This window comes from Sinohyriopsis cumingii, chromosome 14 (assembly GCF_028554795.1).
Source record: "Sinohyriopsis cumingii isolate HCF-2022 chromosome 14, ASM2855479v2, whole genome shotgun sequence".
In the NCBI taxonomy this organism is placed as follows: Eukaryota; Metazoa; Mollusca; class Bivalvia; order Unionida; family Unionidae; genus Sinohyriopsis; species Sinohyriopsis cumingii.
In genome coordinates, this window is record NC_142974.1 from 108,321,143 (window position 1) to 108,465,321 (window position 144,179).

Below are 144,179 nucleotides of genomic sequence, written 5' to 3' on the forward strand. Positions count from 1 at the left end.
CCTAGTCTTAAACATGAAGATGAAAGAGTAAGACTGAGCTGAGATACCTCAAGTGTCTTAGAACAATAAAGCTAACTCGGACTTAACGTCCATTTATCCTGTCATATTTATTTCCGAACCGTAAGCTCAATGTATTAACTGTGCGATATTAGCACGAATCATACACTAACATAGTAAAGAAAATACAAAAGACACAGTTTGACAAGTTCGAAAAATTATTCAACAAATATTGTAAACACGAAGGCGATGTCCATTCGTTGTGCCCCACGGTTTTCACATAATTTAACTTCCCCCCACGCATGTCGTCTGCATCAGCTTCAGTTTTGCCGCGTAGTATTCAAAATATTGGCTAATTGGTTTTAGATGATTTACGGTAGTGCAACACGAGTAGATTATTTAGTGCCAAGGCAATTGGAGCAAAAGGCCTGGCCCAAGGACACACCTCGGTAGCTGATACGAGCTGATTCAATAGTAGGATTCCAACACGCGTTCTTTAAGACACGAGCTGGCGCAGTAACAAATGAACAAATTCGACTCCTGTTTCAGTTAATCTTGTCTTACGACATGCAGGGTCTACCGCTGGCCTTTTCTACATTTAGAAGTTATGAAGGGTTGCATTTTTTTTTCTTACTGGGCATATACTCTTAGGCACATTTTCACATTCGAATTCTTTCGTAGTCATATATAAAACTACTCACATTCGAATGCTTTCTTGGTTATGCACACATAATACTCACATTCAAATTCTTTCGTAATCATACATCAAAATACTCACACTCAAATACTTTCTTAGTTATACACACAAAATACTCACATTCAAATCCTTTCGTAATCATACATCAAACTATTCACATTCGAATGCTTTCTTGGTAATACACACAAAATACTCACATTTAAATCCTTTCGTAACCATACATCAAACTACTCACACTCGAATGCTTTCTTGGTAATACACACAAAATACTCACATTCAGATCCTTTCGTAGTCATATATCAAAATGCTCACATTCGAATACTTTCTTTGTTATGTACTCAAAATACTCACATTCGAATAATTTAGTATACATACAATGAAAATACTCGAACTCAAATCCTACCGCAGTCATACACTAAAAAAAACATACTATTTGACACTTACTTAAATTTACCAAACCAGATCAAGAGAATGTAAATATTTTTATAATATTACGTGAGCAAACTATATATATATATATATATATATACACACACACACACACACACACACACACACACACACACATATGAATATTCAACTGGCAGTCGGGTTAACTAAATGCAAGCAAATTTTATTTCTACCCTTTGTCAATCCACAGTTCCGAAAACTTGCTCAGTACTCTAAATGACCTTGGGTGGCTGAGTGAACTAAGGCGCTGACCTTCGCAAATCATTCACAACTCGCCTCAGTTCCAGTGGATCAAAGTCTTTGCTTCTTTCTACAATTCCGTATCTGTTCATGCTTCACGTGTACTTTCTACTAATCATGAATGAGAATAGACAGCTGTATTTTCTGAAATATGTCCACAACAAATTATTGTGTCAGCATTCGAATGAACTTTCTGTTTCTTTCTAACAGTCACAGTTGTCTTTTACGTGTTACTAGTCTATAGGCTTGAAAAATTAACAAAAGAAGCAAAGACCAACAAGTTTATTCAGCTCAACAAATACACGTGTTTCTCTAAGTTATAGAGTGAAAATTGAAGAGGAACTTACAGTTGTTGTAAATTAAATACCAACTATCCTAACAGTTATATCACAAGTCCAAAAAGGATTGTGTTTCGAATGAATTCCAGTCTTGAATGTGTTGATGTACCAATACTCTTGAATGGGCTGACGTTCCGACAGATATGATGTATCACTATGATATAAACCAAAATGTCTTTAAATGAATTCACAATAATTCCACAAAAGTGATCATGTTCAAAATGTCCATGAATACATCGTAATTCCTATTCATAATATTTACATAAACGACTCGTCTCAAAGAATATCAGAACACAACGGTAACATAATTCCACATCCTGAACTTAAATGAGGAATACACTAGTTTTATTTACCTCAACACTATATATAAAGACAGAATAAAATGACCCGAATGTAATTAAAAACTCTCTCCTCCAGAACATTCTAAGTTTGCAAACATGATAGGCCTTGAACTCATTGGTTGTAAACAACTTACAAAAAGATAAGATAAAAATCAGGAAGGACATACCAACTCTACCCTCCGTTACGGACAAAGTTCAAGCACACAAGTTAAATATACACAACACCTCCCATCATACAGAAAATATATTTATGCAACAAAAGCTTTATTTTACCTATTAGTCAAAGATACATATGATAATATCATAATTAAAATTACATAGGAAGATGTCTTATTAATGACAAGAATTATACACATATACGCCCATATACTATCACACAATGTGAAGGACGTAAAAAACGTGGGACACAAGTGAAGTTGACCCCTGTTAATGCAGAACTAAATCCCCTACTTCCCATATTCCCCTAAAATGTTCCTACTATCCTTTATGGAAAAACCTACCGTCCGTTACCACCATTAAAATCCCTACAACACTAGACTAAACATACGTATATTACTAGCATACACATAATGGAAGAAACGAAGGAAGAGTAAACGGTAGGAGTATTTACACACATACACAAACATAGCCTTCTATAGACAATAAACAGGATGGAGAGACGAGAAACAAACTTAAGGAGATATATTAACATAGCTTTACATTCGTTGAAGTGTGCTAAACATATTTGACATTGACATTAATTATTTACAGTGTGTAGTAGGTTTTATGAATTATAATTTTGCTTTTATGAACCTGGATATAATTTTGACACTAAACGGCCACCTAATACCGCGTGATAAACAGTAGCAGGATGTTGTTTTTTTTTTATTGCAAAAAATATATTGTATCATACGAGGCATAATCGGTTTGAAAACGGCAATTCGTAAGTACGTCGCAGTTGTACTTGGTATGTTGTAGGGCTGCAATTGTTAACATAAGAATGGGTTTGCTTCTCTATAAAAGTGTGCTTGAGTATTTTATCAATAATATCACATTTGAAGCATATCAAGAAAAAATAAACTTATTTTGCTTTTTGTGATCAGTATATTCACTTCAAAAAGAATTGCAGCGATATTTTAAAACACGTCAAAACGTCAATTTATGTTCAATTTTGACGGTCTTTATGTTTATTTTTTTCTGTGGTATTGGTTCTTCCTCAGGTTTGTCTTCTTGCCCCTCCTTACTGTATTCTCAGCTGGAATGTGGTCTTCATATATTCCTCCTAAAAGCGCCTTCTTGTTCTTATTTTTTCTCGGACACTCTAAAGACAAAGTCATTTCCTGTCTTGTACGTTTCTTTTTTGTGAAAGTTGTAAACATTCTGGAGTCTATTGTACTTTCACTTGCCAGACATAACAGGTATTTTGACCGTAATCACGAGAGGAGTAATTAGAAGTCTTGTCGGAACTGTACATTCCAATGACGTTCTGCAAATTTCTGACGAGATGTGTGATCTGTTTGTAATCTGCTGAAGCTCTTCAGCTTAACAGATTGACAGATTTTGAGTCTGTTTTCCTATGTAGATAGATGCTTCCATATACAGGGAATGAGAGGTATCCAAGTCAAATTAAATTTGAATCAACATGTTTTACAGAAAAACAGCTTTCTTCATTATGAACGTACTGGTTTCTATATTAGAGGAACTGAAAAGACAGTGCCAAACTAAAGATCAAGATTGTTTGACACCATCCGTTACTCACGACAGTTTGAAATCTCTTGTGGATCAAGTTTAGCACATCTACAGAAGTGTGTGTGAATTTGGATTTTTAAAGTAACTTGAACTATTTGAGTCATATCGCTACGATGTCTGCATTGTGGCAGCGTACAGTGATGTCTAGCACTGGGGCATCATGCCGCAGACATGTTACGTCATGTCCCATTCAATCACATTATCCTGACACCAGACCGACCAGTCCTAACGCTAAAATTATAATGGAACGTCGTGACGTTTGACGTTTATGATGATATTCATGCTCACCTTAACGTATTGATTAGCGTTACAATTCTTTTCATCATTGGTACATAGGAACATGTTTCACAAAATTAGTCATTGTTAGTATTCTTAATGGTGATGCTTAGTGTTATTGTTATTCGTATCACTCGCATTTAGCAAAGGTATTCCTAGATGTGATGAAGAAAAATAAATGAAGAAATTCACATATAGTAGATATTAATATTATTGAAACCAGAAGGTATGCAACAGCAAACAGCACTTCAACAATATGAGGAACAACACCAGGAACAAATCCGATCACCACCAACATCAGTGCGGCTATTGTATCGCTAGCCTAACATTGTTTCCAAATAGTTAAACGGGGATAATCGCAAAGCAGCTGTTGTGTGACAGTCCGTGTAATCGGCAGAAATAATACTTTTTTTATCGTCTTTGCTAATGGGCTCTAATAGCTCCTAGTTTCCTACCAAAACCTTGAGTTGCATCTTTTTTAGAATTTAGTGTTTTGACTGACTTGTTAAATAGTACGTATCTGATATATATGCGATAGCCCTTGGCCTCAATATAATTGTTCGTGTTTTTTTTATTTTATAGACCCAAGAGAATTCTTGTTATAATCGGAACCATTCCTTTTGCGAAAAGGTACGAATATTTCTCCTAAATAACTGTTTCAATGATCAGAAATACTGTGTCTCTCACGTATGTTGTTGACATTGTGAATATCACGTTCATTTATTTCCGTATTTGAAGGATTCATTTGTGACTCAGTGAACTCGTCCACATCGTGAACTTTATCATCTCTTCTTTCAAGTGACAAAACAGCTTGTTTAGTTCATCCACAAACAAATCTATAAAAAAAGCGGAAGCGTACACTATACGAGCAAACATCGTTTGTTTACAAAGTAGTTCTTATTATACTATACAATTTTTAGAAATCCGTGTCGTGCGGTATGAATTCGTGTAGTATGGAAATATACTGCACCATTCTGCCAACGTAATGTTTTTGGATAAACAAATGAGCATATGATAAACACGTTTATTTCATGTTCTAAAAATCGTATTTTATTGTAATCCTCCAACATCCCCAAAGAAAAACAAAACAGACTCTAGCATCGTTTTCCATAATGTCTTTCCTAACAGTAAACATAAATGAACCGAATAAATTCTAAATATAATAATCTAAAACATAGCACGTATATGAGTCCTGCATTTTGATTAGGCTGATAGCATACATTGAAGAATACTTCAGAAATAGATTGGAATTGTTTAATGATATTCTCAATCGTTAAAATTGTCTTTTTTTTTTTTAATAAAGTTGGCGCTTTAGATGCATCTTTACTTTGCTCTCTCTCTCTCTCTCTCTCTCTCTCTCTCTCTCTCTCTGTATCTCTCTCTCCATTTTCCGATAATTACTTTCCTATTTTCCTATTCATTCCATACATACACTCACCGATTCACTATTTATTTTATTCTTTTGTTTATAATTTAAAGATTGAATCATTTTTTAAGGATTTCTTACAGGATACCTTCTTGTTGTTGTTGTTGGTGGTGGTGGTGATGGTGGTATAACCGTATACCCACTTTAATCCTTTCCACATCATCACATTATTATTATTATTATTATTATTATTATTATTATTATTATTCATGATACAAATGGAATAGTCGGAGATAGGGGTTAGTGGGCATATATTATAAATTTTAAGTGTTCGGCCAAATGGAATTTTGTATATCCACAGAAGTAGTTAAGTGGGGCACTATACGTACAATGGAAATTAGCATTACGGAGACCCCTGGGTGAATATACGTACAATGGAAATTTAACATGGCGAAAAATCGTGGGTTAATATACGTACAAGGGGAATTAACATGGGAAAAAATTGTGGGCCGATATACGTACAAGGGGAATTTAACATGGGAATAGAGTTTGTGGGTTGTTTAGGGACAAAGGGGAATTGAATATGGGATTTTTTTTTTTTAAATTTTTTTAAAAATGGGGTAGGCAATGGAAAGGCTATCTCTTTTCGAGAAATATGGCTGGCCCTGAAAAGGGCCTTTGGGTTTTCTTCTTCTTCTGCTTCTAATTTCTTCTTTATCTCCACCAAGTTCTTATTTTATCTCCAACACTCTTTCTCTTCTTCTCTTTCTTTTTCTCCTGCTCTTCTTTCTTCTTCTTCTCTTCCTCCTCTTCTTTCTTCCTCTTCTCACTTTCTTCTTCTTTTTCAATCTTTTCGTTCCATTTGCTTATTCTTATTCTTTCCTCTTCATCCTCCTTCTCCTCCTTTATCTCTTTCATGACACCACTAATCCTGTCCTTTACCTTTTTTAAGTTATTAATTTCCATCTTTACACGATGGGGACTATAGGAATAATGGTCTTCAACCAGTCTTATCAACATCTGCTCCATCATTCCTAAGTTGTCTGAAACGTCTTGTAATGTTTGTATTTTGTCCATTTGGTTAGAAGCCATCTTCTTTTTTTATTCTTTGCAGAATGGTTTGAACGACGAATACTGTGGGTTCTTATACTTAAAGCGCGTACGTGAAGGAAAACATCCCCCTAAAACGTAAAATTGATCTTACCTAGATCATGACCAAACAACGCGCGGACGTGAAGGAAAACATCCCCTACTTTTTCATTTCATATAATAAAACCCAAACTATACTTTCTCATTTCATATAATAAAAACCCAAACTGTACTCTCCACATACGCTAAGAAACAATAAACAAAATCCATAATCTACTATCCTCACAATCGTACGTGAGCGCTTGCAAAACCCAAACTATACTCTCCACATACGCTAAGAAACAATAAACAAATCCATAATCTACTATTCACACAATCGTACGTGAGCGGGTACAAACACAAACACACAAACACAAACACACAAACACATACGCTAAGAAACAATAAACAAAATCCATAATCTACTATCCACACAATCGTACGTGAGCGGTTACAAAACCCAAACTATACTCTCCACATACGCTAAGAAACAATAAACAAAATCCATAATCTACTATCCTCACAATCGTACGTGAGCGCTTACAAAACCCAAACTATACTCTCCACATACGCTAAGAAACAATAAACAAATCCATAATCTACTATTCACACAATCGTACGTGAGCGGGTACAAACACAAACACACAAACACAAACACACAAACACATACGCTAAGAAACAATAAACAAAATCCATAATCTACTATCCACACAATCGTACGTGAGCGGTTACAAACCCAAACTATACTCTCCACATACGCTAAGAACAATAAACAAATCCATAATCTACTATCCACACAATCGTACGTGAGCGCTTACAAAACCCTAACTATACTCTCCACATACGCTAAGAAACAATAAACAAAATCCATAATCTACTATCCACACAATCGTACGTGAGCGCTTACAGAACCCTAACTATACTCTTCACCTACGCTAAGAAACAATAAAGAAACCCATAATCTACTATTCCCACAAACATACCTTAGCTCTTACAAGCACCAACACACAAACACATACCCTCACACTATCTTAAAAAAGAGTTAGTGTTTATATTCACACTACTCTACCTACACATTGGCAAATTGATGGTTATTTCTTTTCTAGAGTATTGGGTAGCCCTGAAAAGGGCTGTTTTTTTTTGTTTGGAACTTCATGGACACCTGGTTAATGGTGGCACCTTCCAGGCCTGGCGCCGCATACACATCTTGTCCCCCAGTTACTTTTTACCTTTTTGGGGGAGAGAGCAGAGGCAGGATATGTCGCTTCAGAATCCCAATTTTCGCTCTCTGGGATTCTGAAATTTCTTCTTCTTCTCTCCTTTTCCTCCTCCTCCTCTTCTTTGTATCTTCTCTCCTCCTCTTTGTATCTTCTTTCCTCTTCTTCTTTATATCTTCTCTCCTCCTCTTCTTTGTTTCTTCTTTCCTCCTCCTCTCTTATCCTTCCCTCCTCCACAATGGCTTCCGCGGCCAGTTCATTTAATATGCGCCTGGCATATTCCAGATGCACATGAAGTTCCAACAGTTTCTCCAGTCTCGTGTTCATTTTTGGTGTTGATCAAACAACAAGGGTAGCTGGACTGCCGAACGAGTTTCAATTTATAGTGAAAGCGCGGACGTGATGGAAAACATCCCCCTAAAAACATAAAATTGATCTTACCTAGATCATAACCAAAAAAAAAAATAACAACGCGCGGACATAAAAGAAACACTCACTCACATTTTTATGCTACCCATCACTATTTTAAAATTTTTTATAAATCACTTCAATAGACTATCCACATACGCAAAGCAATCCAATCTAACCCCAAATTTACACCTCAAACACAAAAAAAGACATCATTTTAATCTACTATCCATACCAACTTACTTAACCACTTACAAACACAAACACACAAACACATACCCTCACATTTTTTTGAAAAAGAGTTAGTGTTTATTTTCACACTACTCTACCTACACACATTGGCAAATCGATTGTTATTTCTTTTCTAGAGTATTGGGTAGCCCTGAAAAGGGCTGGGGTATTTTTTGTTTTGCTATGGCATTCTTTTTAGTTTCTAAGAATGCGATGTCCTCTGAGGATAGACTTTCTGGCGATAGGTCTGCTTCTTCGGAAAGAGAAGAAGAACTCTTTGGTGTCCATACGACAATCGACAAAGCCTCTGTCAGCTTCAGGTTGCTGCTGCTGCTCTTGTTGTTGTTGTTGTTGCTGCTGTCTCTGAAGTCTGTACTTCTCTGTCCATTCTTCTTTTTCCCTGTTCATTTCTTCTCTGAAGAGCTCTTCTATCAGGTCTTCAGTGATTTTTAACATTCTCACATTCTCTATTTCTTCTGGCTTCGGTATCAGACTGTGTCTGACCCTATGCAAATTCACGTAGGCTTCGTTGAGTTTAGCTAGTTTGGAGCACATCTTCTTAGGAGGATGAGTCGACAATGGATGGTTAGACTGGAAACAACCCGGTTCTTAAAGTCAAAGCGCGGACGTGAAGGAAAACATCCCCCACACGGTTTTTGAGTCGCAACGTTTAGTGAGTGTCATGAGAGGGATAGTAAGAAATGAAAGAGCATCAATCCAACATTCTTATAGCTAAACAAAAGACAAAGGCATTTTTTTCAAAACACAACATTTTTTATTCATAAATCACTTAACACTAAACAACAACTCTAACATTTTTAACAATAATCCAACAATATAACATCAAACAATTTTTTCAAAACACAACATTTTTTATTCAAAAATCACTTAACACTAAACAACAACTCTAACATTTTTTAACAACAATGCAACACTAAAAGTTTCTCCACTAGGTAAAGAGGGATAACAGTCTTCCATGGTTTCTAGTAATCTAGGATGACTTCTCTCAAACTCTTGATTTCTAAGGTATTATCGAATTCTGCATACAGGATGACGTTCACCGTTTCATCAGGGTCTCGGTCTTTAAACTGAATTTCCACACGAATCTGGCCGGATTTTATAGGGTGGAAATGTCCCTCGTCGCTGCCTTGGTCTGGAGTGAAATCGAAAGCCCACAAAGCGTAGCCTCCTGCATAATCCTCGTACGTAATACCGTGACTGGTATTGGTTCCTAACTGTCCGGTGGCTTCGTACAGGGACAAGTACGATCTCAAGTAATTCTTCTTGGTAAAGTCAGGTTCGAAAGGTCGGGTACACAAGGTCTTGCCATCGCGACTGACTTCGATTTTGGACACGCCAAAGTGTTGAAAGTAGAAAGGATTTTTTTCGGCACCTCCGTTGAAGGCTGTATTCTCGACGATACCAACGATCAAACGTTTGGGTAACTGTCCTTGGAACAGATGATCTTCGATCATGGATCGCTGTCCCTTGGGAATGGTGAAGGTTTTCACTTCCACGCGTCGTATGGGATACTTGGCAGTCGTTCTGCTTAACGTCTGACTGATGTCGTTTCCCACTTTAGGTAACACTTCCACACGGCGTACGTAGAGTCTGGCTTCTAGGATTTTGGTTTTGTAACCGTCACTATCAGCCATCAAATGGAAAGCGGCACTGCTACGATTCAGTCTCAGGCGGACATCCACCCCGTTCAGCAAATACTTTTCTTGCAACCACATGTCCAAATGCAAACGATCCATCAGTTCTAAACTTGTGTCGGCTCCCGTGATTTTCTTTCTTCGTTCTAGAAATCCATCATTGTTGTCTTTCTTTTCATCAGTTTCCAATATTTCAAACTTGGTAGGTTCGTCAGCTTCCCATACCACACAGGCATTGAGATGAGTGTTCTTGGCATCTATTCCGTACGTCAAGAGATTTTCCAGGTAGGCACGATAAGGGTAAGTATCCATGCTGCTACTGACCAGTTTGTTATTCAAGTACAAGTCCACTCCACTGAACAAGGAATGCATGAAATTGTTGACGGGAGCTACTGCTTCATCGTCTATAGCACCTCCAGTCTTATCTAGAATTTTGACTTTCAGGTACAAGTAACTGCTATTCAGATCGATGTAATCTTCGGGCTGTCCTTTGATTTCAAACTCGATGGGAGCGGAATCGGTCAGTGAGGAGACGGGGTGAAATTCCACCCACTGGGATTCTTGCATCGTCATCATCGTGGGGGGCATGGCAAACAGATCCAGTTCCGTCTTGGAACAAGCGCAAGATTCTCGGTGCATCATTTTTTTGTCTCTTTTCTCAATAATCGAAAACGTCTAAGTCTCGAACGGTTCTTCTTTTCTTGGCCTTTCTCGCTTGAAGTCTGGTGAAAGGGTGTTTTCTTCGTCGTCTCTTTCTGCCTTGTCCTTGCTGAATGCCTGACTCGGTAGCGTGCAGGGCATTTATAGGTGTTTCTCGTTGGCCTAAAATGTCTTTGCCCGTTTGCAGCAAGACATTTTTGCCTGCCCTCATGAAGGCTTCTTTAGGGTTTTGTTTGTCGATGATGACATTTTGGAGAAATTCTTTGCCTTGCGTCAGTGCCGCATCTTTCAAGGCGTGCAATCCGCGTGTCACCATCGGTTTCAACACCGGGGCCACCGAACGAAAGGCCGATTTTAACATATCTTCTAAGCCGTGTCCTCGCTGTCGAGCAACCCCTCGGTACACTGGATACATGACTTAAGAGTCGTGAGAGAACCGTTTTCGAAAATGGAGTTTCCCCGTGACTTTTCCTTTGGTGAATGCAATATTTTGTCCCAGATCTCCTTTTATAGCAATGTTGACCGTGTCCAAATACGACTTACTGACAGGCAAATAGTGAGGATGTACAAATTCGCGGTGGACGTGGTAAGTGTTTCCACCTTCCTCGTCAGTGTTCGTGGCAGAATCCACTTTGAAAGGAATGACACGCAGTAACGGTACAGAGGTGTGTCCCACCACGTTGTACTCCACCACATCGGAATACACGAACATCAAATTCAGTCCTTGGTTCAGTTCTACCGGGGCACGAAATAACTTGCTAGAAGACTCGTTGTCGTAAACGATGGGTAATTCGTTTTTCTTGAGCATGGCCTTTCTCATGTCCATGTCTCCGCCCAACATGTCAAACAATTCAGGACAAAATAAAATGGACACGATTTTACTTCATTCAAATTTCATCAAGAAGCGACGAGCTGCTTTGTGGTACTCCATGGTGACACTTTTGTTGACATGCTCCAAAGCTTTCAGAAACACGACATTAAACCTGGAGGCTATGGTGCTGACCAAATGTTGACCACTAAAATAATAGCCTGGGGGAATGAACAAGTGATAGGTGGTGTACTTTTGTGTACGGGTTTTCTTGTCATATTTGACATTGCTATCCATCCACTGTTGCATTTGCTCGTCATGAACTTCCACATCAAAAAAATTTTGATTGGGAAGGACATTGAGGACTTGGGTCGGGTGAATCATTTCTACTAAAGCCACTTCCCAATGGGCTTCGTGATCTAACTGGATGGCTTGAGGTAATTTGGCCGTGTAACAGCACAACGTGTTCTTGGGAAACACCTCCATGGAACTGTCACTAGTTCTGTGGCTGTCCGAGGGGATATTACTGGACGTCAGAGGCGTGTCTCCGTCTGATTGGGGTTCTGATTGTGGTTGAAGTGGTGACTGGCACTGGCACTGGACACAAGGTTCCCAGGGTTCCCGTTCGAGGAGAATTTCAGGGAGGGATTAGGAAGCAGGTAACCGATGCAACTGCTCAATAAAATGGTCCACAATTGTTTGTCTCCTTGTTGCAAACTCAAATTGGCAATGGCTGCCCCGATGACACAATACACCACGAAGATTTGGCAGAAAAAGACGATTTGCGTTTTAGGCACACGTTCTCCACACCACACCCACAAGGGTTGTTTTTGTAACTCTTGCACAGAAGAACTAGGTGAATGAGGAGTGGTCGACGTAGCTGCGTCTGCTGTGTGAAAGGGCATGATGGTCACTTCTTTTTATAGTCGATGACTTGCGAAGCGTCGATCCAAGAATCAAAACTGGGCGGATATCCTTTACAACGTACTTTGACTTCTTTGACACGTCGTTTGCCCACTTTACGGGTTCTGCGTTCGAGAATGCTTTCGATGTCGTACACGTCGTCTTCATTTTTGGTGACACGTTGTAACTCGGGTAAGTAAAACGTTCCTTTGAGCACTTCTCCGTTCATGTCTTCCAATTTATAGACGGCAGGATGACGGCCATGCACTCGTCCAGTGACGCGAAACAATTCGGTCGTCCAGTTAGGTAAGTAACCTTTGTCGAAAGTGCGTTTGGTTTTGCCAATGCGCACCCAATCTCCTACGGCCAACATTCCACTTTTCTCGGGGACAGCCCTCGTCGGGGACGTACCAAACAGACGCTCAAACACCAACACTTCGTTGTCGGGAGTCACGTCTTGCGGGGCACGTCCGATGCTTCGATGGTAAGATTGGTTGTACGCTTGCACCAGGTGCGGTAAGATGTCGATGTACTTCAGAGTGTGGTGATGCGTAAAATATTTCCACATGCGTTCTTTCAAAGTGCGTTGAAAACGTTCCACGATGCTGGCTTTGGTTTCGGGATTCTCGGTGGTAAAAAAATGAATGTCACGTTTCTTTAATTCTTTTTGGAAAGCTTGGTTCAGAAATTCGGTGCCTTTGTCCGTTTGCCATCGAAGAGGGTGACGACCGCTTTGTTTCAACACCCGTTGCAGGGCTCGCACTAACTCGCTGCTCGATTTGGAAGTCAAGGGCACGACCCAGGCAAATTTGGAAAAGACGTCGATGACACAAAACAAATATTTGTAGCCACGATTGTAGCTGGCCAAATGAGAGACATCGGCTAAATCGGCTTGCCATTGATGATCGATGCCTTCCACTCGGGTGCGACTTCTGGCAAACTTGCGTCGAATGGGTTTGTGTAAAGTGTAGGTAGCTTGTTCTTGTAACCATCGTTGCACTTGAGGTAAACGGATACTTTTCAGTCGCGTTTTGGCAGCACGATACAATTTTTGAACTCCTGCGTAACCTGCAGGATGGGAGGGATCGTAGTAAATGCTGGCTAAGACTTTTTCCATTTTTTTTGTGTTGGTTGGTGTGTTAATAAGACACCCACTCTTGGAGGATGCTACTCTTTTTCTCTTGGGGTATTTTCTTGGATTGCAATGCTTTGCGTGTGCGGCCAGCAATAGGTGTCGAAGAGGAGAAGGATGTCTGAGCGGGGGATATCGGTTCTTGTTTCACTTCTGTCTTCACTTCTGTCTTCACTTTATTTTTCTCTTGTGAGGAAGAAGGGGTGGCCATCATCTTTTTAATCCATCCAATTCTGGAGGTAGGTGGTGTTGTTAACTTGCGTACTTTTTCTGGTGGAGTTTGAAACCCTTCCTCTTCTTCTCCTTTTTCTGTCTTGGTCACGGGTACTGGTGGTACTGGTACTGGTACTGGTACTGGTGATGGTGCTGGACTTTTCATCAAGGTCTTAAAATCTTTCAGAGTGGGTAGAGCTGTTTCGTCTAAAGCTTTCTGGTGAAAGAGTTGCAGTCGTTGCTAGAGTTGACCGTACTTTTGCGATTTTTCTGTTTCGGACAAATCTTGGCGATCCATCAAGGACTGCAATTCGTGTTGTAACTGGGACATATCGCTCAAATGGGGATTGGGAGGTAAATGCGGGGTGTGTTGTTCTTGCCACCGATGGTATTCCATCCATCGTTTGTAAGGCACTAAAGCTAGTTTTCGTCCTTCCATGGGGTTGTCAGGGGTCGATTCTGAGATCTTGGAACTTCCGAGGCCTTTTTATCTTGCTCCCACCAGTCCTCCCAACATGGTTACCAAGACTCCTTTCAGTATGGGGCCTAACAAGAGAGGTAAAATACCTCCACGTTGCACTGACATCTTTTTTTTTGACGAATGGGAATTTTCTTTTGAACCATTTGGCGAAGAACGTGACGATGTTTGCCTAAGCATTGTTTCTGGTGTTTGGACAAAGGGATCGTGCCTTTCAAAACGTTCAAACAACATTCTCACACGGTATCGATGACCTCTTTGGAGGCTGTTTGAATGAGTTTTTTTCGTAGGGGTGGAGAAGCTTTGGACAGGACAGATAACATGTCCCCATGTTTGGCCTTTTCTTTCCTTGGGGTTTTCTGGAAGGTGACATCTTTGAGTCTTCAGGAGCACCAAAAAACACTGATACCCGACTTGGTCACAGGCCTTTTTTATACAGGAACGCGTCGCCACTGATTGTCTTTACGTCGTATTAGTTTGAGGACAGGCATGACACGTTGTGCAGGGGTACGTAACGGACTAAATCGAGCCAGTTCTTGCTTGGACAAATCCAGTAAACTTTGTAACATGCCCGATCTTTCTTGAACTTTGATTTTGGGAGAAGGTACTTTGTGAGCAGCAGCCACTGCCACTAAATTGGAAGGTCTTGCCACTGGGGAAGTTCTTTTGGGGGTCATCAACGGAGAACTTCTTGGTGTGATCAACGTCTCCAAGTACTCTTCAGTTCTGGGTGTCATTAACGGAGAAGTGGGCAAACGTGAAGCTGCCGGAGACGCAGTCACCACCGTGGCAGGTCGTGGTTTGCGAGTGTAAGGTTGCGTCCTGGCCGAAGTGCCTCTCTTGCGACTAGTTTTCTGTGGACTTTTCTTTTTCTGGGGGCTTCTTTTCTTTTTCCGGGGTGGTGGTGGTGTCTGGTCAGAGGAGGGTCCTGCCACTGGAGAAGTTCTCCTTGGGGACCTGGTCTTTTTCTTCTTGGGGCTTCGTTGGACTTTTGTCTTGGGGATAACTTTGGGGGCATTAGGATCCCATCTTAAGAGTGAGCGAATGATGACCCCTCCTAGAGTACCGCTCCCTCCAGGTTTCAAAATGATTTGTTTTTTGGTTTGAGTGTCGATGCGGAGATCGGCCAGTTGGACCAAAGCGACTTTGTTTCGATCGAAAAAGCGTTTGGTTTGATGAGAAATCTGAATGATTCCTTGGAGTAATTGACGTGCCGTCACCGTGAACCATCGTAAGACTTCTTTGAGACTAGTTTCTAAGACACGAGCTCGTGTTTGTGGATCTTTTTCTCGACTGATGCCATACAAGACACGAATCAATTTGACGGGAAGATGCGACTGAAGGGACGTCATGTTCGCACTGAGAGTGAGACAGACGAAAAAGGGTCTGAGGTTTTTATAGATTTTTTATGGGGAGTGAAATGAAGTCGAGGACGGAGACGTGTACAGGACAGGCCCTCCGTCTTGGCACCAGTGGTGAAACAAGTGGGTACGAAATCGCAAATCCTCGGGAGTCGTAGGTTTCAAATCGACGAGTAAATAGGCATGTGGAGTTTGAGTGGCATCGTCGTACGCCTGAGTCAACCAAGGCGTTCCTAACTGTTTGGCTAAGACTTGCACTTGCGATTTATCTCGAGGGCTTTTAAACAAGACCACGTAATGCGCATTGAGACTGATGGTGCGATGGGCTTTACTTTGTTGAAACAAATTTTGGGTGATGTAAACGACACTGGCATTACGGTGATGCCCTTTGCGCGTGAACCACAGTTTAATTTCTTCTTCGTCTTCTCCTAACATCTCGTCGAAAATGACCAAATGGGTTAGACGGGAGTCAGAGACGATGCCATCGTCTTCTTTAGGAATGCCTTCCACAAACACGATGGAATCGCCTTGACTTTCTCGCAAGAGGCTGTACGCCGATTGCCACTCTTTGTAACACTCACGATTCGTTGAGGGGGTCGATCGATCAAATGATGTTTATGTTCGATCAAACGTTTGACGAATTCGGTTTTGCCTGAACCGCTAGGTCCAGCAATGAGCATGTTAAAGGGATGGCGAAGATACAAAGCCTCCCAACTGGCACGATCTAAGTGTTCGTCGATGACTTTGACAGTAGAGGAAGAGGGAGCAGAGACAGCAGAGGTAGCCATGGTGTGAGAAATGTCACTTGTGACACGAAAAACAAACAAGACAAGAGTTTATATACTTTTTCAGAACACGTTTATTGAATGTTTTTTTTTTCAAACATGAATACAAAAGTCAAAAATACATAAAAGCCAAAGGCTTAAGTACAAGGATAAAAGGCACATGATAACCATGAACGTGGAATAAAAACAAGTGTCTGTACAACATGTTTTGGGTAATGTTCTAACCAGTTCTATATTAGGGGGTAAGATCACACAAGTGTCCTCCCGAAAGGGTCTTTCAGGCCTGTCCACGACAGTCCCGTCCTGGGTGACGGGTTCTTCTGGCACCGTCACTAACACGGGTTGAAAAGTAACTTTTTTCCTTGAATAACTCTCGTGCATACTGGGCCACCTCTTGGGTCCAAGCCAAACCAATCTGGTTTCTTCTTCGTCAACGACATGGTAAGTTACTTCAATGAACAATGAACTATCGATCTTGCCTAGGGTTCCTTTTCATATACAGACCAATACCGACGTGACCGTACGGTAAGGTGAAGTGATTGGGAAGTCGCACTCGCTTCTGGTATACAATTTGATAGACTTTTTCCAAGGGTCGACTGACGATGTGGTGAGTGGGTAAACGTACAATCTTGTTCGGTTGATAGGTGGTCACTTTAAAGTTTCCATCCTCTCCCGATTGCAAGGCTTCTTTCAATACCCCAAAGTTGACCACTCGACTGGTACGATGATTCAGAGTCAGTCCTTTCACTTTGCACGTCGTGTGCACTTCTCCTTGTTTGTCCCGGTATTCGTAGCCGTAATTTTTGGGACCACCACTGACGAAACTTAGAATCTTGTCGTCGGGATGCTCGTCTGTCCAGGCTTCTAAACGGTCTCCTTCGATGTCAGGGTGCTGTTGAATCGGGTGATGGATGTAAATGCAACTGTCCGTGTCAAAGTACAGGACGCGTTCTTCTAACAGTTCTAAAGCTTCGTACAATTTTAAGCGAGCATGAGCTGTCACGTAAGCCGCAATGATGACATTTCCAAAAGGGTCGTCTTGTACAAAGTCCAGATCTTCTTCGTAATTGACCAAGATCAAATCCTCTCGAACGACGTCCACGTGTTTCATGTATTTGGTTTTGTCGTGAATCATCTGGAAGTAGCGGGAAGGTTCTGTCAAATATTCCGTCTTGGGTAAACACGGTCGTTGTGCCATTTTACCCCACAAGCAATTTAACATCACTTTGGCAAACGATCGCCTGCCTTAGTTTTTTTCGATGTGGTCTAAAGAGATGCCTTCTTGTGCGTAGTATTTCTCTTTGAATTGTATTTGGTCTTCGGGAGTGTGACACCAGGAAGGATAGCCGCTGGCTTCTTGTTTCAGTTTCAAAAAGGCATCCACGTAGTCGGCGAGAATGCCTTTCTGAGTAGGGTCACCCTTGTGGTACTGTTGTGTCTTGGGAAAGTGGCAAATTTCGTACACTTCTAACAGTTGGTATCCCATGTCCAGAGCTTTGAACAATTCCACGCTGACCCAGGTTCCCGTCAAGGCACGTTCTTCCTGGCTGTGATGGCAAGGTTGGTCCTGGTTGCACGTTTCGGCACAAGTACGGCACAATGGAAACATCAGTTTGCCTTGACAATGGTGAGGTAAGACGGGATGGTATAGGTTCGTGGGAGGCAAAACTTTACACTTGATCAAGCCTTCGTATTGTCGAATGTTTTTCAGGTCGATGTGTTCCGTGAACAATTGCGGGTGCCCTACAGGAAAGCGACAATATTTGCACACGTAGGGATACAGCGAACACACGTCCAAGTATTTGATTTCTTCTCCTTTCTCTTCGTCGGCTTGGTACAGCAAACAGGTGGCATTGGTCCTTCCTCCGTACAAACTATCCCTCGGGTTCAGCGGGTCCATGAACTGGTAACTTTCCACGAGGCGTTTAAACTCGGGATCGGTTTTCAAACGGTGAGCGTACTCGTGTTCCCACATTTCCACCACTTGGTATCCTTGCTGTTCTAACTTTAGGCGTCGCTGACAAGTGTCCTGGTACAAGTCTTCCATGGTTCGTTGCAAAAACTGATTTTTAGTGTCACGGTCAGGGTAACAGATGGGACATCCGTGAAATAAGCAACCGTTAAACTCGTACACGATCTTGGGGTTTTCTAAGTCCCAGCCATCTACCGAATACGTTCCGATGGTCTTTTCGCCTCCTCGGTTGCGGGCATGCTGAATCCATTTGTCTTCCTTGTCGCACAAGTAATGTAACCAACGTAGGGCTTTGACCGAGTATTGACGCTTGATATAGTGGGTCGTTTGAGGACTGATGACAGCCACGGTGTTTTCAGGCATGAATCGTTGGCGGTACACTAAGGAACACGCTTTGGCAATGGTGTAAGCTTCTTTCAAAGGATCGACCCCTCCGTGTTCCATGAACAGTTCTCGAAATTTTCCACAGCAACGCCGTAAAATGTCCACGTCGGAACGACAATACTTTAACATTTCTTCCTGAAAGTCGAAGGGGTCAGAGGCATGAGCCTGGTACCAAGCGTAGAAAGCTTCTCGTTGTTCGGTACGCATGTTGTCGGGGTCGTAATAGTGAGCCTCAGGCAAATGGGGTAGAACGGCGTGTTGATTGGCTTCCGTATTGAAAAAGTGTGGAAAGTACCCTTTAGCCATTTCTGTCATTCCAAACGTTTTAGGCATTCGACTCAAAGGCATGGCCAAGTAACTCATTGAATCTTTAAACTGCACTTGTCCCACTTGCATGAAAATGATTTTGGCTCCGTTCAAAATCACTTTAGGACGTTCGGTGCCATGTTCCGTATAGTACCTCAAAAGAAACTGTCCATCGTATCCGGAGAAATTGTGAGCCATCACCGTGGCATGACGATGACAATCTCCGTAACGTTCGATGTCCTCTTGGCTCCACGTCTTGTCGATTGGGTTTAAGACCCATCGGGCAAAATCGGCTAACGTGTTTGGTCCCCGAAAGATTTTTTCACGCCCTCCGGGAATCTTGCTGCAGTGAGGGCAATGACTGAAGATAGGTTCTTGAATGCACTTCTCGCACGCTCGATGAGCCACGCAGAAATTAGGAATGTGAATGCCGGTCTCTTGCATGCATTCGAAATCGAAAAAGATGAAATTGCCTTTCTTCTTGTGACCGTCCTCTTTCTCTGGTGGGGGTTGGTATTTTTGCACGTAACATTCGTGTTCCAAGTCCACGATGTGGTGACAAATGTGACATTTTTTCTTTCCTCGACATACGTGTGCCTTGGCATTGTTGGTAAGTATGCCTTGTCCACACGTAGGGCACAATCTCAGGAGTTGACAAGCACATTTCTTCTGTGAACCTTGTGTTTTCAAATGTTGCTGGTAACAGACAGGGCTGACAAACGTGCGCAGACAAGTTGAACAAGGCACTGGTTCTTCGCTCAGACAGGGTGGAGAGGCCAAACATCCTGGGCATTTCAATCCACAATGCTTGTGTTGCTCTCGATTGTTATAACCATAATCACATTTCTCACAATAATAACTTATCCCAGGAATCCGGTGATACTGGTAATGGTATCGAAATGGTCATCGTGATAATAAAGGTGAATGTATTTTCCGTCCTTAAAATCCTGGCCTCGAAACAACAGAGACCCGCGCATTTCTTGAGGGTGCACTTTCAAGGTGTAGCGTGGAGCTAGGGCATCTTGCAATTTTTGCATCTCAGGAATGCCACAGGGTGTGTCTTTGGACAGGCCAGCTTGTTGCAACAGGAGTTCTGCTTCGTTTCGTTGTTTGGCTCGATCGGATCGTTGAATAGTGTTCCAGGTTCTTTTCCATTCTGTCGTGTCGTTCTTGTTGGCATAGGTTCGTCCACCACGATGGCACGGGCTAAACACATCTGGTCATGAGGATTGTGAATTTGAACAAGGCTACGCTTAATGCTGCGAAGCTCGTTCACCAATAACATCTTTTTGCGTCCTGTCCCTTGAGGAAGAGAGACGTGGGCCATTTTCAGTGTGGCTTTACCATCGGTGATGTCAAACTGGTCATTAGATTGTTGTACGTGTTGAATCTTGTCCATGATTTTGGAAGGGGTTAGTTCTGCGGGTCTGCTAAACTCGATCCAAACAGGGGATTTCAAACCGTCGTGATCTATGGATAGTGTCAAGCGATCGTCTTCTTTGGGTTGACATTGTCGCTTGAGTGCGGTGAGCAAAGAATCCCACATCTCGGTGATAAACCCTTCTGCTTTCTCCAAGGGTACGTCGGCCTTGAAATCTTTAAACTTCACCGTGTAGGTGTAAGCCGTGGTTCTAAATTTTCTAGAGGAGCGCTTTTCCGTCTCTCGAATGGAATAGTACTTTTCAGGGTTGACTAAGGGTGGTGAACTTGGTTTAGAGGGTTCGGATTCTGGTTCACTCATGTCCTCTTTAAAATCACTGGCATGAATTTGTGCCAAGATTTCAGCCCTGGTACGAGGCGATAGATCACGTTTCTGCCTCTTACTTTCTTCTTCTTCTTCTTTCTTCTCGAATGAATGGGATCGTTTCATCTTGAGTGCAAAACGTCAAATGACTCAAGTTTAAACACCATAGACTAATTTATAGTCTTGGCAAACCAGCGTATATAAAAAGGGTGTGTCTTGTCCTTTCACTATTCATTTCACTCTCAAACCGAGGAGAACGATGGAAGAGACTACCCAGATGGAACGTTTCGACAGAGCTTTGCGAGGGGTCATTAGAAAATTCTCTTCAGACCAGCCGACGGACTACTCTCCTTCCTTTCGAGATAAGAGACAGGATACTTGCTATATCTGTCAGAAGAAAGGGCATTGGTCTTCAAAGTGTCCAGACCGTCAAAAAAGAAAAAAAAAACAGGGGCTAAAAAAGACAAAAGTCAAGATACCTGTTATTATTGTAAAGAAAAAGGACATTGGTCTCCAGATTACCCAAAAAAGAAACAAGAGGAGTCAGAAGAAAAGAAGGATTCTTCAGAAGAAGAGAGGGATTCTTCGAAAGAAGAGAGGGATTCTTCAGAGGAAGAAAGAAGACAATTCTATTTAAAAGAAGCAAAGAAACAGGAGAAGAAAAGAAGGGAAGAAAATGAGGAAAAAACGGTGAAGAAATTCAAAAAACAGAGAGACTAAACAAGGAGAAAGAAGAAGTCAATGAACTTTTAATTAAAGTGTTGTGTTGTGAATTGGATTGTAAAAAATGGATAAAAGAATACATGAATGATATAAGGTAAGTGTCTTTGAGTTTTGATTTTAAAATAAGAAGCTACACTCACGCACTCATACACAGACACGTACTATAAGGGTAAAATGGGTGGGGTTTATTTTTGAGTTATTGGCAAATTGAAATTGTATTTCTTTTCGAGAAATGTGGGTGGCCCTGAAAAGGGCCTTTTTATTTTGGTGTAGGGGTGAGTTTAACCAATCAACTTTAACTGCCTTAAGCCTTTGCCACGGCCAAGGCCTACTTCTGATGATTGGGTTGAAATCACTAAGGGTGGTACGACAGGCTTAGTCACAGGGTTGGCGTGTTTAGCTCGGGAAGGTCGTATTCTCTTCGGTCTGATAAAGAAGTCTGATACATTTGTTTCAGACTTCTTAACTCCGCTAAAATGTCCAACAGTACCGTAGCCGTTTGATTTTCACCCTCTTGTTTCTTTGCTGCTACTTCTTCTTGCTGTAGTTGCTGTTTTTTTTTCTTACCTCTTCTTGTTGCTGTTGCTGTTGCTGTAGGAGAAAAGCTTGTTCCGCTTCCTTTTGTCGTTGCATAAATTTCTCCAATTCTTCTTTCTGTCTCTGTCTAAAATTCTCCACTTGCGGTAATGAAGAAGGTAACGAAGGTTCCGGAACAAATTCTTGCGAGGTAAGAAAATCCACAAAATCCCAATGTACCTCTTCTGAAAGTAAGTCCGGGTTCCCTTGGGCGGTCTCCCCTGCTGGTGCACCCCAATGGATCGTTTTCTGAGTTTCCGTCATGTTGAATCACTGTCGCATAGATTGACTGCACACAAGCGCTAACGAATCTATATAGACCACGTGACATCACAGACTGCTCTCTTCGGATTGGATGCGAGCTGACTGAATTTTGTAACGCGTGTTCGGATTGGTGAATGAATTCAATCCGTTTCAATCCTTCCTGTACCTATAAATAAGCGCAGTTCAGTGCATTGATTCACTTGTTCTCGTCGCTTCAAGATGTGGACCGATGTGCAATCTTCTACGCTTGTGTCTTCCATGATGTTTCGGACGGACATGCTCATGTATGTCCGATCCAAGTGGACCGTTGTCCACAGGACAAACACCAGCCTGTGGATGCGTAGGATCTGCGTTGAAAGACAAAGATGCCTGAAAAGAGTGCTGATTTACGGACCAACAGTGAGACGTAGCCTAAGGACAAGAAGAAGACCAATGCGGTACCATTTATGTTAATGAATACATTAACATAAACCCAAAGGCCCTTTTCAGGGCCAGCCATATTTCTAGAAAAGAGATAGCCTTTCCATTGCCTACCCCTTTTTTAAAAAAAATTTTTAAAAAAAAAAATCCCATATTCAATTCCCCTTTGTCCCTAAACAACCCCCAAACTCTATTCCCATGTTAAATTCCCCTTGTACGTATATCGGCCCACAATTTTTTCCCATGTTAATTCCCCTTGTACGTATATTAACCCACGATTTTTCGCCATGTTAAATTTCCATTGTACGTATATTCACCCAGGGGTCTCCGTAATGCTAATTTCCATTGTACGTATAGTGCCCCACTTAACTACTCACAGATACTCATTTCAGTAAACCTAATGTAACCAACAGCACAATGTCCTATGAAACCATTCCCCAACTCCCACCCCACAAATGATTACGGGGAGCTCGTGATCACACTTTATTTAGAGTTCAGCATGTCGTTGTAGGGACTTGTTCACATGTGATACTCAACATACGTGTTTTAGAGTTCAGCATGGCGTTATAGAGACTTGTTCACATGTGATACTCAACATACGTTGTTGTTGTTGTTGAGTTTAATTATAGTAGCGTTCGCACAATTGTGCATGTGCCACTTTTTTCTGACTGCACCGCAGCCTGCTAGTTGTTCCTGGGGAAGGGGATGGTGCCACCTCCCCCAGGCTTTTATGGATTCAAGGAACCCTGATAGTTTGGCCTCAATCTGTGGGTCCATAAAGGTCCCTACAGTTGAATGGCTGGCTGTCATTAGTGGGAAGGAGAGCTCGGGAACGGTCCTGCTTGCTTTACATCGCTGGTTTCTTGTTGCATTTGCCTTTTTTTTTTTTTTTCGAGATTTTTTTTTTTTTCGAGATTTTTTTTTTTCCTCTTAAAAATGTTCTAAAAGGAGGGGGTATGTTCTATGCTGTTTATAGAGGTTCTTAGTAGATATCATGTATAAAGAGATTTTCAAGATTATTATGGTATTACTAGTCGAGGTGTTTAGGGTGTGTTTCCTACGTTATGTTATTTATAAGTTTTTAGATATTACCTCTTTAAGTTATTTATTAATTGATGTTTTTAGAGATTGAATGTTATTTATACTTTATTTAGCAAGAGACCGGAGTTCTAGCCGATTACACGGTTCGTTAAGGACATCTAGGACAGGAATCCTAGCTGATTACTCGGTGCGTTAAGGACATCTAGGGCATCCGATTTTGCGGTTTCCTTAGTTTTTTATAGGTGCTTCGTAAGTGAATTATTTATTAATACTTTTATAAAATTGAATGATATGTTATGGTTTTTTATGTGGTGGCTTCTACATTTATTTAGCTAGTTACTGGGTCTTTTGGTTTTGTGGGGATAGTAATTATATTTTGTTCCTAAGTCCTGCTGAGTCTATGAATTGATTTATATTTTTATATGCTGATTGTTTATTTTTATTAGAGTCCATAAGTAACTCTGGGTATGTGTGTGGTAATCCAATCTCTTTTTGGTTTTTGATAAATATTTTCCGAGCGAGTTGATATTTTGGGCATATATTGAATACGTGGTGTAGATCTTCGGTGGTGTGGCAGTTAAAGCAGTTAATGGTTGCTGGTTTGGGTCCTATAAACCTTCCAAAACTGCTTGCTAGTTTAGTTTTTCCAGTTATTATCCTGTTTATGGTTTTCTGTTCTAAATAGGTACCCTTAGGTAGCTGTATGTTCCTATCTACGTTTTTTTGGGTTTCATGGTGATTTTTCCCTTTTGTGGAGGAGTTCCAAAAATCTTGCCATGTTTGGTCTATATATGTTTGTGCGAAGCTTATTGCTTCTGTAGAGCTATAGTTAAGCTTGATAGAGTTTTGATCTCCTAGTTTCGTTTTTCAACTTTGTCTGCTGTTTCGTTGCCAGAGATTCCAATGTGCGAGGGTATCCACACGAGCTCGACTAATTGATGTTCTGTGGTGATATCGTCGATTAATTGGCATGCTCTGTCGAGGAATTATTCCCTAGAGTGTGTATTGCGATTTTGGATCGATTTGATAACGCTTAGGGAATCGCTTATAATGACTGCTTTAGGTATTTGGTTGTCTTTGATCCATTGTAGTGATTCAAGTATAGCCCAGAATTCAGTGGTGTAAATGGAGCAATAGTCAGGTAATCTGGATCCCGTTTGTATATTGAATTCAGGGATGACTATTGCTGCTGCTGTTCTTGGTGGGTTGTTTGTTTTTGATCCATCGGTATATATTTTAACATAGTCCGGGTATTTTTGGTTGATTTCGTTTACCAGTACAGGTTTTAGTAAGTTTTCTTGTCCTTCTTTATTGCCTAATTTGGTAGCTTCAATGTTAATCTTTGGTGGTTTTTGTAACCATGGTGATTTGTTCTGGTCTGTATTGTTTGTTACCTGTTCTTTTAGTAGAGGTATCTTTTCTCTTAGTTCAAGGATTACTTTGCCACTTGGTGTGATAGGTATGATTTTGGGTTTGAAGACAACTTTACACTTATTTACAGCTATTTTGGTGGGATGGTTGTCTGGGTGGGTATCTAATCGAATGGAGTATCGGAGGAGCAGTTCTTGCCTACGTAATTTTAAGGGTAGTTCTCCTGTTAGCGTTTGTAGTTCTTCTAATGATGTTGAAGGGAGTGTTCCTGTGCATAATAGCAAGGCTTTTCTCTGGATAGTGTCAAGTTTTTGTAGTACAGGCTGCTTAGCCGAGTTATATGCTTGGCAACCGTAATCCAGTTTTGATCTAATTAGGCTTTTATATATCGTGAGGAGGGTTTCCTGGTTGGATCCCCAGTCAGTCCCTGTGATGTTCTGAGTAAATTGAGAACTTTGTTACAATTCTGGGTGAGTTGTTCAATGTGCTGTTTCCATGTGAGGTGGTTGTCAAAGAACATTCCTAGGAAATTTACTACTGTTACGTATTTGATTAATTGATTTTGTATATAGAAGTTTGGATAGACTAGGTTGTTATTTCGTTTGGGGGTGAATATGATTGCCACAGTTTTTTCATGAGATATTTTGAAACCCCATTTGTCCGCCCATCTCCCTATGTTGTCTAGGCTCTGCTGGATTTCTTTAACTACTGTGTTATTGGCAGGATTTCCATTCCTCCATATGCCACTATCATCTGCAAATTGTGACAAGTTTATTTTTCTGGAGGCTACATTGAGGTCAAGGTCGTTTACCATTAGGTTAAATAGTAACGGACTTATTACACTGCCTTGCGGTGTTCCATTTTCAAGTGAAAATTCTTCCGAATGGGTGTTACCTATTCTTGTGGTAATTTTCCGGCCTGTGAGGAAATCGCCAATCCAGTTGAACAAGCGTCCAGTTATTCCAAATTGGTTTAATTTGGCCATTAGTCCGTTGGTCCATACTAGGTCGAACGCTTTTTCTAGGTCTAAAAAACCGCTATGAGGTTGCGATCGGTTTTCCTGTGTGCGTTAAAAGCGAGTTTGATGTCTGTTTCCAATCTGAGAAGTTGGTCAGTTGTGGACCGTTTGTTCCGAAAGCCACATTGATTTATCGAGAGTAGGTTATTGGTTTCTAGGTGGTGTTTTAACCTATTTGCGGTTATTGTCTCCATTATTTTGCAAATATTGTTTGTAAGGGAGATGGGTCGGTACGAATTTATGTTGTTGGGATCTTTACCTAGCTTGGGGATTGGTATTACTATGGCCTGTTTCCATTTGGTGGGTAGTTGGCCTTTATCCCATATCCTATTAAAGAGTTTGATTATGGCTATTGTTATATTGATAGGTAGTTTTTTGTAGATAATGTAACCTAACTGATCCTTACCAGGGGATGTTTCGTTTTTGGATCGTAGGGCTATCTTCCATTCATGTACTGTGATGTCGCTATTTAGGTGAGATTCTTTTGTTCCTTGGTCTTGAAACATTTGAGGTTAGGTTCCCTCCATTAGTTTTTTGTGTTCTTGAAAGTTTTTGGTGTGATTATTGTTGCTACTCATGTTCGAAAAATGCTTCGCTAGGAGGTCTGCCTTATCTTTATTTGTTATGGCATTTTTAATTTTTGGGGCTGAGGTAGTTGCTTTCCCTTTTATGGCTTTTATCTTGTCCCATATTTGTTTTGAGTTTGATTTTAGACTCAGTTTAGAGCAAAAGGTTTGCCATAGATTAATTTTAGCAGTTTTTATAGTTTGTTTTAGTGCTTTTTCTTTATCTTTATATTGCTGGAAGTAGATAGAATTTTTGGTGCGTTTATATTTATTTAAGGCCCTTTTTTGTCTTTATGTGCTATAGTGCACTGTTTAGTCCACCATGGTACAGGGTTTTTATTTTGGATATTAGTTGTCTTTGGTATGCATTGGCTAGCTGCTTCTATAATTGTGTCTGTTATGTTATCATAATACATGTCAATACTTGGGCTTTCTAAGTTATCTGGATTTACTCTAGCTAGTAATAATTGGAATTGGTCCCAGTCTGCCTGTTGGTACCTCCATTTAGGTGGGGTTTCGTTAGGAATGTGTTGAGTTTTTGTTTGAATATTGATTGTGATGGGAAAATGGTCACTTCCTAATGTATCTTCCTGATCCACCCACCAATTTGTGATTTGAGCCAATTTTGGGGTAGTGATGGTTAGGTCTATGGCTGAGAGAGCGCCATCCTCAGGGTTTAATCTAGTGTTCGACCCGTCATTTAAGATGACCAAATTGTTCTCAGTTATCCATTTTTCAACCATTTTTCCTCTTTGATCTTTCTTTTTACCTCCCCATAATTCACTGTGTGCGTTGAAGTCGCCACAGATCATTAGATTGTTGTTGTTGTTATTAGTCTCAACATACGTGTTTTAGAGTTCAGCATGGCGTTGTAGAGACTTGTTCACATGTGATACTCGATATACATGTTTCAAACGTCCTTCAGATCATATGAAATTTTTAGTAGAATCCCTACACACTATATTTTATTCCGAAAGTCTCCATATGAAATCTGTGATGTGTGTGATGTGATTTTGAATTTTAACGTAGCTTTAACAATTTTTCAGTCATATCGCTACGATGTCTGCAATGTGGCAGTTTATAGTGATGTCTAGCACTGGGGAGTCATGCCGCAGACATGTAGCATGATGTCCTACCCAGTCACATTATCTTGACACCAGACCGACCAGTCCTAACACTAACCTCTTAATGCTGAACGTCAAGCGAGGCAGCTGTTAGTACCATTTTTTAAGTCTCTGGTAAGACTTGGCCGGGGATCGATCCCACGACCTCCCGCATCCACACATAGTGACGAAATAACCCATTATATACTATCAACACAGAGTGAAGAAAAAAGTTTTTTGAAAGCACCTAAGCCCTCACTTACAATGATCAACTCTACCAAACAACCAGACCCACTCCAAAACCCATTTAACCCGTTATGCTATGGCGTCAGTGTCTGATTTTAGAAAAAAAATAAAGACACAAAATAACAGATGAACAGACTGACTGTGTTTTACCTACTTGCATGCCTAAAGTGTGTGCGTGAAGGAAAACATCCCTTCCATTTCAGTTCTATGTCAAAAATGACACAGAAGGATAGAAAGGTGAAAGGCACATATTTATGCAGTGTCAATAAAAACAAAACACATCATCCTTATTATAAAATGTCAAGATCATGAGACACTTACGTTTTCTCTCTGGTCTATTCTCTTTTAGCAGTTAGTAAGAAATTTAATATCAGGGCCAATGCATCGGCTCAAATTGTCAGTTTTTCTATTTCTATCTCTTTACTGGCACAGGTAGTTCCTCAGCATCAATTTCTTCTTCTTCTCAACCCCTCTCCGCTTTCTCCTCCTGTTCAGTTGCTTCGCTTTTCTCTTAGGGCACTCTGAAGCTGAGTGTCCTTTCTCCTGACAACGATAACAATTATCTTGACTTTTGTCTCTCAAGTATCTTGACTTTTGTCTCTCTTTCTTGGGCGAAGCAGGTATTCTGGAGATAAATACCCATTTACCTTGATATATCAAACTTCATTAGCGCTTATACACTTTCGTATAAGTTTCATCAAATCAACGACCAGAAGGGAAAGTTTTGTTGCCACCTTCGCCTGTGAATTATGCTGTCGTATGACTCTTAACAAATCTTTGACCAGCAGGTCGATCTCTGCTGACTCTTCCATTTTTTTGACCGTTTGAGAGTTGAATGAATAATCTGACTCAAAGACACTCTCCCTATATACAGGGACCTGCTGCGTGTGAAAACTAGTCAAACGAAATTTTGCAATCAGATGAAACAATTTCATTCAGAAAGTAAGAGGCAACGACGTGCCATATCGCCTCACGCAAGAGCTGAAGTGTTAGCTCAAAACCGTGCCAGTGATTTCGAAGACACGATATAAGTGAGCTTGAATCAATGCTCTCCACTAATGCCACAAAACCAAGAGGCATCTTCACGCCAAAGGAAATTAAGTCGGTCCTTAAAAGATATTACCACATTTGAGCAATGCAAAAACGAACTTCCAGAATATTGAGACGACATCTTAGACATACAACGTGGAATTAAACGGTTCAAGTAGTATGTAAAACGTAGTCAAATTAATGTTTTTATAATAAAGACGAAACTATATATTTTCTAAGGAGAAAGCTGACACCAAGCTACAATTGCGACCCATGTCACACAACGCTTTTCAAAATGTGTTGGTAGAGGTTTGGGCCAGCGATCTGCACGGTTAAATTAAATGGTTTACGTCAATGGTTTATATTCCTTTGTAATTAAAGTGTTGTACAAAAGATATCTATGTAAGCTAAAGCTAACACACACACACACACATGCGTGTTGCATTGGGTGTCATTAAAACGTGTAGTACTTTAGTCTGGAGTGTGGTGAGAGATGGATAGACATACTTAACATTACACTGGAGAGAGAAAGAAAGAATGGAAGAAAAAATACGTAGAACACCATTTTGGGTTCTTTTTTTGCCTTATTATAGGACAAAGATAACTAAGACAACCACACATTGTATGTGAGAAATGTTCAATGTTTTCATTCATTCATCAATTAAAAAAGGTAGTGTGATATGCATTGTCGTCTACTACTTAACAGTTTGCTGTGTATCCCAAATTTAAGAGAAGCCTTGTGTTTCGCAGCACACGCTACCAACAATGTTAAAAAGTATTCACCAATGTAAGGGCGGAAAAAGCAGCACCAAAACGCGCCTTGTTCTATCGACAGTCTAAACTGAGAGCAAATAGGTCGAACATTGTTACATTATGTTTCTGAACGCATGTTTTAGAATTCAGAGTTAACCATAGGCAGGGTTATATGGTGAAACGTCACTCGCGTCATTCTTGAAAAAGCCGTGTGTTTGTTGCCTTTCTGGAAAAAAAAAACCGGTAGATCTAACGTTCTCACAGAATAGTACAGTTAAACATTCCTTGGTGTATTTTGCAATAAGATTGACACAATTTCCATGATGGTGCATTAGTTTAATGTTTTTAATATTTTTTTGTTGTAAATCGCTATGCGGCGAGACCCAGAAAAAAAACGGTCTATCTCGTTACTATGTGAAGAGCTACTGAAGTCAATTCGAAGCGAACACAGTAAGAAAATAAGTCTAGCCAATGAAACGGCTTACAAAAGTTAATGCATTGTTTTGTTCTAAGGCACTGTGGCAAAATAATAATGTCTACGCTCTTGCGCTGTTACCACTGCAGTGCAGACGGACTAAAATGTGAACTTACAATCCGCCTGTTGTGTATTGTACCATTTCTTTTTACCACATAACATACTGAGCGGTCACAGTACTGGTTCGCGTTTACAAGCTGACAATTTTGTATATCTCACTTAAACATTTTGACATAAACACTCACTCACGCTCAGATCGGTAGAGTCAAAAGTGTTACAGTATTGAGTGCACGTTTTTTGTTTGTTGTTGTTGTTGTTGTTTTCTTTCTTCGCATTAGTGAATTTGGGGTTCGTATGAAGTAAAGAAGCGAAAGTACAGTGAACCTCAAGGATAATAATAATAATAATAATAATAATAATTAGGACTTTGTATAGCGCCTAATCTTTGGAAGCTCTAAGCGCTTTGCAACATTAGACAGCATCTATAAGTTAAAAAAAAAAACATATATTAATATTATTACAAAAACAAACACCATGAAATTAGAAAAACATTAAAAAATAAAAAAAAAACGTGCTGAGAATATTTTAGGCTTTTAAGTTTGTTCTTGCAGTCGAAATAAGTGAGTTTTGAGACCCCTCTTTAATGTGATCACTTTGTCTTTCTGTCTAAGTTCAGTGGGCAATTCATTCCACGTTGCTGGGCCCTGGTATGCAAAAGAACGCTGTCCATATGACTTTGTTTTCATAGTGGGAATAATGAGTATAAGATTGTCAGAAGAGGAGCGTAAGTATCTTGCTGGTGTGTACACATGGGTGAGGTTGGATAGGTATGTTGGACTAAAGTCCGACAGTGAAACGTAGCACAGAGAACAAATTTTGTGTTTGATTCTAGATCGAATGGATAGCCAGTGTAGGGTACAGAGCAGCGGGGATGTGTGCTCTGATCGTGGTACTCTAACTATGATCCGATCAGCTGTGTTTTTAACTTTTTGAAGTTTCTGGAGCAGATATTGAGATGAAACAGACATAATTGAGTTACAATAGTCCAGTCTTGAAAGTAGTAATGAACACACAAGTGTTTTAGTGGCATCAACTGAAAGATATTTGCGAATTGAGCTGAAGCGTCTCAGATCAAGATATGCAGCCTTGGATATGTTCATGACATGTTGGTTCAATGTGAGAGCACTTTCCAGAGGAACACATAGCTTTCGTACTGATTGTGTGAATTTAATGTTGGCATTGCTGATATTTATTGTTTGAGGTAAAGGATGTAAATGAGAAAGTCTTTGTGTTGCGGTCAGAATGGTCTCAATTTCATCATCATTCATCTGCAGTTTGTTACATGTCATCCATGATTTCACATCAGAAATGCACCTCTCTACACCTTGGATGGTAGCATCAACTTCAGTTGGGTGGCTAGATTTGTATATTTGAGTAGCGTACAACTGGTGAGACACTGGATGATGATCTATGACACTTGAGAGTGACTGAGTTTATAGAATGAACAGAACAGGTCCAATAACAGTCCCCTGTGGAACACCACAAAATAGATCAACTGGGCTTGATTGTTATCCATTTGCAAATTCAATTTGTGTCCTGTTGACCAAGTAGGACTTGAACCACAGTAAGAATGTACCATGAATGCCAAATACATGCTGGAGACGGTGAAGTAATATATCACGAGTGATGACACACGCTGTCTGTCTATCGCTGCATTTATTCACTTAAGAAGAAATATAATCTATAAAAGACAAAGATATATGTCAAGCATGATTAGAATTAACACAACGACAGCTCGCTGTAGGAAAAAGGGTGTTTTCCTTCACGTCCGTGTAACTTAGAGTTTCAATCCTCTTTCAAGACAAACAAACTCTATCACCACAACCCTAACTCGATCCTTTGTATACCACCATCAAAAATGAAAACCGAAAGTAAACACAGCGTGACTCAAACATGTATAGGGTGCCTGACACCCAAGTGATTGACAACATTTCCGAAAATCAAAAGTACACCATGTATACCAAATTCCAACTTTAATTAAAAATAGTAATGAAATTACACAACTCAAAGGATTAGGAAAATTACACGAGTGGCTTACACTCCATTGGAATAGATTTCTGTCCACTTGTACAACTGAACTTGATTTGATTTAACGCGCTTTGCCGTTTCTGAGCGTACAGCTTTCCTGTGGCGTTTCGCGTCCCGCGGGCCCCTTGCCTCCTCTCCACGGCCGGACATATTCATGAATTAAAAAATGCGACGTTCGCACATAAAAGTAGGACTGTAGTGGCTCCATTCCTACAGTCCAGATCAATTGAAAATCTCGACCTTCGAGACTTAGCCAGTCGCGAAAGCATTAGTTGCGTAGGCGACTTAAATCCTTTAATTGATTGACAAACTTATTATCCTTTGTAGGGCTTGAAATAAATAAAAGAAACTGAACAATCTTAAACACTTTGCTAAAGATAATTTCAGCAACAGACTGAACGAGATGAACACAGTTACAACAATATAAAGCCTTAAATCTTCTATCAAATAGAAATGCACCAAAAATTTAAATTAAAGACTAACGATGACTAACCAATAAAACCGAATTTCACCAATGTAATGACATCTGCAGATGTGCCTCTCACTTTGAAAAAGTATGCGGATGTAATTTGTCTGTTAGGAGATCGTGTCCTGTACTTTGACACGGACATTTGCATCTACATTCAGCGTCCTGTACTTTGACAAGGACATTTGCATCTACATTCAGTGTCCTGTACTTTGTCAAGGACATTTGCATCTATATTCAGCGTCCTGTACTTTGACACGGACATTTGCATCTACATTTAGCGTCCTGTACTTTGACAGGGACATTTGCATCTACATTCAGTGTCCTGTACTTTGACACGGACATTTGCATCTACATTTAGCGTCCTGTACTTTGACACATCTACATTCAGTGTCCTGTACTTTGACACGGACATTTGCATCTACATTCAGCGTCCTGTACTTTGACACATCTACATTCAGTGTCCTGTACTTTGACACGGACATTTGCAGCTACATTCAGCGTCCTGTACTTTGATACGGACATTTGCATCTAGATTCAGCGTCCTGTACTTTGACAAGGACATTTGCATCTACATTCAGTATCCTGTACCTTGACACGGACATTTGCATCTACATACAGCGTCCTGTACTTTGACACGGACATTTGCATCTACATTCAGCGTCCTGATGGTCATCATTACCCTGAAATCGAAGGAAGCCTGGACGGACAAGCACCCCGACGACAAGGTTTTAAGGTTTGCTAGCGTCAGTCCTAACATTTATGGCTACGAAAACAGAGCCCAAGAAGATGTGCTCACCGAGTGTACAGTAAAAGGACTGACTCTCAATTATCCCACATGTCGAGTGGTGAACTTTGGCGTACTGAAAGAAGCCTTGCAGTCTTGACGATGAAAACTTTAAAGTAACCATCTACGAACAGCACAAGATTGTACGTTTACCAACACCAAATCGTCAGTCGAGGGAAGAGAGAACAGCAACAACGGCAGCAGTAGGAACCAGACAGGATTTGTCGACTGCCGCCGTGAAGACACGAAAGAGTTCACTTCTTTCCTGTGGGAAAGCCTGCCGCCAGACGGGGACGCAATCTCAGACTATAAAAGATTGCCATAACTCCCCGTCTACAAAAACAGCCTTTTCTGGGCTACAACAATACTCTGGATAATACATACTATTTCAATTGCCAATCATATTATTTTGTGTGCCTATAAGAACTTCGTTTCTTTGTTTTGCGTCTAAAAATTAGAAATGTGTCTATCAACACGTCCTTTCCATGTCTTGTCAAATAGCTCGTTTTTGTTTGTGGTTTGTGATTTTAGGTAAAATGTGAGTAAGTGCTTCTTTTAAGTCCGCGCTTTCCATATATTTTTGGTAATGATATAGGTCTTGCAAGTTTTGGTATCAGTGGGATATCTTTCTTCACGTCTGTGCTTGACACATATAAAGTGAATTGCTCGTCAGTCTGGCTACCAATCGTTGATTCGTTAACTTGAAAAATGAGTAGAATCGCAAAACGCTTGGAACTTCAGATGCACCAGGAGTATGCTAGGCGCATACTAGATGAACTGGCCATGTAGGCCATGGCAGAAAGTGCTAGGATAGAGGAAGAGGAAGAGGAAAAAAAGAAAGAAGAGGAGAAGGACAACAAAATAACGATCCTGCCTCATATCATACTGAGATCTCTGTGTGAGGTCAAGCCTGAGGTGAGGACGCCTCCACCACTACAACCAGCACGACAACTACAACAACGTCAGCTACAGTCACCAGTACCACTGCCAGAGATAATGATACCTCATCATCCCCGACTACAGTATAGAAGACAGAAGGAAGTCTTCTCTATCCCACATAGTGAAGATTGGGATTACGAGATTACTCAACCCGCCTTTGCGCTCCCAGGAACAAATGTAAATTGGGAGCAGGACTGGAGTAGACTTTGTGTGTGTGGGACCAGGCTTGTGAGATGTCAGCATTAAGCAGGTGTATCTGAAGTTTAAAAAAAACAGCACTTCTCAGGGATAACTAAATCTCTAGAAAAGAGACTATTAAAGTTGCCAATTGGCGTGAATGTGGAGTACTGTGATTATAAACAGTCACTTCTACGTTTGTGTGGATAGTAGATATTGAAGTTTGTTTTTTCCTCTTCCCTCTGTGTGGATAGTATATTTATTTTCCTCTTCCCTCTGTGTGGATAGTATATTTTGGGTGTTTTTTCCTTCCATCTGTATGGTGTGTGTTTGTTTGCATGTGTTCGCGTGTGTTGTGTGGATAGTCTATTTGGGTTTGGTCTTATTTAAATGCGACAAACGCAATCATCGATACAATTATGTACATCATACACATATTGAGATATAGCATAATGTTACGAAATACAACACACACGCACACACACACTTATATATATATATATATATATATATATATATATATATATATATATATATATATATATATATATATATATATGTCAGCCTGTGCCTTATCGTCTAATCAGATAAAACACATCTGTTACATTGACATACTATACTTCTTTAACACGTTAGTCCTGGAGACAAACGCGTTAAAATTTGGTTTTGACAGCCAGACAAAACCATCACATACGTTTCTTTCTGCTATAGAATACATTTGTTTGAAAAACATTAGAACTGAACTTAGAGGTAACATTGTTCATAATATGAAACACACACACATGCACACACACACACACATACACACACACAGATATATATATATATATATATATATATATATATATATATATATATATATATATATATATACATATATATTGATTGTCATATGTATTTGATTTGGTATATATTTATTTCAATTTAATTGTTTGTCAGTTTTAATCTTTTTTTATTTTTAATTACATGCTGTTGTAATGTAATTTTATTTACTGGAGATGATCCTTTTCCAGAAAAGAGTTTGACGTTGACTGTTCGTTTTGTAAACACCAGGTGTTGATCTAGATCCAGACCTTGATTCAAAATTTGTAGTTGACACGTAAATATGTTCTATTTCTATTTTAAAATGAATGGCTGTTGTCAAGGTATGACGGGAATACGTGTTTAAGATGTAAAAATGTTATATTAAATTTTATTTCATAGAGAAAAATGATTGGTTTTCGTCAGGGTCACATTGGGTGTACGTGATCTTTAACAAGAACATAATTTCGACGAGGTTATGGAACATGATCACGTGACCCCCTTTTTGCATTTTGGAACACGATATAACCTTTGTTTTGGAGAGATACGCTCAGTGTTAGTTGGGCTCTTGCGCTAGAATTTGTATGTTGTGCTGTTTGGAGTTATTTCAAATTACTTGGATTCAAAAAGGATTGATTATTTTTTTTTCCTGGAAAATACATGTGATGTTATGAGATTGTTGAACAAAGACAGCTCTTATTAAAAATTATGCAGATTTCCAAAACTGGAGTGGTATTTCTTGTTTCTACAAAGAATTGTAGACTTGAACAATACAGATTACAGTATACGTCATCGTCTTCCACAATGGATTCCTCGTCTGGACTCGAACTTGAAATCATTAGAACATTTTATTATTAGGACTCCCAACATTTTATTCGTGGATTATTCTTGGATTATTTTCTGATTTGAAATTTGATTGTTAAATCCGTTATGTTCATATTTTGTTCATTTTTACAGAATTTTTCCAGGGAAATTAATTATTTTATATTTCAAAGCTTGTTGTTTTCACTCTTTCTTGTGTTATTGTTTATTCTAGCCTATATATATATATATATATATATATATATATATATATCAGCCTGCCTTATCGTCTAATCAGATAAAACACATCTTTCACATTGACAAACTATTGTTCTTTGCCACGTTAGTCATCGTGACAGCGAGACAAAACCATCACATACGTTTTTTGCTGTTATAGAGTAGATTTGTTTGAAAAAACATTAAAACTGAATTTAGGGGTAACTTTGTTCATATTAAATTTTCCATTAATATGTAAAAACTGATTTTCTACTCCATGCAGGGATAAATGACTACACAGTTTCCCTCCACAACCTCCTCGACTGTGACCAAAACTTCTGTTTGCACAAGATTTATAAAAATTATGGATCCCTCTCTATATATTGCGAGAACAGTTTAGAAATTCATTCCTCTTTTATACGTTGCCTGTATAAAATATGCGATAAACTGCAATTTACATCATCGGTCACAGGAACGTCCTTAGCAAATGCGTTAACCGATTTGGATCGTTTTGGAGGACCACCCCCACTTATATCCCCTCCCCCTCCATGGGAACGGCATTTATACAAGTTTTATACGATGTTGAACTTAAAAATTTTCTTTCTTTGCGTGGGCCATGTGAGATTAGAGCCTGTTTGGGCCAAATCGATCCAATCGGCCTAAGGCCGGGTATGATTGCTCACAACATTCGACCTGCAATCGAAACGAAGTTAATATATCTTCCGATTAACTCGGAGATTTGTTTTTGAGAACACTCAAGTATGAAGTATGGGGTTTCTCTCATGTTCATCGACGTAAAAAGGTCTCAATGTCGATCATTTAGATTATTTTACTCTTTATGTATCACTATTCAACAGTCTTTATTTGTGTGTTTTACCGCACAAGAACTGGCTAGCATATAAAAGATAAATGATGACATAGCTTTCCCCGACAACATCCTCGACTAGGACTGGCTAGAATATAAGGGACCTAAAATTATGTTCTAAGAGATACATCTGAACTTATAAGAACTAAATTTGTATAATTCTGTATTACTCCATATATTATTGCGAATGGTAATATCTTCATTTTAGGATTTGGAATGTATGGACTAGCAAAGAAAACAAAGCAAAGATTATCTAATCAAGACAAAAGCGTATTCCTAACAAGTGTATACAAAGATAACGACATCAAAATACAGTGTTATGACCGAATTTTCATGCCTTTATAATAGAGGCATCACAGAGATTTGACTTATGTTTTAGGAAAAGAAAGGATACCTGCTAAATATTACATCAATTGTGACCCGAAAGTCTTTGCATAGTCTCTCTCTGTCTCTCTCTCACACACACGCACACACACAGACACACACACACATTGCAACAGAGTATTTCACAAACCCATGAATATCAGTCTCTCTCTCTCTCCCTCTCTCTCAGCAAACAAGTAACGAATATATCTTAAATGTTAAAAGTGTAGTCTTAAATATGATGAAAAGGGCCAAGTGAAACCAAGGTACCCAGTAGTTATGCTATGTCCATAATTTAGCAATTCTAACATTTTTACTTCGTTAGCAGCGTGGTCATCGTCAAAAAATAACCCAATCTACTTTCTTATTTTCGCTCCTCGGTCTGCAATAAACGGAACATGTTTGAACCTCCAATTATTACTTAGCACGGGGGAGGGGTTATGATTGAATTTTGTAAATGATAGCTTGATAACAATCATTGGGGCACCATGCCGCAGAGATGTAGTATTATGTCCCACCAGTTAACCTGACGCTAGGCCGAACAGTCCTAACACTAATCTATTAATGGTGAGAGCCAAGCGAGGCAGCTGCTAGTACCATTTTTAGAAGTCTTTGATATGACTCGGCCGGGGTTCTAATCCGCTACTTCCTGCATCCCAGGCTGACTCTCTAACCAACAGGCCACTGGAGCAGTAGTATATATATATACACACATATATATATATATATATATATATATATATATATATATATATATATATATATATATATATATATATATACATACATACATACATGTATGCATACTTACATATTCATCTTTATTTATGGGAAAATTAGAAAACGATTTTCTAAATAAATGCCTCTTAAAACCAGATGTATGGGTTAAGATTTTTAGACGATATCTCTATGATTTGGAGTTATTCATTAGAAGACCGTTATTTTATCGACAGTTTAAAAAAAATACATCCAGCAATAAAATTTACATTCAATGTGTCTATTTACATTCAATGTGTCTAAAACCAAAGTATCTCTTTTGGGCGTATATGTCGTGGAAAAGGAAAATAATGACATTACTACCATGGTTCATGTTAAAAACACGAATATTCATCAATATGTTGAATATTCTTCATGCCATCCCAAATCATGTAAAAACGGGATACCATATAGTCATCAAAAAGATATAAAAGAATTATTTCGGATGATGCGATTGGTCCGTAATCGATCTGGTTATAAATAATTTCTTCAGATGTTTAGATTCGTGCATTGGTCAGGATATAGTCGCATGTTGCATAGCACCATTAACATATATCGGGTTACTTCTTTGTCTTACCAATAAAAATGTAAATGTCTAGCTCACATAAACATTCCATGCACTTTTAACTGAACTTTGCACACATAATGCCCATGCGCTATCAAATAAAGCTACTGTTACATAAAACGAAATTGTTCCAAACAATGCTCAGTAGAATGTACTTAAATGTGAAAGAAAGCAACCTGGCCAGAATACATTTAAAACTTATGCAAATGATGCCGATCCTCATTCAAGGATATCTGTTATTGCTAAATATAAAATAGTCGTTGTTACTAATAACAGATAATCCTTTAAACTTTTTCGTTTCCAAAAACCGCTGGATACAATTTACTTAGTATTAACGGAAAGCACAGTGGCCTTGAAAACGTTTTAAAGGTTGCACAAACGCCGCCGATTCACAATTAAATATTGTAGTCCTTACAAAATATAAGATCATTAAAGGTTCTCTTCTCAAACTTCGCTCAACAGAATTTGAATATGATTTCATCGAAAAGACATTCAAAATGAAGGCTTTAACATTCACATAATTGGTAGTCGTCCGGCATCAAATATATCATCCGTTATTGCCAAAAATTCAGTCTCGTTTTGCCTTCAAAGGTGGCCGAAGTAAATAAAAATCTAGGAGAACGCATCAGCTATTTTCCTGTAAAATTGTAGAATGGAATTTGACCAGATTGACAGAAAGCAAGCTGGCATGAAGATCCATTAAAACTATATACAAACAGCAATCAAGTCTGATACCTATGTATAAAAGGCGACAAACTTTAGACACATTTCTCCCCAAAAATAACCCTGAATTTTTTTTTTTAAATTTGACAATGCAACTTGCAACAGACAGCTTTCAAATTTGTACAAAATGAAAATAAAAATATTAAAACAATCTCCAAGTGCAGAAACTTTTATCAACGGTTACGAAATAATTCGCATAGAAGGAAACCGGTAGGAGGAAAAAACAAAACATGGTCGAGCAAAGGCTGCATTCAGTAAAGGAGTTACAGAACGGTTTCTATTTTTGTTTTCTTCAAGTCGGTCTAAATTTTCTTTTTCATATCCCTAAAATTTAAATGTGTGGACAAATTAATTATTTGAATATGTATACTACTATAAATTAGTTATATACGTTGTTACAAGTAAATTATCTACTGAGGATTGCTTTATATTGCTGTATATTTGCTATATAAATATATTTCAATAAAAGTGACCAAAAATCTCGGTCCAGCACAGTAATTTTAACTTGAGCAAAGACTGAATTTGGAACCCAGCACAACCAAACCAAACCCGTTCCACGGATATTCCGATTCTATTTTAATATACTAAAACAATATTGCATCAACTTTGTCAAGTGGATAGAATGTAGTATGGTTCGTTTTGCAAGAATGATGTGATGGTTGTGGTTTTGTTTTCCTACCTTTTACCCAATCACTCTTTTCATTTGATAGGTGTGATTATGCGATAGTATGTTGCTGTGAATCTTTCACCCCCATGTGACGTAGTTGTGTGAAAAAGTATCCAGTTGTACCCTTTTCCATCCTTTATACCACATATGATACTTTACGTATGTGTATGCATGTGTAAAGTATTCCCATCCTTTGTCCCATCACTCTTTCGATATATATAATTGAGTGATGGTATTTTTGTGTGTAAATATTTCACCTCCTCCACTTCGAACCATCTTCGCATATGTCCAACTGAGAGAGACTATATTTTTATGTGAATAGTTCTACCCTCTTACTAATCACTACATCATTGAGACTGAGTGATGGTATATTTGTGTGTATACATATTTACCGTTTTCATTCCTTACACCTCTGTTCAGTTCCCTATGGTTATAAGGGCTATAGAGGTTGTAATGAATTTAGTTTTGTTTATAAGAGGATTGTGGGGGAGTTATAGTGTTGTAATTCTGCAAGTAGTGATTGTAGTCATATTTGAATCCTGCCCCATATTTTACGTATTGTGTGCAACATATGTGTCTTTTAAATATTACCATACCTTGTGACCTTTGTGTCATTGTTGTACCCTCTTCAAAAAGAAAGAAAAATAATTATGGCTATTAACTGAGAATCTCGTGATAATTTCATATTCAGCTCCTTTTTTACCATTACTGCCAGTGCTAAATTCTTGTTGTGCCTAAAGAACTATTTCTGACACACTATTATGGGGACAACACAGGGACGGTAATATTAAATTCCCACTAGTGCCTATAGCGTTATTTTGTGCTTTTAGTGGCCTCCTATGCTACTCAAAGGCAGAGATGTTACTCACTGCACTACAGCCACTGGATGAATCTGAAAATGAATCTTTCTAGTGAATCAACGAAAGGAGGACATGTTACTCACTGCACTACAGCAGCTGGACGAATCTAAAGGTGAATCTTTCTAGTAGATCATCGAAAGGAGGACATGTTACTCACTGCACTACAGCAGCTGGATGAATCCAAAAGTGAAGCTTTCCAGTGGATCAATGAAATGAGGACATGTTACTCACTGCACTACAGCAGCTGGATGAATCCAAAAGTGAAGCTTTCCAGTGGATCAATGAAAGGAGGACATGTTACTCACTGCACTACAGCAGCTGGATGAATCCAAAAGTGAAGCTTTCCAGTGGATCAATGAAAGGAGGACATGTTACTCACTGCACTACAGCAGCTGGATGAATCCAAAAGTGAAGCTTTCCAGTGGATCAATGAAAGGAGGACATGTTACTCACTGCACTACAGCAGCTGGATGAATCTAAAAGTGAATCTTTCCAGTAGATCAATGAAAGGAGGACATGTTACTCACTGCACTACAGCAGCTGGATGAATCCAAAAGTGAAGTTTTATAGTGAATCACTGAAAGAAGGACATGTTACTCACTGCACTACAGCAGCTGGATGAATCTGAAAATGAATCTATTCAGACCATACAGGATATGATCTGTATAAAGATTAATTTGATAACAACATGTCAGAAAATCTCATTATAGAACTTCTTTATTTTTCTCATACATGATTTGTTAATAATGGCAATCGAAGAATCCTTAAATAATAATAATAATAATAAGAATAATCCCATAATATCCACTATAACACTGATAATAATGATTATGACTTAGAACAATTGGCAATATCATTTTCTTATATAAATTATTTCCTATCTGCTATAATATAGTTGACCAATCATTAACTATGGCATCAGCAATGACTTTAATGACGACGACGATGATGATGATGACAGTGAATTTGAATCAGCATTATATTTGACTCTTTGACTCCAAAACTGATACCCTTCCTCCTAAACCTCACATGAAATCAATCCACATAGTATGGTTAACGTATATGATGAAAGAACTGATAGTACTGTGTAAAATCCATCTTCTTCTTGCAGTCACATCAACTTTTACCATTGGTCTTTGACTCCAAAATAAACATCAGGTTTCTACCACCCTCACCCGCCAAGTGCAATCATACAACATACCATTATACATCACCCTGTATTGTGCAGAAAAAACTTTTCATCGTTTAGTCGCAGTGATCTTTTAATGTTACATTTGGACCCTTAAATTGATAAGAGTCTTGTACACCTATGTGTGAACTATCCCCGCCCCACAAAGTTTGGTTATTTGAACTCTTGCAACACTGGTGGTGCAGAAGGCTTTGTTCTTTCCTTAGTGAGTGATCTTGACCTTGACATTTCTGAGAATGTAATTGATTCATACAGGTCCTCCTTACCACAAGAGAAAAGCATCTGCAAAGTTTAGAAACTGGAGATTGTACATAATTCAAACTATAAAGCATCTGCAAAGTTTAGTAACTGGAGACTGTGCACAATTCAAACTATTATGTGGAAGCCAACTTTTAACATACCTACATCACAATGACGCTCTCCCTTACGCTTGGTGTGTAACAATGACTAAAACAGAATAAGTGAAATTCATCAAGAAATTGCAACTCAAAAGAAGACAAAAAAGAAAATATATGAAATCAGCAGTACTGTGCAACGATTATAACACACTAGTATAATGCATGTCTGCAATATATATATATATATATATATATATATATATATATATCGATCTATCTATGTGTGTGTGTGTGTGTGTGTGTGTGTGTGCAGTAGTATCGACAAGTTGAACCATACCATATAACTAAAATACAAGTCTATAACTGCATGAAATTACAAAAGTTTCACCAAAGATAATGTTATAATATGTAATAGTACCGAAACCTTCAAACACCACCTACATTAAAGGCAGATAGGTGAGACAACTCTCAAATACCACCTACTGTACAGGCAGATGGCTCACACAACTCTCAAATGCCACCTACTTTATAGGCAGGTGTCTCAGACAAACTGGGAAGATCAATGAAATTACAGTAACATAAACAATACACTATATCATCAGTCCTGAAAGAGGTGCTTATCATCTGTCCAATGTTTGTATCTGATGTTAATTCCAACAAGTAATGCAATCAGAGCTTGTATCCGATGTTAATGTCAACAAGTGTTGGAACCAGAGCTTGTATTTGATGTTCATGTCAGCAAGTAATGGAATCAGAACTTGTATCTGATGTTCATGTCAACAAGTAATGTAATCAGCACTTGTAGCTGATGTCAATGTCAACAATGGAATCAGAACTGGTACCTGATGTTCATGCCAACAAGTAATGGAATCAGAACTTGTATCTGATGTTCTTGTCAACAAGTGGTGGAATCAGAACTGGTACTTGATGTTCGTGTTAACAAGTAATGGAATCAGAACTTGTATCTGATGTTCATGCCAACAAGTGATGGAATCAGAACTGGTACTTGATGTTCATGCCAACACGTAATGGATCAGAACTTGTATGTGATGTTCTTGTCAACAAGTGATGGAATCAGAGCTTGTATCTGATGTTCATGTCAACAAGTGATGGAATCAGAACTTGTATCTGATGTTCATATCAACAAGTGATTTAATCAGAAATTGTATCTGATGTTCATGTCAACAAGCAATGAAATCATAGGAAAATAAAGATTCTAATTCCAATCATATGTATAGATCAATATTGTGGCCTGGCAATTTTCCAAATCATTCACACACACCAGTACTGACACATGCATGTATGAGCGCATGCAAACTTTATTAAATATGTATATTAACTTAATTAATCAGCAATGATCTGGTTTCAATTTATATGAATGGTAAAATCTCAATTACTCATTTTTCCCTTATTGATCATATTTTGTAAATGAATTCTCCCTATGCTTGATAGTCCAGTTTGTCCAGCAATTTATATATCTCTAATTGTCAATATCTTGATGTGTTTAGAAAGAAGAGCCGTGACAAAATAGTTTTGTCCTTGCTCTACACAAACACAAACTCTCAGGCAAGTTTTCAGTTTTATGGTTCGTCTTTTTACATTCCATTCTTTTGCATTTATTTTGCTTCAGTTCATATTGAAAAGTGAAATAATGAGATAACTATATGTAACCTTTTCTAATATCAATTAATTGGCGCATCATTGATTTTCCAGAATCAAAATGAAAAGAAGTATCTTGGAGTTTGTCAATTAAGAACACAGTGGTCTTCTATGATTAGAATAAAACAGCAGAACACTTTTTGTCAGTTGCCACGTCTGTTGCGTGTTATCTCACTGAATGTAGGAATACATGATAGAATAGTAATGCTGAACAATCATATGGAATGGGATCTCTCACTCATAAATGAGAAAAAATGGCAGAAAATCCAAAAGATAGTAGTGCTGTACAACCATATGGAATGGGATCTCTCACTGATAAATGACCAAAAATGGTATAAAATCCAAAAGAAATCAGTGCTGTATAACCATATGGAATTTGATCCTTCCTGTTAGTACAGTACCATTTGCTCACTAAATAATATTGCTTGCATTTTGTATCTTTCTAAAATAAATAATCAATCATGTTGGAACAAGATACCCATGTAGGCCTGACACCCATCACCTAGGTAACTAACAAATATAACCTTGTGAAAGCAAATTCATCTATGTAGTGAAATTGTGGAATTGAAACAATTTTTGAAACACCTTGTTGCCACAATGTCTGTTAGACATTAAAAAATGCAAGTGTTTCTGGTTTCTTGCTAAAGAAAAAATTGGATTAGATGGTTAGAATAAGACTTTTGAAATATTTATCTCTCCCCCATTCACCAAAAGTGAACCATGGCTGCACCAGCTAATTGTATTTTTTGGGGAAAGCCTCAGTATTAATCAATAACTACATATTTGCCACTAGTTTGATATACACTCAGTAGTATAATTACATCAATAATTTGCGTGTCACATAACTTGCTATAAATATGCATCGACCAAGAATAGCACAATTCATAATCTTGTTTTTCTTCTCTTAAATGCCAAATATACCTCTGAGAAAATGTGATTAATACCACTGTAATATCATAAATGCTATATAATAATGAATATCCATGTGATAACAAAATGTTCTTACACAAGGACTTTATTTGCATGTATCAAAACTGCACGAAGAACACCTACCTAGTTTCTATGCACAATGCAGCACATTCATTCCATCATTATGTTTAAAAGATGTTTATTGGTGTATTTTATGGATGCACATACAAATAATTCAATTGGGCAAAACCTGCTTTAAGTTCAGGAATAACTTGTTTTAGACCTTAATGACATGAGCACAAATTCCAAGTCTGATCAAAGCTGAATCAGAAATATGGTTCGATCCAATCTGATCCAAGAACAGCTCATTAATGTGCATGAACCTTGCTGATTAATAAACTCCCTAAAGCTGGTAATAGTATAAACCCACATTCCATGCTTAATTGAAACTGGATCGGCAATATGGATTCCAAAATGGTAACAAACACCTGTTGCTGGATGGACACATGACAGACACTGTGCTATATCATAAACTCACTTGGTCTTGTGATAATAATATATCTAAAGTCTAATATACAAATGTGATATTATATAATACAAAATACAGTTATTGCCTATTATGCATATATACATACATTCCATGATGCAAATTTACCGAAGTCTATTATATAAATACACATATATCATGTAATACAGACATAGCCATATTCTATTATATAAATGATAATGGAGTAAACCCTGAAAAGATAATCCATTGTTTGGAAACAGTTACTAGTTATCAGCCCAAGCTCAATTTGCTTAGAGAATAGTTGCAAGAGGTTATCTCCAATTGTGAGAGAGAATGAAACAATTCAATGGACATCTACTGCCTGCCACAAAGCTGGCCAGTCACAACAACTGTTGTCCTGCCACAGCTTACCAGCTGCAATGGGTGCTTGGAACATAAAGGTTATACTAGACATCCAAACTGAGATCACTGCAACAGGCAAAAGAAAGAAGAAAACAACCAAAGAACCATGACACATGCCCTGTTTGAAGGACTCAATATATCAATGATGCACATACAGCTTTCTGTGATAAGTGTTAAGCTGCAAATACTAAATATTGACATTCCAACCCTCCAAGAAACATGCTTCACATCATCAGCCTCACAGGGATTACACTGCTTTTGGCCAGAAGAAATGAGAATATGGAGCAACTTCAGCAGTGAAAACACTCCTGGCGATGACCTCTTTGCAGGTGGTTTAGACAGAACCTTAGTTTTGTTCCCACTGAATTTTGAGGGCCCCATAAACCTTGCGAAAGGTGTGTGCCCTAACACTCTACTTATACCCCGAAACAAGCCACCAGTTCTATGATAAATTCGAGGCCACCATCAACAAGATCACAAAACACAAAAACCTGTATCTGCTAGATTGTATCTGTAGAGCAGGTGCTGCTCTTGACACATGGCCCACTAGTCTTTGACATCATGGTGATGGGGCGATTAATACAAATAGGCAGAGACTACTTCAACATTGATCCTACCATGACCTTGGCATCACAAATACATACTTTCCTGACAAACACTCAATGCAAGATGTCATGGAGACATACCAGATCGGCCACTGGTACCGACTTTATCTGATCTTTATCATGCAATTAAGTTCCAAAGGATCCTGATCACTCACAGCTACTATGGTGCTGAGAGCAACATGGGTCATTTCTTGTTATTCAGAAAAGTAAAACTTCCAATAATTTGCACTGGTCAAAACATAAATGAATCCTCCACACCAATGTCGGCACCAGAGCTGTCAAAGATAAGTCACAGCTGCAACACGTTATATGCTTCAGCACCCCTGGTACAAGTCCGCACCAAAAATGGGAGCTATACAAGAATATTATCTAAAGCACAGCCCTGTCAGGATTTGGTGAGCAAAAGAAAACCAATATTTGGTTTGAAGCAAAGTCAAATGACATAATCCAAGTCACTGAGGCCAAATGATCATCTTATTAACTAAAAGACTGCCTGTATTCAGAATACCTTACAAGCAATGTGAGCTGCTAGAAGCGATGCTTAACATACTGCAAGCCACTGTTTCAGTGGTTATTGACTGCACCTATGTCAGAACATCCATACAGCAGATATGGGCAACATCGGAGGAATCTACAATGGAATCAAGAAGGCAATATGTACTATTTAGAAAAACGATGGCCCTGCTAAAATCAGTAACAGGGGTGACAATAAACGAAAACCTGCCAACCCCAACAAGAATCCTCGAGGAAGATTTTGAATTTTTTTAAGGGAGATTTCAATTATTTCAGGGAGGATTTCATCATGGGAGAAAAATGTTGAACACGTTTACGAAAAGTGAATGATTTTGAAATAAACATTCTAATACAATTTTAAGATGGTTTCTATTTAGATAATAAACAATAATATATAAATAAAGACTGAACAAAACATCACAGTGAAACCATTTAAAATGTGCTTCAGCTTTGGTCACAGCTTCTTCAAGGGAGATCACCAAACATATGGATTCAAGTTTCCGCGCTTTGCAAAGAACTTCTGCACACTTCCATTCTTACACGCTGAGGAATTTTCAAAGCATTTTGCGTTAAATGAGACAAATGTTTCCCGATTTTTGTGACGAAACTAATTTTTTCCGGGAGAAAAATAAAAATGCGGGAGTGCGGGAGGTGCGGTTTAATTCAGGGAGTCTCCTGCAAAAAACTGGAGGGTTGGCATGTCTGTAAATGATTCTGACAATCAACTGGAATGCTGGGTAGAACACTACCTGAATGACACAGCCCTCAATGCAAGTAAGTGCTTACTTACCTTAGCCGAACTTAGTGATGAACCAACTGTTGATGAACTTAGTAAGGCGACATATAGACTAGCAAATGGATTATCTCAGCCGAAAGAAGGCACAACAGAAGCCGTCAAGTAGAGACCTCAATACAATCACTCTCTACGAAAATAAAGGCAACATGAGTTATAACTAAAGTGGCATATCCCTGCTGAGCACCATGGGAAAGGTGTTTGCCTGACTTGTCCTGAAATGACTTCAAAAAATTGAGAATCTATTATACCCTTAGTCAAAAGCGGTTCCAGAGCAGAAAAGTCTGCTGCTATCGACATGTTTTCACAGACAGCTCTAAAAGAAGTACAAGGACCACATACGGTCATTCTACACAACATGCATTGGTTACAATACTCACACCATGAAAAGAGGCTAAACTGTTTTCATCTAAGCTGTCTCTGACACATCCTCAGAATCTCATGGAAGGATAGTTTGCATCACAGTGGATATAGATCAGGCAGACACATCCAGCCACGGCAGGATGAATATAAGGCTTTGGGCCTTGATGTTGGATAGTTGGGAAGTATATGCATATGACTGATGTAGCTGTAGGCACGAGCTCAACCAAAAACTTAAAGAGAAATGAGAGACAACAGTTGGAATTAGCAGAGCAGAAAAGAGCCCACAAATAGAACAAGACGACACAAAAGGTGGCAAACAAAGACACCAGATTCAAGTACAACAATTATTGTCAGTCCTGTGTGGGTATCTTCAGTCAAAACAGACAATGCTCTTCAACTGACTGACTTCTTCATAGCACAGATCTATAGTGTTCCAAAACTAAATGATGCCAATCGGACGACACAAATACCACACTAATGGAATTATTCTGGTGTCGATCAATGGAAAATTGTATAGAAAGTTATGTTTCTCTGAAATACCCAATCTCTTTTAGCGTTAGGGTTTTATTTCTACCTCCCAAGTCAAGCACAACCATATACTTCTAAAGCCTATTTTCTCTATACCCATTATAGGAAAAGAAAAGCAACTCTTACAAATTATCTCCCTTACTCTGCTAGGTGGCACATTATTTAGAGTTGGGAGGCCTAGAAGAGGAGAAACCTTGTCTTCACTAACACCTTCCTGTGTCTGCGAGCAGTAGGTTGAGATGATCTCCTACTGGATGGACATGCTTGAAGTCTTTTCAGAACTGGATTCTGGAGGTAACGGATTAATTCCCTAACAATAACGTGGTTCGGTATTCGAGAGAGAAATTAACAGTTTGATCAGGCTTTTACTTAATCGTCTCTTTAACAATATGATCTAAACTTTACACTGGGATGCTCATTTTAGTTTTCCTTTTGGTTAATGGGTTTTTATTCTTCATCTACTAAAGAGCAAAACTAAACTCCAACCTAGACACAAGATACAATGTAACTACAATCACAAGTCTACATATGTATGATTGTGGTAATACAATAAACAATATAACTGCATCACAGGTGTAAATATAAGTATCATTGTAGTGTTACAATATACAGTATAATTAAAAGTATACATCTCATTGTAGTGATACAATGTACAGCATAACTGCAAGTCTAAATATATCTCACTGTAGTGTTACAATATACAGTGTAACTACAAGTCTAAATATATCTCATTGTAGAAATACAATGTACATTATAACTACAATAACAAAACTGACTCTCACTGTAATCATACAAAATACAGTATAACTAACATCCGAATGGTAAATGATCGAAATTATAAATAGTGTGTAGTAGGGGTGAAACAATACACCTGTGCTACATATCGATACGATTCACAATATAAAGTCAGCGACACGATACATATTGATACACATATGGCATATAAACTTGATGGTCTGTCCATCTTTGGAAGGTAGGTGGTGCCCTTTAATGTATATAACATAGTGGATGCATTTATAGTACACATAATACAGACAGACAAATATACGTTTTCATGCAATTCTCATTGATGACAAGATAAAAATACATTTCAAAAAGACTACTTACTGGTTGTCTGGTAGTTTTGTTGAACGTTTCATGCCATATAAGACAAGCTCCATTTAAATCACTTTAGCCACCAGACACTTTGTTTTGCACTGCATGGACGCTTTAAAAATATATCTTATTACCAATCTGATGTCTCAGTTAAACTTGGAAGACAGTATGATGTTATCTTTAAAACAGAAGAAATAACGCAATTTCCTCGTGCAAAAAAATCTCCTCTCGAACAAATCCAGGCATGGCAATGAGGATAAATACTACAATCATCTATCGCACTGTACTTCCTGCAACTGCAAAAGACTACTGTGACCATGCTTCGACTATATTTGCATTTCAAGGCATTTTATCTACTGGCAGAATCTCCCCTTTGTCAAATAAAGGGTAGTAGAAAAAGGAGGGGGAGGAAGAAACAGACAAAGTTCAATATTTACCTAACACTTCAATATCTATCTCTCTTACTGTTCCACTTTGTAAGAGCTCTGCTAAAACCAAAATCTTTAAGAGACCTCACCTCTAGTTCTATAAGCATTACTATGTTAAATGTTTGTTACCATATTTGTGTATGAATATTGTTATGTGCTTCCTTCTGAAAGGGCATATATATTGATAGGTTTGTCAGCTTTAACAGATTGGGAAACTTATCTTTATGAGTGTTACATACAATTTCCAGAGCTCATGTATATTATCTTTTGGATACAGCTACTCATAAACAGGATTTTTTGCTAACGTAAACTATAGTTTCACTTTCTTGAATCAGTAGTTTACTGACTACTATGCCAGATTTCTTATATGTTCCATAATACTGTATTGGGGATTTTTGTCCATGAATGCCATAGTCTAATGTTCAGAGTTATTCAAATAAATATTTTTACATTTTTTACATTTTTACCTTCAGGGGTCATGCTACCAAGCAAAATAGGCAACTAAGTTGCCTAAAAATGAAAACTTTGTCTGTTGCTGTTAAGAAGGTGAAGATGACATCGCCCTGTGATTTTTTATGCACACTGAGATACTGTGCATTTTGAGATGCTCCCTGCCTTAACCATTTTTTTTCCTGTGTTGTAGAACAAGGTAAAATGTAGGAATCAAACCATCAAATAAATAAATTGCACTGTCAAAATCTTGCACAGTCACAGGCTTGGATAGCGGATTGACAATTAACCTATCCCAAGTAAGTTACAGCTCAGATTTGTTATTACGTCTATAGTTATTGCGGCTATCACTGGTCAATTTCTGCAACTTATCATTTGATGATAAAATCATAAAAATTCGTGTTTCAAAAATTAAACTATCGTACGTAAAAAACAATTTGTGCTTTAAGAACAGAATCAGTAACCTGAAGATTTTAACTGCCACGTGTGCATTATTTTCTTCATAAAATAAGTCTGAAACCGTAAGTGAACCTTTCCTGAGGAAATAATGACAGACATCACCATGTCTGGGAAGTACCACTCTGTTAGATTGTCTGTTTTCATAAACATTTGGGCAGATATATTAAGGAAAATATTCAACTCATAGAAACCAACATCTAAATATTATGTTATTATATACATGCATAAAAATTCAATTACGTTGTTCCAATGTATGGGGAAATGCTATGTTGTGGAATTTGAGACGGTCTGTAAGATCAAAGTTTTTATTCATTTTTGTGAAAATATTGAAGAAAGCAGTGAAGCAAATACTATTTAGTCAATACCTGATTTTACCACACATAGTAGTCAAATAATACAAGCATAATTTTGTAATCTTGCAATGGATTGTTGTAAAGAAGCTGTTGGCGGTTTCAATTCGGTTGGAAAGAGGGTTTTAGTTCATTCGTTTACAAACTATAATGCTTTAATGTGTTATCTATGAATAATTATGGTAATGTTTAATCAGCAAAAGAGAAATTGAGAAAAATGGTACGAAGATGTATGAATTGGCTCTCATGTACATGTTACAGGGGTAGTGTCAAATATGTTTACAATTTATTTCAACTACCACTTTATTGTGAACCCTCATAAAGTTTAAAAAAATCTTGTTTAAGGGTACTTCATAAAGCAGGTTTATTAACTTGCAATTACAATAATATAATCTAGTTACTCCTATCAGTCAAAATTCATTACAATGTATAGCTTCTACAGTGCTTTTAAGTCATGTGACCAAAATACACTGCATATAAATACAATTTTTATACAAATATGAAATATATTTATAATATACGGTACATACAACTCAGAAAGTTTCTACTTGAAAATAGAATATTGATTAAAATCAGTGTTAAATGCATACTGAGAAATAGAGGGTATAATTCAAAAAAGAGAAAGAAAACAAAGATTATATATAATGTAATGGGAAGGATATCTAACCTCTAATTTTGTTTAAAACAGTTACAAATCAAGTTCATTCGTCGCAAAGCTTTCGGTGGTAAAGTAGCATGAGTGGTAGTACTAATACTAGTGTCTCTACTTCGTAGACGGGGTTACGACATCGTAGTTAGGTGGGTGAGTGTTGTTAACATTGATGGACAATATTTATTTATTCATTAATACCTACTGTACTTCAATACCAAACGACGATTGGTATGATTCTCGGGTATATTTCATATTCCCACATAAATTGTTAATAAATTATCCACTTAACTCTTTCATTTCACGATGTTATTATGCCAGGAATTCATGTATAACTTTCCTAGGTATTAGCCTCGTTTCCAATTTTAGCACATTTGGAGTACTTCCGTCGTTATCTCGCATAATAGCTAGGGGTCGCTTACGACATCACCGATTTTTAAGCTAAAACATTTATTCGTACTGCAAATTTTGACCACTGAGGAATAAATTAGTTGTATGCACACTTTACTCACACTCTGGGTTATATTGGTTTTCAATTAAAATTTTTAATTTAGGTGTAGTTTTGTTGCTATCGGTAGCAGAGTACGGTTGCCCTGCAAGTGCGCACTCGCAGAATTTTCCTTGCGGTTGCTACCCAGCGAACGGCAGAATTTTCCCTGCCAAGCGCAGAATTCTGCAGAATTCCGCGGGAGATATAAAAGGCCTTTCAGCGTCTCCACCAGGACCTGTTCAGGTTTCCGAGGGTCACGTTACGAGCTCCGTACGTTCAGAAAGAGCGTGGGAATCTTTTACTATTATTTTACTACGAATACCATATAAGGAAGTACGTAAAGAGAAGGTAACTCGTTTGTTTATTATTTTCCACGAATGAGAATTCATAGTTATTTCACAATGTCTACCTAAATAAATGCAAAGAAAATAATGTTTCTTGTATAGTTCATTTTGGATCGATCTAAAACTAAGTTTTGAAATCTACATCTGTGTACAAAATACCTTTATGGATATTTATTCATTCATTGTCATGTTTTAAATCAGCAACCAAACTTAAAAATCTGATTTAAGCTTATTAGTAAACAAAGTGTTCAGACAGTATTTTTTCTATGATCCTGTGAGGTCAAGTCAAGGATTTCTTGCAGACTTTGTTTAAATAATGATGTTTATTATAATTCAATATGAATAGGATATGAAATAGTAGTAATAATAATAATAACAATAATAATAAGTTCATGTATGAAAAGAGAGCAAAAGAGTGTTTCTCAAAGCTCTCTCTAATAGCTATTTGTTAAATTGTAAAGCTGCTGAGTGTTTCTCAAGGCTTTGTACATATGTTGTTAGTTATTTTGTTACAGACACTGAGTGTTTCTCAAGGCTCTGTTTGAAATTAACCTATATAAATTTAGTGAAAAGTTAGACAATGTTTCGAAGTCTATAAGTAAACCATAATTTTTAAATAATCTGAACACTAAACTTTGACATTGATAAATGTTAATATCAACTTCTGTCACGAAAGCTGTTGCTTAATTTACTTATGTTTGTCCAACTGCACACTACCACTGTAATGTAAAAATTAATGAATTATTATTTGAAGTGATGTACCTGATGTTTGAGTCATAAACTTGTAATACCATACAAGGATGTGACTTCATAAATCACATGAAACTTAAATCCGAGTCTGCATTTCATCACTTGTCCCATTCTTATTATAAGGATTCTCCACTTCATCACTAGCCCCATTCTTATCGTAAGGATTCCCTACTTCATCAGAGAATCAGAGACCTCATGGAGTTAAGGTCTACATTCAACTGGGCCTTTACTCTAATGAGAGCTTATCAGCCATAGAGAACCATAGGGAGTCATTGAGTGGTCACCGAAAGTTTAACGGCCAACGCTACCCCGTAACAATATATATATATATATATATATATATATATATATATATATATTGCATTTCTTGCTTTGCTTCCACTTCTCCCTGTTCTGACCAAAAGGGGATGTCACTTCCCCCTAAAATTCCAGCTTTACCCTTGTATATGGTTTTGTAGCATATGATTTGCAGGGATAAATTGACTGAGAAAAATGAAAACTGCATTCTACTTTTAAATAATGTTGTATTTTAATTAGGCTCTGTGTTCTGCCCTTTCTACATTTAATTTCAAGATACTGCTAAAAGGGATATAGACCAGCATGCAATCTATTTTTGTCCATCAAACATGTACAACTGACTTATAAATAACGTCATTTTGGGGTTCAAAAATCAATCACTGGTATCACCATTAACACTTTCCCAGCTCCAATAATCCGATATAATTCATAGCTTTACAAGTTATGGTCAACATCACTATCAACAGCCAATATTTGTCTAATGAAGCTGTAATCTGAAGATGAACCACGTAAGTTCAAATTATCCTATAATGTGCCAATCAAGTTTAGTAGAACAACCGTTCATGCCATTCTTGAAGAACCCATATGTGTTGACATTTGCCTACCCCAAAACATGTCGTATAATGAATACAGCATATGCTCATATGCAGGACTTTTAACTAATTTCATCTGTTCTCCAGGTGTGTGAATTCGTACAAATTATGCCTGATTTATGCAATTGCCGACCCTGGCAGCACCTCTGTTTAAGTACTTTACATATCAATTAATGACTTTGCACGACCTGTCTGTGTTGCTCTGCCAGCACTTCTGGTTTGTCACACAGGGAATAAGCTACATTAATTTCAGATTGGTGGTTATTGTTTAACTGGGACTAGAAAAAGTGATAACTATTAATGAGAGTTTGACATATTTCACCAAGTGACACATCAGCAGTGTAGCTTTCAAATCGATCAAAGTATACAAAATAAAATTCACGTAGAAACTTCGCACAAAAGTCGTTATTAAATAATGAGTAAAGTACTTCGTTATACACGTGACACACATTTGGAATGCATCTCTTATGCTGAACATGCTCTCAAATTAAAATGATTAGCATGGAATCTGGAAGGAGTGAAGACTACAAACCATGTGATTTTGTGTTAATTTAGATGGCGAGTATTCTCAATAGTCTTTTTCCTTTCCCATCACTGCAAATGATGTTTCAGATGAATTCTAAATTTAAAGAATAACAAATCAAACTAAAAATAATTATTCATGACTGCAGAAAAGTAAAATATCTTGCATACTGTATGCATCGTTTTGTATTAATTATCCATCTCTTGTAGCGATGTGTATCGTTATAGCAAAAGCATTGATTCATTAATCATTTCTCCCCTAGTTTGTAGGGAACAGGGTCTAAAAATGATAATGATGTAGGACAAATGGCAATATCAGGGCTGTTCCATTTTGACATACATGGCACCAAGGGAAGGCAGTTGTTTCAAAAATATTTGCCAGGGTACTTTGATTTCAAAGAGTTCATACTAAAATGATAAGAAATTTATAAATTGCATCTGTTGGTGAGTACCCCACTTTAAAAGTACTTTCCCTGTGTCCCATGTATATTTTAAGGGAACATCCCTCAACAATGAATAACACTTTGCAAAATAAAAAATATTGATAAACCAAAAATATAACCACCTATCATCCATCAAATGGATTTATGCTCTACTGTCCAAAAAGAATTCAATAAATAAGACATCGGTCTTTTATTCTTTTAGTCACTGAGTATCAACACCATCTCTGATATTCTCCAAAAACTTTGTCGTATCATTTTCAGTAATAAAGTTTGTATCATATGTCTTGGTTAATATCTTCAAAGGATACATATCTTATTGGCACCATTTTCATTTTAATATGAACTAGATACCATAAGAATAATTTTAGTTTAAACCCAATGTTGCTATAAGTATATATTCATCACAAGTAGATATATTAATAGTTTTAAGATGATCACCATAATGGTCATATTGGATATATGCCATTTTCATTTAGAGCAAACCAGACATGATAATGGGACTTTGAAAAAAATCAACATGTTGCGATATTTAGCTGCTCCATTGCAGGTCAGATCAGCACCTTTCTCATTAATTACTAGGCATCAAAAAAGTATTTAATTTATATAAAAAAAACCATATCAACATGACTATCTTTGTTTGGAGAAGGGGATATCAATAAGACAATTTTCAAGTCAGCCATATGTTGATGTCACTAGGAACCTTATTAATATTGCATAAAGTCTTTCAGTTAAAACCCTTTATTGATATGTCTGTCCATTAAGGAGTAGTAGTGATAATAAGCTTCTAAAGATGGTTTCCATGGTGGTCATATTGGGTTTAAGAGGGTTGCCATTTTCTTAAAGAACCATGCAGACCTTGACGTAAATGTGTTTGTAATGTTTCAATTCTTTCATAGTTTAGGAAGAGTATCGAGAACAACCTTTTGTTAACTGACCACATATACCTGACACTGGACTATATAAGAAACTGTCTTGTAAGCTACTCAGGTGTATAAATATGTACAATAAGTAAATGTATCATAAGCTATTCATGTCTATAAATATGTACGATAAGTAAATATCTCAAAAGCTATTCAGGTCTATAAATATGTACAATAGGTAAATTTCTCATAAGCTGTTCAGGTCTACAAATATGTACAATGAGTAAAGCCTGTCTCATAAGCTATTCTGGTCTATAAATATGTGCAATGAGTAAATAATGTCTCATAAGCTATTCAGGTCTATACATATATACAATGTGTAAAGACTGTCTCGTAAGCAATTCTGGTCTATAAATATGAACAATGAAGTAACAGTAATAAAACTGTTCAATCTACATTCCTTAAGGTTTTAAAGGAATTTTTATATTTCCTACAGTTCAAATATCACCACACATTGATGCTCAGCCTGGATTATTCCACACATACAGTAGTAAATCTTTGCATGGGATTATGCATGTGCTGTGTCCTAATTATGTCCACATACAGTAACAACTCTTTGCATGTGATTATGCATGATACTGGTCCAGATTATGGCCAATTACAATAGTGTTTATTTTGGCACGGGATCATGCATTATGCTGGGCCCTAGTTATGGCCATATCCAGTAGTATCTCTTGGCTTTGGATTATGCATCAGCTGGGACTTAACTACAGCCACATACAGTAGGTACACTTGGGATGAGATCATGTATTCAGAAGACATTTATGCTGGTGCACTGGATCCAGTCAAGAATTCTTCTTTCACGATGGTAGTAACGTACAACAGGTCAAACCTGAAAAATGCATACAGGTCTTGCTATAGTTTCCACTTTAAAACTCCTATGGACTGTTAGAATTTCATCAGGTAAATGTTGAATGGTACAGTGCAATTTACAAGTGTGTAATTAAAACAAAACCCATAACCTTATAAGATGAATGGAAGGATACGTTGTTTTCCATGCCAAAAGTCAATACAATATATAAACAGTTGCTAATTTATATTATCAAAACTAGGCCTGTATATGTGTATGTATGCATGTGCACGTAGTGTTTAATGGCACTCACCACAATATTTGTTGTCTGGTGCAAACTAATGGCAAAGATAAAAAAAAACGCAAAAGACATTGCACAACAAATTCAGGAATAAAAACATTAATTCAAACTTTCTTATATAAATCATGTCAACTTAAAGACAGGTTTAAGATTTGGGTTTCTGGCCATACCCTGTTTGGAAATGGGGCATAAAACTTTCATCATCTACTTGATTAGATTGATTAGGGAATAGTAGGGTAATACACTGTGGAGAGATTCTTTCTCTTAATATAGCGGTTTTCCAAATGCGTGTTCTAAATGAATTTAAAGTAAAAGTCCCTGAATATATACCATATCAAGCATCTGGAGGTTTAAGATTTACAAACCGATCCATACACAACTGAACGAAATGAAGTTTAGATCTTACGGAATGGCATGTATAACCAGCATAATAACTTCTGATCTGCTTCACAATCTGCCAAGGCTCTTATTCAATCCAGAACTCTTCTTACATTTCTCTCTCTGACATATCTAATCACACTTTGTTTACATACAAATTAAGTTCAACAAATTTGCACTCCTCCACAACAGGACTAAAACAGCCAACAATCAAAACAGAGGTATGAGTTATCATGAACTCAGTATAATCAACAAGAATAAAGCAACAACTAAGACTCAAGATAGAGATATGGGTCATTATGAATTCAGTATGATCAGCAGGAATAAAACAACAACTAAGCATTAAGACAGAGATATGGGTCATTATGAATTCAATACAATCAGCAGGAATAAAACAACAACTAAGCATGACGATAGAAATATGGATCATCATGAATTCAGTACAATCAGCAGGAATAAAACAACAACTAAGACTCAAGATAGAGATATGGGTCATTATGTATTCAGTACAATCAGCAGGAATAAAACAACAACTAATCATTAAGACAGAGATATGGGTCATTATGAATTCAGTACAATCAGCAGGAATAAAATAACATCCAAGCATGACGATAGAGATAATGGTCATTATGAATTCTGTACAATCAGCAGAAGTACATACACTTTTAGAGTTTGCAAATTTGAACCCATTTTCTTTTGCCAATTTATGAACTCAATTTCTCTGTAGCTGACATTAAACAGTATGCATATTCTTTGTCCTACAGCAGATAACAAACACCATTGTCATGGGGACAGTTCCTGGATTAAATAATTGCACAGTATTGTTAATGTTGATGTTAAACAGGTTGAGTAAAAAAAATGCTCCCTTGAGATGTATTCATCTCCTGAGGATAACTTTAAGAAATTCTGATTCCTACTGTAACTCTGAAATTCCTGTCTTTCAAAATTTGAAGAACAAGTTAGGAAGTTGGCCCTTTAAGCATAGGCTGAATATGTTATTCATTATGCTGTCCTTCCATGTGATGTTATAACCTTTATACAAAGTGAAAAAAGATGGTAACTATATATTCATTCTTTATAAAAGTGTATCTGCGTGCCATGATAAGTTGTATTTATATTGTGCCATCATATTGTGTCTGTGTTGTATCTATATTGTGCCATTGTGTCCATGTTATACTTACTTGTATCTCTTTCTTAGCTAACATGCTTCATAGACAGAGATCACCTGTCTCTTTTGCTTCTCTAACTGTGCCCTGTATCCCTGTCTACCAAGTGCATTTTCAATATCATTAAGCACAGCATCAAGCTTGTTCCAGTAATCATTAAATTCCTGTTGGCTAATCTTTCCATCCATGGAATGACCAATAATATGATTTCTATATGAGCGAATTCGCTCCACACTAGCTCCCAGAGATCTGTCCCTTGGGTTATCTAATGGATCCTTTCCCCAGTGTGTTGATGGAGCAGGAACTGCGCTGACATTTCTAATCAGAATATACAACAAAGAAATGTCAAACTGGTCCACTGTAGCCATATACCGACCCTTAGGATCTGGGAAAACCACTTGACTTAGATCCTTGTTAAGAAGAGCATTCTGCCATTGTCCAGGTTTGATCTGTCTTCTGCTGCTCAAGATGGTCTTGTTGGCCAGGATTGCTTGGTAAATGCTTGTATGGGGTACTGGAACATGGGTGAGGAGGACTTCTCTCATGGCATTTCCACAAACAGTCACAAGAGCAACACAGAGACGAGCATGATTCATGTGCTCAGGCATTATGGGTGCATCAGGATCATGTCCCTAAAGAAAGAGGAAGGTCAATATTATTACCAGGCCCATATCATCAATGACTAAATAACTGAAATCATGGTGATCATCACACCAATGTACACAGTGTTAAAGAGATTTATTTTGTTTTGTTATATTGAAATATGGATATTATGAAATTTGTGCAAATTATATCTGGACTGCCCATTAATCAACAGCGCTTTATAAATATCATCATGATGATATTTGTATGAGACCCTCAGTGATATCCAACCTATCAAATTCATATAAATTTCATGTAATTCGTGCACTCATGCATCAGTCATAGTATAATTTAATATCTTAAGTGAACAAACAATGTCTAATTAGCCATAATGTAACTAAAATAAATGATCGTAATTTTTAATTATCAATTATGAATCTACTGTGGCATTTAGTCATTATACATCTTTATTAACAACAGGATTATATTTTCATTATATATTTTTTATTATGTAGGCATATTTCCCTGATCAATGACTATTCCAAATTGGTCACCTGTCAGGCAAGCCTAAATATCAACTGTAATGGTATTTACTCCAAATGCAACACATAAGCTATGGGCAAAATGCAAATTCTTATTTGTAGTAGTGTTTGTATGTGAGATAGTATATGAGATAATATGTGTGTATGTGTGATTGTGTATGTACAATTACTTAAAGGGGCTATGGTCATCAATAAAGTTTATACCCATCTGGTCTATAACATCGCAAGTGTGAGTGTAAATTGTAACTTCTGACAGCTTCATTTAAATCCTTCTATACAGTTGTACATTTCATTTCTGTATGAAATCTTCAGTTACAGATTAAACAAAAACAGTGCTTTAGATCGAATAAAGGTTGCCATGTTAGCTTAGATGGTAGGGCAGCAGACTAATAATCCAACAACCATATGGTTTGATAATGCCTGTGTCACTTTAACTATGTCCTGAGAAAAAGCACTTAGCACCTATTCCAAGTCATGACATGGCTAACAATGAGTTAAAAGTGTCATTACAATCAACAGACCTAAAATAGATCCAATTACTTCCAGTCAATACTCAACACAAAAACATCTGTTCCATAACTTCCATCAGATCTGTTTCAACAATTTCCAATAAACATAATGCCAAATATTCCTTTAAAGTCTACTCTGTTCCTCTGTAAGCGCCACAAATCCAAATTTATCCAATAAAGTTATATCAACTTTCAAAAGACTACAAGTGAATCTATACGTAAATTTTGCACTCAAAACTAAATGAAATCTCATTTGAAATGTATGGATCATTCCCTCTTAAAAACATTATTTAAGCACAAATAAACATTTTTGTGAAACTTTCCAACCAAATAACTGCTTTATTGTGTATAAATCTTAAAATCACAGTGATTAAATGATCGGTACACATTCCCATGGATGTATGCCCAACAATAGTTTAAATATTGTTCCAATATATATGTATTACATGCATGTAGTATTTACCTCTATGTCTATAAAAAGGAAAAAAAAATGAGAAAAAAGAACTATAGTAACTACAACTGTTCCATTGTGCATATTTGTTGCATGCAAATGTCAAATGATGTCACAGGACATCATTTGATGTACTAAATATATTGCCATTTCACTTGGGAACCATTCTCCTACAATGTTATCTGGTAGGGTATAGAGGTCTCATTTATTGATCAAGCAATTTATAGACCGAACTAGACAATGTTAAAGGAGAACAAGCACCATAGAGAAGGCAATAATATAATAGGATTACCCCTCAATTAAGTCATGTCAAAAGCAACTCACTTCATCTGCATGCCAGGTCTGAAATGATGCATGCAACTCGTACTGCAAGTTCTGGCCCAGGTAAGAGGTAATCTTGGAGAGGTTCAGAGTAATGAACCTTCTAACCCTGCTGCACAGCTTTGCATCAGGGGTCTTGACTTCATCAATCACCATCCTTGTTATTCTTGCAAATACAACATGGTTCTTAATGTACACTGTTAATCTGTGAAAAAGGTCAAGATCAAACACACAGCAGCCACAGAAAATGAGATTTTCTGATGTCTCCTTCCTCTTGGCAACTGGCCAGTGAGCTACACAGGCAGCAAGAAGCCTGTGAAAGATTGGAGTTGGCAAATACTTCCCCGTAAAACTGCAGAACATGTCTGGTGTGCTCACCATACAGGGATCTTGTTCAGGGGAGATTACTTCTGTTGGAGATTCTTGACGAAGCATACAAGGTGCAAGGAAGTAGTTCTCCACCTGAAAATGTTAAATAAACACACATAGAAAGAAAGATATTTCATTTCAGAATGCCTTGTACAAAGTTTGGTACTTTAAGTAGCTGAATCCTTGGAGAAAGCTTTGATAGTTTTCTATTTTTATTTATGGCAGTCATATTTAATGGTGGATGAGCATCATTTGTATAGTTGTGCAGATTTGAAAGCCTCTACATTCAATTTTTAGATATGACCAGATAATTATTTTTCCCAATCTGCAATCAGAGCTCTCCAGCCAATTGTCAACCTGAATGTCTGATATGGTTTTAAATCAAGCAATCATTTAATAAGAGTCAAGGATTCAACTAAACAGCCAGATTTTACAGGTAAATCATTTGGAAACAAAGTACTATATCACAAGACCATTGAATGCACCTTTTACAAGATAACGGATCAATCTAAAATCTTCAGAAGCACAGTTACCTGGTACAATGCTCAAACATTCCTCCAAGTCACGAGGACATTGTACTATACAAAATGTTATTTACTTACTCACCTGCCACGCCTGTAGCAAACATTATGTTTGTGAGACTAAAATAGAATTCCAAGTAAAAATAAAAGAACACCTCGGAGATACCCAAAATAAGGAGGCGTAAAAGTATAAACATTTTAACCAATCTGACCACAACATAAGTTATGTTCAATATCAGACAAAATAAATCATCTGATCAGATTTAGTGTTCTCTAGGAGCAACATTAATTAGAAATATAAACAACTGTATTGGATGCACCAATTACATACTCTATATCCAGTAAGGATCAATATATCTGTTTAAAGTTGAGTCCAGGCAATTTTTTATTCTTAAAGTCCTTTATGCATTCCAAATGTGGTCAAGTGCTGTCAAGTTATATTTGAGAATAAATAGCTGACATATTTGTATACGTTTAGCAAAGGTGGCCATAACTGACGTATCATATATTTATCCTTGCTTCTTTGACAACACTACGAAGTTATTTCCCCTTGCTTCCTTGACAACAATACCAATCCTGATGTGATGCACTGCTGAATCAGACTTGCTATGTTTTCAGGTAGGGACAAATAGTACACAAAATGACAAAAATGTAATTCGCTGTGACATATTAGGTTAGTCCAATCCTACCAGTATCTTACTTCATGTATACCTGAAGCTAGACTGTGAAAGTGAAGTGAATTTATGACAAGGAGGTGTGGGTTAGTGTCTTGTGCCCAAGAGTTAGTTTACTCTTCTGAACTTAAATTCTGGAGTAAATTTAGTATATAATAAAAAAAAAATCTTTTTCTACATTAATAGTGGGTATATTTCATTCTGTGGTACCAAAACCTATTAATATTTTCACTTGTGGCATTGCCACTCATTAAAATATCATGGTCTTGTTAGCACACGATGAAATATATCCGGTATTAACGTTGGAAAAGAAAATGTCCTCTATATACTGGATCAAAGAAATGAAAATAAACTTTGAGGTGTTTATAATCAGGTTCCTTTATTCATAAACATAAAACATTATAAATATTTTGAGAAAAATAGTTAAGGAAAGACATCTGATCAGCATTTTCTTTTTATATGATATCTGTATTTATTGAAGTGATACATATAAGCTTTAGAACCATAAACATAGATGCAGACACTCCAATTATTTACTAATCCTATCAGAATTTGAGTTATTTCCTTGTATATGTCTTTCCTGGCCTTTCAGGGCTCAAAAGACCAGAAGAGCTTGAAACAACAAAGTGTGAGGAATACAAATATATCCTTGTAACAGGCAGTAGAGACCATGGAAAAGGCTTTCAAGCATGAAATCCCTACAGACTAAATAATACAACAGTCACCGAAATATAAGAATACATCAAAGTAATATGTTTCAAATAGGTAATAGTTCATTTTCCAATATGCATGTATGTATGTATGTATGTATGTAAGACTGAGTTTATTGTCACATGAGCAATATCCATACTACATAATATCACTTAAAAGATATTGTCTTAACTGCAAATTTAACAATTTCAGACAATTTAAGGAACATAAACCCGTGCAAATAAAAGTAAACATGTAGTAATACAAGGTAAAAGACAAAATTTGAGGATGCTATAATTCTTTAAAATGAATATAAAGTAAAAGATTTTAAGAACTTTCACCAAAGTCACCTAAGCATAACAAAATAGGTCACAGTGAGCTATTTTCAAATTAAGTGTGATACTTTTGCACAGAAATCTGCACCTAATGCAAAAGGAGAAGAAAACATGGAACCTTCATATTAACTGACCTTCTCTCCCATCTCATTAAATGACCTTGGTTTGGCAAATATGTTTAACTGTTCCATTATCATCAAGACGTGGTCTTTGTGTGCATGTAGTTCAGGGTGATTCTCCTTTGTCCAGATAGCATCTATGAATGAAAAGAAACTGACTTTAGATTAAATAGGGAAATTTTGATAACGAGATACTTTTGAAAATATTTACTTCAAAACATCAGAGCCAGATTTATTCCCATAGATTTGGAAGTGTAAATGTTAAATTTAATTATTGAATTTCATTGAGAATAGAATTTATATTTATCAAACCATTAAAACCAACAATGCAAAAAAATACCACTATATGTGTGTGTGTGTGTGTGTGTGTGAAATATAACCATTACGATAATATCTGCAAACAAAATCAGCTAACCAGACTTGAACAGATGAGACACTCCAATTAAGTTTATTTCCAATTTGACTTCAGGAAATTGGTTATGATTGTGTTATCATTTTCTTGAGCCATTGATGATGACAGGTTATGGATGTTAATTTTGTCAACCATCAATGAAATGATTATGATCAATTTCACTAAAGATGCTTACCTGCATTCTGCAAGTGATGGTGTCTTGATCTGAAAGACTGGTGATTTTGGGGTATAACTCTTTATTATTGAGATCAGATTTTAAACCTGTCCATATATGTAAACATGTCACAAGTTATACATTTTATGATGCTTTGTATGCTACACATGTTGCTCTAGTATGACAGTACCAAAATTCAGGATGGCTGGTTGAGTACAGTCATTACCAATCCATTCTACTGACTAACACACACCGTGTTTAGATTTTAAACTTGTACATGTATTACATCCGTACCTAACAGAAATCATATTGTTAATAAAAAACAATTTTTTGATAATATTTGCATAATAATAATAAAATTTGGGAGAATGTTCACTACTTCACAATCCTGTTTCGCCAGAATAGAAAGACATTCTACAGGGTTGTCGTAGAAATAGAAATAAAAAGGGTATTGCCCACCGTTTGATATGGAAGTCAGTTGAGAGTGATCTTTCCATGAACAGAGCATTTAGTAGCAAGTCCCATGAATTATAAATTACAACTGAAGGGCAAGTGTTCATCCATCATTAGGAATGTAATACTGGAGTAAATAGGACATGGTACAATATACCCATAAGTATCATTAAAGAAACAAATTTTACTCCAAAACTGGCTTTTTGTTATATACATTGGCTGATGAAAATACATTAGAAGAACAGAAAGTTACACAATAGCTGGAGGCAGTTGCATCCCCTTGCCCTGGAGATGAAAATGCTACTAGCCCCATAACCTATGTGAAGCAGCTTTGTCTCTACATTCTTAAATCATTGTGGAAAGAGTGTTTATCTCCTGCTTTATGATGTCTTCCTCTCATAGATCTTTGGCAACATCTGTAAATAGGAACATTTGATAGCAGACCTGCCAACCCTGACAAGTCCATCCCAGTAAGGCAGATGATTTTTGCCATAAGATTGACCATTTTTCAGCAAGGTGTAACAAAATATCATGTACTGCTATTGTAAAGCTGGAAGACATATTAATTAAAAGTTCCACGCAGCAACAGTAAACATCATATTCAACTGAAAAGGTTGTAAAGTATGCATAGACTTTATTTACCACTAGTACAGTTGCACAAACTTAAGTTCCAAACCCTATGCAACTCAAGGGCTTGTTGCTATCTCTCAACTTGACGTAATTCTTGGAAATTCTTTTTCCATTTCACATGACGACGGTAATCATATCTCCGGCCAGGAGACATACTCAAACTGTCACAAGATGTCCAATAAACGTAATTGTGTCCTTTCCATCTTTGATTCACAGGAAACTGAATACTCCTTTTTATTCTTCTGTGTTGATTATTAACGCTTTTCTAGAAGCTTATTTTCCCTTTCATCTTTAGCATGACATGCATCACTTTCTGGATGCAAATTAAAAAAATTATAGAATCAACAATTAATCATGCAGACACTGCACATGAACAAATAGGTACAGTTAAAGTGTCTGGGGTGCTGCCGCAAGTTAATCTGGTTGCCTGACTAATGTCACTAATTCTAATATAAAACCGGGATCCAAATCAAACATGGACAAACCAATTATCCGGAATTATCAGCAACAATCATTTTATCATGCCGTAAGTCCATACTTTAAGGGTAATTTTTGTAAGACTTATGGCAAAACCGTAAGGGTTGGCATGTCTGTGATAGAGGAAAGAGGTTTGAGGAATGTCATATGGAGGTCCTTTGACATGATTTGCAAGACCCATGGTTATCAACTAAAACCAATTCCAAATTCCATGATGCTTCCTCTCCTTCCACGAATTGCCTCTTTGACATCATCTTTCCTGGCCTGTATGTTTAGTGAAAAAAGAATTTAGGAAATAGGGTTGCAATATGAAGATGATCTTATGATCTTCTGGCACCATGGACTTGGACAGGAATGCATTTCTCTCTATCACCTATAGGTTAATGGAAACAGCTTTGTTACTGGATAATGAACATTGAACTGTGATGCTCATTACATGGTATAATCTGAACTCCTTGGCATGTCTCAAAAGTGGGGTCTAAGCTACAATCAGACTGCTAACTAAACTCAGTAAGGTCAAATTGAGTATGGGACCAATACCTAGTAACATGGTATGTTAGTAACCAGTTGAGCATTTAAATATGTGTCCCATTCCATGATACAGAGAATGTTTTTGACATTTCCTGGGCATGCTTTATCTCTGTTGATTGTCGGGACTTCATAATAGAAAACAGATATTCTTTGTGTGTCCATGTGTTTTGTAAAAGCATGGGCTAAAGCAAGATGGGACTCGTCACACAAATAGTTCATCATAATTTGTTTTTAAACATGTGGATCATTTGCTCAAAGATTACAAGTAATTTCATCAATGCAATTTGCTAAACGTTCATTGGGCAAATCATTTTGGTGTGAACTTGTATAATGGCTTACAGAAAAAAAACACCTCATGTTTCAAGAATGTCATGAGAGATGGGTATTTCTAATCTTAAATTGGTAGCTGTTGTAAACTGATGAATTCCAGCAGATGCAGAGTTATTACTATTTCATGGGCAATTCTGTAGCTGTTGGACCACATCACATATAGTGATAATAACAGAAGAATGAAATATGATCTGTGCCAGTAGTGCATGTACACAATATTCAATTCCAAGGAATCACAAAAGCTAATGATCTTTAAAGTAGAAAGAAAGTGATTATGGCACATAGTGATGGAGTATCTGGCAGGTCACTGGATGTGACTGTTGATGATGAGGCATGGGAAAAAAAAAACATCAGATGAGACAATAAAAGTGCTGTTGTAATTATGCACCATTTATTTTGAACAGAAGACCTAGCAAAGTACACACTGCCATTGGGCAGCAAAACCTTTTGATTCAATTTGTTAATGAGATTTGTCCATTATCCAGGCTAGCTAATGAGCACAACTAAAATTTACAAGAATGCCCCTCTCATATCAATGTCTGGAAATTGGATATCATGGCCTTATTGGTCACGGAAAGACCAAAGGCACTTCCTTTAAAGAAGGGTCCCAGTCAGAGGCTTTAAAACAGGTTGAAAATTGCTAGAAAAAGATTTAAGACTTTTAGTTAAGTAGTTGATTTAATAAAAACTTTACAAAACCCAAAGAAGATATACTACACCACTTAACACTTTATGCTAACTTTCACAGTTTCTGTCCTTTTAAATCAGCTGGCCAAAAATGTTAGATCCAATGCTTTTTCTCAGTTTAATTACATTAGGAATGAAATCTAAAACTTTGCCCATGCAATTTAATTTTTACAGATATATCAGCATTGACATTATTTGCAGGTCAAAAAGGGCTGTAATCTTTGGATAGCAAAATATTTCTCTACAGAATAATTGCTGCCATAGCAATACTTAGCATGACTTCAGAGTAATTGCTGCCATAGCAATACTTAGCATGACTTCAGAGTAATTGCTGTCATAGCAATACTTAGCATGACTTAAGAGTAATTGCTCCCATAGCAGTACTTATCATGGCTTGCAAATAAAAATGACTGCTGAATTGTATGCCAATGTTTAATTGCAAGTTTTTCTTACTTCATTGCCCCTATTCACATGTATATACAGATTTGTCTGCAGAGGGTACAGGTTGTCATCAGGAGGACAACTAGTTCTGCAACAAATGAAACATGGGTATTTCTTGGGCCTGTAACTGGTCAATGAATGAAAAACAATTAATTTTAGCAGGAGGGATATCAGTCCATGAATGGTGAAATTTATCACAAATCAGTGCACGCTATTATCAGAAAACACTGTTCTCTCAATGAAAGTACCTATCAAAATAAAACTATAATGTAATGCTTATGACATATATTCTGTCTTTTTTGCAGTATATAATTTTATATTACTAGTTGCATTTCAGGGATAACTATGACCAGGTCAACCTCATATCACTGTTTCAAGAGGACAAGTTCCCCATCATTTTCCTTTTATCTGCCGCATACAGCATACATTGCAACTATGATGCTTTTATGTCTTATCCCTCCTTTGTGATTCTTTACAGCACCATTGGCTGTAATTCCAGGGCAGCACCCCATGACCAAAAAGTCAGGATCATAAAAAACAATGCATTGACTACATCCTCAAGAAAAATAGCGTTATTACCTACTAACTTATTGCACATTTGGGGAGAGGGTATTGCCATTTATTATGCATTAAACATGTGCTGATCTATAGCATACCTGACAAGCTCACGAGCTTATTCCTCTTTTGAAAATTACCTATCTGTGATTTTTCTTTTACATTTAGAGTTAGGTCCAACTGGTCCAGTAGCTATAATGAATGGGGTCAAAAGATTACTAGCTGATACTGCTAGACCCAAATCTATTCTGGACAGTTTTCATCATGGTGTGCAAGTACTGCCAATAAATCATGCTGCGGACAGTTTTCATCATGAGGTGTCTTCCTTTGCCTTACAGTGTGGCTTGCTTCATCAGCTGATCCAAATTCAGGTTGAATGGCATGGTAAGTGTTAACAAACATGCCTTGATTCATCCTTAACTTCAGTCCCAAACATGGCTGATACATTTTCACAAAGGATAATATAGTTCAGATTATAGTTCTGATTTTCATAGAGATATCACTGCCATTCGGTAATGTCTGATTTTGTTCCATTTATATACAATATGATCTTTGTGGCTAGACACACATACAATCTTATGCACACAATTCAATTTTCATGATGCTAAGATTGTGGATTTTATGAGGAGACTTATTTCCAAAGAAGGACCAATGATTGCTGGGTTTTTGATTCAAGGTTAGTATCAGCTACAATATCCACACAAATTAGATAACATAGACTTACTTTTGACATGCAATCACATTCCTGTTTTCAAGAGTATAGGTGAAACCAGATCAAATATACAAATAGCTAAAAATACAAAAGTGGTGCATGCATGAAACATGGGTAATGCTGATCTAGTTTTGGTATGACTGAGTTACGTTTCATGAAATACGTCCACATACAATGTGTACGTACAATTAGGTCCATGATATAGAAGAAAAAAATGACGATAACATGAAAATAAAAACATGTACTCCACCATAAAATCTGGGTCACAGTGACGTAGTAATTGTATAGCTAAGTTGATTTCATCGGGACGTATTGATGAAATGCATACATATACCCAGTTCATTAACTGAATTTCAAATATTGGATGTGGGTGTAATTAACATCAAGGTAAATTACAAAAATCATACAACCTTACTGCATGTATTAGGTCACAATAACCCAAGTTCTGGAATGAATGAGTTGCTTTCTTTGAGATATATCCATATATCAAATAGTTTTAGTGTGGGTAACAAGGGGTTTACTATAATAAGGTATGAGAAACAACAGTAAATACATTAATCACTTTTGTCCCATTGTTGTTGACCTTTGTTGACATGCATCGGCATATAAATCTGCATTGTGTTGGTGAAATATGTTTCAAGATATCTTAAAATATGTGTCAATCAAGAATGTGAAATAGTGCATAATAATCAAGTTTTAGTATGGTTGAGTTACTTTTGTTAAGGCGTTTACAATTTTCCTAAGTGTTTGTGAAATATGGTCTGTAATACTGAGGTGTAATAAAACGATTGAAAAAAATGAACAAACTGGCTAAATGTTTAAATTCCCCTCTCAACTACTTCAGAAAGGATAGATATTTTAAGAAAAGGCAATATAAAATAAGAAATGTACAAACCAACAAGTTCTAAAGTAAGTATTCCTTTCTCCTTGAAGTCAGACCATTTCTGTGTGATATCACTGTGAGCAGCACTGGCGGCAGGGCTAATTGATTCAGTGCCATTGTCAGCTGGGATATTTGGTAGGTTGGGCTGGGCATTAATGAGGGACTTCAAGGCATCAATCAACCACTTTGGGTCCAACACAATATTTTCCCTCAATACTTCAATGCTGAAAAGTAGCAATATTTCAAAAGGTCTTGTATGTAATGAATCTTGTGTTATACCTGGTTTAATTCTGACACAAGGTCAACAAAACTTTAATGTAATCATCAGAACTGCCAACCTTACTTTGAGTTCATTATTGAGCAATTATATAAATATGTGCAACCATGTTGTCCATTTGATAAAAAATCAGAAAAAAGCAAAACTTATTGTGCTTTTATTACATTATGATTCATTTTCAAGTGATGGCTTCTAAATACTGAATTACACTAAATAATACTGCAGGTCTGCCTTACAATCTCACCTGAAGTAAATAATATCATACAAGACTGCTACCTGTATTATAATCTCACCTGAAGTAGATGATTGTTCCTGTTTCATGCAGATATTTAAGAAACAGATCCAGTTCTTCGCTTTCTTTTATTTGGACAGTTGCTTTCTTGTTTAAATCTTCCACGGCAATCCGAGGTATCACCTGCAATTACAAGTGAGCAAAAACATTAAACTCCTTACTTTATAAATAAAATATTATGTTTTAAACTGTCCTTTGGTGACTTTATGTAGACATCATTTAGCAAAAGATTTATGTGCTCAAATTTGACCCTGATACTATTTTAGTAGATATAGGTATTCTAATTTGACTTTGAAAATATTCAAGACAGTATAGGTACCCTAATTTGACCTTGTCAATATTCAAGAAGGAATACTTATCCTAATTTGGCCATGTCAATATTCAAGATGGTGTAGGTACCCTTATATAACCTTGCTAATATTCAAATGAACTTATGGACTGGCTTGATCATCTCAGTCATATGCTGTGCATCCATCAACAACTCAATGTGTACGATACAGGCTACATTGATAACCAACTGCTAATATCCATGTGAACTTAATGACATGGCCTGATCACCTCGGTCATGCGTCATGCATCCTGCAGCCATCATCAACTGAATGTATATACTACAATGTATACTAATGACCCTGTCAATCTGTCTACATCCCCCTAGACATGTATCATACATCCTGCCAATATCCAAGTGATTTGTCTAGATCCCATTAGTCATGTATCATACATCCTGCCAATATCCAAGTGGCTTGTTTAGATCACATTAGTCATGTATCATACATCCTGCATCCAACTGAGCTTATGTGTTTGGTTTGGTTATATCAGTCATGTACCGTGTATCTTACGTCCACAATCTGCAAGATGCATGTGTCAGGCATCTGTATGCTACAGACGTTAGTGGAAGGCATCAATCAACACGTGTATGCTACAGACGTTAGTGGAAGGCATCAATCAACACAATGTGTATGCTACAGATGTTGGTGGAAGTCATCAGTCAAGGCCATGTGTATGCTACAGATGTTAGTGGAATGCATCGATCAACGTGTGTATGCTACAGACATTAGTGGAAGGCATCAATCAACAACATGTGTATGCTACAGACGTTAGTGGAAGGCATCAATCAACATGTGTATGCTACAGACGTTAGTGGAAGGCATCAATCAACACCATGCGTAGGCTACAGATATTAGTGGAAGGTATCAATCAATCTACATGTGAATGCTACAGATGTTAGTGGAAGGCATCAATCAACAACATGTGTATGCTACAGACTTCAGTGGAAGGCATCACTCAACATTTGTATGCTACAGAAGTGAGGGGAAGTTTTCGATCAACAACATGTGTATACAGACGTTAGTGAAAGGAATCAATCAACAACATGTGTATGCTACAGACGTTAGTGGAAGGCATCAATCAACAACATGTGTATGCTACTGATGTTAGTGGAAGGCATCAATCAACACCATGTGTATGCTACAGACGTTAGTGCAAGGCATCAATCAGTCAACATGTGAATGCTTCAGATGTTAGTGGAAGCCATCAATCAACAACATGTGTATGCTACAGACTTTAGTGGAAGGCATCACTCAACATGTGTATGCTACAGATGTTAGGGGAAGGTTTCGATCAACAACATGTGTATGCTACAGACGTTAGTGGAAGGCATCAATCAACAACATGTATATGCTACTGACATTAGTGGAACGCATCACTCAACAAATGTGTATGCTACAGACGTTAGTGGAAGGCATCAATCAACAACATGTGTATGCTACTGATGTTAGTGGAAGGCATCAATCAAAAACATGTGTATGCTACAGACGTCAGTGGAAGGCATCAATCAACAACATGTGTATGCTACAAACATTAGTGGAAGGCATCAATCAATCAACATGTGTATACTACAGACGTTAGCGGAAGGCATCAATCAACAACATGTGTATGCTACAGATGTTAGTGGAAGGCATCGATCAACATGTGCATGCTACAGACGTTAGTCTAAGACATCAATCAGCAACATGTGTATGCTACTGATGTCAGTTGAAAAGCATCAATCAACACCACGTGTAGCTACAGATTTTAGTGGAAGGCATCAATCAACAACATGTGTATGCTACTGATGTTAGTTGAAGGCATCAATCAACACCACGTGTATGCTACGGACGTTAGTGGATGGCATCAATCAACAACATGTGTATGCTACAGACGTTAGTGGAAGGCATCAATCAACAACATGTGTATGCTACATACGTTAGTGGAAGGCATCGACAAAAACATGTGTATGCTACAGACGTTAGTGGAAGGCATCGATCAACAACATGTGTATGCTAAAGCCTAATGTCAGGTATCCAGCAACAACAGCATTGTATAGCCGACAGTGCTAGGTATCCATCAACACAATCATGTGTATGATATGGGTTACAATGATCACCGTGCCAATATCCATGCCAACTTATGCCTTTGTTTCATCACCACATTCACATGTAATTCGTCCTGCATCCATCAATAAATGCGTGTGCATGATAAAGATTTCACTGATAAGAACGTGAAACTTGCTATTTATACTAGTCAATATTAAAAGACCATAAGTAAATTTGATACTAATGATGTATAAGAATGAATGATGCTGCTTGAGCTATGACTGAATGACTTTAAGGACAATCCTCATCTAAAATGTGTTATTCATGTACATTTACAAATAATATGTTGCCTCAAACTTAACAAGTTTATACTAGTACTAATAAGATTTTTTTTGTTCTAACTGTGAATGTCAGAAGACAGAAAACTGACATGTGAATTTCAGAGGAGAGAAAAGTGACATGTGAATGACACACAATAGAAAAGTGACATGGGAATGACAGTATACAAATATGTGACATTGATAGAAGATTGAAAAGTTCTGACCTTGACAGAAGACTGAAACGTGATACGGGGATGACAGAAGATAAAAATGATGCAAGAATGACAGAAGATAGAACAGTGAAATGTGAATGGCAGATGATATAAAACTGAGAGGTACTGGATTACAACTTTTGCACAATTACTAAGTTATGTGTTTTCCCCACCCTATTCCTCCCTTATGCCACACGTGCTATATGTGTCTTACCTTGCTAAGGAAAATAATCAGTCACGATGATTTAAAGCCATATAAAATATTGTCAATGCCACATCACAAATTTAAACCCCATTTCTGCTGCTCGTCTTGGAACTCTAAGCATATCTGCTGGCAACATTCAATAGGATGCGTACTCTTTGGTCTATAGTAGATTTTCCCACCACAAGGAAAATATTAGACTTAACTAAACAGCCAGTTCCTTGGCTTTGGCATTTCACTATGTTGTTAATTTTGTTGGTGAAAAGGGTGACTGAGAATATACCAACATGAGGTACACCCACATCCTGAGGATAGCTTCGGAAAGGGTGGTACCAAACATAACACTTAAAAATGTATACCTTTCCAAACAGTGGATAAAAAGGTAAGAACAATGCCTGTCTGACATTGTTGAACAGGCCATTCAGTTTTGCTTCTCTGGCATCTGAATTAACAATAAAGATCTGACAGTACTCTTTTAAATTATTGGACCAAGAGATCAGAAGAATCTGTCATGTGTCATTCATGTCATGATTTTATAAATACAGCATATTACTAAGATTGGACAACACATAGTAGGATCCTTTCCAGTTACTGGTATCTTAGCATGAAATATACAGTAGTTATTCAGATATTCTGCTGTTATTTTAGCACTGAATTTTTTAAGGACATTTTCATTTCCTGAATGCTTCTTAATGAAAATCAACACACCAAGATTAGTCAACGCACTTCGGAATTGCCCAAGTGTTTGGGATCATATTAGCAATTGCGTTATATTCCCAGCAAATACCTGACTGTAATGTTTCCAATCTGATTTTTTAAAATGTTCCTCTTTGCCTTAGCCCTTGAGGTATGGAAGTATTACTGTTACGTACGTATTTAGAAAAGTGATTACTTGGGTTGTTGTTAAATTCCCAAGTGAAGTTATGTTAAAGAAATGGATCAGGGATGGTCAGATCCAAGGATGAATAGGATCATGTGGCTGGATGCAGGGAAGATAGACCTAAAACTAACATGGTAACGACTGTTTTGAAACAAAGCCTTCTATTTTCATCAGTCTCAAAATTATATTTTTACAGCTCCTACATATATTTTGAACATGGCCACCATTGTGGTCATATTGGAAGGATAGGTATTCATCAAGTAGCAACTACAACCATGGTAAATCCTGGGATAAGAACAAATAATTCATGCATGAAATAAAGGAACATTTTCAGTTTCCCAAGATGTCAATCTAGCTGTCATGGCTTCAATATTTCAGGTCAGAATGGCACAGTGTCCTCTAGTACCAACTACAAGCATGATAATCTTGGGAATGGAAAAATAATTATTCATGTTTGTGTCATGATACTTACATGCATGTAAAAGAAACATTTTCCGTCTCCCAACACTTCTACACACAAATCGTTTAAGACAAATTGAAAAGATCATCATACATCACAATTCAGTGACTGGCTTTTGTTCACTTCCCATGTTAATAATCTCATAAATGACTACTGCTGTTTTTGTATGTTATTAATTTTGCATGTACATATTATCCAATTTCTACAAAATGAAGTAAATTAAAGTAAACAACTTCAAAATTCGTAGACTGCTTAGAATTTACCGAGTGAACTGTGCTATCGTGTACAGTTCTCACAATGAATGTGCCATGCTTGGAGTTACTTATATCCTTACTTATTCCTAAAATATTAGATGCACATTTTTTATTTATTCAATGTTTTTAGCAAATTTCATCTTTCCAGATCTTATTTTAGGTACAACTATCATTGCATTTTCAATTACAATCTTTAACACCCTAAACATTTACTGTTTGCCAGTTATATATATGATCTTAGCAAAGTGATGTAATCTATATGAAACACATTATTAATAAATATTTGTCAATACAACAGGCAATCAGCACACATTGCCATAAATGGCATATACTTGTTATAAAATGACTATAATGTAGGTCAAAGTTTGAACATATATCAAGTAAACCATCATCGTTCAGTTCTAGATTTGTGTTTATAATTTTCCACATAAGATTCATTACACTTTTGATTTTGGTAAGCTGGTTGTTTCAGCCAATTTCATTGTGTGTGTGTTTGTGTGTGTGTTTTGGATTTTAAACATGGCTTTAACATTTTTTCAGCCATATGATTATGATGTCTGGACTTGTGGCACTTTACATTGATATCTGGAATTACATCACAATTAATGCTTCCAGTTCATTACCCACGAATGTAGTTCTAGTCTATTTTAAGAACATTTTTTTCTCTCTCATTTTGGTGGTGATAGAAGAGTTTTATTTATGCATTTTTGGTAGGGATTTAAAGGTTATTGTTTATTCTTGATAATATGAGCTCAGGGTGTTGTTGTCTGTGTGTATTTCGGCTACAGTGCACAGTGAGTAATAAGGCCTTGGTGATGATCCGGAAGTGAAATCTGTGTTCTGTTTACATGCTGCTATGTTGACAGTCCATCATCTAAAATAAGAGCAGGTCAACCTTTGACGAGAACTTTACCGTGAAGTCATCTTTGAAGGTATTTTAGATTAACATATGATTTGTATTGATTGTCAAACAGTGGTAAGGTCAGTACTGAGAAACAAATTTAGAGAACATATAGTAAAATTAATTGTGTTCTATGTCCTGTCAGGGCAGTATTGGAGTAAAGTTTAAATTGGTATAAAATCTTTAGCATTAATGATAGACACATGAAATTTTAATATGTCATGTATATTGAATTTGAAATAATAAAAATGAAATTAAAAGTAAAAAAAAAATTATTTAAAATTTTTTAATAAAAGTTTAAAAAATATGAAAAAAATAAAATAAATTCCCTTAAAATGCACATGTATAATACTTTTGGGGATCATATTAATTGTTATCAGCATGTATATATTCCTACACCATATAAAAGCTCCAATGTTGGACTTTTGTAACATTTTGTCAGAGAAAATATCTTTGTAAGTCAAAATGAGACCATCATTTAAAATACACGAAGACAAAATTATAATTTGTATTCGCCATTTAGACTATTTATTAGGTGTCCAAGCAATTAATTGATGTGTTTATGATGGGGTCACTTCCTGAGTAACACACATCTGCTTGTATAGCTTCAGTAATTGTTTATAAACATAGTTATAATGTATTTAGTGAGATGACAGCGATGAAAACTGTACACTAGAACCTACTCAAGTTCTCTACTAAATCATTTTAAACTGTCTGAGAATGAAATACAGGTCAAAGGGATAAAATATGCTTCCCCAGGTATATTTACCCTTGGATGTAAGAAAACAGCAAAATGATATAAGTTGAACACAAAATGCATTCCATTTTATTGTTCAGTTAGGTTAAGATATTGATTGGTGTAGTGCGGCATTGTGGCCCGTTATGGGAATTCTAATGATCCATCTTGCTTTGTGCATTATTAATTACTAATACTATTTGTTAACTGACACTCTAAAGATTACATCAGAAGCATTCAAACAAATTGTTTGAATTTAACTTTGTACATGGTTACATATCCCACATGTACAAATATCCATCCATTTTAGAATGTTTGGAATCAAAAGTTCACATTCAGTATATCATATAGGCTGACATTGTACCTATAGTGAATGTGTAAGGCACATTGATGGTTATGTGCACTGAAAATATCCCAAAATGTTATTTTCATCATGAATATGCTAATGTATGGTAACATATTTCAATTTAGTACTTTGACATGATGCGGTATTGAAGTATCAGCTGATATCTGATTCCATTCAATCAATGAGCTTTATAATTGGTAACCAACACTCTTAAAACACAATATAAATGTTCAAAATAGATCATTTGAATTATGTTTGCACATTTGATCTTAACAAGTACATTGTATATGTCCCACATATACAAAATTTCCATCCTTGTTAACAAGTTTTGGGGATCAGAATTTCACATTTGGCTGATGATATAGGATTTATTGGTACCTATAGTTGATTTGTGTGCCCACATTTGGCTGTATTCACTTGCAATATCCAAAATTGTTATTTTCCTCATGAATAAGATAGCTTGTAGTAAGATATTCGAATTTAGTACATTGTCACTTGACTTTCCTGTAAACTGGTATGTACTAATGTTTGCACCAATGACCAAACCTCACAGCCCCAACATTGCCTTAAACGTTATGATACATAATCTACCTGATTAGTTATTTAACTTGTAAATGGCTAAACATGCTTCTAGAGACCTCATATATTTTTAGGATGAATTTATCACTTTAATACATGGCCATTGCTTCACATTTCTGAGTTTCACTCTGTCAAGTTTAATATTTTCCCCCATGCTTGCAACCTTAATGTTATTTTGAAATCACCATATCTAACACATTTTAAATTCATTTACATAGATCTTACTGTTTTATAGCAGTAACTGAAACATATTGTATCTTTTCAGGTCCAGCCTGGTATCAAGAACAAAGAGTTAGAGTTGGATCAGCTTGGAAGCTTTTCAGTAGTCTGGTGGTAATAGCAAGGTTTCATAAGGGCATGTGCAGTGTACTGCCATAAGTGACCAAGATTAGTTCATATCACCGCACTGATATATAGCACCTCAAAGACATGGCTTAGGTTTACACGAGAGAGATCAGCACCATTTTTCAGTAAGATAGAGCCTCCCTAGAACCTATTTTCATATCCCAATGCCACATTTTGTAGTTATCGACATTGAAATGGAATGCATTTTTGCTATAAAACATGGTTAATGGTCCCATCAGAACTTTAATTCTGAATGTGCTATTAGTTATGGAGACAACTGCCTAAGTACCAGACACAATAAATGTGGAACATAGCACCTGTCATTGTTTCTTTAGTGTGTACACCTATATGCATCTGGACAGGCATATTGAGGTTTGCTACCAAAATCACTATGAGCTATAATGCTTCACTACCCCTGGGAATAATGTTATCAGTTGTACAGGCCCAAACTACCATTTGATTTAAATACCATTCATTAGTCAACTTTTCTGTCTAAAATTTGTCAAACTGTGTTTTAAAACGTGTTTGAAAATTTAAGTTTTCAATGAAATTTAGTTTTTAAAATTTGAATGTTTATTTAATTTTCCATTTAAATTTCATTTATCAATATTTGTAAAATTCAAACATATTTTCAGACGGGGATTATCTTGTATCACAATTAGGTTTTTACTGCATTGAAAAATTCCTATAATTAAGGAAGATATAGCAAATTTAGTTTTGGTTTCTCAAGAGCACTTGGACCAGAACTTGCACCCTGTGGAACACCAGCACTACATACCTTCTGACAGGTGTCACATGTCTTGTTTGCAAGGAAATTCAAAAAGACTTCATGTATAAAGTTGAAATAGGTATAGCATGCAAATATAAAAGTTTGACTAAAATTGGCATAAAACATGGAGCATGTCAGGAATTACATCACAATTAATACTTCCAGTTCAGTACCTACGAATGTAGTTCTAGTCTATTTTTAGAACATTTTTTCTATGCAGTTTTAATTATGCATTTTTGAAAAGGATTTAAAGATGACTGTTTATTCTTGAAAATATGAGTTCAGGGTGTTGTTGTCTGTGTGTATTTCGGCGACAGTGCACAATGCATTGGTGATGATCTGGAAGTGAAATCTTTTTTCTGTTTTCATGCTGCTATGTTGACAGTCCATCGTCTAAAAAAAGAGCAGGTCAACCTTTGACGAGAATTTTACCGTCAAGTCATCTTTGAAGGTATTTTAGATTAACATATGATTTGTTTTTATTGTCACATAGGGGAAAGGTCAGTACTGAGAAACAAATGTAGAGAACATATAGTAAAATTGTGTCCAATGTCCATCTAACACAGTGGCATCATGCTGCAGATATGTAACATCATGTTCCACCCAGTCACATCATTATCTTGACTCCAGGATAACCAGTCAACCAGTCCTATCACTAATATCTTAATGCTGAGCTCCAAGTGAGGCAGATGCTAGTACCATTGGTGTAAGTCTTTGGTATGACTCGGCCGGAGTTCGAACCTGCGACATCCTGCATTCAAGGCAGATGATGTAACCATTACTTCACCAGAGCAGTTGCTAGCTTCTTTTGATTATAATTGGTAGATTTTGTAATGTTTTCTGACAGATAACCAAGCTAGTTAAATATATTAACCCTGAAACTGGATTTACTAAGAGAAAATGTATGTGAAGGCAATACTGGTACTATTTGTTCCACAATAGTAATGCTTTTTTCACCTGTAACTGCTTGATTTAACAAAAATACCATAGCTGGGTAAACACTTGTTTAAGGTCACTCGCATAAAAACAATCTATCACTGCAATATCACTTCAATTATTTTCAAAGCATTATTCTGAATCTTCTTAACCGCACTTTAACTGAAGTTTAGTACAGTGGTGTTCATGATTCAAAACCAACTGATATACTTCATACAACACACATTAAAGTCTTCAATGCATATACATGTAATGTCGTGATAGGAAAGGCATCAATATAAATCTAAGCGATGATCCATACAGAAATTTCGTTGTTTTAATTCTGGTACCACACATTTTAATGACTTAGGTAATTAAATTTTCAAAGCATACATTTTTATTACTGGTGACTTTTTGCAACTTAAAGCAGTAATGCATAAATAGACAATAGCAAATGAGAGCAAACATAAGAGAAGTTAATTTTAATATGGTTACAAAAGTCTACTAATGCCCAATGATTCTTGTCATCTAATGAAATGATACTTCTTTCGAATATGTAGAAATGATCAGAAATGAAAAATTACATATTTGATTTGATTAAAAAAAATTGTATTAATATATAACATTTTCTATATAAAAATTCATAATGGTAGTCACTTAACAACAGCAAAATCTTTTATTTTGTTTTATTTAAAAATTTGAAAACAATACACTGTGTAATCAGTAGAAAAAATGTTTATGGTCCCAAGACTAACAGTACACAACAAATTTGATATAATTTCATGTCACAAGTTTTAGAGGTCCTGAAAAGATATTTCTGAAAATAAGTTCACGGTGTTGCAAGACTTAAAGTGTCCCAAGACTTACTATCATTATGGTTGATATCATTACTAATATTCTGGTAAAAACCCAGTTCAGACATGACTTTATGTTTAGCAGGAGTGGGAATGACAAGATTTCCAAGTAGGTTTCCATGGTGGCCATACTGGGTAATATATTGTCGCCATTTCAGTTAGATGAAACAAGACAGCATACAAAATATTTTGGTGTAAAACCAAATACTCATATGACCATCAATCTTAAAGAGGATACAATAAGACTGTCATGATGACCACTGGACCAGTGGTGGTTATACTGGATGTCAGATTGACACAATTTTCATTAAAATTGGACTTGATGCATTAGAAGTCTTCTGCTGAAAATCCTATACGGAGATGATTTTCCATTCAGGAAGACAATGATAGTGGTAACAAGATTTCAAGATGACTGCTATGCTGGTTATCTTGGATGTCAGATCAGTATGATTTTTAATGAGAACCAACTGAATAAATGAGCTTATCTAATTACAGATTTGAACAACATTTTTGAATCAGGCAGCTAACATAAAAGGTCAACCACATGCACATATTTACATGTCTCAACACAATGACTGAAATGGGAGACATATACAATTATGTACATACAGCAAAGAGTTTAAAATCAGGTACGTTTTGGTCTTTGTATAAGAATATGATGCCAGAAATATATTTTTCATTTACTGTTTTGAGTTAATGCCATTTCTTAGTGCTGGAGAGACTAAAAATTTGGTGGCAGTATAACTGCTGAAGGAAGAAACTGGCAAAACTTCTTTAAGAACCACCAACCTACAGGAAGCAACTAGCAAGCTTTTCTCACATTGATGTATCCACACTGACCAAATATGAGACCTGAACTGATGTGGACATAGGTGAGATAATATAGTGATCAGTAAATGTGAGCACCTTAGACCACACAGCTACCCAGGCTCCCGATATATTTCGTTTAAAAAGAAGTAATTAATGGAGTCAATAATGGGATTGGGATATTAATAAATCAAATCTGTTACCAGAAATATATTAGTGTTAGCAAAACCATGAAGACTAATCTTGGAGAAGACAATACTTACATGGACACTTGGAAAATACTCATTATTCTGTAAGTTGAAAACAAGTATAATTTATTATGAATAGTGATAATGTCCATCCGAAGTCCATGCTGGACGTTTCAATGTATGCATGTACAAGGATGGAGACTGACTTTTAAAAACACTTGTCCATCCAGGTTAAGTGGTAAGTATAGTTATCACTCTTCCAATGAAACTTGCAGTTTGTTTTGTTCTTGATGGGTAGAGCCTAATTGAACAGCTTTGTAAAAGCTCATGTTACAGAGAGGTTATAACAAAATTCACTTTTCAAACATTCAAACTTTGTGTTTATTAAATTGAATAAATTGATAGAGAACTAATCCTTTCAAGTCACTTGCCACATCAGACTCATGGGATACAAATTATACGTGTTCATATTCAATTTTGACTTGTCTTGAGCAATAAGATAACATAAAGTCAAACCTGAAGGGACCTGTAATCCAAAGGTTTCATAGAAATGGCACATAATCAAAAATCATGCATTTAAATGTGTTACCTTCACACCAGCATCCTTGAGCCTCATCAGCTGCTGTTCCAGGAGAAACCAACGAGTGGGTATCTGCTCTCCCCAGTATGGTTGCTGTGAAGCCACTTCTACAATTTTCCTCTTTAACTTTTCCAATTTGCTGTCAAGAACCGTGTTGTCAATTGCAAAGTCCTTATCAACCAAGTGAACTATGGTAGGTTTGTCTCTTAGATAAGAGCGAATTTTTTTTAAGTATCTCTGACCATGCTTGCGACAATACACCTAGAAATGGAAAGACAATTGGTGTTAAGTAGTAGACAACCAATCCCCTTTATAAGGATGATTGGTTGTATGTATACAATGAAGAACTCGGGGGTTGGTTTAAAGAAGTTTTGTCAACATATATGCATGTATTGTCTGATGGAAATTTAGACCAATCAAGAGATCTCAAGCCTTGTTGTAGTTTCAGCCATTTTTAGTGCATGTAAGACTGTTAAGTCCAGGTACTGTCTAGACCAGTGGTTCCCAAACTTGTTTGGGTCAACGTCCCCTTGGTTATCCTGAACACCCAGTAAAAATCATTATTCAGCATTATCGCCCCCCTTGGTAATCACATCGTCCCCCAGAGTGCGATACTGCTCACTTGGAGAACCACTGGTCCAGACATACATGTAATGATTTCCCTCCATGTCACACATTGAAAGGAACATATGAGCATTAGGCAATGTTAATTTAGTCTGTATTCCTGGTATCCATGTTGAAATGATGACATTATATATACTACAAGATGTTCTACTGGGTACAAACCAATTTCCAGGAATCTAAGATAATACCATTTCTGCTGAGTTTTGAAACAATCTTTACTTTTTGTTGGAAACTCCAACCTACCAAACCTGGTGTATATATTTTTATATATTTCTGAGTTAACATGTTCACAAGATACCAATAATGCACAGAACAAAATTCACTGACATATTCATTTATTATTAACCTGAAAGCATGGGTAGAAATTCATTGATATTGTCTCTGACAAGGTCGAGATAAAACCACATAGACAAAGATTCAGAGTCTGAATTGCGTTTACATAATAAACATGACTTCATCACAAATAATCCAAATAATAATAATAATAATAATAATAATAATAATAATAACAATAATAATAACAATAATAATAATAACAGTAATAACAATAATGTGGATTTAGTACAGCACCTAACCTTTAGAAGCTCTTAGTACTTTAAAAAATAAGATAACACCTAAAAACATATACAAGAAGACCATGACAAAAACACCATGAAATTACAAAAAGAAACAGGCTGATGATAATTAAGGAGTAAACTCTATTAAGTCTTTAAGGCTATTCTTGTAACTAAAATCCTGTTGCTGTGTTAAAACATTTCATAACCTCAATCCAACCCCAACTCCCAGGTTTTAGTCTCTGATTAAAATAAAAGGTGCCAAAACTCAGTTTACATGAACATTGATTCTACTTTACATTTACATGCAGTGTTAAAATGTGCATGTGTATAAATTCTGGCTAATACACACTTAAAGATAAACACCCACTCTTATCCACCACATACTACATAACTTCAAAGTATAAGTTCCAGTTAAAATGCAATGAAGACAAATACATTTACATGAATGCATGAGCAAGAGAGTAACAAGTGATATAATGTTTTGCTCTTGATAGAACTCGATGTTTTCGTGGCATGTCACCGCAGTGGAGGTGGTCCCAAAAATTCACCTTTACCCTGTCCATCAGTTTATGTGAAAACCAAGGGACTGATGTTGACTCCATACAGGAGTGCCTTCGACTGGTAAACAACATCGTTGTAGCTGAACACAGGAACTTTCTGGAAGACGTGAATTGATACGCATCTTGTAATTCCACATTGATATGTGTAGTCTCCCTCTTGAATGGCATTTAGAACTTGTCGTGGTGTTTCCATCCTAAACCAAGGGGGGATCAAATAGAGTTTGCTTAGGTCAATGACATGGCGAAGAATAACATTTGCCCATAGAACAGCTTAAAAAAAAGCCTGGTAAATTTAAATTGTGGACGATTTATACTACCCTCTTCTGGATATTAAGGTAATTGATTTTTCTGCTGAAGAGTGGTGGCTCTGAATCAAAGATTCAATTCAGACTTTGTACCTTACAGAAAGCTAAATAAGGAGAAGGTGTGCTGATGTAATTCTTCATCCCCTTATGGTTCTCAGGTCAATGTCGTGAATCCTGTCAGGAAGAAATGAAGCCTTCAACATACCTGGATCTGTGATAAGGATGGCATGAAGATCATGTATTTTTATTAGGATGATAGTATAACATGGAGAGAAACGCTGACACAAACGATCACCAGTTTTATGCCTCCCTTTCACTTTTGTTTGGGAGAAGGGACGTTTTTGTCAGTTGTAGATTCAGCGGGAGAGCTTCCCTGTGTCCTGTTCATCAGAAGTGTCCTAATGTAACATTTTTTGAATCTCTGAAAATCCATCCACTCTAGATGACAATGGAGAGATTGATATGGGTCTGTCTCCTTGTTGTCTTGTTTTTTATTTCCTCAATTGGCCCATAATAGTAGAGATTGATAAAGGTTGGCATGTCACTGTACTGATCATGAGGTAAGGGATATTTGATCCACATAGCTGGTCTGTAAATCTGATATGTAAGATGGTAATATAGACTTTGTTTTGCTCACTATCATACTCCCCACCAAGTGATATGCTGTTGAACCCACATGACAAACAACATACTGGTATAGCCAATAAATGTTTATCCAGCTGTGGAGGTGAAGGAGGAGCTGAAACTGTCTCAGAGAGTGATGGCTTATAAAGCTTCTTGGTTGAAGAACTATGTGGAGTGTTATATCTTCCTGATAGTAAATCTTGTACTGAAATCACCATCCTTCAAAGTGCGCTTCAGCGATTTTCCATTAGTAAAACATCATGTTTCGAACTATGAACTGAATACTAAGATTAGAACAAAAAATCTACATGTATGAATCCAATGATTGCAGATATCACAACAATAGTGAATGAGTGTTTCATATCACACATAACTGGATATATTTAAATACATCAAAAGCAATGTTGTTGTTGTTGTTGTAGGGTTTAACGCCATTTTTCAGCACACAAAAAGCTATACATGGCGGCCAGTATTAATGGTGGAGGAAGAAACCGGGAAATCGCCAGAAAGATCTATCGACCCTCGAGAAGCTACTGGCAAGCTTTCTCATATACCCACATTGGCCGAATCCGAGATTCAAACCCACGCAGACAGAGGTGAGATGGCAATGATCCGTAACGGTGAGCGCTTTAGACCACTAGGAGCCTCTCTAAAGCAATGTGATGGGATGGACAAATTATCAGTTCAAGGATGCCTAAGTGTGTGAATAGGCAAAGTCATGATAGATAAAGACAGGTCTTTGTCACTAATGAAAAAAAGAAAAGTTCAAAAGCATAGATGGGGCGCAATTCCCTTTCATGCGAAATCTCTTCCAACTTGCTTTATAGTAGTGAACTTCCAGAATATTTGATTGCAAGGTCTTTCTGTCTTTAGAGACCATGTGACTTGGTAAAAGCTTAAGTAGTGACTGAAGCTTTCACAAGATGTGGCACCAAGCCGTCAAGCGAGAGATCATTTTAATCCCCTCTTAGGTTGGCAGGTAACTTAAGAACGTTTAACTAAAATGTTTTAGCCTGGGAAAACTCTATTTGCAAGGCAGTGTTAGCTGTGTCTGCTATTTGGCACGTGATTCAGAATAAAATATGTTCCAGTCATACTGTGAGGATTTAGCTTTTTTATGGCACTGCGGATAGTGGGGGGGGGATCCCTATCAATATGTGATGAGTATGTTTTTTTATGAACGATCAGCTATGTACTTTGTTGACAGTGAATGCATCTAACTCTGGTATCTATTATAGAAATTTCCAAGTGAATTTTTTTTTCTGCTTGTGATTGATCATTGTTTCCTTCATGTATATCTAATGTGGTATTTTATCTCATTGTAGTGACCTCATTAAGATTCACTTCCGGGTCGTCGCTAGTTTTGAAATCCACTACCAAATTTCTGAAGTTTTGTAGCAGATTTTGTTTTGTATACTTTACTGCACTGAAATTGTGTTCTTTGTGAGGTAATTATTATTTGACAGATATTTAGTGACTTCTTCATTGAATATTGTTATTTTCTTGAATGACATATATAGTGGTCTTAAGATTTTCTAAGTGATTTTCTGCAGAATTCTGTAGGAATTTCACAGAAGTCCATATGCCTTATGGAATTTCATAAGGTATATAAACCAGACGAATGGTGGAATAGGGAAAGATGGTATTAGATGCATCTGTATTTCAACAATAGTCTATTTGAAATATAGGAGGTAGAAATTTTTGCAGAAACATGTAGTTTAGTTAAATCTCATAAAAGTTGATGGCTATGTTATTTAATATGTAAAATCATTGCATAGACATTACTTCCTCAATATTATATGTATGCTGCTTGAATTTTCAAACAGCAAGGCTTGAAATGAAGTTGAATTGTCCATATGGAAGTACATCATGTTGATTAGAAGTTGTCATTTTAATCCCGTCATTCTATTTATTTCAATTGGTGTAATCGAAATGTTAGTTATTAACCAATGTTTGGTTTGTTTCTTTTACTGTGATATTCAACACTGTGCCAATATAATCAAATAGGATGATAGTTTAAATTATTTCAATTCTTAAAGATGTTGTTTAGTCACATATTCTCATCTGTTACTTTTGTGCACGATTAAATTATTTCTGCAATAAACTGAGCAACTCAAAATTAAGAGTTTGGATATTCAATAATTTTTTAGAACATATATGCACACACACAAGCAATACAATTATATATAATTGCATACATCCACAATGTTGACAGTCACATACACACATCCTACCAAAGGACATCATAATATATCAATGGGGCTGTTCCATTTAAACATACATGGTACCCAGGGAAGGCAGTTTTTAAAAAAATATGTGCGATGGTACTTTGACTTCACAGAGTTCATATTAAAATGATAAGAAAATTCTAAATTGCATCTATGGTTAAGTATCCTACTTTAAATGTGCCTTCCCTGGGTCCCATGTATGTTTTAATGGAACAGTCCTTGGTGAAGGGGACTTAGGTCTAATTTTCCAAAGGAAAGCATTTGTGGAGTGTGCTTCTTGCTAACATGCAATTTGGACTAGCACATTAAGCTGGAATGGCTTTCAAAAGATTATAAAAATAACAAATCATGCGATAGCATCTACAAAGTTTTATGGCCATCCATTGAAAGTTATGAAACGTGTTAGTCTTTGCAATATTCTCTCACACATAACAGAATTAAAAGAGCAATGACACCAATGAAAATCAGTAGAGCAAAGTGCTTGTTTGGTATATGCATATTCAGATATCGGGTCCTAAGTGGCTGAGCAGTCTAAAGAGCCCACCTTTACCAAACACTACCATCTCACCTCTGTCCAAGTGGGTTCCTTTATATAGCTAGGCCAATGTGGTTCTAAGAAAGCTTGCCTGTAACTTTATGAGAGTCGGTGGTTCTAGATTTTCCTGGGTTCTTCCTGCAACAGCTATTATGGCCCCCATGAATAGCCTATCATGCACGAAGAAATTACATCACCCTCGTCCCCCCTCCCCGTACCCCCACAACACCAAACATGTATCCGATAATGAACATACGATAGACCAATTTTAACAATGGTCCCATTATATAACGAAAGACTAGATATTATGTCAGACACTGCACTGAGCTTCAAGATAAAGTGGACAATTACGGTTGACCATTTCCATTATCGGGCTTATGTAGTATTGTAAGGAAAGAACCTATGTAAACAATTCACAAACTTTATGTCATGCAGACATGAACTACTGTACCATATTTGTGATAATAGTTTGTGCTAACAATAAAGGCATATTTAAGTGTCATGATGATATGAACTAATTACCAGATAGATATCTAAGCAATTTATTTTAATTTCTATACTGAAGAAATCTTCCAACAAATCAGAAAAAAAAACAATCATAGTCCATACAAAGAGGAAGTAGTCCCAATGACATTACTACCATGTGTTCCTTGGATGTCAGTAATCAGGTTTTGTTACTTTAATAATTACTGGTTATTCTTACCACTGATAAGTATCAAGATGGTAAAAGCCAACTGCTAACATGCACAGAGTTGTTGACCTCAAGTCATTATGACATCTGTATGCCATAAAATAAAATGAAATGTTAACTTTATTAATTTTTTTCCTGATGGATTACAGAATGTAAATGAAAGAGTACCAGACTGACATATGTCATGACATGATAATATATCTACTCTTGTAAACACATATTTTTTGACGTACTAACACCAATTACTGATGCAAGAATAAGATTCTGAAAAAAGATACAAAACGTCCGATATTCTCAGTTTAAAATGAAAGGAGGGATTAATTTAACTAACAAGAGGAGAGTTCTTTGATCATTGCTGAGAAATCTGATCTCAGACAGATTTAAATGAACATAATTTAAACATTCTAAAGCAGTGGGAAAATGCAAGGGACAGACAATGATATTTTATTTCGTGGTTGGTTTTTTACCAAGACTGGAGAATACTGACAATAATTTGAATTAACATTATTACCAGTTTTATCAAATTAAGTACATATCCAGCAACAATAATGAAAAGAATGAACTCATGTGGGCCTATGTTAGATCCTTATACACAGAAGCAAACCATGTTTTGGATGCACCCAAAATAGTCCTCAGTAATTCTTCTCATGAGGAAACAAGCTGAGTGTCCGCCACTCCACCATATTAATTAAAGGGGATCTTAATTATCATCGAAATGGACTCTTTAGACATGTATCGAAAGTGTTTAATTATGAACTACAGTCACTATGGTTATTGCTGTACAATTTTCCAAGAGGAATTGTGAACCTGTACAATTTTAAAACTCCTATGTTTCCTATGTAGTACACCCATAAAAGTTGTTGATAAGATCTGCTGGGGTCCGTTACCATGGTCTGCTCTTTGTTAAGGCCATTCACTCCAACTGCCTTAGTACTAGATAACCTGTGTTAATGTGCTGTAAAATAACAAACCAAACCAGAAACATTTTGCAGGTGTGAAATCGTTTACACAGTTTTTCCCAGTTCAAGTTTTCATCCTTTCCTTTCCATGATTCCCTTGCAAAAAGATACAAGCAGTAGTACTACTTTGAGAGGAAGTTGGACATTTTATAAATGCTATGTTTCTTGTATAATCCACTGAATCAGATAGAAGTCGACACAAGCTGAGGTGGCCCCGTTGATAACATCAGTCATATCCAGTTACCATAACCTGGGAGCCCCAGATGGCTGAGTGGTCTAAAGAGCTCACCTTTACCAGTTACTGTCCTCTTACTTCTGCCTGTGTGGGTCTGAGTCTGGGGCTTGGCCAATGTGGATATGTGAGAAAGCTTCCTGTAGCTTCCCATGAGTCAATAGTTATTCCTTGGGTTTTCCTGGGTTCTTCCTCCATGAATTATACTTCCTGATATATATTGCACATCTTGCACTGAGAAATGGCATTGAACCCCCAAAAACCAACAATAACTATCATGGTGTGTCCTTAGCCAGGGACATATACTCCAACTGCATCAGCATTAACTAACCTTGATGTCCTGCAGACCAACAAATACAAACCAAGCCAGAAGCATATTTCATGTGTGAAATCATTGACAGAATTTTTGCAAGTATAACTTTTCATCTTTTTCTTTGTCATTCCTTAGAAAGGAAACGAGCTAATGTTTTGCTTTACGGGGAAGCTGATTATATATATAAGGAAGAAATCCTATTGATACAAAAACAAGAACCAATAATTAGTGTGAACAATGGATATTTAAGAAATTTCCTAATTTCATTGAAATTTGCATTACATCTTCTCTTACGCAGCCTTTTAATTCCATGCAGAACAAAGTTTTTAAGGGCAGAAACTCTTTTCTTATTTATTATGTCTACTTTCAAAGTGGAATAGTATTACTAAAATGGCATATATTTCCTCTCGAGTCTTCAGCTTTATCTTCCAGCAACAAATTACATGAATGTCATTAAATTATCAACTGACCAAATAATATGAACGTCGGACAGAAACTGCTAAAAGTAGGATGACAGAGAAAGTGAGGCAAGACACAGCAGCATCCCATGAATGAACTGTGGGAAACATTAGAATTGTTCTTATGTACTGATGCTTCTGCCTATTTATGTATGGTCAATGAGAGCATCCCAAGACCTTTCCACTGGCTAAGATACAAAAATAAAAGTGACAACTTACTCGTTGAGCCAGCACAGGAGAAACAAACCTGTGAACGTGACGTACAATATTGCCAACAATACTCCGTCGATTCTGAAAATAGAAAGAGCTAATGCATTGGTATGCAATTATTCATATAAACTACTATGGAACAAAGTGATTTCTTGAAATATGCACATTCAGATAATGACCATAAAATATACTAAGTTTCACAGCAAGCCCTAATAAACTGTGAGACAAAATATGTCAGACACGGCATTCAAATGCAAATTGAATCAGACACCAAGAGGCCCATGCGTGATATTTCTCACCTGGCAGATATAACTCAGTTATTGACCATTTCCATAAGCAGGTTTATGTTGCATTGTAAGAAAACAACCTATGCAAAATAACACACAAAGTTTTAAATGCTGATCTGACCTATTTTAGCATATATCTGGTAAGAATTTGTATAATATGCAAATATATAATTAACAGACAGTCAAAGTCGTCCAACATCTTGAGGATAATGAACCAATTAGCAATCAGATCAAATCATATCTTTGTAGTACCTGAAGATACAACAGCGATAGCTTTGGGGTCATATTCTTGTGATCTTTATAAATAGGCAATGGAAATGCAGCTTTCAGAAATTTGAAAGTGAATCAAATAGCTCAGCAAACATTGATACTCTTCAGCCATACAGCTCAGTCTCCTAAACATGACGATATAAGTCTTTATCTGATTGGCTGATCAAATTAGCAATCATGGTAACAACATAGGGCATCAGAACATAACCCAGACCTGCCAAGTTCCCTGAAGAGAGTGTCTCAGTAAAGCAATTGATTATTTCCCTAAGTTGACCAGTTCTTGGTAATGTGTAACACAATATAATTAAACTACTATTGAAAAACTGGAAAACGCATGTAGAAGTTAGGTATTCGAAACATGCAGCAACAGTACACATCATGTTCAACTACAGGAGTCTGATGTTCTACCAATAAAGTATGATGCAATCTCTAACAACATGAAATCACCTTATCGGTACTACAAATTAACACAAGGAGTGCAAGCATGACACCAGCTTTTGCTTGATTCGACATTTGGCATGAGTCTTATAACACTTCAGAATCGCCAAATAATTGAAAAGCTACATATATCCATTCAAAATACAGTAATGTACCAACGCATAACTCTTGGACAACCATCGCTTGAATCTAATCCGGTAAACTAACCGTTATTTTCTCCATTACAGTCACCTAGTCTTTCTACAGGACTCCATCAGACAGAAGTAGCTGATTCTGCCACAGAATGAATAACACTTTGAAAGTAATTTTACAAAATGAAAGGTTTCACTAGCCATTTGTATCATATGATAATTTTATATAAATTTCCTGAATAGAAATATCTAGTCAAAGTTAAGATAGTAGAAATGACGGTTGATGACATCATCACACTTCCACTATTCAAGCTGGGATGAATGCTGGATTTGTTAATATTAAAAGATAACACAGACTCTGCTCCATGATCGGTACGAATATTAGATCCTAATGCTTATTTACTGCAGGGTAGAATCTGGTGAAATAGGCTACTTCCACCTATGGTTTCAATCGTTATACACAGAAATGCACCAAATTTGGATTAATTCACAGTGGTCTTCAACATTTATCACGAGGAAATAACCTTCATCTTTGCCTCAGACATTAAGGCATGGAAATGTTCTGCCAAAAAGAACATGACCCTTTCCATTGATTCAAAAGGCTGCCTTATTTTATTCTGAATTGTTGTCACTGCTGTTCTTAAAGTTGCACCTTTTATTATTATTTATTATTATTGTTATTATCATCTTAATGTTGTTATTATTACCTTGCTATTACAATTATTCCATTTGAACTGATGTACATATGGAAAATATCTCAAAAACTTTGTCAAGCTGATTCGACCTATTTTACCACATTTAATAAAAAAATTAAAAAAGATAAAGGCATAATTAGGTCATTCAAAGTCAGTCACCATATCGATGATATTAGCAATTACCTGATAGAAATCTCATGAATGTTGGTTGATTTCTAAATCATGGGCATAAATCTCATGAATGTTGGTTGATTTCTAAATACATGGGAATAAATCTCATGAATGTTGGTTGATTTCTAAATAAATGGGCATAAATCTCATGAATGTTGGTTGATTTATAAATACATATGGCATATATCTCATGAATATTGGTTGATTTTTAAATACATGGACAGAAATCTCATGAATATTGGTTGATTTAAAAAAAACATGGATATTTGTTACAACACGAATGTAAATTACCTAATTGTAAATCCATACAAAGAGTTATTACTGTAATTCTTACTAAAGATTAAGGCTTAATTAATAGTCATTCAAAATCTCCCAATATTCAATGATATGAGCCAAATATCTGACAGAAACTTAATGAATATGATTAATTTATACATTTAGTACATTAACATTTGTTCCAATATCTCAATGAATTGTCTAATGTTAATCCATACACAGAGGTACAAATGTAATTCTTAAAATAAGATCAAGGCTTAACTAATAGTCATTCAAAGTCATCCAACTTCTTGATAATATGAATTAATTCATAAATTTCATGAGTTCTAATTCCTGGTTATTATTACCATTGACAATTATCCATACAAATTAAAATGGTATATTAGTCTTAGTGGCTTCTTTCTCATAAGTTACAAAATGTAACTGAACATGAATGAGACTAAAACCAGTCAATCACATGACAAGCTGTCTTTGTAAGCATGTTCATTTCATGTAGTAACTAGAAGATGATGATGCATGATAAATAAATTGTGAAAAACATTTCAACTGACTAAAAATGGGAAGAAACCTTTGATCATTGGCAACATTTGGCATCAGACAGATTTAAGCATACGTTGTCGTTTATACATTTTAAAGTGGTGGGAGTGTGGAATTAATGGAGAATGATTGCTACAACCAGATGTTTGCACCCTGATTTAATTTACCCATTAGTTTTGCATCATCACTGATGATTATTCATAATTACTTTGAAAAATATTAATATCAGCTTAATAGACTTGATCCTGGAAAGTGAAAAATAAAGTGAACTTATGATTTGTATCAATCTTTATCAGAAACATGCCAAATTTGGATTAAAACAAGGTAATATTCAACAGTGATCATAAATTAAGCATTATCAGAATTATAAAATGTTTATATGAAAATGTTCCTAGTATGAAGCTGGGTATCCTCCTTTAATGTAGCCTAGACCAATGCATCATCAATGCTGCCTAACCAAACCTCAAGAACAAGGGCTGGGGGCCCCAAGTAACCAATGTTCTTAATCGATCACTGTTAAAGATCACTACCATCTCACCTCCTCTATCTGCGTTGGTTCGAGTCTCAGATATGGCCAATGTGGGTATGTGAGAAAACTTGCCAGTAGTTTCGCATGGGTCAATGGTTCTTACCGGAGTTTTCCTGGGTTCTTCTCCACCATTTATACTGTCCACCATGTATAGCCTTATCTTGTGCTGAAAAATGGTGTTAAACCTTACATCAACAACAACAATAAAACAAGGGCCAAACCAGGACCATGATGGATATTCGGAAGAGGGTGAAAGTCCAGGGGCCGAATACCTCCATCCTTACAGAAGGGAAAGAAATCTGATGAATTCCTTCCATGGCCTATACAACTGTTTTGACTGAGGGAAGACAAGCAGAAGGAAGTTTTTAGACCACTTGGCCACCCTAACGTTTAAGGAAGAACTCATTAGAGTTCGCTAGAATGGAAAAGACATCATTATCCTGAACCCATGCGCATGGCAATAGAGGACTGTGCATACAAATGTCACTTTACAGAGCAAGTTAGAGAGCACAGAGACATTAAATACATGTTTTCATTGCCCCATGACTATCCACTAGGGGTGCATTTAATACAAACCATGTTAGTTATCCTTTGAGGTATGTGGAATCACTGACCCCAAGCCTTGGAGTAAACTGTCTGTCCAGCTTTTATCTAGATCAGTGGTTCCCTATTCCCATGTCATGACGTAAATTTTGGTATTGAAGAAATATGGTAGAGATTAAGTGAGACCATAGGGAAGATATGATACCATTCTACCCCTTTCTGAGAAAGGGAAACAAAATCCAACTCCCTATCCCCAGGAATTAGACGGTACCATGGAGTCAAGGGAGGTATCAATCTGGTCAGTCCCCTGCCTGACAATCAAAATTCATTGTCTGGTTGCCTTGTGATGTCTGGCGACTAGTTCTTCTACCCCAGTAATTAAAACGAGATTCACAGTATGATACCATTCTACCCCTTTCTGAGAAAGGGAAACAAAATCCAACTCCCTATCCCCAGGAATTAGACGGTACCATGGAGTCAAGGGAGGTATCAGTCTGGTCAGTCCCCTGCCTGACAATCAAAATTCATTGTCGGGTTGCCTTGTGATGTCTGGTGACTAGTTCTTCTACCCCAGTAATTAAAACGAGATTCACAGTACCTGTCCACATGTCACCAGTCAACAACCAGCTTGGAGATTTATCCAAGCAAGACCACTACTCTTCCCTGTACACAATCAATCACTTGTAATATAACTACCTTGCAGGTGTTGTTAATCGTTCCTGGGAAGGTGCAAATCTACATCAGGCCTTGGTATGGGAAAGGGACCTATCTTTCACTATGTCAAGCACCAGGGATCCTATCTCTTTTAGCAATGTTTAAACCAAAGAAATCACTTCTAGTTCTCAGTGATTGAAGGAGTTGACTTCCCTAAAACAGGATGTGGTCCAGATCCATAATGGGAACAGAGGAGTTTATTTTGAATTATTCACAAGAAAGAGGGCTAAGTGTTGGAAATTTATGCAAAAGTTCCACAGTCCACCTGACCAAAAGTAACAAATCAGACATTCTACAACCAATACATGATAAATGAGAGAAGCAATAGTGAAACAAGTATTTTCCTATCTCACCACACTCATCCACACTATGTGACATAGTATTCAGTGAAAAGGACAATACAAAACAAAACCACTGGAAACTAGAAAAATGTTGACGATGCGTACTCTAATAATGATACTAAAAAGGGAAAGAACAAAAGTACAGCCTTTCAGATGAAGGAACCAAAATTATTGAAAATTGGAAGCAAAACACAAGAAATAATTCAAATAATGCAAAGGCTGGGGAAGAAAAAAATCAATATATAAAGCAGGAATGGCTAATAAAATGCACAACAACAACAAATGAGTTGAAAGTCACTGGTACATCCTAAGCCACAAGTGGTTCAAAATCCATGGATAAAAGATGTTCCATGTGCTCAAAATGTCAAAGGAATCAGACTGGAATCATGTTCTTTTCTTAATCCTGTGCATCCAACTGCTAGGAGAAAATATTAGATTGGACTTAGGGCTTTGGCATCTCTGGAAAGCAATGAAACAGCAGATAATGTATTAGTAATACTTACATTTAACCTAGGCCTCTTTAATAGGACCGCCAACTTGGTACTTGACAATTTTTATGATAAACAATATTTACACCAGATTTCACCCATTCATCTCAAATGGCTCTAAAATTACAGCGTGGAAAGGTAAAAGTAACAGATAATTCAACATTAAGTCCCTATCACTGGCCATGAAGACAATGGTCCCCAATGCAGGGTCTATCTTAAAACTGACAAGAGGAAATATTCCCCTCCATCCGTGAAAGGGGATAGTTATCTGAACTGGGGTGGGGGTGGGGGAAGCTTGAATAAAAATACAGGTACATCTTGCAAATATGATGAGCAATTTTGACACATTCAGTCAGTTTTTCTCACAATCATGCATTCTAGACTAAAGCCTCATGGACCAGATCCCACTCCTATTAGATACAGATTTTGCTAATATGACCATCCATTCAATAGAAGTAGCAATAAGATTTTCAAAATAGCAATATGGCTACAATACTGGATGTCAGAAAAGCACCTTTCTCATTAAGGTCCAACTAGACCATGTAAGGTATACATGCATGGTTTCAGAGCAATACTCCATGTAGTGTAGAAGAAATTATACTACCAAACTTGTGATAATGGACAAACAAATAACAGGTAACACACAATTCCTTAAGCTCTTCTTGCCTGTGATGAGTCAAACTGAGAAGGCATGGTGGTTTGCAATTGCTTTCACTTGCAGTTATTCCAGTTGCATATGAGCTGTCAAAGAGGTGGGGGAATGTAACTTATTAAGGTATGTATTTCAAGCATGCCGTAATGTATCTTTCAAGAAGATAACAACTTAGGAGTGCTTACCTGACCATATTTATGATTCTGATGCTATTAAAAAAGGATGAATATTTATTCTACTTACTCTTACCAACAGATAACTTCTGAAACTTGCATGGTTCGAATTTATCAATCATGAAACTTTTGCCTGCATCCTCTAAGTACATATATAGTAAGACTTGTGTAAATCAAGAGCCCAGGCAAAGAAATAACTGTCCTGTTCTCTGACTCTCATAATATTGCAGCTTCATGCACTCCAAAAGAATACTAATATCAACAGAATAAGGTAATATTTATGAAATATTACAACTATCTGGTGTTATTGACAAACTTAACACATTTTATCCTGAATATGACTATGGTAGTAATACCTCATTCTATCCTGAATATGACTACGGTAGTAATACCTCATTCTATCCTGAATATGACTACGGTAGTAATACCTCATTCTATCCTGAATATGACTAGGGTAGTAATACCTCATTCTATCCTGAATATGCCTGTGGTCGTAGTATCCCATCTTATCTTGGATATGACTACTATAATATATGTGTGTAGTGTCTCTAGAAAAGCGTGTTATACATCGCAAATATTTGTGTACTTCTTCACCAACACTGGAAACGGTTAAAGCATGAAATTTAAAAAACAAAAACGTGGTTGGAAAAGAAAGTGTAGGCTTGAAAATGGATCGATAAAATGATGGATGACAACTCAGATGTAAACAGGGATGTTGATTGCAAAGGCAGCGACACTAGAGTTGGCGACTTGGATAATTTTGATGATAATATTGACTTTAATGATGGGTTAGAATTGAATCAAGTTGACAAAAGAGATGATGCATGGCTTTGCGCACTTTCCGACAGTGATTCAGAGAATGAAGCTGACTTTGATGGCTTTCAAGAGGAATGGGTCCGAGATGATTTTTCACCTCAGTTGCAGCCACGATTTAATTTGATAGAAGTGGTAACTGTTCAAGACCCAGAAGAAGCCGATGCACAACATTACTTTGAGTTACTTTGGGATGATTTAATCTGGAGCAAACTTGTTAATAAAACAAACCATTAATGCTGAACAAGAGCATATACAAATATTTATACTGCTGCTGTATGATGCTCCATTTTACCACAATGTATTTAGAACTGATTCTCAGTAATCAGACACTGCAGATGAAATTGGTAAACAGGATAAAATGGTTTAAATACCTGTGGGATTTGATCAATGTGTGTTCCCACTAAAATTACTGGTGGTGGGATGACCTTATATGATGACATATGGGAATTTGCAGAATTCAAGTTTTCCTTGTCGGGTGGTGCACATGAATGTATGGAATTCATCCATATCTCAACTAAGTCTGAAAAAAATCGAAATACAAAACATCATTCATTCTGTAAACAATGTCAGAATGAAGTGCATGTACTTATTGGCAAGGTATTATTATAACATTCAGTCCCTGACCTTAGTGTTGATTCTATTACCTAAATTTGAAAGCAAATATGCGAAGCCTCAACTCAATTAAGAACATATGGTAATTGCAACAATAACTGACATTTTTATTATCCTTCAAGTCTTAATTGTGGAAACGACCAAATTAAACTTTATCCACCAGCTTTACTGGAAATGCATTTTAATTAGGCATGATATATTTCTCAAGTAGTTAGTCAACTTGCTGCTAATTAAATTTTTAAAACAGTGGAGTATAATAAAATGTTGTTGTTAGGTGAAATTTTATCTACAAATTTCTGAAACATGAATTTGATTTTTAAATATCATTGGTGTAGTTGGAGAGGAAACCTGTTAATCAAAGAAGGTGAATACTGACATTAAAGCAGCAGCAAATCTGGAACAAAAATGGCACATTTTGTGGCGAATTTAGCTAGAAACAGCCCAGAACTCACCATGAACTTTGCACTTCATTATCCCCTCACTGTCAAAGTAACACTCATCTTCTACAAGATCACTGACCTCTCTACTGGCATCTGAAACCAAGAGATATATGGCACGTCTTGTAAGGAACAACTGGTGTGTTGTATAAAAGGCATACTGCCCTGCAAAGTCCAACATTGTCAAATGTGCATATTTGCTTACATCTTGTTTTGCTTTATCAGGATTTAGTTGCAACAATTTTAACATTTCCCTTAATGGATCTGTCCTGTCATTTTCAGTGGCAAACGTTTCTCCAGACTCTGATTCGGACGTTTCAGACTGTGTGAGACTACTTTGAACTACAGTGGAAGAAGATTCTTCGTGAAGACTAGATGTAGATGACATACTTTGGCCAAAGTTCTGCTGTTGTGAACGGTGATATAATACTTCTGTATTCTTGTCATCATCAGCAACATGGCTCATAGGATTTCCATCAGCTCTCTCCCTTTGATTAGAGCTTGCATCTAGTTCCGAATCAACAACCCTTCCCCTTGTTTGGTAATTCTCATTTAGGACCCTGACAAGGCGCTGCAGTTTATAATCCTTTTCTGAATCTGAAAACAGAAGGAACACTGAATGCTGAAAAATTCTGCTTTGCGTCTGGGTGGGTATCAAGCTGTAATAAAATCTGAAAACACAATACATATAAATTTTTGTACCTCCAGTACATTTTATGGTGCAACTATGTTCCTCCAGGCTCACTACAAGATCAAGTGTTGCAGTTGATGGGTAAATATCAAGCAAATTACCACCAAATGTCTGTTGTCACATGTGAACTCCACCATATCGGCATCAATTAAATGCATTAATATTTACTTAATATACTTAGTATGTGATATATTCATTAAATTTGTACTAACAATTCATGAGATATGTATATAGGCAAATGGAACACTGATTAGGCATTGTGACGTCTAGTTTTCTGCCCACTGCATACATACAAATGTTTAATGTATTGTATCAGTAGCCATCGACAAAGATTTTGACAACTTTTATTACACTATTTTGAATATTCATTTAACTCATTAACTCCACATACCATGTGATCCTTTGCAAAAAAATTAGGATAAGTTTCAGATCTCGAGTAAAATGGGGACAGGACACAATAAAATAGTGGGTCTGATATACAGATATAAAAAGAGGTAAAATTATCACTCTTTTGAACATGAGATGGTGGCATTGCAAACAGAAAGCAACTTTTAGACACTTAAGAATTCAGGTAAATGAAACTCTAACAAACAGCTGTGTCTCGGTCCATTTAGAACTAACCTCAAAAATGTACTTGCTACCCCATTTCAGGCCAAAATGAAAATAATTTCAATGGCCAACATTTGGATCATTAATTAATCTTTGGCCAGCAATCAATTGAATTGAATTGCTGATAGTCATAGTGGTGCTCAATGTTTATCAGCCAAAGCAGAATTAGCCTCCTGCATGTCACCTATCCTGTTCATACATACATATATGTGTGTGTGTGCGTGTGTGTACGTGTGTGTGTGTCTGTGTGTTTGTGTATAGTGAAATCCTCAAAACTGAACACTCAGGATGCATGTACTGAAATCATCTAAAGACAAATAATTTATTTTCTTTTCTTTTTTCAATTCAAATTTTTTCAAGCAAAACGAAACACCTCATCTCCACATAGTGAAACAAATTTTTTTATCTTGAATTTCAATTTTACTCTTAATGGCCAGCCACATAATTTGAACTTAATGCAAACCTGGAAATATAATTTAGTTATGAATTCTAATTGTGATGTCCATAATGGAAAACAGAATGAGATTAATTTCATTTAGGAAATTACCATGTTGATATGTCCATCCATTTAGGATGCATAGCAATAAGAAGATTTTCAAGATGGCTAGACTGGTGGCCATATGGGGGTGCTCTAGAGATGTTATGAACTTCTGAGAGATTGGTGTGTGCAAGGAGAAGTTGTTTGTCATGTAATGTGGCTGAACATCGTTTGGATATTGTACTTGTGGAAATTGTATATGATCTAAGCATACTGCTAACCAAAATGACTGCTCCCTTGCGCAAAATAGCAGCCTGGATTAGGCTAAAAGTACACTATCTTTAGTAGTTATTAAAATAGTGAAAACACATTTCCCCTGACTAGACAATGAAAGCTTCTGAAAGTGCAATGAATTTATAAATAATAAGTTGTTTGCTCTTTATTACAATTTACCTCTGAGATCCAGTAAGCAATAATGATAAAGTGGAGCAAACAGTGTTTTTAAAGGAGCATATTTTAAGCAAGGCCAAGCTGTTTCCTCAGTTGCCCAAAATACAATTATCAATCAAACACCAATATAAAGGAAATACTTATGCTTATTTTGCTCAAGCATAGACAATATGCCTTGAGGTAGTATTGTTTATGTCGTGAACTTAATCATGGGGATCTTAGAAGTCTCAGAACACAGGAGTGAAGTTAACTTAAATTTAAAACGGTTACATTTAAGTGAAAGAAATAAAGTGTGAAAATGTTTCTTTTCATTCAATTGTAATGAAATTAAGAAATAAATAATGACTAGGCAAAATCACCTTTTTCTATATTCGAGTGTTAGAACATTAGCAAAGAATGTAACCTCTCACCTTCATGAACCTCACTGCTCCATTCCTTTTCAGACTGTACAATTTAGTGGTGATATCATATAAAAATTGTGGCAAATTTCATGTTCATGTCTTTCAGCACAACACAAAATAAAAATATGCATTTGTAAAATACCTTACGTTTTGTCATAAGAGGCAGGGGGCTGGGCTTGTGTGGGTATTTGATGCTAATGAATACTGTTCTGTGGATGAAAATACAGGAGAATTATTCAACAGGTCTGATTTGATGCTTACCACTTGAATGTTTCACCCACACAACCACCAAACTTAAATCATACAATAATAATACATATGTGTTCTTCAAGTGAGCTTTCTGCTGATATTACGAGCTTCTGAGAGATGTTCGGGTGTAAGGTGACGTTGTTTACATTTGCAACATGTACAATGAAGAGAATGTTGTTATATGTATATGTTACTTTTATGTAATATGGCTGTACTTTCTTTGGATATTGTACTTGTTGAAATTGTAAATGGTCTAAGCCCACAGCTAACTAAAATGACTGCTCCCTTGTGCAAAAATAATCAGCATGAAACAGTCTAAAGTGCATTATCTTTAGCAGTTATTAAAATGGGAAACTGGTTTTTTGCAGACTAGACAGTAGTGGCTATGTACTAAACTAAGGATGGCTGAAATTTCGGATATTGTACTTGTGGAAATTGTAAATGATCTAAGCACACAGCTAAGTAAAATGACTGCTCCCTTGTGCTAAAACTATCAGCCTGAAATAGTCTGAAGTGCACTTTTTTTAGCAGTTATGAAAGCAGGGAACACAAATTTCGTTGTTGTTGTTATGGGGCTTAACGCCATTTTTCAGCACACGATAGGCTATGCATGGCTGCCAGTATTAATGGTGGAGGAAGAACCCGGGAAAACTCTGGGAAGAACCACCGACCCACGAGAAGCTCCTGGCAAGCTTTATCACATACCCACATTGGCCGAATCCTAGACTCGAACCCACGCAGACAGAGGTGAGATGACAGTGATCCATAACGGAGAGCGCTTTAGACCACTCTGCCACGCTGGGCCCCTACAAATTTCGTCACACTAGGCAATACCCGCTTTTGAAAATGAAATGAATGAATTACCAAATGTATAAAAAGTAAAACAAAAAATATTGGCTGTATACTTACAATTTACTTCTTAAGTCCAGGAAGTGAAAATGACCAGATGGAGCTAACAGTTGTTTTTTTAAAGGTGCAGATCTGAAGTTAGGCCAAGTTGCATAATATAATTAACCCATGTTACACCCATCAATCATGCACCAAAATAAAAGGAATTAAAACTTCTTTGAACGATATCTAGGATATACAAGGTATTTTTTAAATAGCCTGTATAACCAGTGATGATATGTTTTCCCTAAAATTCTAACCCAATATATATGCACTGTGGCTGCCATATTAGACAACAGATCAAATGGAACTGTCTACATAGAGACGATCACCCCACCAAACCCCCATCAACCACTGTTAAATCAAACTAAAGTAACAGTTTCCTGAAATTTCCTGGCTATATAAAAAGGTGCAAACGTGTGTGTTTCCTATTGTACTGGTTTTAAAATTTCAATAGATAGGTAGGCTTTTTATATATCCATGGTACAAGTGCATGTAACCATGGTATGTTTTTGAATTTCAAAAATAAGATATATATAAAGGCATTTGCACCCCCTCTTTATTTCTAAATCACCTCACTTTCTGACCTAATAGAAGGTATACATGAAATATAGCGATGGACATAACACGAAATATAGCGATAGACATGACATGAAATATAACGATGGACATAACATGAAATATAATGATGGACACAACATGAAATGTAAGTCAAGGTGACCTAAGTAACCAAATATATCACAAATTTTAACAATAATGTTCCATAAAAAAATGCAACACTTTACCTTAAAAATTACTAAAAGTTGATCATGAATTGCAAAGGTCATCTAAAATTGAACCATAATACAATTACTTATTAACACATTAACCCCTGGAGGTTTCTATCATTTTCGTCTAAAATTAGAGCAGGAAAAACATTTTGAAAGCTGTTTCTGAAAACATCCAAAAACACCAACTTCCAGGTATCTTCCAATAAAATAGTGCCTAATTGTGTTCGAAACATTGGCTATTTGGCAGAAGGGTAAAAGTTGGAGTTCTGTTTGTTTGTTGTTTTGCTTAACAGACCAATTATTTTCATATAGAGACCACTCTTTATTCCAAATGTCCATCTTAGGCTACTTTTTGCAAAGGTTCGTCTGTCTGTTTGCGGTTCATACCAGATTGCCTTCGATCTGAGAGATAAAAGTCTAAAATCCGGATACAAGATCGGATTCCGCTCATCATTCCGGATCACTGCCATCTCACCTCTGTCTGCGTGGGTTCAAGTCCAAGGCTCGGCTAGCGTGGATACATGGGAAAGCCTGCCAGTAACTTCTCGTGGGTCGTTGGTTCTTCCCTGGGTTTTCCAGGGTTCTTCCTCCACCAGTTATACTGGCCACCATGTATATCCTATCTTGTGCTGAAAAATGGCGTTAAACCCTAAAACAACAACACTTATGAAAATTTCCAGCATATTTCTGAGACTTCCCGTCATGAACACTGGATTTCTTCACTTTCAAAAGAATAGAGTTAAATAAAACACCACATTCTCATTTTTTTGATAATATCTGGATAGAAATCTTAGCCATTAAAAAAACCTCACAGAAAAGAAAACCTCTTTTAATAATCATATAAATGTCTTAACCCTAAAATATCACATCATTAAAATCAATAATGTTTAATCAAGATATTTTCCAATAGGTAATGGCATTTTGTACATGGAAAATGCTACTTGTAAATGAGTACAACGATGGCGGATACAAGATCTTGCATAGACAACCATTTTGCTCAAGGTTCAGTTGACATTGGTAACAGTCCAACTTCCCAAGCTACTGTCACAATGGACCACTATGATGCTTGCTGGGGAAGATGTGTTGGGTTATCAGAGCAGTTCATCAAATCTGAGGGCATCATTATCTGTGAGTGTTCATAATACTTGTGTTATACTTGGGTTAGAGATGCAGAAAATGTTGAGGCTTTCATGTGAAGTAGTACACAGGGCAAGACTAATAGGCCAATTGGACCATTTTGGCCCAATCTGACCCGGTGCTCACAGGAGCCCCATGCATCATTAATTACAAAATAATATATCTATTGAGAGAAAGTAATTTAAAGACAATGGAATAAAATATTTAATTCAATATCATATAAAACTAGTTGAGAAGTTTATTTCCAAATGCCGTTCTCACAGGGGCACCATGCATAAATCCAGAGTGCCATGATAAATGATCCAAATTGGGTCACACATTTGCTACGGCTATTCATGATAGTATATGGAACCCACCTACAAAGGATGTGGACGTAGCCAAAACTAAGGGCATTGCACATGAACTGCAAGCGCTTGCAGAAAATCAAATAATTCTGAGAGAAAGAAACCTCAAAGAGATCAGAAGAGTACATATCACAGAGCTGTTAAGAATATTAGAAAATTTGATGACAATAATGGTTCTGAAACAAGGGAGGCAAATCAATCCTCACAGAGGAATAGAATAACAGGACCTGTCCAAAGAAATATTTAAATGGGAAGTTTGTCATAAGATATATGATATAGTGCAAGTTATCAAAGCAGCAAGCCCCATGTCAATACTACAATATCAGGACCTGTCCAAAGAAATATTCAAATGGTAAGTTTATGTATGATATAGTGCAAGTTATCAAAGCAGCAAGCCCCAAGTTACCTCCCTTTATTGGAATAGAGAGCTGGAATATGTGGTTCAATAGATTTGAAGAAGCTGCCAATGATCAGAGGTGGACATCGAATGAGAAGTTAGATGAATTTCTTCCGAGGTTACAAGGTGCTGCAGGTGAATTTGTGTATGGAAAATTGTCTCATAGAGTGTATGCACGTTATGAATTGGCCAGTCGATTTAGGATTATTTAAACTGCAAACACATATGGTAGTTATGTCACAGAGACCAGACATATGGGGAGACTGTTGAAGAGTATGCAGCTAAGTTAAAGAGTTTAATATTACAAGGCATATACTAGCATGACAAGAGACCAGACAAGAAGATTTACTGAGAAGGTTCTTGATGGGATGATAGATGATAAAGATCACTTTCAGTCTGAGTATGTTAAACAACCGAAATACATAGATGATTCTGTCTTTCAAGTTACAGGTGAACTTCCAAGAAACATATAAGAATACAAATACGAAGAGTGAAACATGAGCAGTCAAATAATACTGTTGTTCAGATACTGATGAAGATGGTAGCCTAGTGACTGAACATGAAAATAGGTCTACAGAGAAAAGAGTAGCAAGGGCAGCACAGGTAAGAACAAGAATAAAGTCTTTAATAAACAAGTTCAAGTTCAAGAATCTGCAAGTCTTAGTGGCTGAAAATGAAATCAGTTTACAGAGAAAAGAGTAGCAATGACAGCACCAGGAAAGAACAAGAATCAAGTACATACATAAACAAGTGCACGAATCTGCAAGAATTGACAAAGGCTCTGTTGTTGTTGTTGTAGGGTTTAACGCCATTTTCAGCACACAATAGGCTATACATGGCGGCCAGTATTAATGATGGAGGAAGAACCCGGGAAAAACCCGGAAAGAACCACCGACCCACGAGAAGCTACTAGCAGGCTTTCTCACATACCCACATTGGCTGAATCCGAGACTCGAACCCACGCAGACAGAGGTGAGATGGCAGTGATCCGTAACGGAGAGCGCGTTAGACCACTCGGCCACTCGGGGCCCCGTTGACAAAGGCAACAGTGAGAAGAAAGCTTTAAAGACAGATTCAGTTGATTTGGATAGGCTGAGAGAGGTTATAAAAGAATGGATACAGAAATAGACCACTAATTTATCACAGAGTTCTCTTCCAAGCCGTCTTATAGCAGGTCTAATAATGTCAGCAAAGGTAAACACAGTTACCAAGATGGGTCTTCATGGTGAAAGGCAGAGCTACCAGTCACGCAAAAAGGCCTGTTTTATTTGTAGTGATCCTTCTCATTTCAAACGAGAATGTTCAAGAAATCAGAGCAGATATGAAATAAAGCCCACAACAGAGAAAACCTCAGATAACAGCTCCAAATTAGGGGCATCCAGCATAAGAAAATGTTTAAACTAATGGGGACTGACTCCATTAGCCATTGGAGAGAATCTAGGTTTTAAAAGAAAATGGACCCATTAGTGATCAAATTCATCAACTGTCCAATGAACATACCATCATGAATATATCTGATTGCAGAGGTATATCAAAGTCAAAGGGCATATATATTAAGAGTTTTCTACAGGTAGTCCCATTTACCTTTGTAGTAGATACTGGTGCTGAGAAATATGTTCTAGCTGAATGTGTATAAAAGAAAATAGAGGAGTCTGATAGACAAGAATTAAGGAACAGAGGATGTCTTGTGCTTGCAGGAGAAGAATCACTTCTGGATCATGGGGCATATAAAGTCACTTTAGAACTTAAGACACTGACAAGATGGATAAAGAAGTCATTGTTGCTGAAATCGAAAATGAAGTTTGCAATGAAAGGATTTGATAGGAAGCTAGCAGACATTAATTAAGAATAAAATCATCCATGATGGCAAAGAGATAAAATATCAATAGATTGTTAGAATCAGAAGAGATGAGTTTGTTTAACTGATAATTATAACTGGTTTGAGTGAACAGACTGTAGATGTGCTTGATGATCACCATAATACTGATGTTCAAGAATATGCAATGATGTTTTGATTCAACCAACACTGCCATTTAAAGAAAGTTATCCCTTTATGATGGCTTTCAGTCTTGCTGATATTAATGTTACCACTACAGTAAACATGAGGGTCATCAATCTTTTCGTCTCACCAGTCTCACTGAAAAAAGGAGCTGTGACAGGTACTGCTGAGAAAGTTTCACCTGGATCGGTCATAAAGTGCTAACTTTTGAGGAATATGAAAGTGAAAAAGGGAATGACATTGCCTCCACATGTATAAAGATAATGGAGAGAAACAACAGATACCACTCCATGCAAGATTCCAGACTTTATAAAAAAATACTTGTCAAGAAGGGAAAACTCTAGCAAAGTTGCAAAGCATGCTCAAGGAAGTACACAAAAGAAAAACCTAGAAAGAATTATACCTGAATATTTGAAAGCTCTTTTTAGAAAATCGTAAAATGGGAAGAAGTTTCCGCAACAGACGTAATTAGCCAAACTGCATGCTCACTGATTTCAAAGACAGTTTCTCAAGATGAGAATGATTAACGACTTAATAAATCTTGCAGAACACACGACTGACACAGGAAATGCAAAACACATAAAGCAGCTCTTCATAAGAGTACTAATGGCATTTTAGTAATTAAGAATAAGAAGTTATAGGTAAACTGAAAACACAAGGTGTAATTAGAGAACCCAACTCTCCTGATGATGGGCATCTCCCAACTGTGTTGGTCAGACAGAAAAATGGTATTGTCAGTCCATGTATAGATTACAGGAAATTAAATACGCTGGCAAAAGTGAATGTTTTTCCTATAACCAAGAGTCCAAGAATACATTGATGCAGTTGCAGGTGCAAAAATTTTCTGTGCATTAGATCGTACATCAGGATACTTTCAAGTCCCAGTTAGGAATGAAGAAATCTCTAAGACTGCATTTGTGACCAAGCACGATTTTTTTGAATTTACAGTAATGCCACAGGGTTTGACCAACAATCCCACAACTTTTTAATGAGTGGTATAAATTGCAATGAAGGATTGGTATATTTTTCCTGTAACATCTATATAGATGATATCATAGTGTATGGAAATACTTTCTGTGAATATGTCCAAGGACTAAAACCTGTGTTGCAATGTATACATATAGCCAATATGTAGCTGAGACTTGTGAACTTTTGAAGGATGAAGTTGGCTTCCTAGGACATAGAGTCTCAAAAAATGGAGTGAGCCCTAGCAGTTCTCAACTTGGTGAATCATGTTTTCCATGTCAGGGTCAGACAGGAACCATATCACAATCATCATCTGAGGCATACTGGTCAGGTGAGACCAAGTTTCAGAGGCAGCCAAGTTAGGTTAGCAATACAGACTGGTCAGGTGAGACCAGGGTTAAAGGTCAGCCAGTCATTCCTAGCTCTTTGCAGAGAGAAGAGATGTACCAGATGCATAATGGGTTACTCATTGGGCATTTTCAGATAAAGTAAACTAAAGAGAAGAATTTACAGAGGTAATAATGGTATGGAGTGAGAGAAGATGTAGACAATTGGGTTTCACAGTGCGAGGTTTGTGGAGCAAATAAACCTCCAACCACTAGTCCAAGAGCACCATCAGGGTTAATGATGGTAGGTGTACCTATGGATAGGCTGATTGTAGTAGCACCTTTATGATGTAACTGCGCTATGGGGAATTATTAACATGCAAGAGGGTTTCTTCTTTTCTACATTTAATGGAATTCTGTTACCTCTAGTTATCCATGCTGACTCCTTGCACTATGTTTGACCTGGCTTTTTAAACAATCCTATCGGACTTCAGATAGAACATTCCCTGAAGACTTATTCTATAACTAAATTTCTAGTCTGATTATGTTAGGTGCAGGCCCTTTAGCTAACTCTAATCTACAAATCAAAATGCATAGAATCCAAAATAAAGCCATATATGTACTCTCCATACACATTTTTTCCCACTCATACTGTATGTTAGAATTTCCAAAAATATATTTTTGAGTAGGAAATTACTTGCAACTTTATCCTCTTTGCGCGAATTAATTCAAAATTAAACTATAACTACCCAACTCCATTTTAAGCACTTTATATCTAATAAAAGAGATTCAAATTTCCCTTCAAATGGTCACTAATTTTAATGTTTAAATATTAAGGCAAAACTTGCTATAAATGATTTTAATTAGCTTTACAAACACATACTCCAACTGTCCATTGTTTCAATATCTAAGACTGTAATTTGACACCATAGCATTTGAATAGGATTGACCCCAAATCTCTGCCTCTAAATCCAACAGCAGACTGTAGAATTACTCCTCTATCATATACATACTGTTATTAATTTTATGGAGACAATTTAGAACATTTATACACAAATATATCTTCTCTTCCAAAACTTATATGAATACCATAGCATCTGAAACAACTAAATTTAGCCCTATGATATGATGATGAAACTTATTGGACCATTTCCTAGAACACCAAGAGGAAACAAATTCATATCAGTTGTCAGACCATTTTATCAAATGGGTGGAGGTATTTCATGTGCCTGATCAAACAGCTGAGACTACAACCCAAGTTATTCTGAACGAAGTTATAAGTCGTTATGGCTGTCCTGCTAATCTGCCCAGTGACCAGGGCCCAAATTAGTAAAGTAGGGCTTTTGCAGAACTTTGTGAACTTTCTGAAAACCAAGACAAAACCAGAAAATCCCCATGGCAATGGTCAAGTGGAGCGATTTAATAAAACTATAGTCCAGATGATAAGGGCATATCTATCCAAAGAGCAAAATGAATGGGATTTTAACCTAGGTTGCATTTCTGGTGCATATAGAACATCCTCACAATTGAGTACATGGGTGACTACTAAATTGTTGATGTTGAACCGTGAAGTAAGATTACATGCAGAAATCGTATTTGAGAGTTGCGCAAACCGTTTCAATGAAACTCTATCTTCATATGGAACTGATGAAGGAGAAGATAGAGAGGTCACAGCCTAGCTCGTTAACACCTTCAGGTTGCAGACAAGCGACAGAAAGACAATTATGATGTGAAACAAGCACTCCAAGTTTACCAGCCTGGTGATTTGGTGTGGTATCTCCACAACAAGAAGTGAAGCAGTTTGTCCAAAGTTACAGAAATCATATGATGGACCATTTTTGATCAATAAGAGGATGATTGGTGAAAATGACCTGATCCAGTTTGATGTTCATGCCAAAGAGGTCATTCCTCATGACAAAATGAAACCATATAGAGGAAACTACCCTCTTGAATGGGTCAAAGCTGCGTTAGATTTTCAGTAAACAGTTTCTCTCCATTGTAGCTGTCAATAGTCCTATTGACTGGTACAGTGGTGTAAGAGTAATGCAAAATATTCATTTATTACAAAATGCTTTAAATTTTTCTTTTAATACAGTTATAGCATGGCTGCCAAATAGACTGAAGTGTCAAATTTCATTAATACAAAGGGAAGGGACTACCAGTGTCTGAGATGTCAAAATCAAATAGGAGAATGCATCAGAATTATTGAACACATTTATAGTAAATATATTTGCTCTGGGTTCAGTACCATTTTATTTCTTAATATTTTTATGTTTACCTGTTCAAAACAAAATGACCTGGAACATCATGTTCAGCACTAACCAAAGCATCAAGCAAAGATACAGGAATTAGAAGCTTGGGTAAGATTGTAAATGGCCATCCTACTCCAAAACCCACACCCATATGTGATAATAGCCAGAGATATGAAGAGGCTGAAAAAAGTGGAGAGACAGAGTTTATTCTATTCATGGGCAAGGAAGAGTGAACACTCAAAGGCAAGACCCATTAAAATCAATTTTCCAGATGATGTGCTGGAGGAGGTCATGTATGCAACCTGACTGTTGGAAAAGCCAAATGAAGACACCCTCCCAGGACTGTTACACATGGAAGGACCTAGATTTAGTGTTCTAGAAGCAGTGCTATATGGTAATATGGACTTTCCCACTGCTGAATCAGCATCTTAGAGATGTAAGATAAGGCTGACACATAGGGTGCTTGATGTAGGTCTGACAAGCAAGTCAGCTATAGTTTGCATATAGTTTGTATGCATTAAGAGGTGAGCTACAAAATTCAGCCAGGACATTGTAAGTGGGAGAAGTTCAAAGGGAGAAAACAAAAATGTTCAATAAAATGAAGGCAAGCCATACAAGCGGTGTTACAAATCATCAAGAGGAAACCATGTGAGAGTGATGGACTGGTAAACAGGAAGTACCTGGTGGGGAAGAGATCAAGAAGCAAGGAATAGAGCAGAGGAGAAAAAGTAGATGAGAGAGATTCAAAGAAGAGGAGAAATGAAAGGCAACATCATAAATATTAAAGCAACATAGCAATATTGCTACATATAAACTGGGGGCCCGGAGTGGCCGAGTGGTCTAAAGCGCTCTCCGTTACGGATCACTGCCATCTCACCTCTGTCTGCGTGGGTTCGAGTCTCGGATTCGGCTAATGTGGGTATGTGAGAAAGCTTGCCAGTAGCTTCTCGTGGGTCGGTGGTTCTTTCCGGTGTTTTCACGGGTTCTTCCTCCACCATTAATACTGGCCGCCATGTATAGCCCTATCGTTTGATGAAAAATGGCGTTAAACCCTACAACAACAACAACAACAACAACATATAAACTGAGGAAGAGCAATTTGTTTTTGTTCTATTAGCTTGATCTTAAGATAAAATTCAGTTACATTTTAAGTATTTGACTTATTAATTTGGTCCATATTAAAAATAACAATATCAATGATTTTATCTTGGAGATATAGAAATTTGTACATAAATAAACTTTAAAGAATTTGTATTTAGTGCTTTTGCTGTCTAACTGAATTAAATGTTTATTCCCAAGCAATATATTCCATGACAATGAATTTTTTAAAAATGCTTTGCTTAAAATGTTTTAATTAATGTGCAAACGTTTTTCCAGAAAAAAGTGATATTTTAATTATCTATGCATTTTGGATGACGATATTCAATGTCAAGTTCAAATTTAATTGATTTATGGAATAGTTATGGTGTTCATGTTGTACACAGGTCCACTTTATGTAATAAGTGTTATGAGTTATATGTTCAGTATCTATTTATAACACTTAAATTATATCTATGTCATATATGAGTTACAAAGTCACTCTTACTGTCTTCTATAATCATTTCATCTTATGTGTAGATGATTTATACTGACTGTTTCATTTAACTGTTATGTCAGCAAATTTACAGTTTGTGTTGTTGTTATTATGGTGTATTCATATGGTAGTAAACAATTACATTTGTTGTATAGAGTGTTCTGTACATTTTTACATGGCTACACTACAGTTATATGTATGCATGATTTGAGTTCTCAAGACATTTTCAATATGCACAACTCTAACTTAGGATATTTTACAGAATGTTTTATTTATTGCAGACTGACAATATGTTGTTTTTGTTATTTTTTTATTGAACATGCAGGAATCAATTATATAACTCTTAAAATATTTTCATTTTTCTAATCGGGCAACATATCTCATATTGTGATTATTTTATGTTTGTGAAGACACTTCACATTAAGCAGAGGGTAATGTGAGATTTAGCTTGTTTACAGTAGTGTATATGGGTGGGTCACGTCGATGTCTGATAAGCATGTTTTTAAGAACAATCAGCAATGAAAATGGTTGGCAGTGAATGCAACCAAGTCTAATTGTATAAATACCTGTATTTGTTATATAATTTTCTTCCCGTTTATTGTTTTGAGCCTGCGGTTGTCAATTGTTTTCACTGTTGTTACTTCTCAGTCTAATGCAGTGCTTGACCTAATTGCAGTGACCTTGTTAGGGCTCACTTCCGGGTCATCCCTAGTTTTGATTCGCGCTTGAAAAAATTCATAAGTTTTGTCCAAAATTTAAAGAAATTGTGTTCCGTGTGAGGTAATTATTATTTAGTTGAATATTTATCAAGATACTGTAAAAATGAGTTATTTGTCACTGAATATTCTAATTTTCTTGAATATATTCTGTAGTGGGGGTAAGATTTTCTGCAGTGGTTTTCCATAGAATTCCGTACGCCTTACCGGATATCGTAGGGTATAAAAAAAACAGAAGCCTGTTGGAATCGGGAGGAATGGTCAAAAGTTTACTTAAGGATCCATCCCATTTTGTATCAGAAATCAACATTATATTTACATATGTTAAATTTATTAGTATTTCAACTTGTACTTAAATAAAGCTGATTTGATTATGGTCTATTTCAGATAAGGGAGTAAAATTATTGCACATAAATTATTTCTTTAACATTATAAGCATAAAGTTTTAATTTTTATAAGAAGGTTTAGTGATCATAAATTTTCATGATAATTCCATTCCAATATTCATTTTAACTGTTGTCAATGAGATTTTAGTCATCAACCCAAGTTTTATTTTGTGTATTTTACTGTGATATTCACGACTGTGCCAGTATCATTAAATACGACGATAGCTTAAATTATTTTAATTCTTATCTTTATTCTTTAGCTAAATATTTGCATGTTATTGTTGAGTTTGGTGAAATTATTTTTGCAATAAACTGAGGAATCTAAAGAGTTTGGTTATTCAGTTAATTTTAAGATAAATATGCACACATACATTCATTTGTTTGCAATACATCATCATCATCATCATTGGCGACTCGGTCTCGAAAGACCATGCGAATAGCGCCCTTGGGGTGTTGCCTGTCTCTGTTGGCAATGTCTGCTGTGGCTGTGCAGGCCTATACGTGAGTGACAGTCCCTACTGCAGTTGGTGCAGACATACTGGGAAGTCTGCATTACTGTGGTTGCTGTTGCGTTCTTCTTTCTCCTACGTTTCTCTGCCACCAACTGGCCTCTCCTCGCATCAGCGACTGATATGCCATTGTTTACCATCAGTCTCCAGGTGCCTCGGTCCTCAGCCAGCTCTTCCCAGCCATCGGGTGAAATGTTGCATGCCTTCATGTCCCTCTTGCACACATCTTTGAAACGGAGTGAGGGGCGTCCGACTCTTCTCATGCCAGTGGCCAGCTGTCCATATAAGATGTCCTTTGGCAGCCTTCCATCCTCCATGCGTCGGACGTGACCCAGCCATCGAAGGCGGCGTTTAATTAGCAGGGAGTACATGCTGGGGGTTCTTGCACGCTGCAGGATCTCGCTGTGTGGAACACGGTCTTGCCAGCTGATTTTCAGGATGCGTTTTAGGCACCGTATATGGAAGGAGTTGAGCCGGCGTTCTTGCCTCATGTAGGTACTCCACGTCTCACTTCCATATAGAAGGGTGCTGAGAACGCAGGCCTGGTAGACTCGGACCTTGGTGTGCTCTGTCAGAGCGTTGTTTTCCCAAACCCTCTTTGTTAATCGAGCCATGATGGTGTTTGCCTTTCCAAGCCTTCTGTCCAGCTCCATATCAATCGAGAGAGTGTTGCTGATGGTTGACCCTAGGTAGGTAAAGTTGTTGTCTGCTTCCAGGGTGACACCGTTGATTTTGATTGAAGGGGCAATGGTGGTATCTTGCACGCTGACATTTGTTTTTTCCAAGCTGATTGTGAGACCAAAGTGCGTGCAGGCAACAGCAAAAGGGTCTCCCAGTCTCTGGAGGGCTTCCTTGGTGTGGGCCACAAGAGCTGCGTCATCTGCAAAAAAGCATCTCCCTGATGAGCACAGCTCTCACTTTGGTCTTTGAGCGCAGTCGTGCCAGGTTGAACAGGCTCCCATCAGACCTGGTGTGTAGATATATGCCATCCGTGGACGTGTCGAAGGCGTAGGACAGGAGCAGGGAGAAGAAGATCCCAAAAAGTGTTGGTGCCAGCACGCAGCCCTGCTTCACACCACTGTTAATTGGGAAGGAAGTTGAGGATGATCCATCATACATGACTGTTCCCTTCATATCTGCATGGAAAGAGATTATCATGCTGAGGAGTTTTGGGGGGCAACCGATCTTACTCAGAAGTTCAAAAAGGCCCTTCCTGCTGACCAAGTCAAAGGCCTTGGTGAGGTCGATGAACATCATGTAGAGTGGTTGACCTTGCTCTCTGCTCTTCTCTTGGAGTTGTCGTAGGGAGAAGATCATGTCTGTCGTCGACCTGCCTGCTCTGAAGCCGCACTGTGATTCCGGGTACACACGGTCTGCCAGCAACTGCAGCCTGTTGAGTATGATGCGGGCGTACACTTTACCAACAATACTCAAGAGCGAGATCCCTCTGTAATTATTACAGTCACTGCGGTCGCCCTTGTTTTTGTAAAGGGTCACAATTGTGGCATCACGCATGTCTTGGGGTTCTACTCCTTCCTCCCAGCAGCGGCAAAGTAGCTCGTGCAGTGGTTTAATCAATGCTGGTTTTCCACGTTTGATAGCTTCGGGTGGGATGCTGTCACTACCTGGTGCTTTGTTGTTTGGAAGGCAGTCGATTGCTTTGCTGAGCTCCTCTAAGGTTGGCACTTTGTCGAGCTCTTCCATGGTGGGCAGATTCTTTATGCTGCTGAGGGCTGCATCAGTGACTGACGTTTCTCGGGAGTATAGTTCTGAGTAGTGCTCCACCCATCTGGCCATCTGTTGCCCACGGTCTGTGATCTTCTCTCCCGTCAGGGATTTCAGGGGAGCGACCCCTTTCACTGTAGGGCCTAGAGCCTTCTTGATGCCACTGTACATGCCTTGGATGTGTCCGGACTCGGCACTTCGCTGGATCCCTTCACACAGTTGTTGCCAGTACTCGTTTGCACACTGTCTAGCAATGCGTTGGGTGTTACTTCGGGCACTTCTGAGAGCAGCAAGCGTCCGTTCATTAGGGCATTTTTTGTAAACTATGAAGGCTTTTCGTTTCTCCTCGATTTGTGGTTCCATCCTTGATAGGTGTGCATTGAACCAGTCCTGGCTGGGTCGTTCCTTCTTGCCAAACGTTGACATAGCTGTACTGTAGATGGCACCCTTCATGGCGTTCCACTTGGCTGTAGCGTCATACTCAGGCAGGTCCTGGAGAGCCTTGTTCAGGGCAGACACATACTCCTCCACCTTGGCAGGGACTGACATCTGTGCAGTGTTTATGCGAAGACATCCTTTTGGTTTTGTGCGGTGTAGCACATGTGGCTGTAGTCGCACTCTGCTGCTCACAAGGGCATGGTCGGAGTCACAGTCTGCACTGTGGTAGGTTCTGGTGGAGAGGACGCTGTTAAGGGCAGAGCGCCTGGTGATGACCAAGTCGAGTTGGTGCCAGTGATGAGATCTGGGGTGTTTCCATGACACTTTGTGTTGTGGCTTACACTTGAAGAAGGTGTTTGTGATGCACAGGCCATGGTAGGTGCATAGCTCCAGCAGTCTCTGGCCGTTTTCGTTGGTCTTTCCAGTGCCATGATATCCGAGGCAGGTAGGCCAGGACTCGTGGTCCGCACCTACTCTGGCATTAAAGTCGCCGAGGAGGAATAGTGGTTCATTTTTGGGGCATCCTTTGATATGTTCGTCCAGCTGCCCATAGAACTGATCCTTCACGTCTTCTGATGACATGAGGGTTGGGGCGTAGACACTGATGATGTTGACAGGACCTGAAGTAGTGGTGAGGCGGATGGACAAGAGACGCTCAGTGCCCCCTGTTGGAGGTTCAACCGAGGCCAGGAGATTGTTTTTGATGGCAAAGCCCACTCCGTGCTGACGGGGCTCCTCAGGTTCTCGACCCTTCCAGAAGAAGGTGTAGTTTTCCTCTCTGAGGGAGCCACTAGAGGCGAGCCTGATTTCCTGGAGGGCAGCTATGCTGATATTTAGTCTGGTGAGTTCTCTATCGATGATGGCCGTCTTTCTGGTGTCGTCCACTTCTCTGAGGTCGTCGGAGATGCCTGTACACATGGTGCGCACATTCCAGCTTGCAAATCGAAGAGCTGGAGTCTTCTTTATTGGTTTCTTGTTTCTTTTGTCTGGTGTGGAATTACCGTCTGCTTGTCATGCTGAACAACACACTGAGCTCCAGACACCCACTGGAGCAGGCAGACGATGGCGGGTCAACACCTTATTGACCGGGGGCTGCCCGGCTTGAGGCGGGCGATAGTTGGCCAGTGGGACACGATGATCCCTCCCACCGTCAAAGCTGACCCGTGGCGCCCCTTCCCTACGCCAATCGGGTGGGACTTATAACCCGTAAACTGTCAGCTTCCGTGTTGTTTCCTCACTCAGTAGCGAGACTGGAGTGTCCTCTCCAGGGCGCAAGCCTGGGCGTGGAATATGGAGATCCTGGGCTGCCCAGACGTCAGGATCCCCCTCTCGTCCTTGCTGGTGGGGTCCAAAGGAATGCTGAGCATGACATTTGGCACCAGTTTGGATGCAGGAGCTGCCGGAAAGAGGTCGTAGTCGACCCCCAGCCGCCTTAGGGGCTCCACTCCTGATTTTCTGTCTGGTCCGGCATTCCTTAAAGATATGATAGTGAGCCAAAATTTGGATGGCATACAAAGTTGAATGCCTGAGCTAAACATCAGTACCAAATTACACTATGCAAAATGTAGCTTGAAATACCAGCATTGATTCTTAAACAGGTCATATGAGAAGGAGAGAAGTGTCCTCCTTTGCATTATATTATACTATACGTATGATTAATAGTCAAATTGTAAACAACGATATGAGCCCCTGTGATGGCATGTGACCATTGCCATTTTGTAATACTAAATTGTATTCATACAGAGGGGCTCATATTGTTGTTTACATTATACATGTCATACATGCACTATTATAATAAATATCATTATATCTACCTGTATAACAGATAATTCCATTTTAAGTAATGATACGAGTATCTGTGATTCTTACAATATTATATAGAGTGTTATGATTCCGTGCATAACCAGAATAAACATATATATATAAGCAAAATTAAAATGCAGTAAGCTTGATTACCAATTTTCTATACGGGTGTGAGTGCTCTTACAAATTCACATGTTCTTTGATGCTATTCAAAATATTTATAAAAATCCTACTGTGCCCCAAAGAGTGGGTGCTAATCATCAACCCATCACTGGCACACACCCACACCCACACCCACACCCATTTTTATGGTCAAATTGTTGCATTTCTATGCTGTGGAATAGTCATTCTTCTAACCTGAACCCCCAGACACTTCTACCAAGACTGCCTGGTTAATGGCTTATATGGTGTTAGTACAGATATCACTCACCGTGTAGTTATGTTACAAAGCAGGTTAGCATGCAACAGAGGGTGACTAAAAGCCAAAAGGTGCATACAGGAGGCAAGCAGCATGTACATTTACACAAATAATGTAGAAGGAAAATGCATATTTTAACAGTATGCTAATTATACAAACAACAAAGGCAGTGTACTAACAGTCAGTACTAAATACCTGAAGTAAAAGGAAAATATCATGACTTAAAAAACTCCCCCTTGTCTGTGTATATCTAAAATCAGTAGATGAAAAAAAACAGTTACTTCAAGTACACAATATTTTGAAAATCTGTTATTGCTAATTGTGTGTGAAGTTTCCCTCCATTAGCCACAGTGACCTTGACCCTGATGCTAGACCTTTTAAGCCAGAAACTGATACTTCTAGGTATGTTCCTTGCCCCAAATGCAAAATATTTATAAAGTGTGGTATCCTTTGTCATTGTGAAAAAGTGAAATAGAGATGGATAAACAGATAACAGTATAACATGATACTTTTCATTTCATGGCATTTGTATAAATGCCGAGAGGTAAATCTTGTATGATTAGTATTTGTTATGCCCACATACCTTTTCTTCGCCTTGTCCATTCATGGGTTGACAAAGAAACATCACAGCAATTGACATAGACATCTATGCCTTCCGTACTACGTCTCTGGGAAATGTTTACCTCCTCTCCAAGAAGACGCTTGACCAGGGTTGTTTTGCCTACACCCATGTGTCCAACAACCATGATACGTATGCTGTGTACAGTTTCCTTTCCATCCTTTAGAGCCTCTTCAAAAAGTTGGATGGATCTGTCATCCATTTTCAGAATTTCTATTGGAACACCTATATATATATATATATATATATATATATATATATATATATATATATATATATATATATATATATATATATAATCAACAATAAGGCAGATTTTAAAACATACGGACTTGAAAATTTAGAGAGCTTAATTTGAGTTTTGAATCTATATCATTTTTATTCATGTCATTAGATGTGTCAACATCTATAAATCACAAATGTTAACTCGACAATCTCAATAAAATAGAGATCTACGGATAAGAACACTGTAATAGACTCGACAGGTGCTAATAAGATTCCAGCTCTACAGATGTGCTTCTGTAAAAGGGGCAGGTATTAAAGTGAAATTATTTGCATCTGCAACATGCATAATGGTGAGAAATGTTGGCATTGCTTTATGCTACTTTCCCGTGGCTATATTTTGTTTACACGTTGTAATACTGAAAATCAGGCAAAATCTAAGGCAACAGCTGATCAAAAAATGTACAATTAGACCAAAGTGCAATTTACTTGACTAGTTTTATAAAAGGGACAGTGAACTGTGTCAAAGTAGGCCATGCGGTACATGCGTCTGAAAGGGTAATAAATTAGAATATATATATATATATATATATATATATATATATATATATATATATATATATATATATATATATATATATATATATATATATACTATTTTTTAAACAAATTTATGTTGCTTTTTTAATGAATTTCCAAATTACCTTTGCTGTCTAGGAAGCGAAAATGACAAAGCAGAGCAAGCACAACCAATATGTATCTTTTACATCACGAATTATACCCATGACTCACAGATCAAAATAAAGGAATTAAAATTTATTTAAATAATATAACCGTTACTTAAATAATTCCTACAATATACACTACCTTTTGTAATAGCTAGGATTACATTTTCTTTAAAATCAAACTCTTTACACGTTACAAGACTGAAGAGTCAAACCTGAAGATCCTGTTTCTGCCCAAGTTTGAAATTCTCGGTCCATTGTGGTTTTAGTAACCTATAGACCAGACAGGCACCAATAAAGGTTACTGGCCTGCCAACATTTAGGATATATCGGTTTCTACCATCAGTTTATAGTAAACTATCAGAATAAGTAATGCATTCTATATAAAAGAAATTTATGTTACCATTCCAAATTAACTTTTTCAGTCCCATAGATTTGAAAGTGTTGATTTGTTAATTGAAAACGCAACAGAGCTTGGCCTTATGAATGTCTGTCAGATGCATAAAACTGTAGATGCAACAATGAGCTAAAGTAACCGAGTAAAATATTACTCAGTTTGCAGGGACTACAACCTTTGAATTCCTTTCTTAAGTATGTGAAACAAATCAATAATACATAAATATGTATAATATATAAAATATTTGTTGCAATCACAGTCACATGCATGCATATCCCTATACATGTAACATGCTGTTCTTAATAGGTTTAAAAACAATTCTGGCAAGCAAACCTACATAATCACTCCGTTTCCTATTTGAAACATGAACTCTAATAATGCCCTCTGCAGATCAATTTAAAAAATGTGATACATCTTTATCTTTGTTTAATTTTCCATACATTTCCTCCCAAAAGGTCAAAAGGAAATAAAAGCTGATCATTTATTGGGGGAGGGGCATGTTATTTGTTAAGCCCTCCTCATAAAATTAAATTATCCTGGAGTCAGTTCCCAAGTTAAACTTTGCCTCAAATCAACAAGAAGCACATATCTATCCTTCACATATAAAATGATTCAATTAAATTCTTTCAGTATTGTGAATGATAAATAATGACTAGATTTGTCACAGAAGGATGGACAGACATGCAGACTATTGACCACAACGGCAATATCCTAGCTAAACTACAGAAATATCAAGACTGTCAAATTAGGTCTGGGTATATCATGTGGTAGAAAAAATCTAGCTTGGAGAAGTCAATCATTACATAAAGCTCAAAAGTATGGATTCTCTTCAACTATTCTGAACTCTGTGTTCCCACCTGATATACGGTTAGATCAAAATGAAACAAATTATGAAATTAGTTCAATCCGGACACCACAGGGGCTCATATTGTAGCTTACAATTCACCATTAAAACACATACTATATATTACTATTATGCTGTATTATATAGTACATGTATAATTTATGTCAAAGTGTAAGCACTATATGAACTCCTGTGGCAGTACCCTACTTCGTGAGCAAGGTACTGAAATGTTCCTATATATATATTTATCATGTACAGAAGTGTCTTCACCATACAAGTTTTTTGAACTAGTTTTTCAATGGCCTATATCATGACAGCAATTTAACAATGAATATGTAATGTGGTCATTATTAATGTATTTCACATCGATGCTGCAAATTTAAATGATTCCCATGTATACATGGAAATGTGTGACAAACAATATCAATAACTGCTACTATTTCAACATCTAACTTCTTAATTTTAAAATTATAATAACAGTATTTGCCTTCTTTTACAATATTACTTTACAATATTATTTCTATAATCTTCCGCCGAATTCGTTCATCCAAAAACTCCATTTACAGTCTCGTCTTTTCGATTGGCCATATAAGGACATTGCATCCTTCAATCATATAAGTCTTACGTTTTGTCAATAAAGTACAAAGAAATCTCTGACAACACAAAATCACAATTATAGTACCGATATGATGATTTCGTATTGTCAAAGATTTCATCGTACTTTATTGATAAAACGTCAAACTCCTTTGCTTCAATGGAAACGTAAACTGACCGTAGTAAATATAGGGCGCATTGAATAACAACATGTCGTAGAATATCCAACATGGCATTAAAAAAAACGATCTTATTTGCCAAGCTAATTACCGTTAATATCTTGTTATCTGATCAGTTATTTGTTCGTTGATAAATCCACACTGCAATAATAACAAAGAACCGCTCCATCAATGTGAATGTGATCTTTACAAACACCGTGGGAATTTTAGACGCTGCTAACCCATTAATGAGATCCGGTCGTGTGCATGTCGCGTGAGTGCCATGTCGTGTGCAAAGATTTATCAATGAAAGCGTCACCTTCTGGAAAATATATGTATGTCCCTGAACTGGTAATGATGCGAGTACTGTAGCCTGCCGCCATTGTGATGGTCTATACAGATTTAATATTTTTATATGAAAATTGTGTTATGACAATCAACGTGCAGATGATTTATCAATCAGTAATAAATAGAAATGGCTATAGCGATATTTGTATTGAATTTTTAAAAAACAACAAAAAACTATTTTATTTAAATTTAAAATTAATAAATATGTCCATGCACGATGACAATGACGACAACATTTTTGTACACTGAGGATAAAAATTTTTTTTATTTATTCCAATTTTATATTTTTTTCACATCTATTATACATGTCTGTGTTACAATAGAGTTATGACTGTAATATTCATAAATCATATTTTGGAGCATAAACATGAATTAGGAAATGTAAATAAATGAAGTATGTAGTTTTTGTTGTCGTGTGAAGTCAGTTTGGAAAAAAAATGGAATTACCTGATTGATGTGAATACTCCAGTCTATATACTGTAATCACATTACTGTACTTGCTTGTGGTGTAAAGAACTCCATGCTGGTCATCATAGAATATTCCATAGACCTTTGATGACACCGTGTGTATGGTCACTAGTTGAACGCTGTCTGTCAGCTGATGAATGCTGTTAGAATTATAGTCACACACGTACACATAATCCCTGTCAGCCATTATCGACCACGGGTATTCTAATTCCTGGTGTTGATACAGAAACTTGTGTGTGTGTGGATTAAAAATATCATACGCATACACACCACCTCTAGTAGTGGAGTCATCAGTCAGACAAGAGATGTAGACTGTGTTGTCTTTTATGGCCAAGTGACTAAGACCATCCCCTGTACAGATGTTGTGAGTTGAGGCCAGACTTCCATCTGTAACCGATACAACGCCCCAACACAACATAGTGCCGTCCAAACTCTTACCGTTGACAACGAGTTTGTCTGAATTCAATTTTGCCATTGAATGACAGACAGAAAATCCTGTCTTTACATATAATGTTTTGACCAGTTTTACGTCATCTACAGAATTGAATGACAGAATTACAATTTTACAGGCTCTCAGACAGACAGCGACTTCCGTCTTGCTAATAAGACAGACACCCATGGGAAAGGATTCTAGTTCGTGTGATGTAGACAGACGCTTCCCGTCACGTTGACAGTAAAGCTGGAGATTCCACGCATCGTAGTCTATGACCAGCAACGTGTCTTCTGTCACCACAACGCCATTGTAGGCGGGTTTACGACTGGCTGTGGATACAAATGACTTACATCAGGATATGGAATACACCAAATACAGACATATACTTTTAGTAAGCAATTCAAAACATCTGTATATCACTTTCTGACCTAAAACAACAGTTCACTGTCGAAATTGAGCCACTGACACCATGGTTGTAATTATTTTTATTAATATTACTACTAGTACAGTTGCTATTTCATAATGTTTTGTAACTACTACTAATAAGAATAATATAAAATAGTATTAAAATAATATTATTTTCTTGTATAGTATAGATTAAAAAAAATTAATAAAACTAAATTACTCAGAGTAAATTAGGGCAAATGGGGTAACGGTGATTTTACATAAATTTCAAGTAACTCACGAGAAATGTCATATGCGATATGTGGATCAAATATTAATTAAGCCACGTAAGGTGTGGTCAAATTGTATATGTCTATCCCTCCCTCAAAAAACGTATCCCTTGGGTCATCTCATAGAAATTATTGAGATCATCAACTAACAACCATACCACACACCTTCTCGACATGCAAAGACAAATTTACATATATAACAGGCACTTGCAATGTATTCAATCCCTACCCCTGTATCACAATCTTGAAACGTTTGAGATTATCATTCTATAACCATATAAACAATTGTTGGCACGCAAAGACAAATGAATTAATGTATGCAACTTATTATCACCACAGGAGCCACCCCAACGCCAATGAACATTTTGGACCCTGCTTACTAACTCCGAAATCATTGAGATCCCAGCCATATAACCACATAAACGCCTACTGTGCATGAAAAGACAAATTAATATATGCAGCCGAAATAGGCCATGGGGTTTAATTTTAGCGAAAGCGATCGATTTCCGCTCCCTTTAAGTACGTACTTCTGACATACTTGCTAGGTGACAATAAAAAAGATAAATGAACATATAACAGCTGATTTTTGCCTCTAAGGCAGTCCTTATAGACAGAACCGTGACCTACCCAAATTAGGCCCAACTTTAAGTCAAAACCAGAAGGCACGGATATAGATCTTTTACATATACACAAATTAAGCAAAAATAATCAGACACACAATTCAAGCAAAAATAATCAGACACATAATTCAAGTAAAAATAATCAAATCAGATGAAGCACATGGTAAGACAGTGAATGTAAATTTGTTTTCTAATTCTATGAATACAAAAAATCGTCACAGTTTCCTTTTGAAAATATATCAAGTTACATCACAGTTGTGACACAAACATCGATGGAGAAAAAGATAGAAAATAAAGTCTACACAGCCATTATTCCGTACGAGCACTCATTTCTCTTAGTAAAAAGACGAGTATCGAAAACATCCCCTCTACTTCTAGAATTTATACAGAATTTGCACTGTGTGAAAATTAGAAGTGGAGTGGATGTTGCCAAGGTTTTCATTTCACTAACGGAAACAAGCATGCTTACTGCACCTTTGACATTTAAAAATAAATATTTTAAGAAAATAAGCGATAAAGAGATATATTGTCATCAAATAGTTTGCATCTGATATTCAAAATTACATTTATGTACTACCTTGATGATTTCAATGATAGTCCTGTCTCTATGTAAACTTCTGCACTCTCCAGTTTTGTTTTCGTCTGCTATTGAATCAAACGCCTGTTACAAGTTAATCAGATTCATTCGGAATACGATAGAGAGTCTTGGCGCATTAATACACTCCCACGTTCAGTTGTAACCTTGAGACCTCCTGTTCTATAAAATCAATAACCAAGAAACAGACTATTTACTTCCGTTTTGTCCGAAGGTGCTCTATTGGGGTAGCAAAACGTTATCATGCATTCAGTGTCTTCAGTTTGAAAGTGATGATAAATGCAGTTGAAAAGGGTAATCACGCTAAATCTAGCAGATTACAAGATAATTATTGATACGGATACATTGTGATACCATTTTACTGTTGGCTAGTGAAAATGTTGAGACCGTTTCGCTCTGTGTTGATCAGCTGATCGATGGGTAATAACTACTGTCAAGCAGATACCAGAGGCAATATAATAATGGTCAGTCGTGTACGACTCACGTACACACCTTAGGGAAAGTGATCATAATAATACAGATCCTTCCATGGTAAGTGGGTCAACCGATAGCGAGATTTAGGAGTTCCCCAATGGGAAATAAGAAATCAATCTTGACATTAAGAGAATAATGGAGAAATGCTTGTTGACGTTGCCACCCCACCCCCCCAACAAAAAAAATAATAATCAAATTTTAAAAAAGATATCAACATTTTAAAGTATCACTGAATGGGAAGTTAGTTAGGTTAGACCAAAAATTCCTGAATCTGATCGCTGTCATACAAGATGAACTAGGCTAGAGCATGTCAAAGTAACTTCCAATATTGATGACATGAAAAAGTAGAATTCATGAGGTATATCATGCAGTTCATTGTGAAACCATACACCAGCTAGAAAGTATGTATCTGTTTTAGATTCACATACCATGCACCAGCTAGAAAGTATATATTTGTTTTATATTCACATGCCATATACCAGGTAGAAAGTATGTATCTGTTTTAGATTCACATACCATACACCAGATAGAAAGTATATATCTGTTTTATATTCACATACCATACACCAACTAGAAAGTATACATCTGTTTTAGATTCACATACCATACACCAGCTAGAAAGTATATATCTGTTTTAGATGCACATACCATACACCAGCTAGAAAGTATACATCTGTTTTAGATTCACATGGAGAGCAAATAACAAATCAAGTAGAAGAAATGCAAGTCTCGGACGAAATAGAAAATTTTTAAGACAGGCTACTGAAATTAGAAAAAGCAAAAAGTTAAATATTTTGTTTTATGAAGGAACTCCCCGGGGCTCTGAGTATATATTTATTTACAAAGTTGTTAAATTTTTCTCTTTGGAATCAATATATTTAGAGTATGAATACGTTGAAAATACGTGTTTTGTGCTTGCTGATAGAATATCCTGGTACAAACAAGGACCCAAACCAATAATAGTGAAATTTGCATATTATGAGGACAAGGAAGTACTGTTGAGCATGGCCAACAAATTGGTGAAAGGCCTTGAGTGGTTACAGATTTACCTCTGATAATAAAAATCAAGCAACTGTTGGACTGTGGAGTCATATGTCAAGAAACTCATCCAATGGGCCAAGGTTGAAAACAGGAATCGGTTGGAAAAGGGAGTATCCCTTATCATAGATGCAAGAAAAGACACCACTTCTCCCTGGCAGAAGAAAAATTAAGGAAATATCCTGAACATAGCTTTTTCAGAAAGAGTAAATTTTAAAATGATTTTCAAGCAATTTTTTATTTATTTTGTGAAATTTCTTTGAACAAAAGTATGACTCTTAAATGTTGAAACTGTACTATCTAGAAAAAAAATTTCTTCTCATGTTTCTTCATAAGGAAATAGTCAAAAAATGACAAAATAATATGATAGATGTATAAATTTAGAATGCTTATATCAGTAGATCAGTGTAAAGTGGGCATCTTGTGTGATAACATTGTTTCATTTGTCAGTAATTTTACATTTGTTTACTGCATAGATTTGCTTAGATTTATATAACCTTTTGACAAGAATCGGGGAAAAAAGGGAGTATCCCTTATCTTAGATGCAAGAAAAGACACCACTTTTCCCTGGCAGAAGAAAAATTAAGGGAATACCCTGAACATAGCATTTTAAGAAAGAGTAAATTTAAAAATGATTTCAAGCATTATTTTATTTATTTTGTGAAATTTCTTTGAACAAAACTATGACTCTTGAATTTTGCAACTGTACCATCTAGAAAAATTCTTCTCATGTTTGTTGATATGGAAATAGTCAAAACATGACAAAATGATATCCATAGAAGTATAAATTTAGAATGCTTATATCAGCAGATCAGTTTAAAGTGGGCAGCATCTTGTGTGATAATATTGTTTCATTTGTCAGTAATTTTACATTTGTGTACTGTATTGATGGGCTTAAATTTGTACAACTGGACATTTTTGAATGTATTAAATGCCTTTAGCAATTTACTGACAAGGATGAGCACAACTGTGGCAATATTTTCAAGTCATGTGCTATGTTCTGATACTTGTATGAGCCCCTGTGTTAAATGGTGCCTTTTAACAACCGTTGCCAATATTATACTGTGAATTTGATAGATTGTGTTCCAGAGGAGCTATCCAGTCCTGTTAGAATGAAAGCACTTAACGTATTTTAATATTCCTGATATTAAATCCACAACAACAACATCTCAATAAAGGAGTTTACGGATGTGTCCGCTGTTTTGTTTACCATATTGGACTAAAAATTGTCCACATATTTTAGCAAAGAAGAGCATTTTCTAAAGACCCCCACCCCATCTCCATAACGTTTTAAAAGTATCCTACAATTCCAGATAACACATGTTCAATACAATTTCATTGCCAGCTTTAATCTGAATATAGGAACATGCTCCTTTCATAAATGAAGTTTTCTTATTTTATTATTGGACTAGTCAATAAAATGTTTTTCCCGCTTTCCTTTGTCCAAAATAAAGAAATTTATTTAACATACTATAATTGCAATCATCACCTTCCCATTCCAGGAAATATGTAACTTGCTGGTTAAAAATAATTATAATTGAAGGGGGATGCCTTGTGTTCCTATTTTGATACATTGACATTGAGGAACTTATATACTTTTTAACAATGCCAGTTGTTTGCTTGTAATCTCCTCATAAAATGAACACTTAATTTCAAAGATTATATTTGGTTCAGGTAACTGACATTATTTTTACTTATTTGTACATGATTTTTTTACTATGCTGTCTCATGTTTGCTAAAACCTTTCAAGCAACATGAAAAAATCACTTCAGACTGACACATGTAATTTGATAGGGATATTATTATTATATTGAAATAACCTGGTTAGACTTTCATGTCCTTTTGGTAAGTTTTCATTGTTAACACATTTGTAAATATTTGGGATCTGGAATTGTTTTACATAAACCTAGTAATGAAGATTAAGCTATAATCACTTGAAGTAGACAACTGAAATTCTGTAGACTTATTTGTAATATATAGATTATCAGATTATAATTGAGGCCATTATTGTATTGTGTTCCAATTTTCAAAATATAACTTGAATATTTTGACTAAAATCCTGTTTATATTAACTTAACCTGACATTGAATTTTAATGCCCATGTGATTTTCCAAGATTTGTATAGAGTGCTGATTTATTGTAATGTGCTCCACTTTCCCAGGGAATACGACTGTACCATCACTATGGTCTATGTTTCTTAAAATAAAACATGGATTGACTTCCCATGAATCTGTGACTGTGTTTGAACAGAGTGTTGTACCAATGTAGTATATATTCCTTTTGACAGAGAATATAACTATGTGACTGTGTTTGAATAGAGTCCTGGTACACTGTATTATGTACCCCACCCGCCTTCACAGGTAACATAAATGTGACAGTTTGAATAGAGCAATATTACGCTGTAGTTTCCCCTCCCACCTTCACAGGGAATACAACTGACTGTGTTTGAATAGAGACCTGTTACACTGTAGTATGCAACCCACCCCAACCCCTTCACAGAGAATACAACTATGCTTAAATAGAGCACTTTTATAATGTGGTATGCTTCCCCCTGCACAGGTAATATAACTGCACGAACACTTGGGTCTACATTTCATGTGCCATGTTTGTCTATTTTTTTGGTGCTAACTGTATCTCATTAAGGTGGAACGATGGCTGCTTAGGGTGAATAGAAACAAGTTAAACACTTGGAGCTATTTTTCCTAATTTTTGATTATTTAAAGTTTTAGTTCATTTATTAGTCAACTTTTGCAAATAATTTAAGAAATAAAATGATCAAACCTTCATCTTGAAATCCATATCACAATAATTCATGGAAAGTATTATTAATGTCTGTTTGCAAAGCTAACCCTAGCAAAGGCAATATGGACTTTCACACTTAAATATCATTTTGTAAATGAAATGTGTCAGGGCAACTTTGGAATATTATCTACTATGCACAACAGCAACAAAATGCATAAAGCATCCATTCTTTTTCCATTGATCTTGTGACCCCAAGCGATATTTGAAAATTATCCATGTCTCTTCGTAAAAGTCATTGCATATGTTCATTTCTTGCAGATTTGGGGTTAGGTGGTTGGATAAAACAAAAGGAAGTTATTAGGTAAAACATTTTGTGTTCTACAATACATAACAGTATAAACGTGGCACTTCCAATGTGTTAACAAGCTTTTGTCATTAGATAATTATCACATAACCATTGTATTTCCAACCTGAACGTCATTTCTTTATCAAGTGTTCCAAAGCTGCGTGCCTTTTTAAACACATTCCCTAAGTAAAACATTTAAAACATTGAACTGTGCAATATTACATTTAAAGTCTCTCTTATTATGTGTCCAGTAATAAAGAAATATTTGAACTAAATCAGTATCTACATAGAAAATCTGATAGAATTGCGTACATCGGCCATTTGGTTTATATTAGTTACAGAATCCGTGACCGTTTGAATTAGGAAAGGTCACGATTTCGTTGCGTTCGTAACATAATGTACATGTACGACAGCGGACCATTCTATATTTAGGCTGCATTGTGACGTCACCGGTATATAGTGACGTGTGAGCGTTCAACCTTATAACATCAAAAGGCCTGTGTTCTATCGCTGCGAGAAAAGAATTCGTGGGTTTTTCAAGTAACGTATTTTGAAAAATCTTCCGTTTGTGCAAAAGACGCCACGGTATGCACCAAACGCGATTTAAAGTTCTAAGCTGAGTGTGTTGCATTTATCAAAGGTTTGGTTTTGTCTAGTGGCATATTACTGCTTTACTTGACTGTTATTCTTTGTACGATCGAAGGCCAAGGCCATGGGGTCGTCACGTGTAACTTACAGTGGCTGTGTAGTCATATGATGGATTATACATTCTAACAAGAACAAGAATTTGGAATTTTAGATTTACGCGTTAGTGTCGAAAATATAGTTGAGGATCCTTTTAAATAAATGACAGCGTCATCGTCATTTTCATCATCAGCAAGATATTCATCAACATAATCGTAACAAGCGGCACGACATATAGTCATTAGCACCGACTGCTAATCATGATCGTCGTCGTCGTCGTTGTTATCTCAGTCATGAACGATGATCGTTAGTTCTTTTATTTTCGTAATGTTGCTGTTGTGATAATGATGTGTAACGATAGTTCAGTTGTTTTTCTTGCACATGTTGTTGTTGTTGTTGTTTTACTGTTAGTGGGATCCTTCCTGTCTTTCCTTTTTACTTTCGGGAAGGGAGAGGTCTTTTTCTATTGATTAAGACTGTATATATTATGCAGTTGGAAAGTGTTTTCAGGTATTTCTTGTCAACGGAGGGCATGATTCGTGCTTTCCATTGTTTTAAAAATAAAAATGTGCGTGAAAATAGCAACAGGGGACGCCGCTAGAGGGCACTGGCGATCAAGATTAACGTTTTCTCAAAATGTCAACCTCATTTCACCTGGTATTTTCTCCGCTTTAATATGTAAAAAGCCGACATTATTACATCCGGATGTATTCATGGTTGAAAGGTCAAATGTCTATATTTAGCGTATATGAAACTGGGCTATTTCTACAACTTATTCAGCGGTAAAAAGGAAAACCGAATTTTTAAAACGATGAAAAACTAAATAAACGAACAGATACGCTCACCTACGCCTACTTTTTAAATACTTTGGAGTTGTTTTTACGAGAATAATGGTAAAATATATGAGAATATTTGTAGAAAACACACTAATTACGTCTTTTTCTAAGGTCACCCATGCCAGCAGGAACGGTAACTCTTCCCGGCACATGGGTACGTACACAATGTAAACAATGACAACAATACGACATAATCTGGGTTCAAAAACACACGAAAACTTGATTGTATGAAAAGGCAGACGTTTATAGCAAGAAATCGGATTGTACAGACGTATTGTCATTCATTATACCGAACTTATTACAAAATGTTTGTACAACTTTTGTTGTGTAATATATTTTCGAGGTTAGAGACTCGACGGGAGTCTCACTCACCGACTGATTGATACTAGACGTATTGAAAATATGTATGTGATTGTGATCACTGAGATGTTGTCAATGTCAGGTCATCTGTTCTACGTACGATTCTTATCTAGAGACACTGGTATTGAAATTAAAATGTTCATGTTTAGTAGGGACGGAAAAGACCTAAAAGTTCAACTATTTTTCAAAATTTTGAAGAATGAAAACAAATTCATTTAAAATTATCATGCCATTTTTTGTGAATATCAATATGAATATTGTCATCATAAGCCAAGAAATAGGGAATCGATCTGTAGTATTTCTCCGCGTAAACAAATACATAATCATAAATATTTCTTGAGAACCAACTCAGTGCCAGTTTCTTTTCTATCTCTGAAACCACAATTGTCTTTACTTCATGAACTATGCAATATTGCGCAAAACAATGGTCAGAATTATTATGGAAATATCGCAAAGTTAGGACATCCAAAATTTAATGTTGCACCATCCTAAGCTGACACTATAGAAATCCTGTCTTACTGTAATGAAAACTTGGTGGAAAACCTTTTCTCATTGATTTTATTTTATAGATATAAAAACTGACCAAATATATCTTATGATAACTAAGTCCAAAAAAGCAATTGTTATTTACTAAATTGTGATTTCAGATAATTGTATATATGTTCAAAAACACTGTAATGAATATGCACTATTGGTTTTAAGAGCAACATACAATTTTAGCTTGGTATGACTCTTGATTATGCTATTTCATGCAAAAATGTTAGGGGGCGTGTGAGAAAAAGGCACAGAAAATCATCAGAAGTACCTGGAACATATATAAAAGGAACTGATTCTTGAAGCTGAATGTTCACAACACATTTATATATAACCATATGTAAAAAATATGCAACTTTCAGCATGAAGTAACATGAAGTCAAGAATAAGTGACTAAAGACCAATATTAAAAATGGTGGACGGTACATGTGTTTGAATGCTTCCTGTGAACTTATTTAAAAAGATATAATACAGATGGACTCATTTTTGAAATCTGCAAACACAAATTGAACAAGTATTCCATTATAAAAGCAACATATAATTTCAAATTGTGTATGACTCAAAATTATAGTGTTTGATGCAAAAAAGTTTGGGCGTTGATAAAATGGCAAAGGGGGGCTTCTGAATTACCTGGGACATATAAAAAGTCAATTTATTCTTAAGGCTGAATTTTCACAAAACATTTCTATAGTAAATATATGTAAGAAATATGCAAATTTCAGCTTGAAATAACATGAGGTCAAGAATTTTAAAAATTTCTAAAGACTAATATTAAAAATGGTGGACGGTACATGTATTTGAATGCTTCCTGTGAATTTATTTGAAAAGATATCATAAAGATGTGTTAATTGTTTTAATCTGCACACTCAAATTATGCAGAAAACATTCTATTCTTATATATTCTTCAATTTTGAAAAAAAGCGTCCCCTGTTGCTAGTGAAAAGCAATGTTCCTCTCATTCTTTATTATATCAAGCATATTTCTTTGTCTCAAGAAAATATTTTTTTTTTTTTGTAGCGAATTAAAGGTCAGTACACTTTCTGTTTACAAAACCATCTGTACATTTTGCTAAATACTTGGTTTAGGTTGATTTGGTGTTATATAGCTATAAGGCACAGCAGATACAAGTAAAATAAACCATCGGATGTATTGTGTTTGATCTTCGTCTTTACGCCCGTCGCTTGTTATTGTAACCTAAATTCATATAATAGTTAAGAGAGGATGGGGGTGGGAGTGTGGATATGTAATCTAATTCCATATACACCTACTGATTGTGGTTATTTAATCCTCAGCCAACTTGAGTAGCGTTTATTCCCCAAGAATTATCAGATATATTGTAATTAAATGTGGTGGGGTAATCTGAGTTACAGAAGAAAGAAAAAAAAAAACTGTTCCGTGCGTATACTTATTTCCATAGTCTCCAGACAAAAGAGTAGATTACGCAAATTCTTTTCTCAGACGTACGAAATTTTCTAAGGTCTATGATTTTGGAACGCGAAAGGCTTTCTTACGCTTTAAACTTGACAACTTTTTGTGGGCCAACTTGCGATGATATGTGAAATGGAGGAAAATAGCCTAATGTATGTAGTTACAGAACTAGTTACATGGTATGGTACAACACCTGAATATTTCATACATATTCCCAACATTCCATAACCGGTGATTTTTCTGTGAAGAACACTTTTTTCTCATTTTGTTTCTTTTCCAACAGAACTTATTTTTTTCTTTTTTTTCTTCTATCTTCACTTAAAAACAAGAAATTATAATATTCTCCCTAATTATTAAAATATATATTGATGTTGAAAATAATTGGAAAAGTTTTTTGTCATTTCCTTGTGCTCGTTACAATTTCTCTGCCATTTACTTTCATTTACCAGTCATCAGATATGCATGTAAGTTTTCATTTATATTATCACAAATTAAAAAATATTTACGATACCACAAATTGGAATTTGTAATTTTCTTATATTCAGCATTATTTGCTATACAATATTTTCACTAATGACATATGAAACTTCCATATTTACACCTAACGTAGAAATTATAGGTACGCCGATTAAATTGCTAATATGTGTAACCCTAGATGCTTTGCATGTGAAGAGCACATTGATCTGTACCTTTGATTTAAAGGTGCTAAACGCCCCCATTTTCAAATTAAAAGGATTGTACCTGGAACCTTTGTGAAGATTGCAGTTCCCAAAATATATTCATCTAAATCTTTTTCGTCACCCAGATCTCCGCCGGATATTAAACAATGAGTGCAACGGAATATGTAGAAAACTGAATGTCCGTTTAAGATTTGTGAATAATAAATAATACGGTGTTTTTAAGTGGGGTTTAGTCCATAGGTAAATTTAAAATGCATTGATGCAGTGTCTATAAATTATTTAGGGAAAACAATCAGCAAAAAGCAGCTGAAAATGTCTGCCTTTCAGTTATGTTATATTTGACACTTTGTGATTCCATGAATTCAAGCTTACATTTCTTTAGAGAAATAGTTAATACGTACACCGAGGCATTTTTACGCTCTATCTATCCACTTTCACTCAAGTTTTCTTTTCCGAATCTTCCTCATTACGGTCGTTGATAAAATAATTTAAGTTAACTTATTTTATCCACTGAGTACATATCAGTTTGCCCCACAACTACATCTTCAGAAGTAGTGATCATAACAAACATTTTGTCGTAGAAACGACAAGAGACTACTCATTAACTAGCATAATTGTTTCGCTTTAAACGCAATATCGCACGTGGACATTACTTCTCTGTATAATTAATTCAAACTTAAAGAATCGTTTGTGTAATTTTATTAGATCAATAAGGAAACCAAGGCTAATGTTGGTAAAATTCCTTTTATTAATTTAATTACACTGACTCACTGGATTAAAATCATTGTCTGGATCAGGTTTGAGTCGACACAGCACAACAAAAATCATTGAAATCACTGTTAATTAATCATATTGGATTTGACTTGATTTGGTGGCTTAGCCCAGAAATGCAGTCAAGCGGTAACTGAACGTGCGCAAATAAACTAGTTACATGAACTAGTTAACAATGACGGCCTGTATGGGATTTGATTTGCCCTGACGGACCGCTCCGGTGGCCTAGTGGTTAGAGCGTCCGCCTCGGATGCGGGAGGTCGTGGGTTCGATCCCCGGCCGAGTCATACCAGAGACTTAAAAAATGGTACTAACAGCTGCCTCGCTTGGCGTTCAGCATTAAGAGGTTAGTGTTAGGACTGGTCGGCCTGGTGTCAGGATAATGTGACTGGGTGGGACATCATGCTACATGTCTGCGGCATGATGCCCCAGTGCTAGACATCACTATAAACTGCAACATTGCAGACATCGTAGCGATATGACTGAAAAATTGTTAAAGCTACGTTAAAAATCAAAATCACATCACATCACATCACATCACATTTGCCCTGACATATAACATTCAGTGATGATAACATTGAAATAATGAGCGTCAATCTTGAAAGCAAGAATGTTGATACTGATATAAGCAGCGTCAACTCCTATAGTACGATTGCTATCTTTGAAATAAGCAACCTCATTCATGATAGGAACATTACAAGCATTGCAATAAGCAGAGTCAACCCTTGTAGCCCTGTTTGTTAATACTGAATTAATCAGTGCACAACCGAAAGCTCCGGTGGCCTAAGTGGTTAGAGTGTCCGCCTCAGATGCAGAAGGTCGCCGATTTGAACCGCGGCCGAGTGATATCAAAGATTTATTGTTTTAAAAAATGGTACTAGCAGCAAGCTTGCTTGCCATTCAACATTAAGATTTAGTGTTAGGACTGGTCAGCCTGTTGTCAGGATAATGTAACTGAGTGGGACATGATACATTTTGCAAGATCTAGTTAGAGCCGAATTGACAACCAGAGAAAAACATTATTCCTTAAAAATAAATTGCAGCAATAAAATATATCGGTAGAGTAATAAGGACCTAGATTTTGAAAGATAACGCTTTTCTAAAGAGTAAAGATGTTAAACAAAATGATGTGAAAAGATGCACGTCATGAAATTTTTATTGAGCACTAAGCTAGACAGAAAACAGAAGATAAACCCATCGACATCAAATTTAAAAAAAATGACCGCACGTAAAAAGACCATGACAGTGAAAAACAAAAACGGTACACATGAAATCACGTGATAAGGCTACTACAATGTCAGCAAGGTCATTGCACGGTAATAAGTGACATGAAAAGTAACTCACATAAGATTCAAAAGATGCTGATACAAATATAATGTCAGATACTACCAGCAGGTTTACCAGATTTTGAAGCAGATAAAAAGCAATGAAAATGAAATAGATGTTGCAGCAAGTATGAGGAGACTTTAAAGTCAGTCAGTCATCTATGAATGGAAGATCAATGCATCTACAAAAGTAATGCCATTTTTACATAGGTAGTATAGGTGAACAATGTAAAACTCAGGATTTTTTATTTATAAATGGACAGCACACTAACCAGTGCATCCCCCTTCATTTGGCTCTGCATTTTGGTTTAAAGTTGCAACGTTGTTATACTGCAACAATATTCAACGAGATAAACATTTAACATATCGAAGCGCAAATTTTCATGTGCTGACCAGGGTGGGATGGGGTGGGATATGTGAAAACAAATATTGAGGCGTACTGGTTGTACTGCTTAATTTTTAAAATCTTACTAATTTTGCAGCGTACCATGCTATTGCATCTCATTTGAAAGCTACAGTGTACGATATTATTGCATCTCAGTTGAATGTTACAGTGTACCGTGCTATTGCATCTCAGTTGAAAGATACAGTGTACCATGTTATTGCATTTCAGTTGAATGCTACAGTGTACCATGTTATTGCATCTCAGATGAATGCTGCAGTGTATCATAATGTTGCATTGCATTTGACTGCTATAGAATACCAGGCTACTGCATCGCATTTGAACGTTACAGTGTGCCATACTATCGCATATCAGTTGAATATTACAGTGCACCTTGACAGTGCATCTCAGACGGTTGAATACTACAGTGTGCCATAGTATAGTATCTCAGTTAAATGCAGTAGTGGTCCATGTTATTGCATCTCAGTTGAATGCTACAGTGTATCTTGCTATTGCATCAACATTCAACAAGATAACCAGGTACTATATTCCTCCCATACAGATGGTGGGTGGGTGGGGATTACAGCCAATACTGAGAAATCCAGGTTATTGGAGGCTTAAAGGATGGTGCTGCTTTAAATCTCTAGGCGTTTTTAACGGAAAGGTAGACGCTCTGGTGATAACACTATTTTTAAAACGACAGCCACTATGGCCATATTGGACATCAGATTGCTACATTTTCATTTGGAACCATCTAGTCATCATAAGAAATGTTTCAACGAAAACTCCATTCAAATTTGGGTCTGTACTCTAGAGAATTAGCTTTTGCAGACGGCTGCAAAGTTTAAAGGTATGTACAACACACAGAATATGTACCTACCCAAACACAAAGCCCAGACAAATAAACACCACAAAATGAAAACAACAAAAGCAAGGGATATTTATTTTAAGTATCTGCGCAAGTTGGCATTATATATAAGAGGACGAGATCACTAGTTGCAGGAAAGTCATCCAGTATTCGATTAGTAATGGATCATAGACGTGGCATTTCAAATGATTAATATATATACTCTCAATTAATTTAATGTGTGTTCTATTTTAAATTATACAGTTGGTCTCATCCTCTCAAATATTACCTACTCACAAAGAATAATCCCAAATCTAGGGCCAGGTAAACAATTGAGTACAGAAGTACCATGTATGGTATAAGTTTCGGTTTAAAGAATGTTAAGTACGAGACTTAAAGCATAGTTAAAGTTCGAAAAACAATTTCGATAGTTGACTGAAAAGGCGATTTGGAAAAAAATTCGCTGCGGAGTAGGACAAAAATTTCCAGAAAGTTAACTAAGTAAAAAAGCGCTGACAATTTTTAGCTTTTATTCAGCACCTGGTTTCTGTGCATCGCGTGATTTTTAAATGGCAAGCAGTAGACAAATAATAAAAAGACAGACGAAGTAAAGTTCTTTGATCTAATTATGCGCCCTGCGGGATGTTTTGTATGGGATAGGTAGCAAAACCGTCATTTACATTTTGGGAAAATTGTTTTTGTATTTAAAACTTATGTTGTAGTTTCTTGCACTTATTATGGATATAATTTAATTTTTCATGCGTTGAAACTTCACAATTTTAGACTGAATTATGATGGTCATCTTTTTCGCTGCGGTGTTTGCGAAGGAGGGGCTTAAAGTTGGAATTGGAAACATGTAATGCATACTATCAAAATGTAATACATTTATAGTTTTACGAGTGGAGTTTCTCATATCTAATCATTATCCATTCAGTGTAATACGATTATTGGACAATAGAAAGAACATTATCCATTCACTGCAATAAGATTATTGGACAATAGAAAGAGCATTATCCATTAAGTGCAATAAGATTACTGGACAATAGAAATAAACATTTTCACCACGTTCTCTGCGGCACTCATAAAGGAGGAGTTTAAATCTAGAAGTGGAAAAAATGTGATGTGTATTATGATAAATCAGTACTATATGTGATATAATTAACTTGAATTTAAAAATAGTGTAATGTATAATATGATAAATTCAACACTGTATGTGATATAATTAACTTGAATTTAAAAATAGTGTAATGCATAATAGGATAAATTCAACACTGTATGTGATACAATTAACTTGAATTTAAAATTAATGTAAGAAATATTATGGTAAATTCAACACTATACGTGATACAATTAACTTGAATTTTAAAGTAGTGTAATGTATAATAGGATAAATTCAACACTACATGTGATATAACTGAATTTCAAAATAGTAAATAGATTTTATATTATATTATCTGTGACTTCAATTAATGGATTTCTTTATTGTGAGAATGATCATTTAAAAAGGTTTCTTCAAGGATTCCTTTGACCGTTTATTAGTTTTTGTGTATTTACATCCAGCATAACTAGTTTATTACAAACCCTCACTGTACATATCTCTGCCCTAATCCACGGTTAGGAAATTCAGTTGCAAGTTTGCACACATATCTGTGTCAGGCTGTTGTTCAAGAATGTGAACTATAAAGTTGAGCACAATAATTAATTCGCCTAGCAAAGAAGACATTAATGCCATATTTATTTGAGATCGTTGTTACTGATGTGTAATATCATATTCTATTGTGTAAAATTAATATGGTAACTAGAATTTGAACTATCTATTCATCAATAATAATAATAATAATAATAATAATAATAACACTAATTTTAGTTATTGGTTGCATTTCAGCAACGATGCAAGAATATGATTTTTGTTCCTTCTCATCTTCCTTTTAGTTATTGATTGCTTGATCTCGACATGATCACTATGTAATCATTGAACTGGGTCGTTTCTGAATAAGGTCACAAAACCTAGAACATGTCAGATAGCTTTCTTCTGATCTAAGAGCTAAAAATGCATTTATTCTGTGTGTTTGTGCGTGTGTGTGCATGTGTGTGTGTGTGTGTGTGTGTTTGTGGGTGTGTGTGCATGTGTGTGTGTGTGTGAAAAATCTGGATCCAAGTGCCCTAATGCAAATCAATTCACAGGCTTGGAGGTCCATGTCACAGACAATATATACACAGTTCTAAAATCCATGTCACGGACACCGTAAACACAATTCTAAAGTCCATGTCACAGACAATATATGAACAATTCTAAAATCCATGTCACGGACACTGTATGCCCAGCTCTAAAGTTCATTTCAATTCCACTATATGCAAATTTCTGAAGTCCATGTTACGGACATGTATGCACAGTTCTAAAGTCCATGTCACCGTCAGTGTATACACAGTTCTAAAGTCCATGTCACAGACACTGTATGTACAGTTCTAAAGTCCATGTCACATACACTATGTACAGTTCTAAAGTCCATGTCACGGACATTGTATACACAGTTTTAAAGTCCATGTCACGGCCACTGTATGCACAGTTCTATAGATCTTGTCACAGACACTGTATACACAGTTCTAAAGTCCATGTCACTGACACCATATGCATAGAAATGCAATTATTGGAAGTGTAATTGCAGAACGTAAATAAGTTAACCAAACTCTTAGTCGGTTGAACGATAGCTTTTGAAATTGAAGTTTTAAATTAGGTTTGGAATTTGCCATTAACTCATATTTACAAATCTGTAGAGATACTTTCTTACCATACTTAGACAGTACTACAGAAATTATAAACTCGGCATTTTTCTAAAATGTATCAACAGTCATTGTGACTGCCCTATTTAGTAAGTCAAATAATTATAATGTTCAAAGAAGATATTTTACTCAACAAACCCTTTTCTTCCAATCAACGTTGCCTTATCATCAGCCAACACGGTTTTTAAACAGGCAAACAATAATTCTCAGACGTAATGGGGCGCTAAAACCCTTTTGGGCCTTTATCGTTGCCCAGGCACCATTTCATTGAGTACGTCCTTGGCTAACACAGTATTTTAAACATGGCACACTGTAATTCTCACTGGTATTTAAAACGTCAGACAAAGTAATGCTGACACGGCACATATTAATTTTCACCCATTGTTAGAGATATCAAACACAAGTCTTTTGAACACGCTTCCAAGCTGGTACGGAAAATATGTTCAAAGAGATGAACTGTTATTCAAGCCATATTTTGTGGGAGTGTATACAGGGATTCGATGAGCGGAATTTTTGTACTGTATATTAGGACATTCAGTATTTGGGATAAAGGGTAATATCACCTACAGAAACATTGCGAGTCAGATTGTTACTCACCATAAGTGTAGTTAAATAGGAATTAAATGATAAGTTTATATTTCTTACTTCATATTGTCAAACATAAAACATATCACCGAATATATCGTTTCCAAACTCTTAAAGACTTTGCATATATGAAAATAAAGCTAAAAGACGAGTATCGTATTCTGTACTTCATGAACAAAGGTATACATGTGTTTTTGTTGCCTATAATTACTTTATTACAGTATTATATTTTTGAGCATGTCATGTTTTAGACATTGTAAGTATCAATATGTGCCAGACTTGTTATTTTTTGCCTAGCTAATTCGACAAATTTACTTAATTTAAACAAATTTCCCTGTTGTATCATCTCTAATGAATTGTGAAGACACATGGGAGTCTATATCGTTTTTATTATTATGCAAACACCTTCGTTTGTTTTGTTCTTTTGTACAATCTGTTTAATTTGAATGTGTGATGTTATCAAGGACCTAATGGTGAAATAAAAGTTTGCTTCTAAACGCTACTTCATTAAGGCTAACCATTAGAGTGGACCTTTATATGTCTAACCACCGGGATGGATGATGTTTTAAGTGTCTAACCATTACGGTGGACCATTATATATATATATATATATATATATATATATATATCAGTTAAGGTGGATCGTGTTATCCAACAGAAACTGTACATAATAAGTGAATTTATACAAGTGTACACACGTTCCCGATGAAAACATGTTACAGCAGTTTATAAACCTATGGCATATCACATCACACCAACAAACCCCATTGGCGCGTTTCATAATTAAATGAAAAATGACTTGTTTGGGACTACGACACTGTATTCGGTTTTTGAGAGCTGAATAAAGTGAATACCTGTCTGGTTTGGTTTTAATTTTGAATTTATGGTTATGCTAAAAGCAACATTTCGACACAAATATAATCGTTTTCCTGTCGATTGCACTTGTGCAAATGGAAAGCTGCCTTTGACTTCATTGATAATGTAGAATTTGTCAAAATTTCTCTCTTGCTGAATGTATCACCATTGAAAATGCATCTTATTTTTCATAACTAACGCAGCATATTAAAAATGGATACAAATACCGTAATTTACCATCATTAAAAGCAAAAACTGAAAATAAGATGATGATGAAAATCCGACTTAGTAGAGAAAAATCAGTTCTTTTTTTTCCAATACCAAATTGTATTAAAGTACGTGTGCCACATTTTAACAATCATGATATAAAACAGTTCAAATTTTTATTAAGTTACGTGTGGCACATTGTAACAATCATAAGACAGTTCAAATTGTATTAAACTGCGCGTGGCATATTTTAACAATCATAATATAAGACAGTTCAAACAGTATTAAACTACATGTGGTACATTGTAACAATCATAATGTAAGTCAGTTCAAGTTGTATTAAACTACGTGTGGCACAATGTAACAATCACAATATAAGACAATTCAAATTGTATTAAACTACATGTGGTACATTGTAACAATCATAATGTAAGTCAGTTCAAGTTGTATTAAACTACGTGTGGCACAGTGTAACAATCACAATATAAGACAATTCAAATTGTATTAAACTAGGTGTGGCACATTTTAACAATCATAATATAAGACATTCCAAATTGTATTAAACTACGCGTGGCACATTGTAACGATCAGATTATAAGATAGTTCAAACAGTTATCAGATATTAACCGTCGTTATGCTGAAAATAGTTATCTTTTTACATCCAACCGCACAGTCGGACCACTATTGTCAACGGATATTGTTTTCCCAAGCACCGTATATGGAAATCTGCTGAAAGATTTCATTGCCCATATTAGATCTTAATTAACAACTCAGACGGTACCATGTTATTTAAATTTATGCTTATTGAAAGATTGATAATATGATATAATTTCCATCTACTGAGTTTAGTAAAGGTTGGAACACCTTATATACGTATTAATGTGTTCGTCAAAATCACCTAGGTTGTTATGTATAACTTATGTACTACATACCTTCTGTTTCTAGTTGCAGAATCCTATCTTCAACTAAATTGTAAATAGGTTCTTGGGATCTTACAGTAGCCATCGTGTCTCTTCAGTGGAATGTCGATAAAAACGTATTGACTTGAGGTGAAGTAAGCTGTCAACCTAATACAGTGACGCTGTTAGGCCTGGGCTGCAAAAGATAGATAAATTATCAAAGAAATGTCAGCTTGTGTGTAAAATAATAATATCTTAGACATAATTTAATATTTACTATTATAGTATACCAACATTTTCTGGGGCCCCGAATGGACGAGTGTCCAATGGCACCCGTCTTTATAGATCACCACAATCTCACTTCTGTCCGTGTGAGTGTAGGACTGGCTAACGTGGATATTTGAGAAAACTGCCAGAAA

At 36.7% G+C, this 144,179-nt stretch overlaps 1 protein-coding gene across 1 annotated transcript; it reads right to left on the reverse strand.

Annotated features, from left to right (window-relative positions):
- Positions 1-54,683: 54,683 nt before the first annotated feature.
- LOC149784585 (uncharacterized) lies at positions 54,684-120,125 on the reverse strand. The gene is made up of 11 exons (XM_089933295.1): positions 119,873-120,125; positions 99,780-100,361; positions 99,087-99,235; positions 91,664-91,735; positions 83,368-83,619; positions 71,658-71,779; positions 71,100-71,311; positions 64,838-64,959; positions 62,118-62,576; positions 59,725-60,341; positions 54,684-57,906 (listed from the first exon to the last, which is right to left on the reverse strand). The coding sequence occupies exons 1-10, from the start codon at positions 120,108-120,110 to the stop codon at positions 59,742-59,744; spliced, it is 2,808 nt and encodes a 935-aa protein (XP_089789421.1). The 5' UTR covers positions 120,111-120,125; the 3' UTR covers positions 54,684-57,906; positions 59,725-59,741.
- Between the last annotated feature and the right edge of the window lie 24,054 nt (positions 120,126-144,179).

Bases quoted from the DNA above. Each gene is read 5' to 3' on its own strand.
- LOC149784585 (XM_089933295.1), bottom strand. From the start codon at position 120,110: ATGGATGACAGATCCATCCAACTTTTTGAAGAGGCTCTAAAGGATGGA. The intron at 91,736-99,086 runs GTATTTAAACCA...TTCTATTTTCAG, and splicing joins ACATTGATCAAATCCCACAG to AATCGACGGAGTATTGTTGG. The intron at 71,312-71,657 runs GTGAGATTATAA...GCTACTTTTCAG, and splicing joins GGAACAATCATCTACTTCAG to CATTGAAGTATTGAGGGAAA.